The sequence below is a fragment of the Corvus hawaiiensis genome, chromosome 4 (assembly GCF_020740725.1).
Source record: "Corvus hawaiiensis isolate bCorHaw1 chromosome 4, bCorHaw1.pri.cur, whole genome shotgun sequence".
Classification (NCBI taxonomy): Eukaryota; Metazoa; Chordata; class Aves; order Passeriformes; family Corvidae; genus Corvus; species Corvus hawaiiensis.
Window position 1 is genome coordinate 20,941,666 of NC_063216.1, and position 122,965 is coordinate 21,064,630.

The 122,965-nt window shown below is 41.0% G+C and overlaps 1 protein-coding gene and 1 long non-coding RNA gene across 2 annotated transcripts; both read left to right on the forward strand.

Annotated features, from left to right (window-relative positions):
- The first annotated feature begins 2,652 nt into the window (after positions 1-2,652).
- On the forward strand, positions 2,653-80,300 carry PTN (pleiotrophin). Its single transcript, XM_048300846.1, has 5 exons — positions 2,653-2,968; positions 56,155-56,264; positions 57,751-57,924; positions 58,968-59,129; positions 73,608-80,300. The coding sequence occupies exons 2-5, from the start codon at positions 56,156-56,158 to the stop codon at positions 73,658-73,660; spliced, it is 498 nt and encodes a 165-aa protein (XP_048156803.1). The 5' UTR covers positions 2,653-2,968; position 56,155; the 3' UTR covers positions 73,661-80,300.
- A 25,079-nt stretch (positions 80,301-105,379) lies between these two features.
- LOC125324374 lies at positions 105,380-116,736 on the forward strand. Its single transcript, XR_007202951.1, has 4 exons — positions 105,380-105,521; positions 111,176-111,398; positions 115,127-115,216; positions 116,298-116,736. It is a non-coding gene; the product is annotated as an uncharacterized LOC125324374 (long non-coding RNA).
- Positions 116,737-122,965: the final 6,229 nt, after the last annotated feature.

Consider the following 122,965-nt stretch of genomic DNA (forward strand, 5'->3'; position numbering starts at 1 on the left):
GATTTTAAAGATAAGTATCCCTGACAATCTGTGAGCAAAGTCTCTTTTCTAGGTTACTTTTGTATTCAGAGTAGAAAAGTAATAGTCGAAAAGTATTTTTTCAGTAGGGATTTTCCTGTATATCACAAAAAATGTTGACTAGTCTGCAGTCCCAGAGATCATGCAGCAAATATATCATTGTCTGAGACAAAAAAGTCAAGAGAGACAAAACAGCAGAGAAGATCTGGAGATAAGCTTCTCCAACCTTACTATTCTTTTACTAAGGAAAAGAAGTTATTGTGAAAGTAAGTGATCATAGCTTATCTTCCATCCATCCCTTTTCTCCATGCTGTACTGCTGTTTCCCACTGGGAACCAGTGCCACAGGCACCTTTGAGGCTGTGACTAACATATAGTTGGTGACCTGTCTCTTGGTGAAAGAAGTTACATTTGTCCTCTCAAGACTGCTGTATTCACAGTCTCATCTTCTGCGTCTTAACCGGTTCTATCTCAATAGCAAAAGTTCAGTCCAGAAATTCAAGTGTTATGCTCCATTAATATCAAATGTATCCAACACAGTGAGCAATCTGGGGCAACAAATATTTTTTCAGTGTTTGTACAGTGCTTATTGCAATGGAAACCTCATTTAAGCCTCAAGGTGCCATTGAAACAAATAATGTGAACATTAAAACACATTTACTTTTTGGCAATCAAAAAGTGAGATACTCCTTTTTTCACTCATAGGTGCTTCGAACAATGATCTGTCCCCTGAGAAACTCTGCTAAGCTTGTCTGCAGTTTTATTTTGGAGATTATGAGTCAAAAACCACACAAAACTAGTTTCTGTGCATGTAAACTCAGCTTTAGGAAAATAATGTCTGAGCCATAAAAAACAGAAATGGAGAAAAGCTGGGAGCAAATTTGGTTGAAGATTAACTGTTGACATTGCTTCCAAAATTTAGTGACCAAATGACGCTTCTAACATCACGTACATCTTTGTGAAAAGCAGTTGCTTTCTGCAGAAACTTTCCACTCTTTTATGAAAATGCTAAGTTTGCAGTCTTTTGGCTAAGACTCAGGTTTCTGTGAGGAAAGTAAGAAATCTCTTGACCCATTTTGATGCAATCTGTTTTGGTTTCAATCAAGGTGAAGTTATGGCCATTGTTCTCTTTCCTACTTTGTTACTCAGACAGGATTGATCATCTGAAATGTGCTGCAGTGGTTGTATGGAGAATTTCTTGGGTCTGAAAAGTGTTAACCACTACCAGGTGTTTTTTGATGGAAAGTTTCTTTCTCTAGATGCTTGTCATGCTTAGCACCGTGCTGCTAGGATTTCACTGAGAAGCCATCAGGAAGGTGCAGGCTGGCTATCAAGCATTCATTCAGCTTTGCATGCTCTGAAACACGAGTACTACTGAGCGCTCATTTCCACTCATCCAGCTGTTAGAAAAGATATTCTCTCCATCTCAAGCCATTGCTTTACACTGCAAATCAAAATTGTTTTTTTAAATTACATCACTGTCATTAAACCTGCTGGTGGTGCAAATCCTGAACAGCCATGCCAGGACTGAACACATAAGTGTGTGATGAAAAGAAGATGCCAAGGTGTGGATGGAAGGGGTTAGTTTACTTTACTAAGAGGACTCCAGGTGAGTGCAATTGCCCGCGCTGGGACTGGCTGTACAGTGCTTTTCATTGTCACAGATGGTAGGTGTTAGATGATGCAATGTGTACGGTGCCAGACAAATTACTTTTTTAGCTCATTCCTCTGGAAACAGGAGAGGAATCTGAACTGGATTTCTGTGCAAACCTGGAGCAGGAGCTGCAAGCTCCAAACCCAGCTGAGACCAAAGCAGTGAATGGGCCCAGTCTTTCAAGTGGAGGCAGAGACTGGGGAGAGGGAATTACACAGAAATTGCCTGGAGTTTGGAACAAGTCCACTTAGTTTTAAATTAAGCTGTGGACTGGGGAACACTCTTATTCAGTGGATGTAATGAACCTAAAAGTTGGAAAAGCCTGCTCCTAAATGAAAGCCTTGATACAACTCCAGCAACCACTATGACCAAAAGTGTTAAAATGGCATGGCAAAAGTTGTTCTCATAGCACTTGCAGGCCAAGTTGAAATTAAAAGCTGGGGGTGGAGGGTTGGGGGGGAGGGAAGAAGGGGTCGGCTTTGGGCTTTTAATTTTTAATTTATTTATTTTCTTGTTTCCCACTCCTCAGCAGTATTTCCAATCTATCACTCCCGTGGTCAAAATGGCAAGCTGGAAGTCAGCGAGGCCGAAGTTAGAGCTCTCCAAACTCTGACAGCCAAAGGCGACCCGGGCAAAAGCTGCGGAGGACGTTTGTACCTGCGGTGGCAGCTGAACCCCGCACCTGCCGGGGTGTAGGGCGAGGCGCATCTCCCTGCCCTCGGTTCGCCCTCTCCCTGGGTGATGAAGAGGAGGGCAAGCTGCCTGGGCTAACAAGCCCGATAGGAGTCCTTGGGCTGGCTTCGCACCGCCCCACCGGGCTCTCCCCGGTGCGCTCCTCCCGCGGGAGCTGCGGCCGAGCCCCAGAGGAGCGGAGAGGAGCGGCCCCGTCCCACCCCCCGCCCAGCCCAGCCCAGCCCAGCCCCGCGGCGGGGGCGAGGCTGCCCCGCGGGTGACCCGCCCGGCGGGCGCGGCCCCTCCGCATCACACGAGGGGGCAGCGCGGCCGCTCGCTCTGCCCCGGCGCCCGCCTGCCTTCCCTCCTCTCGCCGCCTCGCCGCAGCCCGGGCTCCGCCGAGTCAAAGCGCGGATCAGGTTCCCTGCCTCCAGTATAAAAATCGCGGCGAGAAACCTCCGGCGGGAGAGAGAGCCGCGGCGCGGGCGGAGCGTGAGGCGGCGGCCGGCGAGCCCGTCCGTGGGGAAGCGCGGGGACGCGCGGCGGCAGAACCAGCCGCTGCTCACCGGGGACGGTCGCGGCTCGCCCCTTTCAGCTGCGGGAGAAGAGCTTTTTGCCGCCCGAAGTAAGTCCGAGGCAGCGGCGGGTGCCTCCAGCGCTTGTTCCCCCGGGGCAGGGTGGGAAGCGCTTCCCCTCGTCCCTGCCGTGGCTGCGGGACACTTGCCCTAGCAGGGCTCCGCAGAGGGTGGCCGGCCAGAGGTGCCGTGGGGCTGGGTGGCAGCAGGGGGGCACCTGAGGGGCGCACCTGAGCCCCCGGAGACCCCTGGCCGAGGGGCAGGCGGGGGAGAGGTCTGGGAGTTCCCGGGAGCAGGAACGGGACCGCGCTTTGCCGGGTGCGGAGCGCTGCCGCGGCGGCGGCGCTTCGGTCCCTGGGAGCGTTTAAATGCCCGTGCAGGGCGAGAGGGACAGGGGTGGCGATGGGTGACGTGACCCAGCGGAGAAGGGAGGCAGGAGCACTCGGTCAGGTCCGTTTCGAGACGACAGAAGGGCAGCGAAGTGACCCCAGAGCGGCCAACAGTTTCCCTGTGCCAGGAATGTCCCGGCTGAGACTCGGGAGTTTAAATTGTACCTTCAGACTGAGCGCTTCGGCTGATCTTTTTCTTGGGACTTTGTCTTCTTATCCCTAGTTTACTTTTGGTGAAACAACTAAATCCAGCAAGTGCTGATAGATCTATGTAAAACTGCCGTCGTTAGTTGGTGTCTTCTCCTTCCTCAGGAGGGATAGGTTGGGGGAAAATCTGAGTTAACAACGGTGAAGACACAGTCTCCTGTTTGTTGAACCTATGTTATTCTGCAAATGTTCCATGGTCTCCAACCTTGGCGCTTCGAACTCCTTACCCTCCTTTCTTCTCTCCTTTTTAAAAGTACAACTTTTCATAGGAGAGAGGTAGTATTCATTCTTCGGGAGCTTATGTGCTCCTCTTACATCTTCCAGTTGGCTGTCACAGCTCTCTTCCACACCGCCAGTGGCTTTGCCTTGATGGTGAATGTCTACTGCACTTTAACTTAGTGGTACCCTCGGGAGCTGGCTTCTAGGATGTACACCCGAGAGACTGGTAGGGGAAATGTTTGTGACGAGTTAGATCTTCCTCTGTGACATAACCCTGCAGCTATGGGTAGTGGTGTTTTAACTGGATCCTGTTTGCTTGAAATGACTTGTATTATGGTAGAGGAGCGCTTTACCTGTGGCTCATCACCTCTTGAGTTGATGTCCTTTCCTTGTTTTCCCTTTGGGCACTGATTGTTTTTGGGCTTTTAGCAAAGCTCAACTTTTTGGACAAGAAACAGACTGTGTGTGCAACTGACTGTATTAGGCAGAAGGAGGGAAGGGATGAAGAGAGAAAAAGAGAAGGAAAATAAAAATTGTTACAAAGAAATACTCGGGTTTTTAGGTGTTCTGAGCAGTGTTCTTGAGCTGATTACAAAACAAATTTAATGTTTCTCTGTGTTTGTTTTGTTTGTTTCGATTTCCTCCCTCCCTGCAAAGGTATAAGAATTAAAAAAAAAAGAAGTCTGAACTTTTGATCATGAGAAATAGTTTGAAAGGAAAAAGGAACCAGTGTATTTGTGACAAAATTTGTTAATTTGCCGTAAGAATTAAAATTTGGAAGTGCATGGAGACGTACTTCATTGGACCAAAAAAACCCAAAACCCCCATGACTGACACCAAAAAGCAGAAAAAAAAATTCCTTCTGCATAATTTAGCAACTTTTGCTAGAGAGAATGAAAGTGAAGATTTAATATACTCTTGTCTCCAGGCTAAGCTAAACTCTTCAGTGATTTTTTAATGTATGAAGCTTTGGGTGAAACTGAAGGACAGAAACTCGCCGACTTTGCTCCCGAGCCAGCTCTTGGGTGGGGAAAAAGAGAAGCCAGCAACAAATCTTTCTTTCACAAATGGTAAATATTCGTTCATAGTGTAGAAGTGGCCTAAGAAAAACAGGTTTTTTGCAATTATCCAGATGTCTATCCCTAGTTATTTGAGATGCAGTCTGTGGCTGATGCATCCCTTGCCAGCAGAAGGTTTGTCTTACTATAGTATTACAAAACATAGTGCTGCTATCCCAGTACCATATGCCTGAGCTCTACGCTCATACTGACGCTGGGGACACTTTGGAGGCTTATCTTATTCCTGACACAGTTGCACTGATGGATGTGTTGTGTAGATTAATCTTTCTGCCATGAATGTGAATATTATTACTTAGCAAACTTCCAGCAGTCATTGCTCCAGCAAGGTAGTTCCTTGACATATCCTCTATTTCTTCTTGATCATTTTGGGAATGGTTGTTCTTGAGTCCTCACATAACAATTAAAAATAATCCTTTACAGGAGCTCTGAAAATGCACTCATTTAACTCATGGTATTTTTATTTCTCTGTGTGTTGGGTTATTTTGTCAAGGAAAATACAATTTATCTAGTGTTACGGTATAACAAGTGTTTTAGTGTAAGACCAGGGCATTGGGGATGGAACTGGCATGGCTCATTGCTTCTGCTCTGTTCAGGCCCCCTCATTACCTACATTCCCAACTGTGGTGTTTTCTGTGGGAATTGGTCTTTAACAATGTATGCTTTGCTTCGATATTTACAACCTCTTGCTGATCAGTGTATCAAAAGCATTTTCATTTAGAGGATGCATTTCAGGACTTTAATTGAGGAAATCTCTTTGTTTCAAGGCTCCATAATAAACCTTACAAAATGCTGTCTTTGAACGAACTAGGTCACTGTAACGCGTGCACACATAGAGTGATTCTCATCTGCTTAGGGTAGCCGACACTCGCTTGAGCCCTGTCCCTGGTGAGCTTGTCCCTGATTTATCCTTCTTGGACTGGCTTGTTCACAGGGAGCTTATGCTGAAAATTCACTGCTGGAGGTCATTCTCCATTCTTGGCATCTCTGGCAGCCTTAAGCTTAAATTGCAGCCTCGTTTTCTATCCAATCAATACCACTCTTATGTCGCTGAGTTTCCATGGTGCCCCCAATCTTCTGTCTACATATTGATGTCTGACAGCAGGAATAGCATTCTGTGTCGCTATATATACTTACTAAACCTGTCAAAACTATTTAGGGTCTGTCGCACTAATTTATATCCATATCCTGATATTATTTGTATCTGTTGAGCTTTGACTGATGGAACTTGCTGCACTAAGGAATCAGCCCCAACAATGCACTCCAGGGATGGCTCAAGGGATGGATGTTTTGAGAAAGGGGAAAAAGACTCTCTTCTGGAGTAGCTGGGGTAGTCTAGAATCCTTTGAGCACAATAGAGTCATTTTGAAAACATCCAAGTCTCAATGGCTCCAAGTTAATGCTTTGGAAATCATTCTTCATTGTGCTGCTCTGAATGCACAGAGGGTCCTCTCCAATGGAGCTGTGGAGAGGAAAATAGAAAAGTGGGCATTGTCAAGTGCTCAATGTGTATTTGAGGGGAGTTGGGGGAAATTTGAGTCAGTTGTCTGACATCAATTTCTTCAGCAGAAGCACTGTGAAAAAATGGAATTAAAGGAGCCAGCAACGTCTTCTGTAATGTGGATGTTTTTGTTTTACTACAGTAAGCCACAGAGCAGTCGTTGCGTAAGAAATGGTACGGCGGTGTCTCTGTGGACTGACAGCAGCAGTGAGGCCCGATGAGGAAAGGCAAATCTTCTGTGTATCACTAAATTTCAGGGCACTGACTACTTGTTACTCATGTCAACAGTATTAGGCACTAAATAAAGACCATATAGATTTTTAGAAAATTTAAATATGCTTTGCATACCATTGGTTTTAGATTGAACAGAAGTGGTTATCAGCAAAGAAACTCTTTAATCCCACTACCTTTAACATGAGCTTGATCCAACCCATGAAGTAGGAGCGGGCAGTCAGTATGGAATTCGCTACTTAATATTTTGCTTGTTCTGAGTTGCCAGAAGAACTGATCTTGGGATGCCAAGTTTGTCAGTACTTTTCAGACCCTCTTCAGGCTCCTACAGTTTTTTTCCCTAGTGAAAAGCAAGGATCTTCAAGACTTAAAAGGACCTGTTGCAGGTGGTGGCATTAAAGTAGTTCAGTTTGTTTTCAGCAGTGGTTCACCTTATCATGGTGGAAAGGGTCAGTAGAACTTCAGCTAACAAGACACTCTCTTGGCCGATATGTCTCACCTTCTTTTATTCCAAGGAACAGAATCACTATGCCATTTAAAATATCTGGCTCTACCTTCTGCAGCGGCACTGTGATGATTTTCTCATTTTTTAACTTTTTTATTTCCTTCCTTGTCTATATGTGTGGGAGTGACTTTCTAAAAACTGCAGTCGTCTTGCAGACTGCTTTTTCATGTCTTTCAGGCTGAAGATTGAGAGAACACAGCTGTAGGCAGTTTGATGGGAGATGAGAAGGGGGAATGGGAATGTGATAAAGAGCAAGCTGTATTCCTGATAAAGCCACCGGGGTATTTTCACCCTCGCCATCCCTCCACGCCAAAAAGCCCTTCCTTGCCTTCCCAGAATGGCACATTCTGGTTTCAGTGGGGATGACCTCTGGAGGTGAGGAGTTGAGCTAAAACTATGTCTGAGGCAAAATCCAATTCATTAAGTACAGTACATTAAGAAAAATGTATTAATGTATCATTTTGGGCCTTAGAAGCACATTACTTGGCAAGTGCCACTGATTGCATGGCAGCTGCAGCAGAGGACTAAAGACTTTTAGAGCAGAAGAGCATTACGGGAGTTGGGTATTTTCTGATAAAAATAGTCTTTGAAAAGAAATAGTGCATGGGGCTCCAGCACACTGCCATTTAGTAAACTACAAAGTTCAGTTTTAAACTGGGCCTTTCTCCTTTGAGGCCTGCCAGCACTATTTCAGAGCTCATTAAATGTTTCACGAGAGCATTATAAAAATCTTCCTTCCTCATTAGTTTCTACACAGTTTCAGCATAGCTTGGACCTTGTAAACATCCCCTATTTAGTTGTGGATGAAACTCGTCAAATGGCTGTGGGGAAGGAAGAGAAAGAGGAGAAACTCTTTAATACCCTAGTCTAAATCCTTGTTTTGACACTGGTCTACAGGTAGCTAACCACATAAATGAAACAGAATTTTGCCATCTTCAATCAATATTTTTGGAGTAATTCCCTATCCATACAAAAACTCTCCCCTCAAGAGTAAAACCAGACAGAACAATTGGGAGGGAAGATGAGTCTGGATGGGCTCTGCTTTCCTTCTGAAAGCCTCATCTACACACCTGGGGTGATGCTCAGATATTTTAGGGAGACTGGTCCAGCTGAGTGGAGGCAGGACAGGACTATGAGGTAGAGGTAGGCTGATTCTCAGGCTTGGGTGCAAAGTTGGTCTTGGTCTTACGAGCTCATTAAGGCACAGAGACAACTCTGCTGTTGTCTTCATCATCTGACTTTGCTAATTGCATCTACCTGTTGCTTTTTCTGTCCCTAAGGATTAAAAAGGCAAAAAACCAGATAATTTGACTCCATGAGTGCATAGGAATTCCTTTTGTGTTGACACAAACAGTAAATAGATATGTATCTGTGGAAGCCAGAGTGTCCCTGCACAGAAATAACTGAACTAACTTCTCAGATTCAGTTCCAGTGGATATCATGCACAAAACCTGTTTTGTTCTCATGTTTTTGTTTTTGTTTTTTTTTTTTTTTGTTCTCCTCAGAGCCGTGTGAACAGCGGCATTAGTTTCATAACCAACTAAAGATGATATGACTCCTGCATTTAAGGCTTCCTTGTTTCTACAGGATCACTAGAACAACAGATCCATTTATGTATTTATTTATTTTTTTAGCTCTACTCCTCACACATCATGTATCTCGAAGTGCAAAGGAGCCTTAGTAGTGCAATGCAAATGTATGCACCCATCTGTAGCCAGCAACAGAAGGCTCACAGTCTGTAGCATCTTTTCCTCTGTGATAGGAGCATCCAGAATGAGCTTAATACATTGTGTAAGGGTATTTCTTATAGCAAAAACTTTGTATTTAAAGATAACTATTTTAGGTATGCTTTTTGTTTTTTAGCAGGTTTACAGCATGTGAGCAACAGTGGGAAGAGTAACATTGTCTAAAAATGCCCATTTTAACATTTCTGTAATGTTCATTTAGTCACTTTGTCAGGTGGTAAAGGCTGGATCTCTTAAGGAAAGTCTATGGTCTTTGAAAGTAAAATAGGAAGTGATATAGAAATAGCCTTGGTAGAAAGATGGCATTTTTGATATGGTGGTGTCTGTGCAGTGGTGCTACAAAGTTACAGCTTGCTTTCAGACAACCCAGCTTCTTCCATTTCAGTATTTAGTTCTTTTTCAGCTCACTAGAAATAATATTCTTCCTGTCTAGCGGAGATTAATATTTAACCAGGCACACATCCTCCAAACATTATTCAGGCAAAGTTGATGCTTCAGCAAGAGCTTCATCAGAATAAGGAATATATCATTCAGTCTAAGATTTAGAAAGAGTAACTCCTCCTTTGTTTTGGTAAAAAATTCTTCAAAATAAGACACAAATGAGCTATAATGCTGCAAAATGGTTGTGACTTCTTGCACTTGCAGCAGAATCTCATTGATTTCATTGAAAGTGCCTTTGGAGTGAAGTTATCTTTTAGTAAATGAAAGATAAATCAAGAGATTGTCCTGATAGTCTGCCTTAATTCTGGTAGAAAAACACTTTGTTCCTTTAGCTCAAACAATAAAAATTACATGTTTAAAAGTAGCCTCCCCACCCCATGACATTAAACAGAAATAATTTGAAATTCTTTTTCTGCTCAGGATGGTTTCACCTGGAAAACCAGTCTTTTACTGTAGGGACTTAGCTTGTTTTTTGGTGCTGAAAAGCCCCTGAGATGCCGTGGTTGCTTCCCAATAGCTTGTGCCACCTGAGTGCCTGGTTGTTTGCTTGGATTGCTGCCTTCCCAGAGGCCAGAAAGATGTTTTCCTTTGTGCAAGAGTCACTTGCTTTTATTAGAAGCCTGTCTGGCTGCAGCTGATATGCAGTAGGGACGGGTGGATGGAAAAAATCTACTAACCAACAGATAGGATTTTCAGCTGTCTTCCAAAAATGCTGCAAGCTTTGATTCAGGAACTTCATGTAATTTCACTTACTAAATCCTCACTTTGCTAAGCTGTCCCTTCAGCCCGTGTTTCTTGTCCGATTTGCGCGTTGTCAGATGCTTTTGCTAATCTCTGTGGTTGATGTTTGCTTAAGTGATTATTTGGCAGCAGCGTGTGAGCAGGCGTGTGTGTGTGATTGCTGTTGGCACGGCAGTTGGTACGAGATGGCATTAGCATACTTGTTCCGTGCTCTGGGCCTCCTCCACTTCTAGGCTTGTTTATGCAGCAGAAGGCCAAAAAAATCCCCCACAAACCAAACCAAAAACCCCTGCAAACCAAACCAGAAACCCATGTGCAAGCTGGTTATGCTACGGTGATCCTCTGGCCGGTTTGTCCAGAGATCTGCAGAGTTCAGAGGAGCCTGAAGGTTGCTCTCATTTTCCTTCTAGTACTAATTCCAAACAGACCATCCACCAGCAGAGGATTTATAAAGAGCTGCAGGGATTATGGGCTGCCTAAGTAGGGGTATCTACATTGAATCTAGTCTTTGCTGTGCTTGCAAATACCATGGGAACTGTGTTTATGGGGTGGTAAAGAAGAAAAGGCAAGCTCCTCTCCCTTCACGTTCGCTAGCTCAAGAGGCTGTCATTAAATGGGACATGGGTTTTAGTTTGTTTTGGACTCATTAATATTGAGTGGTCACTGGGATTATAGGTGTATGGGTTTTAAGAGGTGCTGTTCTCTTCCTTCCATCACTTCTAATTTGAGCTATAATCTTTGCATGTCTCGTGCATTGTTGGAACATCTTTATGGGCCCTGAGTTACCTTGCTGAGAACATTGGGATTTACTTAGACAAAGTAAGTGTAAAAGTGTGTGTGAAGTCTTTGCTTGATCGTGCAAACTTAATTTATAACTGTAACATAATTAGTGGAAATAAAACTCTGATGACACAGTATGGGTTCAGGTCCATGCCGTTTGTGAGTCGGTGGGGATGAAAGCTCTTGTGATAAGTTTTACAGTGATACTTTTACCATGGGGCCTTTGACAGCTTCACTTGGTATTTTTCTGGACACTTGTTTAAGCATGAACTGCTCTTGTATTAATTTTTTTTTGTGAAGTCAAGCTAATGATGAGCTGGGTTTCTCCTCCACTTTCCAATGTAAACTGCTTCTGTTAGTCCATGTTAAGAACCATAACTTTTCGAGGCAGAATCTGGGCCGTGCGTAACCACTGGCTGAACCTGTCCCTGAATGACAGTCTGGTGCTGTGAAGGTTCTGGGTTTATCCTGATGAGAGGTGGAGGCTGCCATCTTCCTGCTGGGATCAACCCCTGGTTTTGTCTCTGAAGGGAGAAATCTCTGGGCTTAACATCTGAAATGTTTTATAAAGTTGGCTGAAAGCAGAAATGTAGGAGAGAGGGCAACATTTTCTCTCTCTGTTCATAACTACCTGCAAAATTGGTCATATTTTCATGATGGAAAAAAAATCTGAAGTTCAAAAAGGGATGGGAATGTGAGAAGTGTGTGAACTTCTGTTCTTACTCATAGTATTGATCCAGAAAAGTTATTTTGAAGCTGCTTTCAAAAATACAGGCATTTCCAGTATTTTGCAACTGAGTTAACATTTACAAGCACCTTTTCTTACGTGGTGCTACAGTGTCCTACATGGTCCTGGCCTTTCTTTGGCTGCTTCTCTGTGCCCAAATACAGCACCTCTGTACTAATTTTCCCAAAGGGTGAGAGATTTTGAGAATAGCTGTAGGTTGAATACGGCCACACAAGACAAGGGCTTGAAAAATAAAGGTGGCATCTGACAGCATCTGCTTTGTTCATTTAATTGCTATGTACTATATTTTAGTTTGAATTATTTATGGCTATGTCTGAAAGTCCTTTAAATAAGAGCCCCTCTTTCTGTGCTAACCACAACCATAGAGGTTGAGTGGGTATGGCAGGCGTGTGTTTTTATAGAGAAAAAGAGAGACATGTATAGAGACTTTACCCTGACATCAGGCTTTACACACATACCAAAGGCAAGTCTCTGCTTGGAGAAACTTTCAGAACTGTAGGAATGTATAGCAAAAATGTGTTAGATAACTTTAGACTTACTAATTGTGCAACATGTACTGTAAATGACAAGTTCACATCTTTATGCATTGACACTTTCAGCATATGCAATAAGGCTCTGATTCCAGTTGGGATTTTACCAACTGAGATTTCTCAAGTAATTGTGGGTGGGAATTTCTTGTCTTATTTAAACTGCAACAAACAAAAAACTCAGAGCAGGAGAAGTCTGTGAAGTGTAAATTATCTGTCTTAAGTCAAGAAAAATTGAGGTTGAAATATTTAATCTAAGGCTTATCGAAATGGAAATTTCTGAGTTACTGAATCCATGATTTCTGTTCCAGGTCAGTGGAATTCTACTTTGTATCTGAACATTTTCAGCACTTAATGGGCATTGAGAGAATGGAAACAAGAACTTAGCCTACATATGAGATAGACACACTGGCTACAGTAGACCCTTCATGATGCCCTGTGGTGTCCAGCTGGTGCTGTTCATTAGGGCATTTTTATGATCATGATGTCTCATAAATAAGTGCTGTAGAATACAGCAGTGGGGAATGAGGAGCATTTTCTCTAATTTATCCTTTCCTGATCAGCTTAAAATTTTCTTCAAAGCATACCTTTGAGAATTAAAATCCAAGCGTAGTTATAAACATTTTAAATAGTTGCAATAATTATAAGTTATTATCAAGTTGTCTATTACAACTGTTTACAATTATTTTGTAAATAATTTGTAATTGTTATTTACAATTATTACTACTATTATTGTAGAATTGAACAAAAATACAAACTTGATTTCATTTTTTTCCCCAAAACTTCTGCATGTCCTTTTCAGTTGCCTCACAGGACATGGTGTTTTGAATATTTTTTTCCTTTTTTCTTTATTTTTATTCTCCCCATATAATCATAACTTCTGTTGCAAAAGATATTTTAGCCTTTGATCAGTGCCCTTAGGAGAGAATAAGCATGGTTTTCACTGCCTGATGCAAAGCATGATTGGTATGAAATGAAAGGGATATTTTTCTAATCTCATTTATATCAAGTTTAAAAACTATATTCTAGGCCTAAATACTTTTTGGAGTAGCAGAACTTCCAAGCTGTAGCTGCTGATCCCAGGTGAACTGTGATTTCCTTGCTCAGATTCAGGTCCCAGTTTTGCTGCCTTGCAGAGCATAACCATTGAAGACAGAAAGTGCTTCTGTAGCAGCAGCTGGGTCAGTCTGTGAATTAGGCCTAGGTTTTCCCTGGGCATGGATCATGCTCTGTGGGCAGCAGCCCAACTCTACATGATGTGAAAGTGGATGGAAGAGCATAGGTCAAGTTCTCTAAAACCAGGCTTATGCGGGCTCCTTAAAACTCTTTGCAAATATTGTTCATCTTCCTTAGCTTTAAATGTGGACAGATCTGAAAGAGATTTCCCCCTGAACAGATAAGCCACAAGCAATCCGTTCTGGTTTTGAAGATGTATTTTCATTACTCTGACTAGCTGAGGTTTCCTGAATCTTAATTTTGAATTCATTTGTCTATAATGCCCTTATTTTCATAACCTCAACTTGTCTTTGCTTTAATCTCTCTTCTATTTAAATAGTGCAGTAGGTCACCTTTCATAAATATTGCACATTCTCTCATGTTTCTCATTTTCAGTAGCCTTTTACGGCCCCATGCCTAGTTCTAAATCAACAGAATATTTCAGTTTCTTTATTTCTAAGCGTGCTCACAATTCATGCCCTTATTCTAGCAATCACATTTAGCTGAAATTTAACCCAGCATTCTATAATTATGTTATAATTTCCACAGTCAAACATTTTCTTTCATATTACAGTTTAAACTTTTAGAAGTGCTGTTCCAAAGTTTTGTCTACTCTGGAATGACTCTTTTGCTAGGCACAGGGATGTGACATCATCTGTCTCCAGAACTTTTTTGATGTCTTGGAGTTAGTTCAGTAGTTGCTGGTGTACAGTGATATGAAAGCAGATATATGACTTCACTATGTCTGTGGTGGATTTTATCTGGTATTTGTGCTGTCCAGTTGCCTGGGTAGTTGTGAGGACAAGTTGGTTAACACCACATTATATGGGCACTGTGTTTTGTGGCCTTGTTTTCCATTCTTTCTTTCAGATGCTTCACAAATGCCTTCTGCAACACTGATCCTGAGCAGTACTTGGGGTGCTAAAACATCTCCCTTTTGTACGAAAAAAAATACTATTTTTCTTATCCTGAGAGTCTCTGTTCCTTGGCTGATATTTAAAGAGTGACAGGACCTTTCTTCTTGTCCCAAGATGACAAAGCTCTCCTAACAAAGTCTTCGAAAATCTGAACAATTTACACGTAGTGAAAAATAGCCAGGATATGTTTTTAAAGCCTTTTTGTTAGGTTAATGAGGCATGATTTATCGTTGCGAAAAATGTGCTTTTTTAGACTTCTCTAGTTTGTGGGGCTCCTGGTTCAGGCTAGCTGGTTCACACTTGCCTTTAACTGACTTTTCTCAGCTCTGGAAATGCAGTGTAGTGCAATCAAATTTCTCGAGTAGTTTCTTTTTTTTTCATTGGCTTTATTTTATTTCCCCTAACTCTGTCTGGCAGTTCTGCCTCCAGTTCTTTACCTGTGTAACCCTGGGGTTTGTGTCTCCCTTCCCTGCTTTGAAGTGAAAACTGAAGGTGAGGAGCCATTTAACTTCTGTGCAGTCTCTCTTTCTGCCCTCACTGACTTTGTGTCAGGAGAGTCTGCAGGACCCACTGGTTCTTCTGGAGTTCCAGCTTCCCATGTGCTTAGGGAATGCCTTATTACTTGTCACTGTCTATTTGCTTCCTTGTTCTTCAGCTGTGCTCTTGGACCTCTTAATCTCCATTTTACATCTCACCTGCCAAAGTTGTTCTCTCCTATTAGTTTCACTTGGGCTGCATTTCCATTTCCTTTCTCTTAAAGACATTCTGTCAGTGAATAAATTCTTAAACTACATTTGCGAAGTAATTTTGTTTTCTTTTTTCCCTGACTGACCAGAAGTATCATCAGTGATTGCACTTTGGCATCATTTCAGATTATCTGTGCTCATTCTTGGCATGCTTTTTGAAAGGACAGCTCTCAGGGAACAGAAAGAAGCGACTCCCACACTGTGATTTTTAAAACCTGGTTCCCTTAGAACTGGTAGCCTCCCGGTCATACACCATAATCAGGCTGTAACTTTGGTGTGAAAATTTCAAATGACTGTGAGAGAATTCTGTGTTTACATCCTGTGGAGATGTATCTGAACTGTCGCAGCCCTCACTTTGGAAATTGCTCTAGAAGTGGCCCTACCTAATTCCTTAATAAATTCTTTTTCATTGTTTGGGACTTACTCCTTGTAGATTTTCCTTTTGCAGTCTTCAAACTAACTGCCACCATGTGAATTGGTTACACTGACAAGAAATCGTTTATAAAAATTACTGCACTTTCACCTTTACTGAAAATGGTAATGTCGTCATTAGATCACCAACTATTTCACTTTGATCAGCCTTGGTCTGAATTGGAGACTTGTATATTATCATCCTCAAGACTGTAGCTGAGAATTTCTCCCCTTCTGTACCTCCCTGCGAGGAAAGCCTGAAAAGTCCTATTTGTCCTTCTGACTACTTCTTCCTTAGCTGGTATGTGTGCAATATTGTATATTTTTACCTTTTAGAGGAATTCTCTCTAAGCGTTTTATCTAAAAGCCTGATCCAAAGTATCTGAAGTCCACCAAAGTAACTAAATAAATACGTAAAAAAAAAAAATGTATATACGTATATAGGCTCATTGTGATTTAGACTGGCTGTATAATTTAACAATTTGTATGCTCCTGCCTTTTTGCTAACATTTGGGCTAACTCTGCTCCAGGAAACTGTTCGTGATGTTAGAAATGTGAGCTAATTGCACCCATGTACATCTAATTTGTTGCCCTGATGCTTTTCAGCTGTCGTAAATGGACAATTATTTTAAAACAAATATGTTGTCAGAAGTGAAATATCCTGTGAAAACTACCCATCTGCCCTTAAGTCTTAACTGTGTTCAGTTCATCTGATGCTGTCTTAGTCTCCCTGCATCTCACAGAAAATGATTTTAATATTAACTTCTCATAGTAACACGCTTCTAAAATGTCTTTCATTTAACTCCTAGAATTATTTGTATTATTTTCAAAACTGCTGTTTATTCTGCCCTCTTCATCCCCTTTGTGATTCCTGTTAGGGAAAATCAAGACTTAGTAAGTCAAGGTTGAGGGTACTTTAATGCTATTACCTTTTAAATATGGAATCCCAAAGCAACTCTTTTTTTGAAAGGGAGGAAGCTTTTGTTTCAGCTTTCATTTTGGAGCTATGCTGCATGCTCAGCAGTGGTGGGGAGGGCAGGGCTTGGATATCTGCCACTGTGCTTGCTCCTCAGCAGAAGGTCATGTGCAACCCTTTCCCCAGGTTGCACTCTTGTGCACAGATGGAGTGAGGGAGATGGGACAGTAGTGTCTTATCACTAGCTGATGTCACAACAAACAGTCTCAAAACATCTCTGTGCATCTTTCTTTTCTGTTTTAATGCATGCCAGCATCTTTTTAGCAGGAGAAAATCAACTTATGCAAACATATGCCACGAGGAGGAAAGGAAGGCTATTTCATCAGGAAGTATGAAATGGGCTTGTCTTTAACAGTTGGTTTTCTCTCTTTGTGCTAATGGAACAAGATTTATAACAGTGATTAGAAATCACAAAGGTCACCCAAGCCATTTTAAATTCATATCTTTAGAGAAAAGCATCTGTAAAGAAATATATGAAGAGGAAAGAGGCAATTGTGAGCCTGAGCTAGGCAGTGCTGACATGTTCTTCCTTTTCATCAAACTGGTACGTGCAAGTTAGGTGCATTGCCACTTGTCAGCCCTGCCTCTCAACATTTCCATATAAGCCTGTTAACTGGATTGGGCTGGACTTAAGAAAGAGCTCATTCCTAATCTTGGTGAGCTCAAGTGGCTTTTATGGAGGGTGCTGTGCATGGGCACAAGGGCTGAGTGTTCCTTGCCATCATGCGAGTCACTACACGTGTTACAGGTTTTGCTGTGACACACACAGCACCAGGAGTGGCAGAAGCCAAGTGAGCCTGCAGATAACCTCCTTCTTCTAATGATGGAGCTTTTTGCCTACCACGCCTCTGAGTGTAGCGAATGAAGGTGTGACAAGTAGCTTTTATTTAAAGTCAATCGTTGTTTAGGTGGGACTTGAGAAAAAACATGCCTGGTTTGAATGGTGCTCCGCTGTGCAAAGGCTTTGGAAATGAAATAACTTGACCTTTCTTAATAGCACACCTGTGTTTGACATCCAGCTGCTAATGCCACTGGGCTGAGCTGCACAGTTAGAGGATTTCTGGGGGAGGGAAGAGTTTAAGTATGCTGATCAGAGCTCAGTGGAAATGTTTTTGTCATATGACAGGGAGAAACGAGGACTGCCAGCCTCCTGGGACTGGAGTGAGCCTTCACCTTGGTCCAGTGGGTCTATGGGATTCTCTGCAATGGAGAGAGTTTTTCACAGTAAAATGGAGCACACTGTCCTTTGGAGTTTATAAAATGTGCACACACAAAATTTGGAAATGTTGTATGATAGCAGGAGGTGGTCTAACAGCAGTTTCCATATGCTGCCAAGAATGCTAAGTGTTCATCTTTTAACCCAGTCACTCCAGGACAGCCGAGCTCTCGTTGTGGTCTGTATGGGTGGTTTGGTGCACAGGGACTAACCTAGTTACTGTGTGCTTTCAGTTATGACTCATTTTGGAGTGAGAATTTCTAAGTGAGAATTGGATGTAGTGGCTAAAATGTGCTTGGCCCCATTTGGTGTTACTTCAGCATCTGCCTCTTTGGAGGCTGGGTTGGTTTGGAGCTGGGGAGGCTCCTGAAAGAGGCAGAGACCTCTCAAAACATTTGACTTTGTGATTCCTGGAACATCTACCATAGCTGTAAAGGCAGATGAAGGTGGTGTCCAAGAAAGAACCAAAGGGGATTAATTGCAGGGTGCTCTAAACCTGAGGAGGGAACTTTGATATGCTATGACAAACCTAGGCAGGACATGCTGGGAAGTTCCTGGCCCTAACATTGATTGGAAAACAAGCTGCATTGTCGTGCTCTTAGAGCCTTTTCCCAGGGCCAGGCTTGGGACAGCTGTTGGGATGGTGGGGTGGGAAAAAGGGCTCCCACACTGTGAGGAGCAGTGGATGCTGCATAGTGATTAAGAAATGGTAGGAGTACAGGGACACTGAGGACTGCGGTAGCAATGCATCCTTTTTTTTATTCATCCTTGTGGCTAGAACAGGACTGTGAATACTGAGGAGGTGCTGTAGGATAAGACACATGTTTTTATGGAAGACTAAGGGCAAGAGAAATGAAACAATGCAGTGTGAAATGCTTTGGCAGAGTTGTGTGTAGGAAGATTCCATTTCGCTTGTCTGCAGCAAACTTGGGGTAGTTAATAGTATTGAATGCGGGTTTTGTTTTTTTTTTTTTTTGAGGTTTTCTTTTCCTCTCTTTTAAGCAATGTATTTACCATGTAAAGGAAAACAAAATGTTATTCATGTATATAGTACCTTCCAGGGAATTGGGAGGAGCCCAGGGCAGTTTTCAGTTGACACAGATTTATTTATTCCTGGCTGAAAAATCAGTTCCTGAGATGCTGTGGGATGGTCCCCAAGCAGGTGTGTGATTGGGCTTTCATGAACTTCCAGCTTCTTGTGTCATACTGTCCATTCAGAAGATCTCAGGACATTTTTAAAAGCTGGTCATGATCTGGGCCCACTTCTGATTGTTGTCTCCCATTCTGTTTGCTGTTCTAATTACTTTCAACTTGCAGTGCCTGAGCATTGAAGATAAATCCCATCACAAATTGTGTGGAGTCTCTGGATCTTTTACTGCATACAGAATTGAGGCTTTCTCTTGCTCTTCACTGGGAAAAAGGAGAAAAAAATCTATTCCTGAAAACATACTGGGTTAAAAAGACAAGAGATGAAATAAATACACCTTATGGTCCCTTGGATGTAAGGACAAGTGGGTGTACTATCAGACTGCAAGGGAGATCAGAGGCAGAGCTCCTTCAAAGACTGTTCTCCAGGCATGAGCTGCCTGGTCTGAAAGTTTGCAGACTCTTTGAGGAGGTTGATGTTATGGTGCTCCTCAGAAGCCTGAGTGTTAAACAGCATCCTTTTCCCATTTTCCAGTCACACGGCTGCATAAGATAAAAGCTTCATCGAACTCCTAAACCTTGGATCAGTCTTGCAAAATCCAGCCAGCCATTGTGAGTGGGGTTAATTCACACCGTCGCCACAGAAGACAAAATGGATCTTTGAAACAAATGTGGTGGTGGGGGTAAACCCATCAATCATGTGAATGCTGCTTTACAGTAATTCACAACTGCGGCTTTTCTCTTGAGCAAGGGCTGGCCGAGTCCGATCAATCCCTTGGCTCTCAAATAGGTCTCAGCAGGCACTAGCTTGCTCCTTGTGGGTTTGTATGTACATGAAAGCCCACTTTATATTAACTCTGTGGAATAGTATTTTTCCCTCTCTCTAAACCCCTTAGCACTAATTCAGTGTAATTATACTCATTGAATACGGTGCTGACAGCCCCACTCCTCCCCCTTTCCTGTCAGGATATTTGCCTAAAAATCGCCAGATGAAGAAAATCCAAAACAATGATGGGATTCTTTGTTCTGGCCTTCCACATAGGTTTTTATTATTTTAATGTAACCCGATGGTCATACTTTCAAGTATTTTCTTTAAAGACTGAAGATACATTTTAATTCTTTTTCTTTTAAAAATTAATGAAGAATTAGACTTTAGTCTATAAGGAAAATGTTAAATATTGCAAAAGTCATTACTAACTGAGCACTGGAGTAATTATTAACAGTCTGAGGCTGCCGAGGACCTCTTTCTACCTTTTTGGGAAGAGGGAAAGACATCAGGAGAAGGCGGGGAGCCTCTTTCCACCTGTTCCTTTTTGAGTTTGTTTGTGTCTTAGGGTTGGGTGACATTTTCCCTGTCGTGTGTCAATGCTGAAAATAATGATGCAAGTGTCTTAGCACAGCATGTTTTGGTCCTTACTATCTCCATATGTATGAATGAAACTTATATAGTGGAAATACCTGGAAAGCAGTGATTAGAAAGGATTTTAGGAGGTCATAGGAAGCAGGAATTGGCAGATGAGCTCTGGAGAAAAGTCTAAAACCAAATCTTAGGTATAAGCCAGAGAGGGCCAGACCAGGGTGATGATGGTGATGATAGAGACACCAGGATAAGGCATCCTGTGTTGGTGTCAACATTTTCAAAAGATGCAAAAAAAAAAAAAAGAAAGGGAAGGAAAAACTCTCCAGCAAACTTGTGTCTGGAGAAAGTTTGCTCTGTGGCTTAAAGAGCTTAGTCTGCCTGACAAACTCAAGAAGAACAGATAACCACATTATAAATATCTCCTAGGGAAGAAAAATTACAAGTACTGAAGGCCTCTCTAACTTGCTGGGAAAAGCTATGATAAGAAAAATTCAATTACAAACTAATTTACTATATTACAGTGTTGATGGTGGGAGGCAGGATGATAATCTCACAAAAGCTTTCCTTAGAAGGCAGTGGATCCTTCATCTTACAAAGTGTAAATGGCAAATGTGGAGTTGTGGATACCAGAAGATTGCTACAAGGAACTAACTTGGGGCTTTTGCATAAGGACATCCATTTTGTCTTGACAGAAGAGTTTTTCTCAGCTTCTCAGAGGTGAAATGCGGTCAGGTCAGGGAAGCAGAAGCTTGCGTTTTAAAAGATAGCAAATGTGTCCTGCTTTTACAAGTAATTGAGTTCCCTTTTTAACTGTAATATGCAAATACTGTAATTTAGGTGCCAGTTTGCTTCCTACAAAGGCTGTGGCATGTTGCAAGTCACACCTCTTGTGTTGCCCTTTATCATATCAATTTGTAACTTGGCTCCTGTAAACCTAGTAAAATAGAGTCAAACATCATGTGAGAAACAGAGGGAACAGAGAAACATGCATTATAGAAACTAAAAGGGCCCTTTTGGGAGGTTATTTACCATCAAAATAGGGAGTTGCTTACTCTTTCCTTTCTAAGCATATTTTTGTTGTTGGTTGTTTTTTCTGTTTTCTTTCTTTTTCTCCTGCTTACCTTTCCTTTGTGGAATGCTAGCTAAGTGCATGCTTTCCTTTCCAATCAAGAGAGATTTTCTTGTTAGCAGACAGGCAGGCCACAGCCCTTATTCCTGAAGCCCTGGTCCTTGGGTACAAAAGGTCTCCATCCAAGCATTGTCTTCCTGTTTTCAAGTCTCACCTGTATGAAGCCTCTTAGAAAGGTGAATCTGAATGAAGAAAAACATGCATTTTTGAGATAGGTAGACCGTTTTTAGGTGGGGTGGAGGAGATGTCAGTATTATAGGCTTCCTTTGCTCATGGGAGCACAACATGCTTTTCTAGTCATGTGGATAAGCCAGTTCTGTTTCCAGAATCAAGGGAAATGCTGATTTTCCTCTCATTGAGAAGAACGAAGAAGCTTAGCAGCTTTGAACTCTTAGTTCAATTTGAGCACTGGCTATAGCTATAATAAATTGCTGGCTTTATTTAAGAAGATTCTGAAACATCAAATACCAAACAGGATTTTCCCAAATGGGAAAATTTGTTTGTTCCTCTCTCTGAGAATATGGAACTGTGCCAGTCCTTAAATTGTGTAATATGACTTGGGTGGGGAGGACAGGGGGCAAGAAAGCAGAAGTTGTAAGCCTGTGATGTGGAAGGTGGTTATAGTCTACATCAGTTTCACAGACCTTAGAGCAGCCCCTGTTCTCTTTGTCCTGCTTTGTTTTACACAATCATCGTTCTCCCCAGTGAGCATTAGGAGCCATTACCTTTTGTTTTGCCTCTGTGACTAATTTTGCCTGTTTTGATGATTGTGTTGATCTAGTTGGAACCATCTGGTGATTCAACTTCAAAAGGCTGAAACTTTAGGCTGAAAACTTTGGATAGAAGTGCCAGCATTGGCCAACCTGGGTTCTGTGGAGTGGCGGGAAAGTAATTCTGGATTTCTAGAGCTGATCAGATATTTATTCTTGAGCTTTATGCAGGTAGCTCCTCCTGTTTCTACAAAAAGTGTTTTCAACAAATTGTGGTGTTTGGGCGAAGGCATCTTAATTTTGAACTTTCTTCTGTGAGCAGTTGCCTAGGTAGCAAACTCTCTAGCATAAGAGGGGACTTTTGTTTAAACAACACACACAGTAAGTGTTACCAGAGCCAGATAACTGCAGATAAGCAGGCAGCTTGATGAGATTAGAAGGGCAGCACTAGATACCACAAACAGAGGCATATACATTATGAGCTATTCTGATTAGCCCCTATAATCCTTAAACAGACTTTACTGAACTGTGCCTGGTTGAATTGTTCTCTCTTGGGGCACTGTGTTTTGATTTGTTGCTGACACAGAAGAACCATCCATGCTACCTTTTGAGTAATTGTGAGCTGCCAAGGCTGAGAGTTCAAAGCCTGGAGCACGAATTGGGCAACGGCAGCCAGGAGCTGGTGCTCTTGATGAACAGATGGTGACCCAGAAAGCTGTCTGCTCAGCAGTAAGTACTTAATGACTTGCAGGTGTCCTTCATGTTTGGCGCACTGAAGTTTTTAAGTGTACTGTAGGAAGTTTCTTTGAAGACCAAATGAGGCTTTCCACCTCTGTGGAGCCGTTTGTGGCACAATTTGCTGCTTCCAAAATCTATCTGTTTAACATAAACAGATGTGCAGCAGAAAGCTGACCTGAACTGCCCTGCAGCAGGAATTAAGCATGGATCAACCAGAGACATCTTCATTCAAGACAATTCAAAGCCTGAGCCTGAGGCCACTAGAGAGAAGAACCATTTAGAGGGTAACTCCTCACTAAAATATTACTGATATCTGTTCTTAACTGTAACACAAGTTTGTTACACCAGGGCTATGTGTTTGCTCTGTCTGTGGAATAGCATCACCCTATTAACTTTTGCCATGCCCGGAATAAACAGGGATTTTTTAAGAACTAGCAAAACCTTTCCTAAGTGATCTCTTTCTGTTTGCAAGCCAGCTTTGAATAGGCAAAGCTACATGGAGGTGGGGAGAGAGGAAGAAGTCTGCAGCTCAGAGGCCTGGGGAAGATGAGGCAAAGTGTGAGGATGTGAGGAGCATCACTGTAGGGTTTCTTGGTCTCTTTCCCCCTCAGCCATGTTGCAGTGCTCTCCCTTCTGGCTTCAGGCTACAAGCCTGTAGCACTACTTGTGGCTTTTCCATGTTAGCAGAGCTGCTTCTCATGAAGGACAAGAGGGGTAGCAGCAATTCTGCATTGTGCCTTCAGTGCTGGCATCCCTCTGTAGTGAGATGTGCCTCACTAGCTTTAATAGGCAATACCTGTGATCTTATCCTTTGTGTGTGGAGGGATTGACTCCCCAATGACAAGGAATGAAGGTAAAAACACCACCTCAATAGTAGGCATTCTGCAGGTGAAAAGGAGTGGTACCTGTGCCTACTTCCATTTTTGATAGATGTGTTTTGATATCTGTGGAAGAGAGATTTGGAAGCAATGGAGAATGCCAGCTTTAGTTTCAGTTAATTTGTATACAAGTTGCCATTTCTATTTTTCTTTATTCAGAAGGCTTTGTGAATATTCTGGGTCCCTCTTACTGTGATTCCCAGGCTGTATATCGTATGTATACTAAAGTGAGTGTTTCTGCTTGTGTACCTGAATTTCCCTCCCTGAGGAATCCTCAGGGTAGCTCGGGCTGGGGCAGGGTATGAGCCACTACAGAGACTAATACAGGTTAACCAAAAACTGAAGCTTAATTATGAGCTCTAGGTCTGAGCTCACTGGCCAGCAGAGGTGCTAACGTCATTCCCAGGAAGCTTGGCATGGCATCCAGTTCACTGAATTAACACTGAATAAAGTTTAATGATTCCTGCCTCTCGGGCGATACCTTTTCACTCGAATGCTAAAAAAAGGGAATTAAATTGTGGCCAAAGGATTGGAGGAATGAAAGAGAATCATGCCTGATTAGCTTTCGGAAGGAGGAAAAAGAATCTCACGGTTCAGAATGGTAATCACTCTGTGAGGGGCAGCTATCTCCTGGAGTTATCACTTAATCTCTAGGTAGGCTCTCTTCTGAGTCGTACTTAATGGGTAAGCTTTGGACTGGCCTTCACTGAAAAGGAGAAGTGCATTATTATTTCTCTGTTGGGATAAGGCTGGAAGGCAGTCTTAGGTAAGAATTTGCCTCTTACGGAGATCTGCCCTTTACAGCTTTTCTCCCATAACCATCCCCAAGGGTCCTGCTTGCTTCTGCCTAGTTTTTGGTATGCCTGAGATGAATTTTGACTGGTTATTCTGGGAAGTCATCAATTATATAAATATCCTAATACAATCTATGACACTCTTATCTAATACCTTTGCAAAAGATTCTGTGCTTAGGGAATCACTTTTCACAGCTTGTTGCCTTCCTTCTGTCCTGCTTATCTCTTTCATAAGTGGTGCAGGCAAATAAGCTCTTTGGAGCTGCTGCATTTCAGGCTTTCCTTTCTGCCCTTCTCCCTTTCTTTCTGTCACTGGCATCAGCAAGCTCCCTCAGCTCTATGAGACAGCATGAAGTAGCACATTTTCCTTCATCTGACGTTGGGATACGTGGTGTCATTTGACTGTGTTTTTAATTATTATTGTTTTACTGTGCATCTGTTTCAGATGCTCTGAAAAGAAGGAGCTCTTTGCAGTTGTAGTGAGGTTGCGAGAAATGGGGAAATAGAGGAACACACCAGAAAGCTGGTGCTATGTCTGAGTGAATTAAGCTATTACCTCTGAAGTGCTTTACTCCCTAGTGCTAAAAATTGCTTTGGTATTTGATTGATATCACATATGAAGACAAATCAAGCTGTGTGATGCGGAGGTGATGGGGAGGAAAGGCAGGTCTATGTATTGGGAGAAAAATACTTCTCTCTAAAGTAGGAGATTTGCTGAAGGGAATTTAAACACTAAAAACACAGCTTTCTTTCTATTTTTTTCCTTTCCATGAGTGGTCCATCCTTCAGACTTTGACTGAAATTTCTTTTCAGGCATTTCTCCCTTCTCCCCTCAAATTTCTATCCTTTTCCTTGGTAATCCTTTCCTATGAAATTCTGTCTTGGGAAGGGGCTGAGGAAACCACCCCTGCTCCCCAAATCAGCATCTTTCTTGGTGGAATCTGTAGTTTTTGCAAATGAACTATGTTGCCTCACACCTCCTGTGCTTTTCTTTTTCAAATCACATAACTTCCTGCATGAGGTAACCTTTTCTATCTCAGGCCGTCTCTCTCCCTTGCTTGCTCTGCCTCTGGCTTGCTCTCTGGGTCCCTTGCTCAGTGATGAATGAGTTTCATTCATCTTTCTTTTGGGGGCTCTGTGAAAAGCTTTAGACTTTGCCTGCTCCAATTTTTTCGCTCAGCTATTCATTTCCATGGCGATGGAGAAAGGAGGGGGGTGGCAGAGTGGGTGGCAGTGGGGCCAGAGGTCAAGAGTGGCCACTTTCTGAATTAAAGCTTTGAATTCCATTAAAGGTGACACGTTGTAACCTGGAGTAACTCTCCAAGAACTTGGCTGTCAAAGTCATCAAAGCAAAGAGAGAGGGAGGCAGGAGAAAGAGAGAGATCAGAGGAGGAGGAGGAAACCAAGAGCTTGGAGCTGCTGTCAGGATTACATCTGGTGACTTAATATAGGGGTAGTTCATTTATGTTGCCATACACTGTGCTTCAGTGAGGCCATGCTCCGAAATCTGCATGTGGATGGGGTGTGTCAGCTAGAGCGGATTCCCCTCATCCTTTGATCAACGAATGTAATCTTCTGATTAGGTAAACAGCCCTTCTCCTCTGAGAAATGGGAAGGGGAAATTGAGTACAGGTAAGAATCCCAGCTACTTTGGCATTTCACTAGGTTATTTTTTCATTTCTTTCAAAGAGGTGCCAGGAGGACTCGGCCTGCAAAGATGAGGGATGTTTTCTTGGCATCGTACAAACTGTCCCTGAGTGAAGGTCCTAGTCCCAGAAGACAGCATGTGAAGTAGCGAAGTGTATCAATCGAAAATTTAGATGTTTTAAAAACATTAATTTAGGAAACCACCAATCCCTATATTTAAGAAAAAAGCAAACATGAAAAAACAAAACCAAAATAAAACCTGCTGAATTTTGACTTGTGCAGATGTTTTTTCTCTGAAGGTTGATTATACAGGGCAGGAATTGGAAGGAAGGACTTCATGCCAGGTGTGTTACATTCTGAATTCACATCCCCTCTTTGAATGGTCTCATCATAGCAGTAATCAAGTTGGTGCTAAGACTCCCCTTTTTTTCACTTCTGTGACCTGATGAGTCAGTGGTTCAAAGCAGAATCTTCTGTTAGTTTCCAAGTGGGGGATCTTGCTTCCGGTACTATTGAGTTTCAGAACTTGTTATCCCTCCATCTCCAAGGTTATCCATTTCTTCTTGTACGATGACCTGAGCCTAATGTGAACTAGCAGGAAAAGCTGCTAATTTTGAAGTGGATAAGATTTGTCATCCTTGATATCTTGTGTCTTCCATAATGAATGAAAATGCAAAAGTTTGGTTCTAAACTCCTTGAGGAACCTGCTTGGGAACCTTGCCTCAGCATTATGTTTCTCAGCTTGTTAAGTCTGTCTAGATCCCAGAGTGAGCAATACTGTTCTTGCCAGTCCTGAGTATGCCCCTGTCAAAAACTGTGCCGCGTGATCAGCAACCAAAGTTTATAAAAGTCTCTCTGTACTCTGAATCATACATGATATGAAGCCTTCAGCATCCAGGTCAAGTTGGGAAGTCTGGAAAGACTCAGTTCCTTCTCATTCCAGGTACTTGAAACTTCTTAGAAAGGATTTTCTTATAATTATGGTTTCTCTGTCTTTTTTGCCATTCAGTAGCATCCCTGAGCTTTCTTGTGGGCCTGTAATGAGCAGCTTAACCTGTTCAAAGTGGAGGAGGATTCTGGGATTTTTATTTTGCTAGAAAAGTGTGGCTTTTATTGCTGGAGGCTGTTAGGGTTCTTGGCTAAAAGTAAACTGTGACAGACTCTTGCCTGCAGACTTTTGCTGTTGGTTTTTTTTATTATTATGCATTCCTTCATATAAAAAAAAATACATTTCAGAATCTTGTAAAATAATGATCCTAATGATTCTTTTTTGTTTCCGAGTCTGTATTTCCATGGAGTTTTTTTACTGATGTGTGGTATATAAGACAGTAGTAGCCAGTAATTGGTCTAGTAATGTAGCATCTTACTTTTTAATCTCAGGCATTTCTTCACTTGTTTAAAAATGCAATAATGAGGGACTTGTAGCAAAAGGAACACTGGATTTTTCAGACTAATTTGCACTAAACTCTGCATCTTTGCAATGGAGTAAAAGTAAGAATTGAGGCTGTATATAGTACTACAGGAGTTAAAAACAAGCCACTAGGAAAGTTATTAGAAAAGTTTGACATTCCTGTGCATTTTTTGTTTGTTTGTTTTGGATTTTGGGGCTAGGAAAGATAGGGAAGGAGTAGTTTTGTTTGCCAGAAATACTCTAAACTGACAAGCAAAGGCGGAATGGAGGCTTACATTACTGAATGAATGAGAGTCCTATCAGTCAAATGTGACTCTAGAGATATTAAAATTCCTCTAATTAGGGAGAGAATCAGCTGTGATATGCATTTTTCCGTGCTAAAGGAGAGACTGCTGAGAGAAAGAGCTCTAGCTTTGGAGAAATGCTGCAGCTAATAGAGGCAGCTAAACCAGGCAGGGGAAGAAAGGATCAAAACTGTAACAGCAACCACTGGTTCAGAGGTATGCAAACTCAGGCTGAGGGACCCCAGAATAGGCAAGAGACAAAGTGAATGGAGAATAAAGGCATAGGAGGCCTTTTTACATGAGAGGTAGAAGGAAGCAGTGCAGGGACTGAGAGTGGAGAGTTTCTTTTTTAATAAGGAAGATGCTGGCCTACTTTAGCACACTCAGACTCTGTGTGGCAGCACATGAATAGGGGAGCCGCTATCATGTTTGTAATTGTGGCATTTCATGGGAGATCTCCCTGTATCTGCAGGATGGCGAGTTTGATGTAGCATTATCCCAAAGAATGGGTGCTGTGAGCTGCCTCAGGAGTAGCACTTGTACCAAGTGTGCTGGCCGGTGAACCAGGGCTATTCTCTTTTTCCTCTTAAGAGATTTGTCTCCTTTTTTAATCTGCTTTTGTTGTTGAGATGCTTGTTTGGAACAAATCTGCTCCAGCAGGATTTTCAGTTCTGTTATTCCCCTATTTCACTCACCTGAAACAAACAAAAAATTAGGACAATCGAGAGAAAGCATAGAAATTCGATTTTCTGCAGAGACTTGGTTTATCTGTTCTGCTATCTTTGATCCTCCTTTTCCAGGTACACTTTCCTTCATGTGACAATCTCATAGTTTCACCCTCAAGGGTGTTGCCTTGCTCAGTCTTATTCAATTTCTTTGTATTTTCATATCTGCTTGGAATACATTCTTCCCCTCTCTGTGGCAAACCCACTTGTTAATGTTGGCTCTGCCTTGAAGAGCTAGTGCTAAGAGAAAGCTGACTTAATTGTGTGTTATCTGAGGAGTGAGAGTACTGTTCCTTGCAGAAGCTGTAGTAGGACAGATTTGGTATAGCACAAGCGTTTTTCTTTTCTGTCAAGCCATTTTGAGAATCAAAATGCAGGAATACAGCATTTTGCAAGCTATAATAGTTGTGCATTCCATTTAGAGGTGTGTCTTGCTGAAGAGCAGACATGGCAAAACATTAAATCACAGGGCTTTTGCCTCCCTAGCTGGTTGAATCTTGACTGTAAAACTTGTTAGCATGGATGAAGTGAGGAGAAGGGCATGCACTGTGTGTTATTGTAAAAGAGAAGGGGACAATTGGTACTAAATTAGCTTTTTACTTGTAGGAACTAAGAGTAGCAGCACTGCCACTTCAGCTGCCGTCTCAGTCATGTGCAGACACTGACATCTTGATAAAGTTTTGAGTCTGAAGGGACAATGTTCTTGCTCCTTCAAAGAGACTTGATTGCTGTGTAAGACAACCTGGAGCTGCAGGGAAATTGGTCCCCTGCTGTGGTTTATACCCAAGTAACACTTAAGACTGCAACGCTTTCTGGGCATCCTGCATGTCTTCTTCGGTCATGGAGCTGGGAAGCCAAAGCAACCAGGGGCTAAATTTGGTAGGAAGGCATCTAAATCAGAATTTTCTTTGCTTTGGAGGAGAGTTCAAACCTCCAGTATATGCAGAGGAATGGTTCGATGATTTGTGCAGTCTGGGTGGTGTGAAGAGGTCCTGATCACATGAAGTGTTTAAATACAGCTTTCCTGAAACCTGTGAGGATGAATTGCTGCTAGGAAAACTGGTAAGAGTGTCCTGGGAGTGCTCTGCTGTCAATTGGCCCCTGAAATGGCTTGAACTCCTGGGATGGTTTTGTTCCTTCCTGCCCCCAGTCTCCAGGCTTTTTCACTAAGAGCCCTGCTTTTTATTTCTAAGGTTATTTCTGGGTCAGTGAAGATGAAGATATAATCCTGGAGCCTTGTGAGGTAGTTACCTTAATCATCCAACCTTCTTCTGGCAGAAAGCTGCTTACAACAAGCCTATGCTGTGGCAGGGAGAGAGGTGGAGTCAGAGGAAATAGGGTGGCCTAGATAACAGGTCTGGAAATAGGTGCTGGAAATCCCACTCATCTGACGTAGAACTCCCATCGTTAAATCTCCTGACAGCCTTTGGCTTATGTAAATGTTTAGATGAGGGGGAATCAAATTACTCCAATCTTCTAGAGGTTGAAAGTCTGACATCTACGGGTAATTGTTTTTTCAGTTAAATGCTATAAGGTTTAGTAGTAACAGTTATTAAATTTATGTTTCCATCCTTTGAAATCTTACAGGGTGCTTTTTTTAAAGTCTAACCCTTAGTAAGTTCCAGTATAATTAAGCTGTCGTCGTCTTGGCTTGAGAAGACAATCTTTGGAAGGATTTATTTTTCTCCATTTTCTTCACCGAGTTTCAGGGCACAGAAACAGGGCCGACTCTCAAGTGCTCTCAGGTGAGCGACTACCTCAGTTCCTGTGTCCTCAGCCCAGATGGCTGGGCTGAGCTTCATATTCAGAGACTTTCTTTATCAGTCTTCCACCTCAATTCACAGCCTCCTTGTCCCCGTGTCTCCTGGCCCATCCCATTCCTCATCGTTATTTTCTTCCAAGTCCTCTCTTGTACCATCTGTTTTAGGCCTTTGCCATCTGTAACACGGTCCTCTACCCTGAAAAGGTTCAGAGTCTTTACCTTGAGTGACAGAGTTGGGACTGATTGTTTCTCTGCTCGGTGTATCTAACATATAGCTTTTGTGCCATCCTTGTCAGCTTTTGGAAACTGTTTCTCATAACATGTATATGAAATATCTACTTTACCCTCTCCCTTCAGGAATGAGTAAGACCTTGAGTGACAGGGCTTGTGAAAATGCAGTGATATAGTATATTTGCTTTTTAAAATATATATTTAAAGGAATTAGTAAACAAGGGATACAGACAAATGTAAATCCAATCCCTGTCCACTTCTCACTGTATTGTGACTGAATCATGACTTTTCTCTTTTTCTGGAGAACTGCAAACCAGGCAAATGTTGACTCTGAAGAGATCAAGCAAATAATTTCTACTCTTCTTTGGTTCGTGCTGTTGTAGTAGGAGGGCAGATCAATGGAGTGAAACAGAAGCTGGATATCTGCCCTGACCCATAAGGAAACAGGGTCCTAGGAGTGGAGCTGGACAGTGATAGAACAGGCGCTGTCTTTATTCCATCCGTTCCAAGGGCAGGCTGCGGTTACAGCTAGTCCTGGTTGGTGTGGTAGTGAGGATGTATTGCAGGTTGCTGTGCATCAGAGCATCACAGTAACCAGCAGTGCTGCTCTGGGAATCTAGGAAGAGCATCAGACTAATTTTCTCATCACTTTTGGCTGATGTGATTAGCAGTCAAGGCTAATTACCTGCAGGAATGCTCCCTCTTGCCTCCCTGGATCCATACGTGAGAAAGCTGGTGTTATGATCCTTGGCAGCATAAGCTGTTCTTCCTCCTTTCTGTCATAGATGAAGATATAAATATTAATGAATTTAACACAGGGTAATGCTTTATCCTCTTTCTTCGATTTTTCTTCTTTCTGTGTTCTGTGTTGTTTTGTTTCTCCTATTGCTAGAACAAGGAATGACTGGAATGTTCTCAGAAGCAATCTCATGCATACATCCATTACGCAAATAGATACAGGTTCTCTTTTCATAGCAAAATGTAAAAGTAGAAAAGAGCCAGCAGGTATCAGTACATGAACTAGTATATAAACTCTGTATCACAAACTATCCAGAAGGAAAAAACTAACATGGCAAGGCTGGATTTTGGTGTCTGAACCCTTGCCTCCTGTGGCGGCACACATCACTGAAGGTGCGTTCGGCCTCATGGAGCTCATTGTTCAGGAGTGGGATTGAGAATCGTTAGGAATGATGATGTACAGGGAGAATGAAGAGTGTATGACTGAGATCCATAAAGGCCTGCTGACTGAGTGGTAGCTTGGGGGCTGAAGATTGTGTGGCTACAGTAATGCAGAAAGGTAATGAGGTAAGTTAGCTTATAATGAGCCCTATGAAGGCAGAGATTTCCAATATTCTAGCTACTCAGGATGGAGCTGAGCTACAGTGATGTCTAGCTGTATTTAAACCACTGCCATGTGAGAAATTATCAGCACTTGCTGAGCACTGAGCAGAGGTACAAAGTGTTCACATTTTGTGAATCTAGGTATCTCACACAGCAGTGAAGTCCCAAGTCTCTGAGGACTGAATATGCAAGCACTTGCCTGATTAACCCCATCAGCACAGAAGGGTGCCAGAAAAATATAATGGAGTTGGTGAGCTCCACACATTCATTAAAGGCAGCAAATTCACTTAGTGTGGGTTTTTACTTTCTAAAGCATGCAGCCTTACAGACATGAACGCATGATCTTGTAGTTTTTTATGTGAGAGAAGATCCAGTGCTGGGTCCATTGAAAGTTTTGGACTTTGTTTTGTTTTGGCTTGATTTTCTTTTTAAGATTATTATTTTTATTTTTGTAGAAACTGAGATGGGAAGGGATTATGAATGCATGAAATTTTCCAGTACTTTAGGCTTTGTTTGCAAATGAAACAGTTTTTGGCTCTGCTTTCTCTTGGCATGTAATGAACAACAACAAATAGCATAATTTTCAGAAAGTTTTGACAGTGGAAGGTTGTTCCTTGCCCTTCTGTCAGCATTACTCTTTCATTTTCCAAATTTCATCGGGAGTCATGGTGCCATGAGGTCCAAGTTGAATGTAAGTCTTTCTGTTCTTGGACTGTGCTACCTTACTCATGCCTTATTGCAGTTGTAACTCGAACTCGATCCTCATAGGTATTTTCTCTGATAGGGGCTAAAAGTCAGTCTCAGGAAAGCTTAGATACACAGTTTCTTTCATGCAAGATATTTTGAAAACTACACTGGACTTTTTCTAGCTTCTTGTTGGCAATAATTTCCAAATGCAATTATATGGTATAATTATAAAGAGAACAAACTATTTTTTCCCCCTTTCCCTATTGGCAACATTTAACTCAAAAGGAGGCTGTATGTTGCCAGAGTCCTCCCACTCCAGTCCTGTCCTCTAGGGATTCTGCATATTGCTTTGGAATGCACCAAGACCTTTTTTTATGGGACACCCACACCCTGTGAGAGAAAAGAAAGATCAGCCATTTGATACTTTTCCTGCATTGGTTTTCTGACATTGCTATGAAAAAGTATCAGGGATATACTGTGACTGTTATATTTGTGGCCATTTGAAACCTTGCAAAATCTTTTTTTTCTTTTTTCCTTGTGGTTGTTCAGGACAGGACAGTGATCACATGGAGATTTTTCACATTCTGAAAAATCACCAAGCATTTTCTAATGTAAATCATGAATAGCTACTGTTGTGGGAAAAAAAGTCAACTTAATCAGTTAATCAACAATATAATCAGTCATGATGCACAGTGTGCCCAAAGATAAAGAACAGTCTTAAGTAAAGTTTGCCTTTGCTACTTAAAATATAAGTTACAATGTGTTTTAGTTTGGAGTTTTGGTTTTTTTTTTCCTTTGAGTGGTTGTGCTTTAGAATGTAAAGTAGGGAATGAACCTGAGTGTGTCTGACTTTAGAGAATTTTATATACATTGCCTTGCACGTTGGATCACTTTGCTGAAATATTTGCATTGTGATTTATTCCCTCAGTCTTAAATTGGAGCGATCATCTGCATCACTGGCCATAGTGACCACTGATAATTCCAAAAAACCTGATAACTGGTGCTGTTTTGGAATTGTTGCATGTTTAGGTGTCTCCTGTCATTACAAGAATGATTTTATGGTTTGGCATGTTGTCCAGTCATTGGTTCAAGGCGAGTATAAAACATTAATGGACCATTTTGCCTACTCACTTTAACAAGGATAGATAATTAAAAAAAAAAAAAAACAAACAAACGCAAAGCAGTGAAAAATTGGGCTGTTGCTGTGAATTGTATTCTGTAATGTCTGCCTGATCCATAAAAGTCTATTTTGGCATCTAGGTAGACTCTGTATTTAAGAATTGATTTCTACGTAAGGTGAACCTTATCACCTTTCTTTTTTGATATGTATATAATTCTTATCTTCCATCTGTCACACTTTCAGTACATTCTTCCCAATTTCATGTCTGAATGCTTTCATATGTAATAATGCAGACCTTCTATTAGTGTTAATTTTTCTACTTTGCACACTTTGTAAGCTGAAATTGCTAGATGATCAAACCTTGACCTGTGGTGCTAACCTCTTTCTAGAGATCAAACAGTGTAGGGTGTGTTTTTTGTTTTCATTTCATGTGGCTGGGGTTGAAAATTTTTAAGTTAAACCCCAGCCACTGCTCTTGGCTTGCCAGTACAGGGAGAAAAAAGAAGCAGGAAAAGGGCAAAGTGCAGTCTGATACTTTGGAAATGCAGTATAATGAAAAGGTGAAATGTTATGGTGGTAAAATTTAATTAGCTGTAAGATAAGAGAAAACAAATCATGACATTTATTTTTAGGAAGAAGCCTCCCACAGAGAACTCTGAATACCTTACAGGGAGAAGCAGGCTAAAGGAGGCTTTTTAGAGTACGGATATTCTCAGTAAGCAATGAAGCAAGAAAGTATCTTTAGAAACTGAGGTGTTTATTATTGTTGTTACTAACACTACCACCCATGAAGAAAAATGGGTTTCTCTCACAGCCACTAGAGGCATAACAGAGTTGGAATCCTAAGAAAACCGGGGATATAAACAGCTGCTTTTGCAGACTAGAAATCCTGAAGAGAATATACTGCATGAATTTTTGGTGGAAGAAGGAAAATGAGTAAAATGTTAAACTGAGATTGAAATGAGAGAATCAAGTAGAGAGTTAAAAGGGAAAGAATGGTGGGAAAAGCAAAGTCAGAAGAAACCCAATAAAGGACCAGTTAAGAAGTGCAAGGGTAGACTGTGGAAATTAGTATAAATGGGAAAGAGCTCTCTTTTTGCATTTCCTTTTTATCTGAAACAGTATTTTGCTAACTCTCAGCTTCCCGTATATTAGTCTGAATTAGCAGATGTCCTGATTCTCTGGATGGGGTCCCATTTTGTACAGCATCAAGCTACAGGATGCAAAAGGCCCTGCTGTGTCTTTTACATGATCAGCAAGAATAATAGCTGAAGAAATACAGAAATGGGATTTGTTGTCTTTATCTAGGTCATATGAGTATAATTAACCCATTGCAGGTAGCTGTGTTCAAGCAAGTATTTACACATACAGGTGTGCCCATATACGTGTAAATGTGTGTGCATTTGGTTGGTTATACCAAAAGTCAATAAGACAAGGAATAGTCAGCAAATGATAGATGATAAAAAGCAGGAATGGACAAAAAAATTTGCTTTATATCATACTGCTGCATCTAGTTTGCCCTTTTGTCATGGTTTAAACCCAGCTGGCAATTAGGTACCGTGCGGCCACTAGCTCAACTTTTTCTCCTGTGGGAAGGGGAGGAGAATTGGAAAGAAGGTAATACCCATGGGCTGAGATAAAAACAGTTTAACAACTGAAACAGAACATAAAAATTATAACAATAATAATAATAATTGTAATGAAAAGGGAGACGGCACAAAAGAGAGAAATAAAACAAAGAAAAACCCCAAGTGATGCACAAAGCAATAGTTCACCATCCACTGACTGATGCCCAGACCAGCCCTGAGCAGTGACAAGCACCTCCTAGCCCATTTCTCCCAGTTTATATACTGAGCATAATGTTCTGTGGTATGGGACAGCCCTTAGGTCAGTTGGGGTCAGCTGTCCTGTCTGTGTCCCCTCACAACATCTTGTGCACCTCCAGCCTGCTCGCTGGCAGGGAAGGAGAAGCTGAGAAGTCTTTGACTTCATATAAACACTACTTAGCAACAAATAAAACATCAGTGTGCTATCAACATTATTTGCATGCTAAACCCAAGGCACAGCACAGTACCAGCTACTAGGAAGAAAGTTAACTCTATCCTAGTCAAAAGCAGGAGATCCTTCCTTATTCTTGTCACGCTCATCCTACATCAGTCCACAGTCTCTGTATTCATGGCTATGAAGAGATTGGAAATAGCACTTGAGTCTTCATCAGGAGATGCCCAGAAAGAAGTTGGTAGAAGTTGTATATAGCAGGAATGCTGTGTGTTGGGTAACACCCAGTTGGATGTGACAGTCGTGTGTGACTGATCACTCTTGTAGGTACCAGAATTCAGCCAGAGTTCACCTACATTTCAGCTTTGGCTTGTTTAGATGTGATGTGTCTGTGTGTACTGAATCTGTGCAGTGTTTGGGCTCTGGGGGATGCATAATGGTCTGTGGCTGTTGCTGCATTGGGAAAGGCTGAATAAGTCAACACTGGCCCTTGTCTGAAGCAGTGCTAGCCCTGTGGGGGAAAAGAAAGGCTTAGGAATAAGCATTCATTCACTATTTCATTCCTTATTTGGTAGCAGGATATTCCCTTATGGTAATTAGTACAGTGTTTGTTTAAAAATCATCCTCTCTAGCTCAGCCAGAGGGAACTTTTGCATGAGTAGACAGCTTAAAATCCAGCAGAGGGCAATGCTGTATTGCACCTATACAGATACTGCAAATTAGTCTACTTCGAGGACCCTTGTGTTATCTTCCCTAATGAGAAATCATGCATTTAATTTGTGATAGATTATACCAACCTTGTGGTTGGGGTTTTGCAATAAAGTCCTGAGGCACTTCTGGAAAAATCACTCCCATTGGAGGTAGGTGTGTTGCCAGTGTAAGAATGGACTGATTACATTTCAGGTTTGAGCTGTGCAGAAATAAACCAGTAAAGACTTGTCATAACTTTTCACCAAAACGATCATCCCCCACCTTTTCTTCTTTCCTTCCCCCATCCCTCCTCAGTACCTGCCTATTAACTTCAGCTATTGCAGCTTTACTAAGGCCTTTTCCCCCCATCAGTATTTCTTGCAAATTCACAAAAATGAAAAATGACAAACTCAGTAGTTAAAATAGATTGTGTTCTTGGGAGACTCATTGATCCTGAATTCCTTTTTTACAGAAATTGTAAAAACCATGCATACCACAAGACTTTCCTGCTTATTAAACCTCTGGGAAGAAATTAGAAACAAAGAATCAGTGGGAAGAACCATTTAGAGTTACAAATATATTCAGCTCTCTAATGCCTCATGAAGAGTATAAAGAGCAGTGGAAAGCTTACAAGGTCTGGTGCATTTCCAGACAGCGTCAATTTCAGAGGTTTATATGACACTGATTTCATTTGAGGTGGATGGCACTCCTGTTGTCTCAGGACTCTTGTGTGTGTAGTTCTGCTGTAACTGAAGAATCCAGGGCCTTCAGGAGCTCTTTGCTCTGACAAGGGTCCCTGGGCCCAGAGAGGAGCCCATGAAATTGGTCTTTCAGTCACACACTAACTCGTCTTTATTACTACTGTGGCAGCTCACAGAAGTAGTACAGTCCCTGGAAAGCTGCTTTTGCCATGCTAGTCTCCAAATTCCTCAGTCAGCAATAGCAGTAAAGACTTTCAGTTAAGTTTATGGGAACAGAAACAAAAAGTGTTCACAAGGGATTCTGTCTCGAGTAAAGCATCTCTTTGAGAAACCTTGTGTACTTTTCCCATCCTCCCAGGTTAGACTATTCTCTGGAGTAACCTGCAGAGTGTATGTGTTTTTATCACACTTTGTATTTTTTTCCTGTTCCTAATTCCAAAACAAGTTATCAGTGAATTCTGCATCTTGCAAGCCCATTTGTTCTAGGGGACTGGCTGGACTTACTAGGATGCAGGGCAGAGAATCCATTTTCTGCGGTTTGCATATTTGATTATAATTGCAGAGAGCAAAGGAGAGGAGAGGGTGGAGGGGATGAGGATATGTTTTGCTGGTGCTTACCTGTTGGGCACTAAGGATGGTATGATATTGAGGGAGGGTATACTGGAAGGGAAGGAACACAGTGTAAAGCCTTACTGATCTGAACCATGGGTGGTACTCCTGTTTGCATTTACATATTGGTGTCTTGGAGAATCCAACTTGTACAGAGAGAACTGGCTGGAGAAGAGCAGACAGATGACATCCTTGCTTTGTGTGAGGAATTCATGCTGCTACTCCTGCCCTGGACAGGCGTTACATAGAGACATCCAGCCTGGGACTGGCAAAATGCTGTGATTGATAGTTTATACACCATTATTGTAAAGAATAGAAAATCAACAACAAATTAAATGTTAAGGGGTTTATGACAGTAGATTACATGAGGGAGGTAGTTGTGAGTTTTTCAAACTGCAGTCTGGGATTTATAACTAATCTCCTGGCAAACTGTTTTTCTTAATTGATCTGGGGAGAAATGACTTAAAATTCAAAGTCTGGAGCCAGTCCCCTCACAAATTCAGTGTGTATGCGGTACCCTGAGTGGCACAGACTGCCTGCTGTTTTCTAGGAGAACTGTGGTTCCTGGATCAGAGCTGTAAATCCCATGCTGTACAGATAAGTGTCTTGAGCTACCTTCTTGCTAGATACCAAGCCAGTGGAGCAGCCAAGTTGTGTCCCAGGAGGAGGAGCTGTCTCAGGTGCTGTCCCTGGTCTGTACCTACCTCAGTGAGAGTTTTAAGGTGCTTTTGTGTTTTGGGTCCTGTCTGTCCCCACCAAATCTAGCCCCAAAATAGGTGTTAAAAATGGATGAGAAAATGATATTTATTTGTGTAGTAAACAACAGGCTATAGAGGCAAAGAAGGATGAAGGCAGAAAGACTGCCCTGGCTTTTCTCTTCAGTGAGAACTAAAGCCTCCAAGTGTTGTTTATAAAACAAGTCTCAATATCCAGCTTTTCTTAAGTCTTTAAGAGTGCAAATATAGCTTGCAGCCAAAGAAATTTCATTGTCTCCGCTCTGTGGCCAAGTAAGTGTTTTAATTATATATTTTTTTTAAGGACATTCGGACTGGGTCTCTGAATACCAAGTCCCGTCTGAGCATGAATTCAAATGACTAAGGCCTAAGCCCCTGATAATAAGGGTTTATTAAGGAAGCACTAACAGAGCTGAACTGGAGTGGGCTGAATGGCTAAACCGAAATAATGGGATGCTTGTGGCAACCAGAAAATGATTGTTTATTGGCATAATCCCAGGATAAACTTCTGCCAAGAGCACACGGTCTTTCCTTGCCAAGTTCTTCATATGGGGAAATACAGTACTGAATTTCTGCACGTATTAGCAGTGCAGAAGACTGGGAGAAGTGGCAGTCTGCATGAGGAAGAGATAAAAATGTACATCCCAAATGGTGTAAGCAGAGTGATCCCTAGAGCTCCACTCAGCAGCAGGCTCTAAAGAGACCACCTGGGTTTAGACTTCAGGAACATGGTCTGAAAAACATGGATTTGGCTATGGAGTTCTATCACTTGAATCTCTTAAGTATCCCTGCATGCATCATGCAGAGAGCAGAAAAATTTGGACCTTTTTTCTAAAAATCCTGCCTCTGTGATTGTTGAAGTGCTTACAAGCAGTTTCTTTCACTCATGACAAACAGGGCTCTTTCGCAGCTCTGCTGGGAGACACGTTCTCAAGAAAATTCTGTTGAATAACACTTGGCAAATATTTTATTCACTGAGAAAGGCAGTTACACAGCATAGCTACACATGAATGCAGGTTAAGTTTAAAAGTTTGTGGAATAACTGCTGTTCATACAAGGAAGAAGAGAGGCTACTCTGCATCATGCTGCCTTGCCCTTTTCTAGCAGTCTTTTGAATATGATACTTAGTGAGGGAGTCCTGATTTACATCACCTCTCTGTTGTTTTGGAGAAGATTTTTCTCTTCAGCCCAAAGCTGGCATATCTGAATGCCATAAATGTTGTCCTGTGAGGCACTTTATAGTGGTAGTTTCCCCATACCTCCTGTGGATGATAAACGTGGTATAAAATATTTTAATATTCCCTAGGGCATAATAATGTCACCTTCCAGGAAAATGTCTTGGGAACCATCAGAAATATCTGTAGTATAAAACAAGTCCTCTATATGGGGGATTGAGGTGCTGCCTGAAAAATCTTTGAGCTGTAGCTAGGGCTGTTTACAGGAGTAGGAAGCAGTAATCAAAAGATCAGCTATCAATTAGAGAAGACAGCTCTTCCAAGATTTAAAATTTTTGTTTTAAATTAAGCATAACCATAAATTATTTTTCTCTTTCTTTTACTTTCTGCTGGCAAATTAGCACAAAGATTGTGTGACTAACTGATTGTTCAAAGTTCCAAAGGGGTGGTTCTCAAAGAGCTTCATCCAGAGCCTGGTTGCTGTGATGTAAGGTCCAAAGTTGAAAACCAGTCTGGTTTGGAAAGATGTGGAAGATTATATTGTCTGGAAAAAATCAATCAGTAGATCAGCAAGAAATCTGAGCTTTTCTCAGCCTGCATTTTTTTTTTCTTTTTTACTTTTAGTTATTACTGCATTTGGATACGTGGCATAGATACAGCTTTTAAAAATTACCTTATTTATATGTTAATAAGAACTCAATTTGAATAAAACCTGCCTTTCAGCAGTATTTCAACATCCTCCAGGCTGTAGCCTCCCTTTGGAGGTCAAAAATGCCAACTTCTTCCTTCCTAAATGCAGTCTTACCTTTCTGGCATCTCCTGGCTGATTCTGTAATTCTGTGATGATACAGTATATCATTAGCATGACCTGTATCACACAAGTCTACAGATTCTGGACACCATTAAAAAAACACAAAAGAAATAAAAATGAACTAAAATATCTCTTTAGCCATTGGGATTTGGAAAGACAGTTGTCTAGAAAGCTTTTCACGTGTGACCTGTTGCATTTTTAATTATGTGAATCTTGAGTAAACTGAACAGTAGTTCTTGGGTTATTTTGTTATTCTCAGCTTGCTATTAACTCTCTCTGCCAAAGATGTCTTAAATGTCAATGTTTAATACTTATTTTTTTCTTCTTTGAGTATCTAGTTCTCCTGTTTGGACTCTCAGGATAATGGTGGGTCTGGTTCATCCTCCTGTTAGTTCCCAAAGTCTCCAGTTGTCTCCCTGAGATTTTCTGGCTCCTACTTGCACATTGAGTACTGAGATCTGTGGCAGATGCAAAATGAAGACAATGGGAACAGTGTGAAATGTGTATTTGCCTGCCCACATTTTAAGAGGAGTTTCAGCTTTTCATTGCAAATTTTGCATTAGTGTTACTAAATGAAATTCCAGGTTTCTGATTATTGTTGTGTATTATCTTCCCATCAAATAATCTGTTAAATACTTAATAGTATAAATAACTCCTCCATTTTTTTCCCTTTGTGGTGTTGTTTTATGTTCCCCCAATGCTAGAAATTATTCTTCGTTTCAGAGACATAGATGGAATAGAATATGTGTCTGGTGTTGGAAGGACATAGCTTCCCTTAGGAACTCTCACCTTCCACTGGTTTGGTAAATGCTACCTTCCAGTTTAGACAGAGGATATTTTCCCTCCCCCCCCTTTTTTTTCCCTCCCTTCCCCCCCTTTTTTTCCCTCCCTCCCTCCCCCCCCTTTTTTTCCCTCCTTCCCCCCCCTTTTTTTCCCTCCCTCCCCCCCCTTTTTTTCCTTCCCTCCCCCCCTTTTTTTCCCTCCCTCCCCCCCCTTTTTTTCCCTCCCTCCCCCCCCTTTTTTTCCCCTCCCTCCCCCCCTTTTTTCCCTCCCTCCCCCCCCTTTTTTTCCCTCTCCCCCTTTTTTTCCCTCCCCTTTTTTTCCCCCACTTTGTTTTTTCCCCGCCCCCTTTTTTTTACCCCCCTTTTTTTACCCCCCCTCTCTTTTTTTCCCCCTTTTCCCTTTCCTGTTGTTTTAGTAGTCTTGAGGGAACTTTGTGACCTGAAGCAGCCATAAGGTGCAGAATGACTGATAAGGACATTCTCTTTAAACGTGTGTACAAGGGTAAAGGAGCAAAGAGGAAGGGAGCATCATCTGTGATTGGACAAGATGAGACTTGGAAGGGTAATTGAAAGGACAGAGTGAAATGGTGACCCTCAGTTTACAGCAGGGATGTCAGATGACAAGAATTTTTCATTTGAACGGGGTTTCTTAATTTTTTCCACAACTTTCCATCAGATAAGGATGGCAACAGAGAAGACTAATTAGCCATGAAGACACATTCCCACCCTGCTTGGGTAGATGAAAACAGACTTTTAAAGAATTGAATGCATTTTTACCTGTTGCATTGCTGGAATGAGACACAGTGTCCTTTCAATAGTATTGCAGCAGCATGCAGCCTTACTCTGTAGCTACCAAAATTTTCCTGCAAGTATGCAGCTCTGTACTGATTTCCAGAATGGAAAGATTTTTATGGAAAGTAAAAAAAAAGCTCAACAGTCTAAAAGCCAAAAAGGCTGCACTGAAGTCACACCTCAGGTGTGTTGCATGCTGTACAACTTCATGTCCTACCACCTGAAATGATATAGGTGCAGTATTGTTTGACCTTTTTTACCTTGGATAGAAAAATGAAACTTATTCCTATAAGGGAAGAGACTGGACAGGGACAACTCTGTCTTCCTGGGCATATTTGAAAGTGGGATTTTCTGTCTAGGATGTTTTTCTCTTTAAGGTGAAAGACTATTTTCTCTGAAAAAAGTTCTCTCTGTCACACGCATTTTTTTGATAATTACAAGCAAGTTGATTTATGTCTATAAACCTCAGTTTCTGTTCTGCCAAGTGAGGGTGATTGTACTTTCCTTTCTTCCACTGGCTTGCTTGTTTGCAGGACAATCTCCCACGGATGGAGGCACTACTTTCTGGTGCTGACACCATCAGTGAACAGCCTAAAGCTGCTGCACTGCAGCTGTTGAAAGGTTGTTCCTTGCTAGCCCTGATATGGTCATGGTGAGCGTTGGCCAGTCTCCAGTAACTGGAAAGGGAATGGCAGTGCATCCCAACTCTTTTTTGCTACTGTTAAATGCTATGGTGAATGTTCTTTCATGAGTTCAAGGGAGGGTCCAGCTTAAGTGGTTGCTAAATTGCTCTGGAATAAGTGAGGCAGTTCCTAACTTCTAGCTAAGTGGGAAGGGCTGGGAAGTACCTGACAGGAGGTTGTAGCGAGGTCTGGGTCAGTCTCTTTTCCTGAGTTAACAGGTGATAGGATGAGCAGAAATGGCCTCAAGTTGCACCAGGAGCAGGTTTAGATTGAATACTATGAAATATTTCTTCACTGAAGGGGCTGTCAAGCACTGGAACAGGCTGCCCAGGGAAGGGGTTGAGTCATCATCCCTGTAACGTGAAGATGTGACACTGAGAGACATGGATTAGTGGTGGTCTTGGCAGTCTAGGTTAATGGTTGAACTTGATGATCTTAAAGACGTTTTCCAACCTAAAATATTCTATGTTTCTATGAATTAATTGCAGAACATGAGGTGTGGGCTTTTGTCTTTATTTGCTGGCTGGTGTCACACTGGAGGGTATATGAGTGTTGGAGATGCTATTTGCTGACTGGCAAAGATGAGATAACACATACTCATACACAACTGCTGCCCTCTGCTCACTGTTTTTGGAAGAGAAGGATTTAAAAACACATTCTAGTCCTGTGTCACAACAAGGCTAAAACACAGATTTCCTTTCACATAGCCTTTGTTTCAGTTTATTTAATTTTTTTCCTAATTCATTTTTGCACAGCTGTCCCAATGCCCTGAGATTTGTCACTTGAAGCAAAGAGACATTTTTTCTGAAAAAAAGTATAAATGGAGTCCCTTGGAAAGATTAACAGGGGGCATTGGTGAGAGGCCCTTTGCTTTCAGCTTAGATAGTTGTCTTATTGTACTGCATATTTTGGAATGTCATCTGAAGGGACAGACAGCAAAGGGGATGGAGTCATAATGAATACAAGAAAAAAGATGGATTATTTTCTTTATGAGTATGGAGTATTTCCCAGAGCCTGATTTGAAGTAAAAAAAAAAAAAAAAAAAAACCAATAAAAATTCTCCAACCCGACAGTCATCTCAGACAAATCAAAACTCGGGTATTTGCCAAAATTTGTTTACTTTTGCTGAAAGGTAGTTATCAAAGATGAGGGGGTTCTGCTGAGTCTGGCAGCTTTCCTTTAGCAACATGCTGAGCCACTGGGAGTTGCACAGTGTTCCTGCTGCTCTCCTCTGCTTGGGGGAGTCTGGCTAGCCTGCTCAAAACCTGGAACCATGGAGGCATGAGATGCAGGAAAGTAGAGCAAGCTGCAGCTGATGCTGGATAATAAAATTATCCCCTCTTCACATAATCATTTTTATTATGGGTTTCTCAGTGTTCTTTTAAAGGAGGCAAGTGCTATTATCCCTGTTTCATAGATGCAGAAGTGAGGAGAGTGACAGATGCTGTGATTTGCCTACTGCCATTGAGCTGAAAATGTCTTCATTGGGGCAGAGGGAGAAAATGAAAATATAGTGGAGGCATCTGTTTGGCTTGTACAGTACAGCTGTTCATTATGCAAATCATGTCAGCTTAACCAGCTCTCAAACCATGATTCATTCACAATGGTGGTGTGACCACTGGGACTGTGGTGACACCAAAATATAAAATATATCTGCACACAGTTTTTGTCCTCACAGTAGTAGTAATAATCTTTGGCTCTGCACCCAGTTACAAAAACAGTTGTACTCCTTGATCACTCCTTTTCTTTTTCCTTCCTGTGATACCCATAGGACAGTGTTACAACTGCAATGGACAGGAAAATGAGGCTTCATAAACGTGCTCTGTTTCAGTGAATGAGTTTATATGAGTGAAGAAAACTTACTCTTGGATAGACAGGGACAATGAGAAACTCTTTTCTGCCTCTGTTTAGCAAGTGGATGGGAATATGCTGCTCCTTACTCTAACAGTTAAGAGTACTCAAATTAATCTCTGGTAGATGAAAACACATTAGGGAGCCAAGTAGGTGTCAGCAATATTCTTTATACCAGAATGCTCTCTGTAATAGTATTTATTTGCCCTTTTCTGGTCTTGTAGTGTCGTGGTAGTGGAGTAGTTGGGATCTGGTCAGAGGCTTTGAAAAACCATGAGAAAATTCTTTGTGTTTTAACAATCTCAGGCAACCAGAAGATCATTAGGTAAAGCAGAGCCACTGGCTAGTTTGGGGTGGGAAAAGAGGCAGAAAGAATACTGTTTTCCCGCTGCTATCCTCAAGTAATTATATCTTTTGCACCTTGGGGGAGCAGAGTTGAAAGAGAATAGAGAGAGGGGGTTTACCAGTCATTGTGGTACTCGTGGCCACAACACAAGGAGAGAAACAGTGATGCAGAGGATGCATGAGAGAGTTCAGTCACAAGTCTGGCCTCGCTAACACTGAAGCGAAAACCTTTGGAGGGAAAGGAGGTCAGTCTCCTGTGGTCTTCCTGGTGATCAGATCCAGGAGCGTTTAATCTTATCTTTAGCCCTGGAGAACTGAATGTCTAAGAAACCAACTGTGATTTCATTGGTACTGAGACAGCAGCTGTGATTGTTGTGGAAAGAGCAGGGAGGAGAGAAAATTGCAGTAACAAGTGGCTTGAAACGTCTTTTTCAGTTAAGATCTGGAAATATAGTAGAATGAACTGAAATATGAGTTGCTTTGGTTAGGGTTTTTGTTTTGTTTCTTCAGCCTCTCAGCTGGAGCAGTGAGAGTGAAGGTTAATAGAAGAGGCAGTTGCAGAGGTCAATATTAGTTATCAGTTCAGAGCCCAGACTTGCTCAGGCCCACAAAGCAAAAGAGAGGAAGAAAATGTGTGTGTTGTGGATGAGAACAAAATACGAGCTTGGCGAATGAGAGGAAACTGATTTCAACAGCAATGTTCATTTTAAAAATCTCATTTCTAAGACAGTATTTGAAGACCAGGGCTAAAAAAATGATCTCTGTACACTCACTGGGGACCAACATAAAAAATAGCAACCACCCCTTGTACATGAAATAAGTGTAATACTTATTTTGAAAGCACAGCATGTTTTTTCTTCCCTTTATAGACATAGCTGTTTTCTTAACATCACTTTATGGTATTGAATGGGGTTTTTTGTTGCTAGGTTGTCTTCGTTTTTTTTCCCCCTCCTCAAGTATTATTGTTTAGAAATATTAGATGTGTTCCCTAGGCTTTCTGAAAAAAACCCCCACTTTTTAAAAATCTCATGTTGGAGGTCTGGAAAGAGAGAAGCATAAAATTTTTAATCCCCTTGAAAGTTTTGGCCATCTTCACTAGATTTTTAATTCTTTGGCCATTTAACCATCACTACCGCCTGTTGTGTTTGTTTTGCACTATGTTTCCACTTACTACACTTTTCCTTCAAGGAAGAAATTATTTGCTACCATTATATCTCGTTCACAACTGTACTGCGTGAACGCTAAAATTCGACACCCAAAATGACACCTTTTATTACTGATTCATTCTTCTGTGATCAGATAAAGACTTATAGTGACTTGGTTTGGCAAAATTTTGCTTAAAACTTGCAATAAAGGAATTGCACAGTTGTTGGTGCTCCCTGAGAGAGAGAGCTGGCTAATGAGAAGTCCAAACAGAAGTTCAGATTTGTAGTTTGGATGTCATGTTGCAGAAGTATCTGTAGAGTCTGCTTATGAGAAGCAGTAGGATCCTCTGTGTAGCTTGTGTAAAATGATGTTTTTAATGGAAGGGAATGCAGTTGTATAGTAGTGAGCTGATAAAAATGCACATAAATTTATTTTAATTCACAAGAATGCTTTCAAAGACTTGCCATCCTGTGGAAATTGATGTTCTCCCATGAAACACTTCAATTTTGGCAAAACATTTTGGAAAAATGAAAGAAATGTTCCTTCTGTATTTGTTTGTACCATCCATTTCCTTGAGTCTTACACCAGTCTAAATTATGCTCAGCATTTAAAGGCAGAATTCATATATTAGGGGTATCTGTTATCAACTTGGACTATTAATTTATGTCTGGGGAACTAGAAATATAAAATATCCATGGTATGTGTGTTTGCCTTAGCCTGATGTGAGAGACAAATATGCTAAGCAAATATCAAAGGCTAGGGGAACGGTTATCCACAACTTAACTGATTACTTTAGCTTATTTACTTGAACAAAGCTAGATGGGATGTGTTAATAGGTCATTGTTTTTTTGATTTTTTTTTTTTTTTTTTTGTTTGCATGTTAATAATTTTCTTCAGTCATGTAACCCTTGGTTCCTGACTTCTTCCTATGAGCTCACTGACCTCATTGCTCATTTTTCTGGCCCTTAATAATGTCCATGTTGAAAAGAGAACATAGAATTGGTTACATGTTGAAAAGTGTTGTCCCTGAGCTGCACACTGCAATTTTTGAAATTAAGCATTTGACTTGGGCTTATCAGAAGGGTCATGCTATGATTTTTTTGTTCCTTTTTAGCTAACTGTTTAATTCTGGTTTGTTATTATGGTACCCTGTGCTACAGCTGAGCATAAATGCTAGTTTAAAAAATACAGAAAGTTTGCCATATATAATTTCAGCCTTCTAGAGCTTTCTCACTTCCCTCTGGCTGATCTGTAGCCACAAACAGATAGTTACACTCAATTTTATGTTTTTCAAATTTGCCACTGTACTGCAGAATAAATTGCTGCTTACCCAACTCCTTCCAGCTCTGGCTCACCTTGAAGCAATTGCCTCTTCCCTCTCAGCTGCTGCGTGCCAGCTTTTCCCCTCCCTCATGGAGGGAGAGCATTTCTGGAGCTGCTTCCACGTGTGGTGGCCCCTCTCTATACCCCAAATGGAAGCAAAGCAGAGGAAGGAAAAAAGAAAAGCAGAAAAGTGCCTGCTAGTTGAAACTCCCTGCTTCTCTTGCTATTTTGCCAGACAGGACAACCAGTCAGCTGCACTGGGTTGTGTGTTTTGAAATGGGGACCTGAAGGGCTGTTGCTGGGATGCTGGCTCTGCTCCTGGGCTGAAATGCAGGGAGCTTATTTTTGGTTTCCAGCATGGCTTTGGACCATCTTGTTAGCACACAGGCTCAGAGTACTGACATCCGCTGTTTGGTGTTACTGATGGAACTGCCGAAGTTTCATTACTTTGGGCAAAATTGCAGTGGCTGCAGGTCTCTGAATGAATATTGGGGAGTTTTTGATACACTGGCCAACCCACTCACCCCTACCCTCCCAAGTGTAAAATATAATTTAATTACTTAATTTGTCCAAAGAAGAAAACTCACTGTTTCATCATTATCCTAGTAGGTTTTCTTTAACAAAACCATTCTGAAAGATCACTATTGTTATAAATGAGATTAGGACATGGTTTTTCAGCCAGAGAGAGACCATTTGGCTGAACAGTCAGTTATTATAATTAAGGGTTTGTTCTTTCTTTAAATCTTGGCTCAGTCTTAGGCTTAGACCACTAAGGCTATAGTAATATAGTAATAGTTTGAAATTAACACAGCATTTCTCCGGTCCATGAAGGTGCAATGAAATGATGAAGGGCAGCAAGTTGGCTCAAGATTTTATGCTCTGAGAAGAGTTTCGTGATCTTTACTCTTGAGAAAGTATACAGAGTAATGGAGGTGATGTCTTTGTCTACTTTTTGTTCTCAGGAAAGGAAAAGTAAGGTGAATGAAGACTTTGCATTGGATAAAGGAATGAAACTACAATGACAGGGTAGACAAGACAAAGAACTAAATTAAACTGTGAACCACAGTAGTCCGGGTGGAAAGCAGTTAAGGAGAAGTTGGAACCTGAAAGACATTTGGGTGAGAACAGCGAGAAATATCAGGTGCAGACAGCCTGGGAAATTAATTGGAGAAAGAGGTGTAGTACTTGTAAATGAAAATTATTGGGTTAGCCCCCACACACTCTGTAATGGTAGTCATGGCTGGTTGACAGAAAGTCCAGAAAACATTCAGAAAATAGAGAAACCATAGCAAAGGAAATACAGCTGGAATTGAATGATATGCACTAAATAAATAAAAGCAAGCTCTTGGTGTACTTTGTTCAGCCTGGAGAAGAGACTGAGGAGAAACTTCTTTGTGGTCTTCAGTGAGGGGAAGTGGAGGGGCAGATACTGCTTCTCTTCACTCTCATGATCAGGGACAGGACTCGAGGAAACAGCCTGAAGTTGGTTGGAAGAGGTTCACGTTGGATGATCAGGAGGAAGTTTTTCACCCAGAGGGTGGTTGGGCACTGGAGCAGGCTCCCCAGGGAGGTGGTGTCAGCACCAAGCCTGACAGAACTCAAGGAGTGTTAGGGCAATGCCCTCAGGCACACGGTGTGATTCTTGGGGTGTCCTGTGAAGGGCCAGGAGCTGGACTTTATGATCCTGATGAGTCTTTTCCAACTCAGCATGTTCTATGAGTCTATGATACATAAGATAATTTTGAGTCATATGAACTTTATCTTGGAGGAGTATGGAAAAACATCTACTAGCTTTGTGTCATCCCAAAGTTGGATGTGGATAACTTTAGTTAGAAGTCCTTGTGTAATTATGCATGGGTAGAATAGAAAGAGATCTTTCATTACAGAAGGGTTTATCTTTCACAACTTAAATTAGAAGGTAAATGGGACTAATAGGAATAGGGACTATTTATTTGTGGATGTGATTTCTTCACTACCTACCACAGGAGTATAAAAAGTTGAAGTATTTTAGAATTTAATTCAGTATAACCTTGTATCTCATCTTAAAGCTTATTCTTGAAAATACCCACTTGTATCAAGTGTTAAGTTGATTTGCTTTATGTTGCATAGGAGCATGAACATGGATTCTGATTAAAGTTTTAAAAGTTGGCATTTGTGAAATTAAGTAAACTAGTGATGTATGTTGGACTAATGCAAGTTTTTAAATAAAGGACTGATTCAAATTTATTTGTATTAAAATAGCAAAAAAATTCCTCTAGAAAAGGAGTGGGGAAAAACGCTGTAGAGAGGAATTCCATGTCTAACTGGGGATCAACCCACTGAAGTGCTATTATGAGCTTGCAGAAATTTGAAAAAATGGTAGTGATCATCCTATAAAGTAGTGTCTGGAAAGTCCAGAAGTGGAAGATTGCTGAGACTCACCAAAAAATAAGGTGGCTTAAATCTTGGAAGGGAAATGAAAAGGAAATCTAGATTTTTATTTCCCTAGTAGTGCAAATAAAGACAACAAAGAAAATGTGTATGTGTGTGAAGGAAGAGGGAACACGTTACAGTTGGAAGATTATGGTTCATAAAGGTCTAGATCCAGAAGCATGTGAGCATTTGCCTCAGTTTTCTATATGGGAGATCAGGTAGGATGCAGGGGCATGTACCACGTGGTGAATGAGATAAAGACTTGGAGAAGCAAAAGATTCTTCAAGTGTTTCTGAAGTAAAACTCCCAAGAGCCAATTGCTCTTAATTTCTCTTTTACAGAGAAAACTTGTGTTTCCATCTCTGAGTACTGTAAAAATGGCATTTGACATTTCAGATTCATTAAGACCATTAAACCATGGATCAAATTTTATTTCCTGCTGTTGTTCCTGACTGCAGCTTAGCAAATAAAATATTTACATTTAAGAAGGGGGAAAGAAGCACATCCAGGTAGCTGCAGACATATTCATCTGCCCTCAATGGACTGCAAAGTAGAGCAGATTTTGAATAAGAGAATAATTTAAGAAGTGCAGTTAAATATTAAATTTCATTAAACACAGCATGTGTTTACCAAAAGGAGACTGATGTCCCAAACTAGCTCATTTAAAAACTGATTTTGTAGATGTGATTAATCTGGCACTAATCAAACTGTAATTTATTAAAGTATTTGTTGTGGGACTTGATGAGAAATTATTCATTCAAGCAGGAAAAAAGAAGGATTAATGCAAAAGTTAGTTCTAACGTGGACAAGGAGTTTAAGGAGGACTTAAAATGAGCAGTGTTTTGAAGAAAAATAATGGGTTGTAGGAACTTCTTAAGTCTGCACCTGGGATTCATTTTTATTCTTGGTCATGGGATGAAAATAATAGTGTGTGAAGCTGGGAGTCATAGCTATGCTCAAAATATTGTTTACTGCAAAAGAGGAACCATACCTTTTCTTAGATAGTTATATTGAGCCAAAGATTTATTGTTCGTATAATTTAAATCTTAATGATCTAATCCAAGGATTGTTATTAGTGCGGGTGTAATTACTGCAGAGAAAAATTCTATCTATGCAGGTGTTACAGTAATGTTAACAACAATGCTACCACCACTCCACAGTTAAAATTGTTACACACAGACTTAGATTCAGCTGCTTTTCCTGATGTTATACTGACCCTTCCCCAGCTCTTCTTGGCCCCCAGGTTGGTGATTTCATTGTGGTGGTTGTGGTGACCTGTCATCATCTGGGGTCCTTGGCCAGGAGGATGTTCATGTTGCTGGTTTCTTTTTCCTTGCTTGAGGATCAACCTGGGGTTGGTTTTTTTGTTTGCTAGCACACTTTGATGCTGTTCTCTCTTTTTTCTTTTGTCTGCAGTCATGTTATATCCAAACTTCCTAGAGTTTACACCTTTTAGGTATATTGGAAACTATTTCTGCTTTCTCTTTCTTACCCCTATATCCAGTTTTGTCCAGATCCATGTCTGTTTTTTTTTATCTGACCTTGGGACAATTGTTTATAGCAAGTGTTTGTGTCTCCACTGTCAAGCCAGTGCCCCATCTCATATCTTCCATATCTGTACTCCTCTACAATGCATCCTGTGTCTCCACTTCCCAGGGCTTTTGCTAACATACCAGCCCTGCATTTCCTTATAGTACATTATTATAATAGGGTTGTAAAACCTGTGTGGCTCCATACAATGACAAAGAAAACTAAATCAAATCAGCCATAGCCGGTTGGTCAATTAGAAAAAATGCTGTTGCAGCTAAAGCAAATGTGACAAAGCTGTGGACAGGCCAGGGAATGCTCAGAAAGGGCAAACCTTGACAAGCCTTGGTCCAGAGCCCTGGCAAACTCACTACAAAGCCTGTGGCCCATCATTAGCAATGGCAATACCTTCAGTATTGCTTTACATACAGCTTAACAGTATCATCAACACAGCTGGTGTTTGGCACATTATACTGGAAGAGCTGGAGGATATGGGCAGGTTAAGTCACGTGAGAAAACCTGATTGTTCAGAGTGGTAGTTTGCACTCATATGGACTAATAATAAAATACTAGCTTCTATAATCTGGGACCTTGCCAGTTGCTTTGGAAAGAACAGATGAAGTGAAGGTCTTGTGCATGAAAGTTATTAACAGCAAAAAAAGGCACCTGCAAAAGGCATATGTGATCCTGGGATGTGCTGCATATGCCAGCTTCAGTCAGGCTAGGAAAAATAAACACTGGCTCACGGATACAGCTTCATCTGAAATTATCTGCTTTTTTCTGAATGCTTGTGTTTGGGAAAGACTTGTTCAGGTTCAGGAGTACCTGGGTGTGAATACCTGTGTGAGTGCAGATAGAGCCACTCTGGCAAGCTTGACTTGCACTAACAGAGATCCAGAGGTCTGAGAAGCACAGCATGGAAATGCCTGTGCTGCCTTGGGCGACCCATTTGAGTGGGATTGTAAAATCAGGTTGTGGGTAGTGTGGGATTTAGAGTGGGAGGCTCAAGCTCTGCTCAGAAGGTGCTTAAACTGCAGCCATAGAGTGACTTCTGCTTGATTCTCTTTCTGGGGCTCAACGTGTAATTGAAACCATGGATGGATGGTTGATGAAGTCATTAATTCTCTGATTGCCTGCCATTTTTTAATTTTCCTTTCATTTTTACTCCCAAGCAGAGATTGACTGTGAAATCAACTGTAAGACTGAAGTAATTCCTATGCCTTGTTTTTGCTGCAAGAAGCTACTTGCTGTGGTGTATCTCAGTTGGTCTTCAATTTCACTTCATTATACACTTCATGATTTTTTTACTCTCTCTCTTTTAGTGTTTAACTATCATTAACTACTTCTCTCTTCTCTCTTTCCTGTTTTGGTGCTCTTTACATGATTACTCCTCTCTTTTCCTCATGTTGTTCCAACTTCCCATCTAAAATGTTCTAAGCTCTCTTTCTCTCTCTGCACCTTTTCTATCTTCTGAAGTTTCCTGTAGCAGCCCCAACCCCAAATATCTCTTTTCTTTCTTTCACTTTTATCTTTGTCTTTCCGTGGTTGTGAACACCACTGCCATTTGTTTAAATGCTGCTACCTTCCTCTGTTTAGGGTCTGTCATACATGATTTTAGAGATGCTTTCCTTTCGTGGCACGTGATTTACTTGTTACCATTGGTGTAGCCAGAAGACTCATTACAAAAATCAAAATATCCAGGAGCAGTCCATTTTGTATGTAGTGTAACACTTTTTATTTCATTTTCATTAGAAGTTTTGGCAGTTCTTTAAATCAAAGGTTGAACAGGAAACATTATCAAAGAATCTAATAAAAAGGAAAAACTGTCACCTTTGAATTTTGAAAAAGTAAACCAAAAAGGACAAAGTTATTTTCAGTAGAATATATTGTTTGCAGAAAGAAGTCCGGTCTGGTGAGTTTTTATCTTAGTCTATCTTTTAACTGCCAACTGAAATATTTGCAAGAAAAACTGAAGATTGGAGTCAAATACTTGTTGGTAGATGAAATTTTCTGGCCTTTTGAAAAAAATACCTACTATTTCATGAGTACTACATATGGGCTGTTTGTAATTTTGTGAGAGCACCCACCTTTGCTGTTACCATGTGCAAAACAGATAGATGGCTTTCTGTGGTCTACTGGTTTCATCAAATTTGAGGTGTTGGTGTGTTGTGAGGCAAGGCCTCCATTTGTACAACATAGCTTTTCACGTGTTGGTATAGGAAAGGCACTTCAGGGAGCAGCCTGGGTCTCTGCAGAGAGACAAAATATCTACATCTCTGCAGGTTTAGTGTTTGCATCAAGCATTTGACAAGTGTTTTGGCTGTAGGGAAGTCTTGAGTCTTAGGAAAACATGCTGTATTAAGGCTCTGTGGGGTTTTGTTTATAGACTTCTGAAATGTTTCAAACTCCAAAACCCAACTATTTCTCCCATTTTTTTGCTGAAAAGAATGTCACTCAGATTTAAATTTGAGTTCCTTTCAACTTAATATGAGGCAGCTTCCCTAGTAATAGTTATCCATGACTCCCAGTGGCTGCCAGCAGTGGCTCCCAGCAGCCTCTGGGGTATGTGTGACCACATCCCAGGTCCCTGGCGTGGGCAGCAAAGATTTGGAGGCAGCCCCATACCTTTGGCCATCTCTTGTATTTGGTGGCATCCTCTAGAGTAAAACCACTAGTGAGTGCTCCTTTGCTTCAGCTTCTGACACCCGCAGGCAGTGACTTGAGATTATGAAAGTATTTGTATCTTAGTCCACATGTGTTTCCATGAAAGCACTTAACTCTCTCCTTCAACAAAGGATTCTGGTGAGTTGATTGGCAGAGATGAAGTGAGAAGACAAATTATAGTGAAAATGGGATGTTAGGTGATATGCAGTGTTACTGGTGGGGAAGCTCCCCCAAAGGAAAGGGACGAGGGACTGGGTGTGGAGTTTGATTTTTTTAATAGTATGCAACTGTGTTTGAATCATAAAACGGTTTGTGTTGGAAGGGACCTTAAGGATCATCTAATTCCACCCCCCTGCCGTAGGTAGGGACACTTTTCACTAGACCAGGTTGCTCAGAGCTCCTTCCAACCTGGCCTTGAACACTTCCAGGGATGAGGCTTCCACAGCTTTCTTCAACAGGGTAACCTGTTCCAGTGCTTCACCACTCTCACAGGTGGGAATTAGATATTCCTAATATCTAATCTAACCCTACTCTCATTTTGAATTCATTCCTCTTTGTTCTGTCACTACATACTCTCGTAGAAGGTCTCTCTTCATCTTTCTTGGGACCTCCCTTCAGGCAGTGGAAGGCTGCAATTAGGTCACCCCAAAGCCTTCTCTTTTTCAGGCTGAACAAACACAATTCTCTCAGCCTTTCCACATAGAAGAGGTGCTCGTTTGATTACGGAAAAGCAGTTTGAAGTAAGCTGAGCTAAAAGGCAGGTTGCATATTTAGTTTTTAATTGCTTATTTAATGTATTTATTAATTTGTATATCGATTTTATTTATTTAATTAATTTTCTGTGAAACCTGAGAGTCTCTGAGTGGAAACGTGTAGCAGAAGAAAGGGAAAAACAAACCTGAGCTCTCTGGCAACTCATGTGCTTACTCTGGGCTCTGTTTGAGTTTGCTGGAAACAATGGTGGTCCTTTCTTTTTGAAGGGAAATGATACTTTCTTTTGAAGTAAATGAAACTGGTGCTAATGACAGCTCTTTCAGACATTTGAATGCCAGGTCTCTTGTAGTCTTCAAATAAACTTTATTTCAATAGACCTATTAAGTTGTCTCATCTGACTTCTAGAATGATATTAAAGCCAGATACTTGAAAGTCTCTGTGTTTGGGATTCCTCTCATGTTTTCCATGTCAGTTATAATTACGTTGCATTTGAGCAAGAGGTTGCCAGCAGAGAATACTGAGGAGTGCCAAATTAAATTTCAAATACATTTTGTTCTTTGTTCATGTTGAGAAACATTTCTCCTCTAAGGTTGGTGTGCTCAGCAAATGAGATCAGGCTGCCATTCAACTCTCTGTAAATATCAGTCTAGCTGAGTTTTAAAGGCCATCTTAGTGGCACTCTTACACCTCCTCTGAAGGCTGGTGTAACATGAACATCGTGGGTCCTGGTTTGAAGAAAAAAAACCAAAAAAAAAAGTAAAATTGGAGAAACCTTCCTTTCATCCAAGCAATCTCTATCTTGGTACCTGGCTGCCTACTGGAGAGATGTCCCTTGGAAAGGGAGAGGTTGCTTATTTTTAACATATATATTGAAGGCCCTGTGTTCTGATAAACAGTGCCAAAATGAGACAATGCAAATCATAGGAATGGAAAAGGAAAAGCTCAGAATGGCTTTTGGTGACTGGTTAGTGACTGATGCTTCACCCCCAAGCAAATGTATTTAATGCCTTTTTTGTATTTGAATATTTGCTTCCCAAATCCAGATTCTGGGTTCATTAGCATGCTGTGGATAGCCTCTAGCAGTGTGTGCAAGTCCTATCTCTGTGCCTACTTTGCATATCAAACAATTAGCTTAATTTATATTATGAAGAGACACTAATTGGAGGGGAAGGAAGAAGTAAGTAGCAACATGCCAATGACAATTAAGATAATGCATCACATCTCACCTATGTAAGTTTTTGTGAAAGAAGCTCTTTTCAGATGTCAATTAAGCCTAGTAAGAACTTGAACCCTTGCAAGGTGGACAGTAGAGTATTCCCTGCTTCATATGAATTGGTAAACCGAAGAATGAATTGCATGTTTTGCTTATTTTTACACAGCCAGAGGTCAGAAAAGAAGAGGGAAGTTCCAGACCTGTCAGGATCCTTGATTTCTCTAGCAAGTTTCTAGAAGACAAGCAATAGTTACAGAACTTCCCATGGCAAAACTCATCCAATAACATCAGTGATGTAGATCAGGGATTTGGTACACAGGCTGGAAAACAGTTAAAAATCTCCGTATTCTCTCTGGAATGAAGATAATTGCCCATTCTTGCAATAGCTAATTATGTGTGACCTGCTTGTGTCTTGTGGTCCTGAAGCAGAGCTTCCCAAAAATGCTTTAGTTGGAGTCCCACTTTTTACAGTCTCACTAACCATTTTTTTCCTCTCTGATACTGATCTGCAGAATGCAACAGCAACAACAGCAACGTCGAATGTTCACAGCTGCCCTCCTGGCACTTATTTTCATTCTGGCCACCGTGGGTACCACTGAGGCTGGCAAGAAAGAGAAACCAGGTAAGGTCCAGTCTAATTCGGAGTTAATCCCCAAGATAGATAGCATGTGTGGGAGAATGTCAAATGCTTCTGGTTTTGTTATGAAATTCAGGTCATTTGTTAACCTTTTGACATTAGGGCAGGATTTGTGGCTGTGATGTGTTCTGTGTTAAACAGGGAAACAGAAATTGGTTTCCATGTCAAGTGGAAGCTTGACAGCCCCAGAGGCTGGAGTCCTTGGTTTATCACACACTGCATATTGCAAAGCAGCTTAAAATGTGCTCCGTGAGTAGTTTCATGCTTGACTTAGGGAGAAGCAAACAGGAGTGGTGAAAGAGCAGTTATATCACTCGTTCAGTGTTATAAATGACAGTGCTACACTGATGCTGTGTGATGTGGAAATCCCCTGACAAAGAATTGTACTAACTCGCTGTTGCACAGACAGCCAGACATCCAGCAGTACTTGCTTTCTGTCAGTGATGAACTCAGACCTCATTATAGGAGAAGCCAGCCTGGGGTGGAAAATTCATATCTGTCAAACTTAGTTTTGACATTTTTTAAAAAACATATTTTTTGGTGTTTTTCTTAAGGTCTTATTATTTTCAGGCTACTTATACACCAGATAACATGAACTGCAAATCTATCAGAATTAGTGTTCCCAGTAAAAAGAAAGGAACTTTTTAACCATTTTAACTTTGTGGAAATAATGAGAAAAGGGTAGCATAAACATGCAAGACCTAGAAGAAAAATAATTTTTTATAAGTATATTTAGTATTTAAGTATGTTGTGATATTTTAGGGGCCTAAGTAATTATATTTGTGAGCCCTTGGGTCTGATAACATTGCTGTCTTTTCTCATAAGACTTGGGCTTAAGGATCTAAATAAAATCATGATCCTTACATTTGTCCCTGAGCAACAAACCCACCTGAATTAACAGCACTTTGAATACACTTCTCCGTGTAGCTCCTTTGTCTTTGAAGTTTTGTTCATATTCTGATATAAAATGTGACATGGTATAGCAAATCAAAAGTTAGCATCCCCCAGCTGTTCCCTGAAGGTGCTCAAATCCTGTGATACACAACGTCAGCACATACATTTCTCATTGTTTGGTGTACAGTGCTTCAGCTGGAACTGAGGATATACTGGAGACAGAGGAGTGTCCTTTCTGAGTGAGAGCCCTCCTGCATGTTTTGGTCAGAGATACTTGTGGGTTTTTAGATTTCTGAAGATGAGAATCCACTTGAGAATATCCAGGAGGACTAGGAAACATGTCAGTGGGGCTGAGTTTGAGTGATGATCCAATGATCATCATTGGACTCAAAGGGGCTGACTTGTCTCTGCAGAACTGAGAAGACCATGTCAGACCTTTTGCTTTTAACCCAATTGTGTTACAAATTATTGCTTATTCACCCTTCCAGGTGCTGTTACTTTGATTCAGTTTAGAGAACATCTCCATATGCACTGGGTACTGACCACTTCTCTTGCTTGGTTCCTTGTCTCCATCCAGAGAAAAAGGCGAAGAAGTCTGACTGTGGGGAATGGCAGTGGAGCGTCTGTGTGCCTACCAGTGGTGACTGTGGCCTGGGGACGCGTGAGGGCACTCGCACTGGCGCCGAGTGCAAACAAACCACCAAGACTCAGAAGTGTAAGATTCCCTGCAACTGGAAGAAGCAATTTGGAGGTCAGCATCACCCTCTTAAGGGATTTACTTCAGCTTTCATTTTAAGTATGGAGCAGGAAGCCTGTATTTTCTGCTTAGTTCTGCAAATGTCTTGGCGAAGGGGTTAGTCCTGTGCTTCAGGTTCATCAGGACTAGAACACGCAAGGCATCAGAAGGCAGCTTCCTCAGAGCTCCTCTGCAGAGAGTACTTATAACCTACTTGTTGTAAACTCAGCCTTCCAGCATGCTGAGATCTGCTCTGGGTGGTGTTCAGCCCTGTGTAGGGCAGTATTGCAGGTTCCCAGCTGTGATCCTCTGCCATGGCTATCACAGGCTTTACAGTGTGTGATGTGGAGCGTGGGGCGCTGGCTGCCTGTGTGTGCAGTGAAAGGAGTGAGTGAAGACCCGTGTATTTCATTTTTATCATTCAGTTCATAAGGTTCATATGTAACAGTTTGGGAAGATAAGTCAGATCTGTCCTGGACAAGATGTCTGCCCAAAACTCAAATTTTTTTTACAGAATCACAGAATTAACTGATTTGATTACTCTTGCAATCTTGGCTTTTTTTCTGGTAAGCAGCTTGCATGATTTTGAAGTTATTGTGACCTTACCAACACAATCAGTGCTACAGTTTCAGACTTAAGAAGTTTATGGTTGCACGTACATTCTAGAAACTATTCAAGCCTTATTTGGTAACCTCTGGCATCACACAAATGGAGAAACAGCCATACAGAATGTAAATGACATTTCTCGCTGCCGTTTCTTTCTTTTTCTTTTTTTTAAATTTTTTATATTCACAGCTGAATGCATTTTTCTTTATATGACAAAAATGCGATATCCATGCAAAAGCACAAGGATTAAATTTTAAAACATTGGGGAGGGGGGAGACTGCAATTACCACTGCAAACAATCTTTAAAGTTTTCTTGGGATTCTTTTCCTCAGCTGTACGTCTTTTTGTCTGTGAGCACCAACTGCCTGTGATATCCTAGTAGACTCACAACATTTTGGATTTCACACTCAGTCATTGTGTTTTAAATTTTGCCTTTTATTTCCTTGCTGCAGCGGAGTGCAAATACCAGTTCCAGGCCTGGGGAGAATGTGACTTGAACACGGCCTTGAAGACTCGAACTGGGAACCTAAAGAGAGCCCTGCATAACGCTGACTGCCAGAAGACTGTCACAATCTCAAAGCCCTGTGGGAAGCTTACCAAACCCAAACCTCAAGGTAAATTCCATTTGCTGAAACTGCATGATAGTTCATTTAAATCATTGGGTTTGGGATGTCGTGTCCTCTTCAGTGAGAGCTCAGTTTTACAGGGTATTGCACTTTCATGGCCTTTCCTCAGCTCTGCACTGCTCCTGTCTCTCAGTGCTCAGGCAGGGAATATTCCTGAGCTGGATAGTCAAGGCTGTCTCACACTTGAAAAGTAAGCTGAAGATTAGAGCTCCAATTTTAACTTTAGACCACCTGTACTGTTACCAGTTTGCTTACACAACTAGACTTCCAGAGTAAAGATTCTTTTCATAACTCACTTGTTGATGGGAACAGAATAATAATAATAGCATGAAAATATACCCCTCGATAAAGTCATCTTTTATATAGGTTTTGTTTGGTATTGAATAATGGCTAGTTGGAAAAAGGACTGCTTTCCTTCTGGACAAGTAGCATTGAAAGGATATTCTTCTCACTGAACACTGAAATATGAAAATGTTGTTCACCCTTGGGGTTGTTTATTCTTTATTCAAACATAGCAGGAAGGATAGTACAGAATGTATATGTCGTATTTTTGACTGGCAGTTTAATTCCTAGCACACAGAAAGACATATGCCCTGCATTTGTGTTTCCAGGTGGCCCTTAGGAAAACTTATTTTCTTTGTAATAATTTGTGCCTTTTAATGCACTCTTTTGTTGGAGTAGCAGGTGTTATGTATATAGGATGATTTACAGTGGGAGCTAAAACTGTGAGATCTTGTTTGAGATACAAAAGTAGTGTGTTTTAAGTAGACTATAAAAGCTATGCTACCCTGACATTGTTTACTTAAGACCAGCAGGATTTGACACATTCCAGGCTCTGAATACTTGGATAATAATACAAATAAATGTGATTAGGTGTGACAGGTGTACCTGGGACAAGCAATTTGCATGTTGTGGGTTGTGGTGCACCATTGATCAGAGGAGTACCTGCAGGTGGCCTGCTCTGCTTGTGCAACCAGAGCAGTTGCAGGCGCTTTGTGTTAGTGCATGCACCCATCTGCTTTGCAGTCAGTGTGGCTGTGACTGGCTTTCCTTGCACACTGTCCATGGAGTTACCAGACGAGCCTAGAACCTGTGTAGATAGTGACAGGCTGTGGAGCAGCAAAATTACAACTAGATTTTCAGAGACCACCTGGATTGGTTGAGCTGGCAACAATAAACATCATTTAGGGATTGAAGCGATTAGATGGGAAGGGCTTTCAGATGTGTGATTTTATTGTGTAGCAGTTTGGGGGGGCAGGAGGTTTTTTTCATGTTTTCGGGGTTTGGGTTGTTTTGATAGGCTTTTTTGGTGGTTTGTTTTTTTTTTTCCCTACTGAGTTTCAATGCCTAAGTAGCATCTAGGAGTTTACTGAATGAGGCTTCCTGTTGTGCTGCCAGAAGGCCTCTGCCCCTGGAGCCTCTGCCTTGTCCTGCTTCCACTGAGTCATATATCCATATTCTGTCAATGGCTGTCAGAACAGGGGGAGAGGGAGACAAAGCAGAGCATTGATGCAGCATTGTTTTATGAGAGCAGTGCTCTTGGGTGGTACAGGCTCATTTTCAAGTTACAGTTTTAAAGGCAGAGCTTGAGAAATTGCTGGATTGGAGTCAGCTTTAACCAATTCTAGATTCTAGGAGTGAGTTACAGCTGAGACTGAAACTTGGATTGGGACTGACTGCAGCAAAGTTATGGGGTTTGACTTAATTAGGAGACCTGAGTTCCTTTGATTTGAAGGAATGCAAAAAGAGAAATAGGTACAAATGTAGGTTTTTAATCATAATAACTGTGGGCAGAAGTTCTGCTCTCCTGATCTGCGTTAGAAATCTCATGGCATCTTCCTGTGTGCCACCTGCTCATTCATCTGCTCTTGGCATTAGTAGCAGCAGCAGGCATGGGAGTCACACACACACAGCCTGCCGGGGCTCTGAGCTAAGTCCATATTGCAGATCTGTGGGTATAACTACATGGGAGCTACACTGGACAGTGTGTTGGCACCAGTAGGAGGATCTAGAGGAAGAAATTAGGTCAAGCAGATTAGTACTGTGTGAAAAGTTTTGCCCCACTGAACTTTATTTCTGACTTAAAAATCGGAGTGCTGGCATGTTGGCTGGAATGAGTGTTTGTTTTCTTCCTGAGGTGAAGGAAAATAGAGGTTGGAGGTAAGTACTAACCCACAACTAGATAAAGGAAAAGAATTACACTGTATTCATTCTGTAGCTAGAATCTTAATGAGTTTCCTTCTTTGGATATGAGAAGTAAGAACTGGATTACGGCCTGAGCCCTTCAAATGGTATACAGTTATATGTTAGGCTCCTTTTTCACCCCTAACTTTGCATCAGCGCCTCAAGACTATACCAGAAAATGCCCATGATGCATTATTTGGAAGCAGCAGGTTATTATCTGAGGCACAGTGTTGCAAAAGGTCTATGCTGAAATTCAGCTAGATCTCTGAATGCTGGTCAAGGGCTTTCCATTCCTCCCAGGATTGCCTGGAGTAGCAGGGCAGGGGCTTTCTGGCATTTGGGTGCTCTGGCAGCAGAGCAGTCTGTCAGGGGCTTAGCAGTCCCAGGAATGTGTTTTACTGTGAATGGTTTCCTTTCTGACTGGTGTGTGCATCAAGAGCACATCTCTGACAGCAACAGGCTGAGAGCACCAAAAGCAGGTGTGAACTGACAGAGAATATTGCACTGAAAAATACCTGTATAGTCAGAAAAAGGTGTTGTTTTTGTGATTTTTCCAGACTAACCCCCTTTGCAGTGAGGTGAAATTTTTTTTCTGTTAGGTTGTGTTTGTAACCTCTCCATTACATCAGTTTTCCTTTTGATGTCATATTGTAAATAAGGTCAGTAAAAGCCCCTATTTAGTTTCTCCAATCAATGGTAGTTTTATATATATTCTTTTGCTTTTTTTGTCACTCGCCATCTTTTAAAGCTAAAACTTCTGACTTAAGTATTTGTGTAAGAATTTACCCACAATAAGAATACTCAACTGCTGGACTTAGCTAAATTCCTTCTATTATTGCAAAACAGCTTTTGTTATGAAGAGACTGGATTTTAAGCAGTATTCTAAGCATGTCCTCTACAGGTGTGTGTTGAAAGAAGAAAATATTGTTGTAATACTACCTTTATTGCTCATTAGACCCACTAAATTAGCTAAAAAGAATTTTAATTTTGATCACCTCTTGCATGGGGAGTACCTGAGACCTTCGAAATTCTCCCTAATTTAAAAAAAAATAATTAATGTGATTAGTTAAGAACCCCAGAAACTGTGTGGGTAAGACAGGTTATCTTGTCTAAGCCTGACCAATGAAGTGTTGTGTGTCAAATTTCACCTGACACGTTTCCTCCATGTGATATGGTGTCTGAAGTTCCTCCTCACCTTGTCTGTTCTTTGAGGAAAATGCAAATTGATTGATCTTAACTGTAGATGCTGCTCTACTGTTGCTTACCCACCTTTCCAGCTCATCAACACATGGCAGCTTTGCTGATAGGATGAGTCTCCCCTCTCACTTAACGGTTTCTAAAATGACGGCTGTTCATAGGCGTTGGATCTGTTCTTAACACAAAGGAAAATTATACTTGCAAAAATATCACAGGGTTTATAATTTTACAGATTTGTTGATAGCAAGTATAGTTTGGTTTTCCAGGAACTTATGATCTCTGACAAAACTTGCACTAAGTTAAAGCAGGAGATCCTCACAAAGTTTGAGAGTCAATGCCTTCTTCATAAACTGGAGACCTAAGTGTTCCTATGGATTTGTTTTATAGTTAGTAAGCATTCACAGAAAAGCCTTAAAATATTTTTTAAGCAGTCTTCATTATTTTGGAAACTAAAAAAATAAATATTTGCTTCTTAGCAACTGCTCTGTGTCAGTACTTTTTACTTCTCAGCAGCTGTCTTATGGATTACAACTATATTTAAGGGTGAGAGCAGATGATGAACCAGGAATTTTAATTTTATCTGGCTTCCTGACAAGCTCTTTTCTCCATAGCTTTGCTCACATGTTCTCAGACTGGAAGACAGTAGTTTGGTCCTGGGCTGCTGGGCTAAAGTGTAGGTATCACAGGATGAAAAACATCTTCCCTCCTTGAATATTGTGCATTTAGACAGAGAGATTGTCAGCAACATAACAATGATGTCCCAGGCACCACGATTTGTTGTGCATTTAGTCCACAAATGAGGTCATGAGAAAGCCTGTCCCAAAGTCTGGAAAGGATGAAATGATAATTTTTATCATGAAATCCCAGTGGAGGCAGGCACCTCTCCTCTAGCACACACAATTGCATATTGTAATCAGTGTCTGCAAGGCTGCTGTTGCTGAAGGTCTCCCTAAACTCTCCTGACAGATGTGACAGACTGGGGCACTTCTGTCAAGTGGCTGCTCTAATGGCCAGCTTGTGCTGAGGAGCACAAAATGCTTCCGACATCCTCCATCTGGTCTAGTACTTCACACCCACCCAGACTTGACTGATGCTTGTTCAGGTTCCAGCCAGCCAGAAAGCAGAAGAATGGGATATTGTCAGGATTGAGGAAACATTTTGCTTTAACTGCTAAGAGACGAGGAATTTATTTTCATTGAGCTGGGTTGCCTGATGGACTTTTTCTTTTTACACTCTTTTTGTCAGTCTCATTCTTTCTCTCTCTCTCCCTCTCCCCATAACTGTTGTACTTTCAGATATTTATTCTTCTGATTAAGATAAAATTAAGTAGAATAAGCAGTTTGCCTGCCCTTTCTGCAATGTACCCTTCATTTTTTTGAGTTATGCTCCTTTCTGATAACTTTTTCACCTGGCTATATTTAGTTCTTTTTAATAAATCTCCCTTCCCAACTCTTGACCAATTTACAGTATATCACATCTATGAGTTACTTTGTCATGCCTCAGCTCAGTCCTTGCCACACAGCAAAACTGTGTGCTGAGGTTGGCAAACATTAACACTGCTCACACCGTTGTTGTCTTTAGTAATTGGGGTGCCAACCAAAGATCACATACTCCAACATGCAGTGTTTTGGAAAGATTTCCCACATGAAGGCTAGACCTAACTGAGTTGTTAATGGCTGTAATCTCTTCTGTATGATTTGGATCAGGTTTAGCATTTGAGAGCATAGCAAGGTGTCAGTACAATTCCCTGTGTTTGGTGCAGTGTGAGTGCTACTGCAGTGGACGACAGACTGCACTCTGTATTTTAATCATTTCATATAATTTGAAGAGTTTTACTTCAGAGTTAAGTATAAATAATCCACCCCACCTGGTTTCTTTTATCTTTATATCTTTACAGGCAGCAATTAGCTAATCCTGCTATCACTCCTTGGAGCTTAGGAAGTCTAATTAAAAGGAAAGTAGTAACTGAAAGTCAGAAAGGCTAAATGATTTCCCAGATTGACTAAGTATCAGTGGCAGGTCCAGGCATGCAGCTAGTAGCTGCTGCTCCCTTTTATCATGGTCTGCAAATAAAATTATCAGAATGTGACAGTTGACTTCAAGGTGAGTGTTTGAACTGCAGTCTTTAATTAAGGTCTTTGGTTTTGACATCGGTAATCTCAGTGGACTTCCATCAGTGTTAAACACCATTTTACCTGGGGTTTTCTTAGGGAGCTTGGTGTCAAATCATAGAGATGAGCTTGTGTTAATGGGCAGGTGTATCCCTGTCTTTACTTTGGTAGCAGGAAAAGAAAACAACCTGTGGTTTTTGAGCACTCCAGTGACAGATTCCTACCTGTAGGGAGAACGTCTTACTTGGAGTGCACTGCCAGAACAGACTGACCAGCTTTGGCAGGATGACTTGACTGCTGGTAGTTGCAAGGAGCTGACAGTGGGGTATGAGTGACTTGCTCTTCTGAGCTATTTGTTCCTCAGACAAACTGGGTGCTGCACTGATGAAATTGGACCACTTCATTTTGCATGTTGGACAGGTTGCTTTTTCTGGGCTTCCCTCCCTCAACCTTGCCTTTGTGCAACAGCACAAAGAGCAGCTGGAGGGGACACAGAGTGAGAGGAAATGACTTGTTAGGGCTGCAAGTTTCTTTTGTTTGAAAGATGCTGGTGTCTCCTGTTTTGGCTTCGCAGTCATGCTGTATCTCCCTCTGTAGGTTTTAGTATTCCCCATCTCTAATGTAACTCATTAGTCGTGCAGGCATGCAGCTAGTGTAATAATTAGTATTACAGGAGGCAGAATAATAGAATCTGCTCAAACTAATTAGTTATAAAAATGAGGGATTTTCTCATATTAGGAAACAGCTGTGATAGTTAAAGCAAAACCTGAAAGGCAAAATTGGGAGGTTTTTTTCTGTTCTAAAGGGTGAGACAGGTTTATTGAAGAATGGCCCCTGGCACTGACCAGGAGCCTGTAGTGAAATACAGTGATCTGAGCTCTGTGGGACAGGACACTGGAAGTGTTTGCCCAGTGGGAACAGCATAGCTGGCTGTTATTATTGTTGCTATCATCATGATTATTTGTATTGCATGAGTGCCCAGAGGCCCCAGCTGAAAAAGGGTGCCATTGTACTAAGCACTGCATAAACATTGTGAGAAGCAGTTTTGCCATGAATAATTTATGCCTTATGGTGCTGGGAAATGTGAAAACCAAGAGAAGAAACAGTGGTCCAGAGGGGCGAGACTGGGTACTGAATGCTTGGTTGTGTTTCCCAGTGCCCTGTGCTAGTCTGAGGACAAGGCTTGTGTTTCAGGATGAAGTGAAACTCACTGGAAACTTTAGGCTCTGAGACAGATCTCTGTCATTTGGCTCCTTGCTGCCATAACAGGAGGAAATATGATGTTTCTCAATTTCAGTGGGAATGAGAATAAGCTATATAAGAAAAAAAAAACACAATGGTGCTTACAGTGTGGACCAGCCTCAAGCTGCTTATAAGCTGCCAGTGTAGCCCATAACTAATAAAGTTTGGATGTCTTTTAATGGTGTTTTTTTCTGGTTCCATTTCCTTAGGTTTCTTGGAGGCTTTGCACTGTAGTTTCCCTTGAGACTGCTTTTGTACCTTTGAAAAATTTTCCTGTTTGGATAAATAATTTGAATGCCTTGTCAGTTCATAGCATATTATCAATCTGATTGATAATATCAATCTCATTCCAGGGAGAAGGAAATGCATGTAGGAGAGGAAGAAAAAAAAATTTTTTTAAACGAAATATTTTTCAATTTTTTATTGTTCTGCAGCTTTTATGGGTGTTTTTGAAAAGAAAAACATTGGGATGTTTCATTGAAACCTAAATCTCCATGTTTTTCTGACCCCCTGGTTTGTATTTCAGACTTTTTTTTTTTTTCTATGCTGCCCCAAAAGATGAAGAACTGGATTTGACAAATTCTCATTTAACCGTGTTGCACCTGCAGGTGTTTCTTTTAGGGTTAAATGCAGACCTTTGTGGGTGAAAGCTGAAATAGTCTTGTGTGTGTCAATTCTGTTAGGTGCTCATTGTCTCATTTTCCTGGCTTGTGAAAGTAGCCCAGCCTCCTTGGCATTAGTTAGTGCCCTTGAGCCATGAAAATGCCTTAAGCTATGGGATTTGCTGTGATAAAAGGTATGCCATCAGCAAATGTTTACCCACATTACTGTTCCCAGCAGTGACACAGAGAGAAAGCCTTGTTCCTTCCATTCTGGCCTTTTCCTTTTCTATTTCTTCACTTCCTTTCCTTTCAAGTTTTCGGGTTTTTTTGGGGTTTTTTTTCCCTTCTTTATCCCTCCATCTCATTTTTCACATTGCCATTTCTCTATCTTTCCTTCTATCTGTGCTTACTGCAAAACTTTTGCAGGCAACTCTGCAGAGTCTGAAGCACTGATCAAAGCCAACCCAGTGTCCTGTGCCCTGAGGGTAGAGCTCATCTAGGGCAGATGCAGGAAGCACAGCTGAGAAGGGCATGTGCCTGTTTTTCAAGAGCTAACTGAATAAAATAGGTTCTCTATTCACATTGTACCACAAATAACTTTCTGCTAAATAACATTTTTATAATATATATATATTTATATACTTGCATATAACACAGATCTCAGTTTGACATGTGTGATCTTTTTGCTGTATAGGTATATACTAAAGTCCCAATGGATTATTAATGCTCTCTGTTTCCAGCAGTCTCCTGCAGACATGTGAATGCAGAGAGTAAGCCCTAAATGTATCAGTCTGTGCCTGCACCTGTCTTGCTGGCATTAAGAGGGATCTTGTGTACGGCATAGATGTCTGTACACAGAGAGGGGGCTGAAGAGCAAGCTGGGACTGTGTCCCTCTTGTGCTGAGCACATAGCATGATGAAGAACAGTGAGAAGGTCCCTACCCTACAGCAGCAGCAGTGGAAATGTACCCGAGGTGGATGAGAAGAAGCCGACTGCAGCACAAAGTGAACTACTTCTGGAAATCAGTTAGCCAGACCCCTTTAGCAGACTCCAGCTGCAAAACAGCCTTGGTTTGAAAAGTTTATCCATTGCAATCTTCTGAATACTTACTCTTAATATCTAACATCTTAAGGGCTAACATAGATGTAAAGAAAATGAGATGAAACTTTCATGTTCTTTGCCTTCAGGCTGTTAGGCCATCTAGCAAAATCAGAAATTGCGGGTGTCTTTGTGGTCTTTTGAGTGCCTGTGCATAGGCAATTTTGAAACTTTTTCTCCCAGATATTTGAAGGAAGAAAATCATCAAAGGGAAACCTTTCTGATGAAAATCCTTGGTTTCAGCAAATTATCTCTTAAATAAAAGCTCCCTGTAATTCCTGTCTAGTTTAAGTAAAGATGTTAAAGGAAAGGTTTTAAAGGTCTTACATCTGTATGTCAGATTCAAGAATTGGCTTCTGACTGTCTAAGATAGTTTCAGGTTTTGTGGCTCATTTTAGAACAAATTGGATTATTTTTCCCTTACATTTATTTCTTCTTGAAATTCCAGTGAGAAAGAAAAATTATTAACACACTTTCTGTGAGTGGTGACTTAGTTCCATTCCTTTTTCACATATGTTAGTGTTTGTTACAAACATAAATCTGGCTATTTCCCATTCATAACACACTTTGCAGCATGACTTTCTGACTTTAGTGGGGCAGCTGCACCCTTTAGGTTTAAACCAAGTCCATCTTGTGTTCAACTGGGAACAAATCAAAGTCTATCCAAAACAAAACTTTAGCAAAGTGAGAAGCAGAACAAAACCTAATGGAGAGGATTAAGCACAAGTGTGAAGAAATTGAGGAACACAGATAACTGGAGAAAGCTGTTAAGGAGCACAGGCTAAAACATAAGGCATATAATCAATTGTAATCTATTAATGAAGTAAAAGTCACATCAAGGTGATTGATTGATGGATTGGAGAGGTGCCTTCTGCTGCTGTTCACATGGTGGATTATTGCTTTTTTTCCCTGTCCAGTAGAACTGTGTTTCTCAAAGAGGCTTTACAGAAGAATTCATTATGGAACAAAGTTTCTATCATAATACAGTTTTTCCTTCTTAAACATTTGGAATACATAAATGCTGTATGTATTACAGGAAAATAGGAAGAAAAGGATTTAGATAGCCATGAAAAGTTCTCTTTCTCTACAAGAAAAAGAAATACCACGTTTAAACGGTCTTTGGAAATCCAGGGATTTGTTTTTACAGTCATGGAAATCACAAGATAATACAGTTTCTGTTCCTAGAGAGGAGTGTGAATCTCTTTAAGGTGAGATTTTTTTTTTGCCAAGGTATAAAATCCTTGATTTTACCAAAGTAAAGACTTCTCCATTCCACAGGCATTGGCATTTCATCCCCAAAATTCAGAAGCTCCCTGCACACCATGGCATCATTGCCCTTTACCACCATAGCAACTTGGTGCTTTGGGAAATTTGCTCTAGTGAGAGGTAGAGAAGCCTTTCTAAAACATGCCTTCCTCTGAGCTTAGTAGGACTGAGTGCTAGGTCCTGGGAAAAATTGTATCCTAAACATCTGATGTGGAATTTTTTTACTCTAACCTTCCATCAGCACAGTTTTTGCTATTTTGAATGATTTATATTGCTTTTGGGGACACTGCTCGACTTCTATGCACAGGAGTTCAGCAGTGCCATGAGTGAATTGTTACCTTCTTTTCAACAAATGAAAATAAATATCTGCAAATCTTGGCTTACAAAGCTTGACTGCCATTAAGATGTAATTACCTCCCTTTTGTGCCTTATACATTAAGAGTGGCTTCAAATGGCGTGTGGCTCCTGTTCAACTAAATTACTTTCATTTGCTGCTTGCGTGGTAAGAATGAGGTTCTGGAATAAAGATGGCTGTTTAAAGAGGGCTGCTGCAATTCCAAATTGCATAGAGAAAGTTCTGCTAATCAAATTAATTTCTTTACTCAGTAAGACCCTGACTGGAATCTTTGTTACTGGCCATCATGGGCCCACAGAAGTGAGTCCAGTGCTTATCCATGACCACACAGTTTTTAATCCTGTGAGTATGTCTAAGGTTTGCAACAATTCATAGGGCTATTCTGGTGATGAATGATTAGATAATTCAGTGTCTGTGCATTGACACACTTTGCTCCTGCAGGGCTGCTTTTTTTTAATCTTGCTGGAAGTGCATGGGTTCCAGGGGGAGCAGAGTGGCTGTGCAATGCTTGGTTGTTGCACACTGCAGGGACTGCCAGGCATTTGGAATTTGCTCTTTGCCTGTGCCCTGGTCCAGGATACTTAGCCTGGCTGAGCAGGTCCCTGAACTGACCAAAGTCTGCTCTTCTGAAATCCAGGATTATCATCTTGCCTTTTGTTTTGCTCTTGTCTCTCTGGATCCTGGATTCTAGCATAGATAGGTCATAAAGATGCCTCCAACTGGTGTCTGGCACAACTGGGCCACCCAACTTGAAAGCAAATAGGGCAGTGAGTAGATTCAGATGAAAATTCTGTGTGGGCTGGTGAGAACCTGAGTTTCATCTGGGTGAGTGGTTTTACTGTAGTGTCTCCCTATATTTTTGATAACACTTGTCTGCAGCAAACACGTTCCCTGAAGGCAAAGGACAGCTGGTGCACAGAGCCATGGCTCTGCCTGTGGAAATACTGCGCTCAGTGGGGTGGGTGAGGTGAAGGAGGCTGCTGTAGGCCCAAAGCGCCTGCAGATGGCCGGGTTCTGCTCAGGGTAGTCCCTGTTCACTGGGCAGCTTTTCCTGCTTCCTTCTGGCTCAGTGGTGAGTGTTTGCAGCACCAGTGGTCAGATGTGGAATCAGCTCAGTAGCTTCCCCATGATAAAGGCTGTCTCCGTGGGACTGCTTAGTGGGTCACTGTAATTTCTGATGGGACTGCATTAAGATGCCTGGTAGGAAAGGGCTGAACCAAAGGTCTCAACATCCGATCTGTGCTAACCTGAACTGAATTTTGATAATTTTCATGTACAGAACAGGAAACTGAAGGGGACTGTTGGACACAGTGTGTGTAGGGAATCTTTCCCTCACTTAACCGGCAGCTGGCTACAGCTGATGCTGGAGTGTGGGCCTGTTGAGCTGGCAGATAACTGGCATTGTACTCTCAGCTGGCCAGCTTTGGAGCATGGTGACCCTTTTGGTCACACCTGGTTACTCTGGGGAGGGTAGCAGTGGCAGGTTGATGTGGTTCCCAGTGTGCCTGTGTGAGCTGACCCAATAGCATGTCATAAAAGTGGAAATAGTAGCATAGGGGGAGCAGAGGTGAGGACGATAAAAGCCTGAATGGCACAAATGCAAAGAGTAGGTTGAGAAATTAAAAAACATGAGCAAAGTGCATCTTAAAGCAACTTTATATGTTGTTAGCCACGGGCATACCATCAGTCTGTACCCTGAGCATAATCAAAACAGGTAGAGTGTAGCTGTGAACAGACTTGTACATGGGTGTATGGACATCAACATTTTCATGGGTCAGCACATGGGTACTGGTGTCTGTGGTAGGAATTTTAAAAGAGCCTAAGGGCTGGGAAATATTTGAGCAATTTTCTTTTTTTCCTTTTTTTTTTAATATTTCCACAATTCTGTGTATGCATGCCATTTCATGGAGCAAATATGCTGTGCATCAATACAGATTACCTGTTGGAAAGATGAAGCCGTGGTGGTGTGGGTACTTTTAATGAGGGAGGAATTACATCTAGCACATGACAGTTTTACTCCACTGAGGCCCAAAGCAGAGTCACTTGTCTTTGTAGGTAGATGGGTTTGGCAGTTTGGATGATGTGCAAATTACCACAAGGTAGACAGCAGGGAAGAATTGAGAAAGGAAGAGATGTGGACCCACAGGGATTAAGTGCAAATGGATAAACAGTGGGTTGTCTGGTACCTCAAGTCAAGTGAGGATGGGGACCTGGTGCATTCACACAACTCCAGACTGAAGTTTTCTCCTGGTGGTGATCTCATTCCTACCATGAGCTGCACAAACTCTTCAGCAGAGTCCTGTTAGCAGTCTGCCTGCATTTATATGTCTCCTTTGCGTGCAGTAAATTTGGTCAAAGTCTGCATAGTGCCCTTCTGCTTGTGCTGGGTCTAAATAAATTTCACAGATTCCAGTGCTGGTCTGATTCATAAAATGTCACTGTTTCTTTCGGAGAAAGTGGTGTTGTGTGGGGAGTACAAAGTATGAGGGAGAGTGCAATCAATACAGAATCCAGGAGGGTCAGTTTTATAGAGAAGCAAAATTAGAGGAAGTGGAAGATGTGGGAAAGAGAGGTTGAGGGGTGATACAGGAAATTTGTGTGGGGGGGAAGCTTTAGCTGAAAGCAAATTAGGTACTAACTGAATGAAAGATTACTTTCTCGAATGACAGGTTATGAAATAGTGTCAAATTTTGTGAATAGCTCCAGACTACCCAGTCAGATACACATGCAAGCGCACACACAGACACATGCAAAGGCAGGGGGCAAAAATTAATTTTCAAATGAAAACAAATTACTTCTTCTTTTAAATTATTATCCCTTTGAAAGTTAAGCAAATTTTTAAGGGAAAGAGATTTTAGAGTAGATTATATGACTAAACAAGTATTTTACTTTGCTTTGACTAAAGGATTATTGGAAACAATTTTTGTCTTGTTGTAATAGGTGAAGAAAAAATTTTAGTTTGAAACACTCGGAAAGAAGAAAAACAACCATCAGAGAAATGTGATAGTCTAAGTTTGCCTTCTGCTGGAGGTACTTGGCCCTATCCATACCTGAAAGATGTTGGTATAGTTGCCTTGGTTTTAATAAAAACAAAATGTTTTTACCACAATTGGTGATTCCTGGACTGACTATGTTGTGTAAATGAGTCAGAGGGAAAAGAATCATATTCACAAAGAACAGTACCACCCTAAGGGCCAAGTGCTTTTCTTCTCATTCAAGGTGATAGTTGTTATTTAACCAGAGGTAGTGTTCATGGCAGCAAGATTGGCGGAGTTCAAGAAGTGCTCTCAGGCAACATGGTGTGATTTTTTTGGGTGGCCCTGTGCAGGGCCAGGAGGTGGACTCAGTGATCTTTCTGGGTCCCTTCCAACTCAGCATAGTCTATGATTCTGTGATAGCTTTGCTTGGTTTTGTTAATGAAATCTGGGTTAAGGCAAACCTGGGTCTGCTTGCTTGCTGTTTTGGTTGCAGGACAGATGCTTCACAGAAGCTCTGTTTCCGTGTCTCTGTGGTACCTGTTTTGCTGTTTTGTGCTGATACCAGTAAGGAGTTGCTCATTATTTTCCCTATTACAAGGTGATATGTGACAGAAGACTACCTAATCCTCATAATTTGTTTTAATTTTTAGGTCCCTCTGTGAATTTCTTTTACCTGTAGAATACCACACTACCCTTCAGTACAGTGAAAGCTACGGCAGGTGGTAGTACAAGACATAAATTTTCACTTGTACCTTCACATCGTTCCCTTATTTATCCCAAATTAATTAGAGAAGCAGGTGCTCCTTAGTCCTTTGATCATTCCATCAGTCCCAGCTGGCTGGACAGGCCGTGCTCCCATGACCCCAGGCCAAGCTTCCATTGCTTCCCGAGTGCACATAGGTGTCTGTCCCAGGGGAAGGGGGAAGGGTTGGCAGTGGAGGAGCTGAAGAAACAAGAGAGCTTTCTCCCCATGCTCTGGAGCTGCTGGCACATTCAGAGAAAGCCAAAGACTAACAATGAGACAGAAAGGAAGCAGGGGAAGGGTATATGTGTGAGTAGTGTGTGCAACACTTTCTTCCAGCTCTCCACTGAGCTGTGACCCGGTTTCTCCAGGAGATGCCTGCTGTTTTCTTATTTTCCGAGCAAGTTCCTGACACAATGCTTTGCATGCCAAACAGGGTCAGCTCCTCAGATAGGGAGGGTTCTGAACGGAACATGCAACTCCCTTTCCATCTTCTCTACTGCCTTGGCCTTTCCTGTTATTTTTCTTCTTTTCCTTCTCTTTTCCCTTTCTTTGCTCAAAATGAGGAAACAATTCTTATGTGCATGGAGAAAAAAAAAAAAAAGGGGGAACTTACACGGGTGTTAAATGAAATTTATTGCAGTGCCTGCTAGACACTAATTTTTTATTGTTATTGTTCTGTCTTGACAGAATCCAAGAAGAAGAAAAAGGAAGGCAAGAAACAAGAAAAGATGCTGGATTAATGGAGTCAACTTGGGCAATGTGAGAAAGGGACATCAGCAAACATGATCAGTTAACAGTTTCATTTATACTTAGGCATTTTATCCTAAAATTATTTATAGCTTAATGGTACCATAGAAGAAAAAAAGCAAACACAGAAAAAAAAAATCCTTTTTTTTTTATTACTTTAGTATTTTTAATGTATAACCCTAACAACAATTTTTAGAGGCCTGTAATAAAGGACTCCAAACTCATTTAGAAAATTATGTCTATTGTATATTGAACAATATAGGGGTTTTTAAAATTTTTTTTTTGTCAAGTCTTGCCATAGGTCTCAATCTGGTAATTAGTCCATGCAAGCAGAACCTGAGCCTGTGTGGAGCTCTGCTGAAGCCAGTGGTACCCTGTGTGAACATAGCACTCTGGCTGGATGCATTTATATTTAAGATTGGGACCTTATATCTGAAAAATTGAGGCCTGCTTCTTAATTTCTGATCACATCTGCATAACTGTATGAAATCGAATGTTTAAGGAAAGGATGGGGGCATTTTGTGTGGGTATTTACAAGTATGGATTTTTCTTGGATGTGTGCTTAATGTTCATTTCAAAATGTCACCATCTACAGGTAAAAACCAGTAACACTCCTTTCCTTAACCATATTTTGAACATTGGCAGTAAATCTAAAATCTTTCCACAATTGGACATAAAAGAGTCCTAATTTTTCATGGTCGTCTAGCAATGATTTTTCAAAGTGGAATGATGACAAAACTTTCCACTTTTCAGCATATCAGTGTTGGTGGATGGTAGTGTCCTCCATTTTACCTATAAAAGCTGAAAAATGCTGTATTTTATTTGTTCATTTTGATAGAAGGGAGAAAATCCTTTTTATAAAAGATCTAGTTGAAATTGTTGTGATTCTGCCTGACCCAGCTCCCTTTTGTATCAGTGGCAATATTCCTGTTGATTTTAATTATAGCTGGTTAAAAAATAGTATGTCTGGTGGGAAATAAAAGGAGAAATGTTTGGAAACCACCAGACGTAGTTCATATTTTTGACCAAAAAAGGGACAATTTGTGGGACCTGAAACCAATAGGAATGAAATTATTTTTGGTTTATCTTTTAGTAAAACAGAAGGGAAATATAAAACCAGTACCTTTTGCTTTCTTCCATTTTTATATAAGCAAAAAGACCTTGGAAAAAGCTCAGTCAACATAAAAATAGTTGTGATTTTTTTTTTAATATAGTCTGCAGGGGGGAAAAAAAAGAAAAGTTATAACCAGCTGCTTTTTAGTTTGCTCATTTTTAATGTAATTTAAATGATTCTGAGTCCTGAGAGAAGTCACAAGGTATAAAAAAGATCTGACAAATGGCTGGTCTGTCTCAAGGCAGAGGGTTGTTTAACAACCTGAAAACAAGCAGACCAAAATTTTTAGAGGAAACATAAGGGATTTCAGTGCCCAAATTAAGTTCAAAATCATTGCTTCTGAATTCTAAATCTTAAAGTTCAACAGCAAGAAATAAGCTTTGCCACTTGTGCAGGCTGGAGGCTTGCCTGCTGGTCAAGAGGAATAGCCTCCTTTGTACTCTCCTGCATGGTACCCACTGACTTCAGTGAAGCTGCAGCAGGTTGTGTTCATCTGAGTAAATCACATTTCTCTCTTGGGATTAGCTTGCAGACAAGCAGAGTCTCTTTTTTTTCATACTAACATCACTCTCTTTTCTATGCAAAAAGAAATTGTAACAGTTGCAGAGCTTGCCCTCTATTTTCTCACCTGGAGGGTATGGCTGATCTGGACTCACGGTGAGGCAAGTCCTTCTGTTCCCAAACACTCCTGAAGCCAGCTAGCCAAGCCTGCACATAGCTTAAGGTAGACTAGCCTCACAATTATTTCCCAGACTCCTTGGGTGTGTTTTGCAGTCTGTGTTGATGTTGTTGTTATTTTGACTATGCTGTTAGACATACCTGAGTCCGTGGTAGAGTTAAAAATGTCCCCCACGTACGGTGGATGTGCAATGACCAAATCTAAAATCATAAATGCTCATATTTAGGTGGTTCTGGGTGCTATTTGGTTTGTTCATGGTCTAATCAGGTCTACCTGTGCTTGTGCCTCAGACTTAAACTAATGGTTTGGTAGGTCTGATTGAAAGCAAAGGGGGAAAGGAACTTTTTCACTCACCAAAGGTTTGTCTGTCTAAATGCTGCATCAGTTCACTTAAAGTGGTTTAGCTTTGAGTGCAAACACTGTTGCACCACTGTCTCACACTGGTTAATCTAGTCCATGTTTCATAGGGAGCTGGCAGGAAATGGGAATGATGCTGAGACCAACACTTTGACTATCCTTTAGCAAACCTTAGATGTGACTTCTTATTTCCATCTCCGTGAGTATAAAAAAAATGAATTCCCCTGTGTTTCCTCTGGTACCTTATGGTCCTTTCATTTAACTGCCCATCTGGCTTGTTAAAGGAACATTCCTAATAGATTTTGAAGGAAGCCAGTCGAGTTCCTGTGGTGGCATAGGGCCCTCAGGGAGAGAGTTTACAGAAAACAAGGAAACAAAATATATCATGTTAGGACCAGAGGAAAATGCAGCAAAGGGTGTGAAATAGGAGAACATTTCTTATGTACTACTCAGCCACATACGTTCGGATCTGTATTGGCATTGTATCGTTGACGGCAATTGGAGTAATGGTTACTACAAAAACTTAACTTAAAATAGACTTAAAATGAAGAAAATTTCCAATAAGCCAGAAGAAAACATTCAGTGGAAGCTCTAGCTATTCAGGAGATGATAAAGTAATTCATGGCGGAACACAGAGGAAGATTAAGTCAGTCAGGTCAGCTCTAAAAGGAAGTACCCAGTACCTAACAGGAGCCCTTGTTTCACTGGTGACATTATCAAGAAAGCAAAAGGCACGATTCTGAACAAAACCTCTTCCCACCCATCTTGAGCAGTTTCTACTTCAGTCATTTTGAAACTTCTCCTTACTTGTTTTCTAATCTTCTACCCTTCCTGCTTTGGGAGGGCGAACTTGTCTGACAGTGCTGTGGGAGCGGCTACTTCAGATGAAAAACGTGTTTACCCTCTTGGTGCTATCCTATTGCAATGAAAAATGACTTAGCATAGATGTGCTACTTACCTAGTTTAACTGACAGAAATATGTTTCATGAATGTCCCTCTCGAGGAGTGGTTTACATCTTCATTTGCTACAGCTGTAATAGAGTACGGGGAGATGATAAAAATCCCCCAAATGACAGCCTTTTTCTGAGCACTTAAACCTCTTAGAAAAGAGATGGTGAGTTGCTGAACATCAGCTAAGGATGAATCTGCATCCAGAGTCTGGGTTCCAGTCAGTTTAAACCTAAATATATTTGGGTATATCTCACTTCTGTTTCTCTAAGTAAGCTGAGGCAATGTGTCTTTCAGTCAGGCCCATCTATATCTTGATTAAAAGAGTATTTGAGGATTGGGACATTTTCTGACTTAGATGTGTCTTCTGGCAGAAATGCCCATGGTGAATGAGAATCATTGCTTGTCAGCCTGGCCTATTTAACAGTCTATTAGGTGCAGCAAAACTTCTGGGCAAGGCTCCAGGAAGGGAAAATGTTTGTTGTACATGCAGGTAGGTACTAAATTGTAATTTACTGATTTTCATCTTCTATTTCCATAATGACATTCTGGGCTTGAACTATTTTTCAAAGGAGAAAAGTTAGAAGAAATTAAAGAATAACAATTATAAAATGTATCAACAGGCAGCTTTGGAGACTTGGTCAAGAAGAGACAGATAGGAAGTCAGGAAAATTTTATACAAAACTTCTTTTGCATGCTCCTTAAGTGCAGAAGGCAGAGCTACTGGTTGGCACGTTTGTTTTTGTGCTTTCCCTGATTTGTGCCTTAATGAAAACTAATCCAATATAAAGTGTTGCAGGAAAGTAAAGTCTTACTCCAGCCTCAAAAGAAAGTGTTCAACTGGAGGCAAAGTCAAAAGGAGACAATAGTATATAGGCTAATGTGAGTGTTGAGGATGGGACAACGACCTGATTTTCCCTCAGTCTAGGAGCTGCAGCAACATTAACAATGTAAACTCACCCCTTTTCTAAAGCAATATATTGGTGAGGTGTACACCATTTTGATATGACACAGCAGGCTTTCATGTCTCCCAAATCCTAATCAGAAGGGGGAGCAGTATGTCAGTGGGGGTAGGTGTCTTGTATTCAATCCATTTTAATTCTCAAGGACAGCACTTCTATGAAGTTGAGGCTGAGTTCTCTCCTTTGCAGACACAGATTATACCTGTTGCCTGCCTTCCCACGCCTATCCATAATTTTTGTGGTGGTCATAGGTTTTCTGTCAATTCTGCTAAGGAACTCTACCTCTCAGTTGAACTTCTGTGGGTGTTGCTGATCTTTCCTCATCCTTGAGACTATATTCTCCATTTCTTCCTGGATTGTTGCAAAACAGCCCCAGGAAGCTCATACCATCAAGTTCCTCCAGCTTTGTCCTTCTGAAACTAAAAGACACAGTAGCAACTTGTTAATCACTATATGACAATGAACAAGGAAGCGTGATAATGAGCTAGGGAGTCCCTGGATTTGCTGGGAGGGTGGATTGCTGGTAAAACTTTCCTCATAACTCAACTTGGTCAAGGCTTCCCAGGGAACAGAAACGATCAAATGATCATCTCAAAAATTAGAGACATTGATGCAGGAGTGTCTGCCTTCAAACAAAAAAACCCCAGAAAACAGAAAAACACCCTAACTAGACAAATAGTGGCAAGAAGCTGTATCCTTTACCACTGTCTTCTTTTATCATCAAATTACCATCATGCATAGAGTTTCAGGGATAGTGAAAGACTTGCCTGAGCAGGTGTAGAGCATGGAGAGAGCCTCTTCCACCCATGACTGTTTGCAGTTGGAGAAGATGTAGGTAGTCTCATTCATAGCAGCATCAAACTTTGCTTTTGGACCAAAACTAAACAATGCTGATATCTGATAATTTTCCTAATGGTCCCTTTCTGCTACTCTTCACAAATGGCCATCTGCCTTGTGGCCTCATCACTCTGAATGGAGCAAAAATCTAGGAAAACGTGAGAATTCAAATATTATTATCTCATTGATGGGGTTGTACAAACCTTTAGCCCTTTCTGCAGTTTGCCATTTCAATATGGGGTGTTATGGAGTCCCAGATGTCTAAAGAACTCTTTAAGTATCTCCTAGCCTTTAAATCACTTGGCTTTGAGTGAGTTGTGTATGAAAAAAACCTGTACCTACAGATTTTACTCCTTTCTTAAAAAATCCACGATGACGAACAAAACCTGCAACAAAACCGAAAACATGTCCAGTGAGTGGATTTATTGATGAGATAAAACAGAGGCTCACAAGTATTCCAGTTTCAGCAGGTCACTGAAAGTTAAAGACTGTACAAAACCTTTAACCCTGAATTCAGTGATGGAAAGCTAGGAAAATGGATAGCCTCTGCAGGACTGTCTTACCCACAGCCAATTTCATTCAATTAATTTTGCTGTTTGAATGCCCTCACTCTAATCTACCTGGCACCAAGACATTATTTAATTTTTCTCATTAGATCGTTCATTGCACTCCCCATGTTATAATTATGTAGTTCCTCTAGACTTTTACAGCTGAAGGAAATGGCTGTGATAGTCCAGAGTGTGTTGTGGTTGCTGAGGTGATCTGAAGCACAGACAGGCTGCAGCTTAGAGCTAGAATCCACCTAATGCAGATATCAGCATCAGAGACAGCAGCTCTCTAAATACACACACGTGCATACTGCATAGATAAATATACATACACATATGGGGAAGCAAAACTCTAGGAAGGTGCATGCATAACTCTAAATGCGAATCCCAACCAGCGCTGCCACGTTTTCAGGCTGTGGGTGAAATGAAAGAGCTTTTGTCCTGTGTTGTTATTTAAGTGAGGATACACAAGTAGGATGAAGAGCTAGATTTCTTCCCACTTGCCAGCACTTCAGTTTACGGATAGCTGTGTCCAAGGGAAATGCAAAACACATGCTAATGAAATGGCCAAAAGGACTTACTATCACAGTGATGTTCTCTTCTGTCACACCAAGTACATTGCAAGGGTTTTGTTCAAAGCTTCAAAGTGGAAAAACTGCTTCAGTTAGGTGTGAACATAAAAACATAGGCAGAAAAAGTCTTTTGCTCTGCCAATAAAAACTGAGGAAAATGGGTAAAATAAGATGGAAAACTAAAAGTAAGAGAGAAACCATCTGAATTCTTATAGTTTGAGTGTTAAACTGAAAGGAGAAATGAAAGTCACAATAACAATTTAAAGCCTGAATCTCATGTTCAGTGGATTTCTAATTCTGTATATATCTATTAAACCAGTGCTATATATCTTCTCATGGGTTACTTTCTTTTCCTGTTCCTTTTCCTTTATTTTCCAGTTTGTATATTGATTTTGTAAGCTAGCAGTGTGTTACCTTTTCAATTTTTTAAAACTTGTATGAAAGCCATATATCCATATTGTAGAATGAAAGCATTAATCCTGTAACATCCCTTAATGTTTCCCTTAGCTCTGTGGGATTGTGGGGGGCTCTAGCGAATGTATATGTTTACCAATTGTATCAGCATAATTTACTTGCTCTTAGTGGCGATAAAGAATTAAATAAACTAATACACAGACACATGGTGTCCTCATTTGGTTGTGGAAACCGTTTCTGGAGTTTCTTAAATTAATTCTAAGTACTTCATGGTATCTCTTTATAGTACTAATTTTCCTTGGCTGTAGGTGTTGCTTGACACACAAACAGATCTGTAAATTCAGAAAGAGTTTTAGTCTGTAGAGAGAAGTCTACCAGAAAGTGACTCTACCAGAAAACATTTCTTTGGTTTGTGCACACCAAAGCCTGTCTGTCCCAGTTTCCTGGCACTTTCCAGTTCCTTTAAGCAGCTTGTTTCAGTAAACATTTATTTCAACCTGTGTGATATTGACACAATGATGGATTATTACAGATGAAGAATTTGGCTTTTTTTTTTTTTTAATGACACTATCATGACACACATATCATAAGCAGTGGCAAGCCCTTATTCCCAGCCCTGTCATGCTCAGCTGTTTAACAGTGACTTTAATGTGTGTGTGTTTGGTGAGAGATGATGAAGACTCAAGAGTAGAACAACGAAGCTACATTATATTAATGAGCTAAATATAATTATGCAGAAATTCAGGTAATGCTCATTGTATGTTAATTTCTTTTCCTTTCTTTTAGTTCCTTCATTGTCCTTTTTTCCTAAATTTACTTTGTTTTCCATATAATTTTTCTGGTTTTGTTTCTGTGTCCAACTATTATTTAAAATCCTAGAATAATTAATTAATTACTCTGTGAAAACAATTCCATCAGTCACTGCCAAAAGAGGGAGATGCTTCACATTTTTTACAAGATGAGGTGATTGATATAGGCTTCTGAAGTTGTTTGGAGGAAAATTAAGTATTATAAGGTATGAAAACTGACAGTACATTCTTCAAACCACTAATGGACTGAGAAACGTAAATCCTATCCTTGGAAAGGGGACCAAGTATTCACCATTGTTTAATTACAAAAGAAAAATTTTAATTCCTTTTTAATATGCTGCTTAGCAGTTAGTTACATTTTTAGGTTACTGAACAGTGAGAGAGTTTCAAGATGCTCTTGTACTTCCATGTGAGATATCTGATCCTGTCAGTAAACGTGAGCTGCTTGAGGAGTGTGTCAAGTCACGGTTAGCTTCCCTAAGCTCCATCGTGCAGGAGACACAGTTCTGGATTTCTCATGTCCTTCCCACCTCTGTCCTCAGGTGCTGACTGAGCTATAAACAGGCACAGAGCTTTTACACCCATTCTTTTTGGCTGGAATGGGTTTTAGAAGGCCATCTCTGATATTACATGGCCTCTTTTTGGTTTGTTATGTATGGAGTACATGGATGGAGAGGACTTCATGCAGAAGAGACCCCAAGTTTGGCTACCGCTTTGGTGCTCCAAGCTTTTTGGAATGGCCGTTCATTAGGTGAGTGTGTGGATGGAAGGAGGACCGCCAGAGGTGAGTGGGGTGAGATGTCTGCAGACAAGTATCTGCTAGCAGCACAAAGCCACTTTGAGACCCCAGAGCTCATCTGGTGCACTGCTACAGCTGAGGTTAAAAGCCTGTTTGCACTTCATCATCCCTCTGGCCTTGAACAGGATAGACTTGTAAATAGTACTCACATGCATGATAGTCACCCTTGCACAGACAGAGACACATCCTCCCTTGCCTCATAGATGATGAAGCAACACCTGATTTTCACTGAGAACAGAGAATTTGCAAACTGAACTCTTCATGTTCAGGATTAAACCTTCTCACAAAGTAGTAATCTAGGTTTTTGTCCATTATTATCTTTTATGGTGATATGGGAAGTCACCTACATGAGATCCTCTCTGTTTTTCTTAGCTGGTAATAATTGTCTCCAGTGTAACCCAAATGGAAGAAAAAAACCCGCTGTAATCTTGTAGTAAAACACAAGCCTCTTATAAAATCTTCACTGGGAGCATTTCTGAAGAAAGATTATTGCATTTGTGGTCAAATGAGATTAAATATAAATATGGGTACACACAGAGTATCTTTTACACAAAAATATCTTCATCCTTACTGGGTACCCCGAGTTACTGAAGGCTTTGTTGGTACCCAATCACCACTGAAATTATTGTCTCCATTGGCAGAGAATGTTTTTTTGTTAGTGTTTATTCAGTCTCTGCTTTCTAGTTACACTTTTCATTTGCTGCTTTACACCTGTTCTACCACAGGAGCAAAATATGAAATCTTGGCTCTGAAAAGGTCAGTAACTTTTTTTTGTTCTGTTCAGTAGATAAAGCCTTGCAAGACCAAAACACAAATAAACCCCCAAAAACCTTGTCTTTACAAACAATGTTTTCAATTAATTAACAGATATTTAGGAGTTTTTCTGTATTTGTTACTGGAAGTTCTGGAGGCAGAGTAAGAGGAAAGTGTTTTATGTTGGCAGTGGGGGAAAAGCAAAGATCTTTCCATAATGATAATTAGCTTGCATACTACTGCATTTTGAGATACAGGTTTTTCCACCCCGATACACCATTTTAAAAACCCTACTGTTCCTAATAAAAGAGTTCTGCATGTATATAATTATGTGGGGGTTTTCTGGCTGAAAAACTTAAGCTTTTTTATTACATTTACTTTTAAATTTTTATTATTTCTTACAATTCACTAGAGATTCTCATGGGATCTAGATATTCAACCTTGGTCAAGTGCAGTGGGTGTTGCTCCAGGGTGTGCAGTGGGGCTCAGTTTGATGAAGAGGCTGCCTGGGGATGTGCTCGATGCAATAGGAATCTCCAGCTGGAAGGCTGAACCAACTTCCAGTTTCTCCTCAAAGCTTTTACAGTGGAGGTAGTAGTCAAAGAGATGTAACCCAAGGCAATATTATCCATATTGTTGTTTTTCACTTCCTTTCTTTTCATTTCTTCCTTGCTTGCTTGCTTTCTTCCTTTCTTCCACTTTCTGCCTGGGCTTAGGCTTCACACCACTGACCCAGAATTCAGGGTTTAAGTGATGACCTGGGAAGAACCATGCCCGTGATGTCTGCAACTACATGGAGTCACTCTTGTAAACAGTCTTTAAACTTCTGTGGGGCTAGAAGATACAGGAAGAAATTCTGGGGAGAAGTGGTTTTGAAAAGTGGGAGTAGAATCTCTGATGTAAAGATCAACACAACAAAAAAATGGGTACGTGTATTATAAAAAGACACAAGAAAGGACACAGACCGGGGCACTGAAGAATCCTGTCCCAAATATAGGTCTGCCTGGGTGGTTGCTGGAACTGGCTGCAAGGTAAGCCAAGTATATCTGACATATAAAAATATATAGGTCATATATATATATACACACACATATATTTAGTATATCTGACGAGATACACTAAAAAAAGATTTATGTTGAATTCAGGACCTGATTTTGGATCTATTCCAAATGTGAACTGGCCCGTTTTCAGCATGGAAAAATGTTTTGAGACTCATGATATGATGCACAAAGATCCTAAAATATGTCATACCTCAGTCCTGTAACAATTTACATGAATGCTGTGCACGTAGTCCTACTGACTCAACAGGACACTTCCCAGTGCCAAAAGGGGTGGCAAGACCAGGTCTCCATTTATCCTTAGCTGGGAGTGAAGTGCCACGTTTGTTCTCTTTGCTGCTGTCCTCCTCTGCTGCCAGGGGTCCATCACAGCCCCTGTATAACTGAGTGTCTCAGAAACAAAACACACACTCCCTCAGATAAAGACTGTTTTGTAAGTAGCTGAATTTGAGCTGGGCCTGGGTTATCACAGCTGCTAGTTGCTGTCTTATCAGGAAAGCTCCCTAAATAAGCTACTGCTCTATCTGCTCACATGCAAAGAAAAAAGACCAGTCAATTTTCTTACAGTGCGGGGTGCCCTGCAACCTTTCACATAAGGGTCACAGTAAACTGGTACAACAGAGTAAGAAAACGACAATGGAAAAGGCAGTTACCTTCCTACTTTGCAGCATTTATGCTACAGGTCTCTAGAGACTTCATCAAGGGAGATGAAAAACAGTCTAATCTTAAATCCAGAAATATACTTTACTTGCTATTGTTATTAGCAGCAATTACAACAACGATGTAACAGCCATTATTGTGATTTATGCTGTAGTTTAGTAATACACTCTCAGTTAGCACCTTTGATTCAGGGGCTTTCACGCAGTTTGTCAGTGCTAGGCATCCACCATCCCTGTGTGTGGGGTCGGAGGTTAATCTCAGAGGCTGTCCTTAAGCTCCCTCTGTAGTCAACGGAGCATGACAAGTCCATTCAGAAGGTGATTCAGACTAGAGGGCTAATTTAGCAAATCTGAAAGATGTCAGAAAGGGCCTCTTTCCTTGCTAGATGCTGAGGGAGCTTAGGGAAATGAAGTGTATGAGGCTGACTGGAGTTTTGCTTGGTAGTTTGCCCTTCCAATGAGGTTGCAAGCTGCTAAACTGCAGGCCAGCACTTCAAAAGTATTTAGGAGTTTATAAAACAAAGTGTCTTAACAGCTCTGAGTACAGGGACGCAAATATGTAAAAGGCAAGTGGATTACAGCCACGTATTGTGGCAGTGAGAGATTTGATCTGAAGTCGCGGTGCAAAACTGCGCTGCCAGATGGAAGGACTGCCCACACAGCACAGCTGAGAGGGACCGGAGAGTGGGAGAGAGGGGACAGTGGAGAGCCTCCTCCTTGGCCCTGACATTGGTACTGAGGAGAGGGGAGGCAAAGTGCCCGCTTTTGTTCCCTTTGCCTGAGCTGAGGGAGGGGGAGGCCGAGCCCGTGCCCCCTGCGGGCTGCGGGCCCTTTGTGGTGCGCAGCGGGTGCGGGGGAAGCTCCAGCCTGCGGGTGAATGTGCGGCTGGACGCGGATGCCCCCACTTCTTTCACGGCCGCGCTGGGAACCAGGGTGAAGCCGCATTTCTCAACAGCAGGCCAGTAATTCCTGGAAACAAGCGAGCACGGGAAGGGGCCGTGGAGGGAGAATGGGGATGGTTTGGGAGTAGCTCTGCAGGACCACTCCTCATCTCGCTTTTCCTGCTGGCAGATTTAGGGCTTCATCCCGCAAGGTGATCAGCATCTCCTGAGAGACCTCAAACTGGTACCTTAACTACTTTTCTCCATGAAAAGCTCATCTGGACAAAAAATCCCTTTTAAATACTTCAGTTGAAAGAGACTACATAAACTTGAACAAAATTTTCACAGCACCCACAGGTCCCTCTTCTGCACACCCCAGTTCCTCACTTGCTCTCTGTTTGATGTGGGTGAGCTGTCACCAGCCCAGTACTCTTCCCCCTGCTCCCATATCAGCAGCTGCACTGGCAGGAGTTCTCAGCCAAATGCCTGGCATGTGGGAGCCTCTGCCAGGACAAAACCACATATTTAGTTCTCTGTGCCAGTGCCAGCTGAGAGGTGTGAACGCCAAAGAGAGCAGGCCTGGGGCTGCAGCTGGCTGGCTGTGCTATTGATCCAGAGGGTCAGCCAGTGTGAGAGAGCTTCAGAAAAACTTAATTAAGCACAGCAAACCAGATAATAATTGAGGTTAGAAAAGACCTTTTATATCATCAAGTCCAACTGTTTAATCTGGGAATGCCACATCTGTGAATTAGAGCAGAAGGGCTGGAGTGCTGAATTTGCCTCTTGCTTTTAACACTTAAAGTAGGTTTATAAAAAAGAGAGAGGGTGACTTTTTACACAGGCAGGTAGTGATAGGTCAAGTGGGAGTCATTTTAAACTAAAAGAGGTTTAGATTAGATGTTAGGAAGAAATTCTTTACTCAGAGGATGCTGAGGCACTGAAACAGTTTGCCCGGAGAGGTTGTGGATGGCCATGCCTGGAAGTGTATAAGGACAGGTTGGATGGGGCTCTGAGAAACCTGGTCTAGTGGATGGTGTCCCTGCCTATGGCAGGTGGGGTGGGACTACATGATCTTTGATAATTTTTGAGGTCCCTTCCAACCCAAACTATTCTCTGATTCTGTCATTCCCGAGATGGTGTTGGTTTGCCTCACAGCCACATCATGTCATGTTTAAAAAGAAAGGTTGAACTTGCTTTTAAGTTTTTGAGTATGGTTTTAGCCACCTAGTCAAATAAAAAAGCAATCTTATATTCCCTTTTGTAGCAGATACTGTAGGTCAGGCTGTGAGAATTGCTGCCTCTAGGGATCAAACCTGCAGCCACTGGAGATAAAACGTGCTGAACTAGGGGACCCATCCCCCAGGTGTGCTGTAGCACACAGGACTATATCCAGGTAGCCCAAACCTTTGCTGTGTTTCTGAAAATACTATTGCCTGTGGATTGGGCTCTTCTTTTCTGTGGGGCAAAACTGACCTGGTCTCTGACCTCTGGAATCAACAGATCTCATGGATCTCTTGACAGGACCAGACAGTCCAGATTTTCAGGGATATTGAAGATTAAAAAAAAAAAAAAGGAAGAAGAGAGCATACAAATATTCCCAGCAGAAATGGGTGCATCAAAGATAAAGCTGCCTTTAGACATGCAGAGACACTTTATACACATCCATGGAAAAAGAAACAATTGTGCGTATAAGAATCTGAATTTTTGTATTGCCAACCAGCATGTAATTTAGGAAGCATTGAACTGGCATTCCTAGAACTCACAACTTTCTATTAAAAAAAAAGTCTTTGACACTGAACCTCAGCCATGCTGTGGGAACAAAGCTGGGCAATTTGTGGATGTGGTTGGTCATTTTCAGTCATTCCACCCCAGTGCCAGAAGGGATAATTGCTATCTACACCAGAAAGTCAGCTTGAACTCACTATGTGAGGAAAGGACAAAATGAGAATAAACACTGTGACAGGTTCACAGTCAAGTGCACAAAGAAAATGAGCCACAAGAAAACTAAACTTTTAAGCTTTGTTCGTAGTTTGGAGGAGGTTTAGCCTGGCAAGTTGGAGAGGTGACAGGATAAGTTTTCTTCCTACACGTATCTAATGCTTGCAGTGCACACCCTGGCCTCCTGCCAGGGAAAGCATCTTTGTCTGAGAAGTTTGTTTTCATAGTCTGCCAGGTAGGCTTGCAAAACAGCACTCACAGAATCAGGCAGACTACTGCTCAAAACAGTTAACAGCTCTGCACCAAGAGATTTCAAACAGATTGCAGGTACCTTTTGGCTTGGAATGAGAAGCTGAAATAAACTCTCTTGCTTAGCATCATTCATGGCTGTAAACACCTAGCAAGATGTGAACATGCCACAGTCATATCTTGCCAAGAGATTAGGGACTTCAGCTCATCTCTCTGGTGGCACCTCTGCTCGGGCTCTGTGCTCTCTGTCAAAGCACATTATGCCTCTTCAAGCTACTTGCTTTCTAATCTTCACCTCGTCAGAAGAGCTGGCTCCAAAACACATCTTTAACTGTTGTGGGATGGAACTAAATGCTTTTCTCCACTCATCAGCTTTCTATGGGTGAATTCTTTTAATTAGAACCTTCCATACTCTTTTTTTAATTGCTCGAATGTTGGAAATATTTAGAAGGAAATCTCGATTTTTTTTCTATGCAACTGAAAGGAAACATAGTGAATGAAGAGCTATTACTAGCTGCTTTTCAAAAAAGCTGGTCTGGAAAAGCCCTGAGCCCTGCTTCAGATAGATATCTTCCCTCTTGGGCCTCTGGGAAATGCCTGGGTTTGTCCTAATCCTTGATATTCTTCATCCAACTGCAGCATCCCAGGGGCAGGATGCTCTCCAAGAGGCATCATGTTTACAAGCAGCATTTGGAATGGCTTTTATTTCCATTTCTTGCTGAGAGTAGGCTGTAAAGAAATGAGGTGGGATGGTGAAGAGAAACACAGTTGATGTTTTCAGCCTGCTTTGTTTCTTTATCCACTGTTTGTGTTAATGATGGCCTGCAGAGTTCATTTTCTATCTGGCCCAGGTGGAGAATGTATTGGAGATGACCTTTTTACACAATGTTTATGCTGGTCATACTTTTTGAATATACATATATAGATTTCAATATATAGCCTATATCTATTTTTACATGGCTTATATGTGCCTTTTGTGGGTTCTCTATTAAAAACTCAGTGTGTGCTTAAGTTATGGAACTGTTTCTATTCAGGTTGTTTTCACAGTTAAAAATTTAAACAGGTTCAAATAGTCATTGGACAAATTAAATGGAAAAATACACCAAAACTTTCTGAACTAATAAATGCAAAGTTTCTGCCTGTAATTTAAGAAATCTCCAAGATGTAGCTGTTAAGTTGGCAGTACACATTAATTAGGAGTTAAGGGATTGCCTTCCTTGCCCTGAATTTCTTCTTTTCCCTGGTGCCACTGGTCACTGTCTGTATTAACAACTCGTAAGGCTGGGATGATGCTTGACCTCTAGAACTGCCTCACAGTACCAGCCCCACAAAGCAAAACAAGCCAAAAAATAGCAGATAAGCCAAAGGTGTTGTGGGACAATAACCAATAAAAGGGAAAGGGATGAGACCACAAAACTTTCTGGCCATGTAGAGGCAGCACACAGAACTTGCTGGACTCCACCACTTACCTGGCTGTTTGCCTTCGTGTTTTTTGTAATGTTTTCAATGTTTAACTGTAAGACATTGAGTCTCATACTGCAACATTTACTAAACAACATTTCCCTCTGTTTCCCTGCCACAGCAATCTGGTGTCAGTGAGCACAGTGAAACAGCTCAAGGAAAGCAAAGAGAGCAGAGACCCCAGAGGGACCAGCAGTCAGAGGCATTCCCAGGGAGCCTGGCAGTGTGTCCTGCTGCTGCAGACCATGAAGGTGGGGGCTGCTGCTGTCCCTTCATGTCTTCTGCCCTCCTCTACTTTGGAACCCTGCCACAGAATTGAGTAAAGCCTGAAATGTCATGTATCAGTCCTGTATTAGTGCTTTTAAGCTGTCATATTTGTCCTATACTCACTAATATTTTTAAAATGAGCAAATAATTCTCACGCATTTTTTTTCTTGGTCCCACTCTTCTATGAGTCTGTTGTTCCTGAACAGCTCCTACATGCTGTTCTACATGGGTGCTTTCATTACTGGAAATTAATTGCAAGCATTTTCCTGCAGGGATTTGCTGTGTGACTTCTTGGTGGCTTTTCAGCTATGCACTTGCAGTATGGCATGAACTAAGCCTCTGTCCCTAAGTGAGTCTGTGAAACTATTAGAATTGCCTTGCTGGCAGAAATTATAACATTTTCAGATTCAAAAATTGACATAGATGAGCTATTTATTCTAACATTTTTTTTTTTTTTGTCAGCAAACTGCACTGCTGGGTTCTTTCCAGAGAGCTAACAGAAAAAAGGCATCTGTGCATTCAGAGGGAACCCACTTACAATCTGAATTACTGTTAGTGGAAGACATTTTACACTTGATTTAATGAGAGTTTTTGGTTTTATCTGAGGCTCCATGTCTTTTTGCTTTTGGCTAAATTTCCACTGAGCAACATGGAAGCCTGATAATCAGAGGAATTGAACCATCATGCCCTCATTTTCAACAGTTACAAAATTCTTTATTTGAAGCTGGGAAGTTTCAGTAACAGGTGAACACCCTTGCACAGATAATTATTTCTCATACTCTGAGACATAAATGGGAAGGTTTTCTCTGCCAAGGGAGTGTGCTTATCTTTTTTTATTTTGTAGTGTAGTTGCAATTTGAACCTGTTTATAAGGTGCTGGTGTGTACTCTGAATGCAAACCAGCCATTGCTGACGGGTTGGTATGTCCCATGGCCCCATGAGCAGACAATAAAATTCTACTGCTGTGTCCATACATTGCTGAAGAGAGCATAAGCTTTCCAGGAAAATGAAAAGATCTAGGAAATCTGGGGGACTACTTGAAGCTTTTCTCTTCAGTTATGGCTAAAAATATACAGTCGGCTTATGATGCAAGTGAACTCGATCAAAAGACACATCATTAGCTTATAATGAAATGATTTGGTCTTCATTTATTTCCATCTTGAATACATCATAACTGATTTTTTTTCATTACTCCCATTCTTTACATTGTCATGCAATTTTCAAGACAGAATGAGCTCCATGAATTTATCCCCTCTTACTGCTGTAGCTGTGAAAACACATTTCCAACTTTTAGCTGTCTCTGCTGTTTGAGATGGCCTCCTCCTGCAAACACAGTGACACCAAGACAGTCTGCTGTGATTTCCCAGGCATTCAGCAGGAAGCCCAAGTGCTGACCTGCTCTCCCGGCACAACTATCATCTCCTTCACAGAAGGAAAAGGCTAGAAAAAGATCATTTACTAGGGGATGTTTTGCTGCCAGACTGTGCCTGTTGTGCAGGCACCAGACCTTTATTTTGATTTTCCAAAGGGTCCCTGCCACATGGTGCAGTGCTTTCCAGGGTCACCGCTCAGGGCAAATTTTAGCTGGGACAACTTCATGGCTGCTTTTATCCCTCCTGGTCCTCCCCAGTCTGGCCGTACTTGTGGCCGAGCTGTTCTTCTTGGCCACCCTCAGGAGCTTCCTGCTATACTTGCCATCAGGTAATGTGGTGACTTACAGCTGATTTTTGCATCTATCACAGTACTACCCCGTGTCATCTTTACTGGAAAATCAAGTGAAGACTGAGACAGTGTTGAGGGAAAAACAGGGCTGCAAGCCATTGTACTGGGCTGATAAAACCTTAGGCAAGTGAGGGCAAATCTACCTTATCGACTATGAAAAAAAGCCCCACACAATCATCCTAGGCATTTTGCTTAATTCAGTGTCCTTTTTCCATCCCAATGTCATTTGATTCTGACATTTATACCAGGGGAATAATGAAAAAGCTTTCTCTGTGTATATGTCTCCCTAAGATACATCATCTATGAGCAGTTAGATTGGAGACCAGACAGATTGCCCTGGGACACTAATTAATGCAGAGCATTTACTGACATTACATCACATTAAAACCAATTACACTTCCATTACACTCATCTACTTTACCCCTTCCTGTACATGTGCCTGTTGAATCCAGTCCATATTTAATTTGGGAATGGATTAGCTGATGAGGTGGTAGAATCAGTTTCTAGCCTGGCATCAAGGCAGTGACAGCCATCCAGAAAACACTTTCTAGTTTGGAAGTTTTCTCTGAAGGGCAGCAAAGAAAAAGGAAGCTGGAGCAAGGCCTGTTCATTAATCCAACTTCCCCTAGGAATGGTCTGACCATAGTTCCCTCATGTGGTTGATTTTCTTCTTTTTTCTATTTCGTGGTAGTGTGGGGTGACTGAAAGCCCAGTTACTGAGAAAGAGCATTTGTGCAATAACTGTTCCAGGATTGAGGAAAGGCTTACATTTGCACAAACTGACTCCAGGAGAACCTGCTTTAGTTAAATAGCAAATGTTCTGGGATCAAATGGATGCTCCACAAATATTTTGTCAGTGGAATTATTCTGGAATAATTCTAATTCTGTATCTAGTGCCCTGTTCTTGTAATTTTCACACAGGGGCAGACAGAAAGGTTGCAGCATCCACAGTCAAGCAAACATGCTGTGCATAAAGCAGGTCTGTGCCCCACTTGCTGGGAAAGAACACACAGTGACAATTAAAAGTGAGGCTCAGAGTTCTCCACAGGGAGAGGAACTGGGAATATCTTAGGAAGGAAGGGATACTCAGTGCTACCAGGGAGGGAACAGAAAGGAGCCCGGGTCCAGGTGGAACAAAGCAGAGAAGAGGGAAGAAAAAGGGTGGTGTGGGTACTGTTCCATCAGCAGTATTTTATTTGCTGCTTAGTGTTAGTCTTATGCACTTCTTTGGCCAGGCTGTTGTTGGTGCCTGGCTTTTTGAACAGGGACAACTGTTAGGTACAGCTGCATCTAGAATGTACAGTCAAGAGCGTTTCTAAAATTGGCAGCTGATTTTAATAGTTTGTAGCTTTCAACCATGAAGGGAAGAGCTAACAAAACCTTTTCTGCTAATAATGTTTACACAAGTCCCAAAAGCAGGCTATTCTATCCTTTCCTACAGTCAAGACAAAATAAACCAAACCAGACTGTCCAAAGAAGGTAGGAATGAAAGAGCTTTTCATCCAGGCTCCTCCCTCCTGTTATCCACCCCCTATTGTCTACAACAAAAAATTGACTGAATCATGAAAGATGGGAAATCCAGCATCACAGATTACAAGGACATGCAGCACGTCCACTTGCTTTATCAGGCAACAGCACAGCCTTCTAGTCACAGCTCCAGCCAGCTCTTTCGGAGCCCTGTTAACAACAACCTGGCTGAGCATGGCAGCTTGACAGGCTGGGCTGACCCCTATTGTCTGGCCGCTGCTTTTCATCCCTGCTGCCATCACTCTGCTGTGCGGCTGCTGTGAGTGGCAGCGGGCAAGGGCCGCGCTTTTGAGCAGAGGAGCTTTCTGAGGTGAAGTCGTGTGCAGCTTCACAGATGAGGGTTTAAGGAAGTGGTAGTGACAAAATGAAGAGATTGAAATTATAATCCTCACACCATTGTGAATTCAGCCACGAATCCAAAACACGGCAGGAAATGGTGCAAAGAGGAAAATGAGCCACTTTAGTGCAGAGTTCATTCTCATATATTTTTCATTACATGAAATCTTTATTTTTATTTACAGATGGACACAGCTTGCCAAGGGATGAGTATCTTCTGTTTCTGATTTAATGTTTTTAGCTTTTCAGCTCTAATATCGTGCTGGATTTTTATTTCAAAACAAGGTACATGGGAAGGAGGGAATATGTGAGTGGAGTGCTCCCCAGGAAATTATGACTGTATTTGTTTTGTACTTTGAAAATATCATATGGGCATCTGAGACAATTTTAATCATAATATCTTATAGACTGGCCAAAGAATCATGCAGTTCTTCAGCTACACTATTACATGGATTAGTTTAGTGCGTGTCTCTCCTCGTAATAGCAAGGCTGCTGCTGGTACCAGAACTACGTGGCTTAGAGGTTACCTGAGAGATGTTATAGTCCATACAGGTGGGAGCATGCACTAAACAGGAGATTGCTGAATTCCAGTGCAGTATCAGCCAAAAAGAGCAGTAATAAAGGGATTTGGCAGTAGGCATAGAAAAGACCATGTGAGTTTCAGATGCTGCAAAAATTTCTAAGATGATGGGCAAACAGCAGCCACAGTCATTAGCAACAGTCTAAATACGAAGTCTGTGTGAATGATAAAAGAGAAGACAGCACAGAAGTTTCTGCTATTATTAATCATTGTAGAGATGGAGCAGGGAAGGCAGGGAATTCAGTGTCTGGGTTGTTGGATTTGAATGCATGGAGGAACTTGGAGCTGTGACAGTTTGGGAGGGCACCAAGTCGAAGTGTGCCTTACACTTTGCCCTTCCAGGGTCATATTTAAAACTGTAGAGTGTGAATGCACTCACTAGGAAGCCAATGAGATTTTAAAGCAGTCCAAAAACATTCAAGCTGCCATCAGCCCTGACTCAGAATGGCCAGTGTGCCCAGCCCATCACCAAGCAACTCGGGGATACACGGGGCTTTTTAATGCAAGGCATTTTAGCGCAGTCCAAAGACGCTGTCATGACACATGCCAGCAGTGATTCACTGCCTCTCAGCTACCATGTGATTACCTCCCCCCATACAGTCTCTCTAATTATTGCTTCCTTTAAAAAAAAAAAATCCTTGTGTTCTTATCTTTCCCATATAAAACCATCAACTTTTCAAAAAAGAGAGTACCTGGTAAAAATTTACTTTTTTTTTCACCTTGTCTGGCTTCTTTCAAGCCAAGCTAAGCACAGCTCTAGTGCAGCATGACAAGTCCTAACTGCTGAGATTTCACAGACACTGGGGGAATGGTGGTGGGAGGGAGCAGGGAAATTGTTTCTGTAAGGGCTTTGCTGCAAGCTGCTGCATTCTCAGGGGCTCTCACAGATACCTTGCAATTCAGGGAGGGCAGGTAGCTAAAATGGAGCAGAGGGAGACACATTTCAACAGGAAAGCAGTGTAGGAATAGAAAAAAAATATGATGGTAAGTTGTATATTTCAGTGTAAGAAAAGCTGCTGATTTAAACAGCCAAAAAAGTGAAAACTTATTTCAGTAATGAGATCTGCCCCAGGAAAGGAAGCAGGAGGTCCTTGAGTCATTATTTGGTGTGTTTTATTTTGAGGCAGAGGACTTATTTTACTGACTGAAACTGGATTGAAGGATTACTGTGCTACAAGCAGGCCATCTGTCCATAACTGTATTAGACATGATAATGTTCTTTTCTTCGCAGCTATTAATACCATGGCTCCAGTTGGCCTGCTCCTCTGCATCGTCTGCCTGGAGCTGCCTGGTAAACAGGCACTACAAGAGACTGCTCTGTTCCTAAGATAAAAATATTTTACCAAGTCTAAAAACTCCCATTGCAGGGTTAGTGAAGGAAAGGGAGCATGTCTTTTGCCATGCAAGATGCAAACCCCCGGTAGCTAAAAAGTCTTGTAGCTCAGTGTTCAGCAGCAGAACTGGACCTCTTTACACCAGTGGTGTCATTCACACATTCATTGCAGCAGGAGAGCACTAGATAGGACAGTGCCTTCTTACTTTTACCTTTTCGTATAATTTAGATAATTCTTAACTGAAGAGATTTGGACAGGCATTCCTGATTTGTTACTTTCTTGTGCAGGTCTCCAGCTCCCTGCCAGATACAATTACAATTGCTGGCATATTTAGGAGGAAAGATAGTGTTTTATGGGTTATGCAACCAAGGTGGGGAGGAGAGACATGATGAAAAGAGAGATCTGCAGAAAGCAATCTGCTTTTGTAACAGCAAAATTTCAGCTTATTTGCCTCCTTGGTTGTGACACCTTTTATTTTGCCAAAGGAAGCAAGTAATAAGTAGCATTCAAGCATCAGAATACGCAGGGATACAAATGCACTGTGATTATCCTGGGACTTTCTTCTGCCACTATCTATAGCAGCAATTGAGTTTACAGCTGGAAAAACGTCTCTTATCTTTTTTCTCTGTTGTTACCTTTCTAGATGGCAGATAGGAGGCAAGCTTCTTTTCAATAGTTGTCAATCTCTAGCTCTTAAACAAAACCTGCTGTAGGAACTCCTCTTTCTCCTAAGTTATAGCAGATTCACCCAGGAGCAGGAACTCACTCAGGGGCAGGAAATCACTCAAGAGCCATCTTGCTTCAGAGATTTTTTGCAGTATTCTGGCACACATGTACCCAGCCTTCACTGGATGAGCAGCCACCAGGGGAGTTTGTTATGGCTCTCCATCAGCTCCAGTTTCCTCTTCCCCAGCAAATAGCTCTGGGCAATTCATGGCTTCTTGTTCCCTTCAGCCTGGCCATTGGATTGAGACACTGTCGTCACTTTAGTTCTCAAACTGTGAGGCACCCCACAGTGCAGGCTGTGTTAATCCAGAGGAAGTGAGGTTACACAGTGACAGTGCATGCAGTGTCATTATAAAAACAAAAAAAGGAAAAACATTCCTTGGGCATAATGGTATCATTTTGCTCATATTCTCTAATTCAATAAACAAGCAATAGAGCATTGATTCATAGCTAGTTGAAAAAAGAACTGCATTTCTCACTAATAACATTTCCCACTTCTGATTTGACAATAGCTGATGGCAGCTTTTATAGACCGATCTCTGCTGAGCACACACCTGCAAGGAAATGGACCTGGGAGTTGATGTATTATATAGACTTAGCTCAGGAATAATTTGTACAAATTGATGGCAAAAGCCAAATCAAACACACACAGCCTGCTCTGACAGCAGCTAGTGAGGCACAGGCCAAAGGAGGTTGGTGACTTCCCCATGCACTTCAGCCGGAGCCCACAAAGTGCCCTGCTCTTCCAGCTGAGCCTAGAGTGAAAAGAAATTTAAACCAACCCTTTGCTACAGCTACTTTTGGTAGTGAGTTCTCACTTGCATGTCTAATTCCCACCTGAGTAAATGCTCTTCACTGCAAGGAAGGATTGCACAGCTTAGCTCTACATTGTGGGATGAGAGGAGGAAAAACAGGTGAAGACACCATATGTGGGGAAAGTTAGTGCATTCTTGGTGCCAAAGGAGAATTTCTCAGGTTCTCCTTGACTCAGAATTTCAAGGAAAAACACCATCCTGAGGAGACATAATTCTTGCTGGGTTTTCTCTCTGTCGTAAAATGCTTTTGCAGTTCTGTTTCTGTTGGAGGATGTGTAGGGCTCAAGGGTAGTCAAGGCTTTATATTGAAGGCCAAATGTTAACATAACAGGCTAAATTACTGTGATCACTTCATGCTTCTTCCCTCTCCAGGTGCTCACTGAGCCTTTTAACATAGCTTGAGTGGAGATGTTTCACAAAAGGTATTTCAGGTTTGTCTCCATTAAGAAAATAAACCAGTTCTAATTAAAAAAAAAAAAAAATTCAAATTATTGTCAGGTGATTTATAACACTAGTATGTGTGAGCCTAAATCAGTTTGATTAATAGCAGAGATTGAACTGTTCTTCTGCACCCATCAGATTATTTGAATAGAGAAACAATCTCAAGGGCTGTAGCTACTCCACTTCTGTGTATTAACTGTTTACTAGTGCAAGGAGGGCTGATTATGCCACTGCTCTGAGCATGCAAGTGCAGAGTGGACGCTGATGGACCCAGGGAGACATCCAGTGTTGTGTCACTAGAGGAACAGACAGTCCTCCCTCAGTGGTCCTGCAGAGATTTAGGCTAACATGTAACGTGAAGAAAACTGATTTTCAGGTCATAGGGATTGTTAAAGAATGCATGGGAGCCTCTTGGTGGCAAAGCCATGTAAGGGTGTATTCTGATGGACTTTAGCACAGAAGGAACTTTCTCTGTTAGGATCAACATGATCCCTCAAAAAAAAAATCCTGGTCACTCACCAAGTTCTCATTCAGGCTTGAGGGACCTGTCTTTTAAATTTTTCTTCCCTCCTTCAAGAGAAAAAAAAGTATGAGTTTGCTTCTGGAGACATGTGAGTTCTCAGTTCTATCAAAAGGAACTGCCCTCTTGTGGGTCTCAAATACCTCTTTCTCTTGCCATGACCAAACTGCAACAAAGATATGATGTGATACTGCATGCTCAAGCTTTCTTGTCCTCAGGAAAAATATGTGAAAGGTAGGGTCAAGAAAAATGGAGATAACTTCTATCCTAATGAAATAAAATACCTTGTGCTAAGTGAAAATAGCCTGCTTGACACCTTTTCTAGAGAAGAAAAGAAGAGTGAATCAGGAAAACTGCTCTAAGAAAACATCAGGTAGTTGGTTTCCTTTTTATTGGTCTGAGTGCAGATTGATCCTGGTCCCTAGAAATCCACACTTTCTCCAATAGGATATCATCAGCTGTTACTCACCTGCAGAAATATTCCCCTGGTGGAGGGGGAAGCTGATTCCTTACATGTATGAAGAAATCTATGGCTAAAATATTAGAGACTGCAAGCTTGTGTTTTCAGTTTCTATTTCTGAGGTACCAAAAGGTACGCTGTGCATTGGGGAGGATAAATAAAATTGCTATAGATAAAATGAAAACGGCAAATACTCTCCACTCTGCTGTTTCTCATCCATATTTTATTAACCAGTTTATGTGTTCTGCTGTCACTAATTCTTTTTGCGCGTGTCTTTTTCTCTCTTCATTTTGCACTCATCCTGAGTATATGTGCTGCTACAAGCAAGAACTCTTCAGCAGATGTTTCTGCTTTGAGGACTCTGGCATTCCATACTTGGATGCTTCTTGGGAACTAGAAATCCTGACTGGGATGATTCATTTTTCTCACATGAGCTATGGGAGCACCACAGAATAACATCTAATCAGTACTAATTCCTGTAGCTTGTATTAACATTAATTTCTCAACTTTGGGGACAGAACATACCCTCAGCAAATTTGCAGATGATGCTAAGTTGTGGGAACGCTTAACATGCTGAACAGCAAAGTTCCAATCCAAAGAAACTTGAGTGTTGGGCCAACAGGAACTTCATGAAGTGCCAGAAGGGGAGTGCAAAGCTCTGCAGGAATAACAGCAGGCACGAGTACTGAGTTAGAGGAGGTTCCATGCTGTGAGTTAGCAGTGCACTCTCATTGCAATCAACACGGACTGCACAGCAGGCAATGGCAGAGGCAGCATGGCCAGCAGGCCATGGGGATGTGATAGTTTGGCAATGGTGAAGTAGTTTCATGTTTGCAGACTTTGCCACCCAAGAGAAAAGGGAGAGAAAAGAGAAGATTGAGTAGAAGACTAATAGGATTTTTAGACGCCTGGAGCATAGACTTAGAAGGACACACTGGGGAGCTGGGCTAGTCCAGGCTGGTGAAGAGATTAGTCTAACTAACCACAGAATACAGCTACCTGCTCAGGAGCTGCAGAGGTGCCTGAGACAAACTCCTCTTAAGAGTGGCAAGTGATATAAAAAGGGACAAAAGTCACATGTTGTAACTTGGCAGGTTCAGATTGAACATTAGGAAAAACTTCTTCACTGTGAGGCTGGTGCAGCTCTGGAACAGGTTACCCAGAGTAGTCAGGGACTCTCTGCCCTTGGAAGTTCTTGGGACTCAGCCAGGCAAAGCAAGAGCTGATCTGATCTGATCTAGTGTTGGCAACAGCCCTGCCTCCTATGGGGGACAGGGCCAGAGGCATCCAGAGATCTCTTCCAGCCAGCATTCCAATGATTGTATGAATTTGAGGGATGCACTGAGCCAATCTAAAAGAATCCTGTTGCAGTCAAACGTTAATTGAACAGCCTACAGTTATGAAGTGTTGCTGAGAAGTGAACAGTACAATGGGAAATCTATTCTCCCAGCTCGTGCTACACGTGTTACGGAGCTGCAGCAGAGTTCATGAGTCCCTGATGAGGGCAACTTTTCTTACTGGCTTGTGCCCCAGTCCTGGAAGACTTGTACATGCCAACATGGAAGTATAGACTTTGTTTTAAACCTTGGCATCTATTTGTTGCTTGGTTAAACTCCAAAAGTATGTGCATCACTCTTTAATGAATCAGAGGATTTGCAAGCCCTTAGCTGGCTCCTGGTGCAGTGGTTGTTCTGTTCCTGAGGTACTCAGCTGTGGCTGACTCTGAAGAATTAGGTCAGACAAACTGAATGTACATTTTACATTGAGCACATCTGTGTCCCTTATTCAGGTTACTGGTTCACAAAATAGAATATCTGCATTCCAAGGGAAACTTCCATGAAAATACAAGCTGCTCCTGCCTTATGAGTCCAGTTCTTCCCAGAAGGAAAATCCTCCAACATCTGCAGAAGTGATAACTATTTCAGCCAGGAGTATTTGCTTTGCAAAATACACCCAAAACAGCTGAGGAACGTTTTTAAAAGTAAAGGAGATCTTGCAAGTAGTCCATGACATGCTTTAGCTCTTCACCAGATTCCTGTCTTGTTACACTAAAGACAAGAATGTTATCACTCTGGTTGATGCATTATTCATAGGACTCATTAATTTGCTGTCACATGGCCAAAGTTATTTTTTCACAGTATCTCGTTTCAGTATGAGTGAAAGCTGTAGAACCTGAATTCAAAGCATGTTCCAGGCCTGTGGAAACCTTTTCTAAGGCTCTTTTTTGAGTAACCCTGTACAAAACTTGAGGGAATGGTGTTATATATTGAGACATTCTCATTTGACTGCAGTATTTGGATAATGTGTGTATTTGTAAGAATGCGTGCTATGTGAGTTTAAACATCTTGAAACTCAGATTCCCACTGCCCAGGTCAATGGACTTTTCCAGAATTGTTTCATGTTTCTCTACTTGTTTTCATATTTTTTCTTTTCATATACTTTTATGATACTCTTATTCCACAGAGAGAGTGGTTATACCCAGTGTAGAACAAGCCTTTGCTATATTCAAACCCCATTATGTGACCAATACTTTCTGATAGGTTTGAAAGGGTTGCAGGATGTCATTTGCAGCTAAGAGCAGGTAAACTAGCGAATCTTCTACTTGGCAAAGACTTCTTATCAGTAGAGAGATAAGAACTATAGTTAACATTACATGCATGTATTCAAAAGGGAAGTTATGGGGTGCTGCTGACAGCTTGTATCTTTTGCTTCCTTTCAAAAATATAGTATTTTGAGTCTTCCTGATTTGAACTTCGTCTTCAAAAATATGGAAAATTTATGTCTTATTAACTGAAAAATGTCCTGCAAATCCTTTAGCCAGCATCTTGTTGTCCAGTATTGTGTCTTTAGTTTACAACACTGACATTCGTTTAGGGTAACTCAGTTTGCATTATTGTAATGCAAATTACTTCATCCAGGAAAGTAAGAATAACAGTGTTCAAGTACTGTGACTTTTTGTTTGATCTTCACTCATGCTTTAACTTCCATATCGTTTATGTATTATGGGAAGCCAGAGACAGAATTAGTGTCAAGAAAAGCCAGAAAGAAAAAATTGCTCGAACATGCAAGATTCTCCTAGAGTCAGCTCATTCAGCCATTATACTAAATACATTTGCACAAGATTCTTTTTGTCACATCCTTTTATCCTGAAGCTGTGATTTAGTTGAATGAAAGAATGGAAAAGTACCACGGGCTGTAATGGACAGTGTACCAAACACTTGCTCGTGCCTTTTCTGAAGGTGTTACATTGTCCTGTTTCCAGCCCACTGGATGATGTATGGGGCTCACAGGCTGCCTTGTGCCTCTGCCCTCTGCAGGTGATAACACTCATTCATGCCTCCTCTACTCCTAGAACACTAGTGGCCCATTGGCAACAGGAATAGTGTGTCTCAGCAGCTACCCTTCCGAAGGACTCCTAGCTGGACCCTTCAGAAAGGCTTAGATCTACATTTAAAGAGGATGCAGTTACCTACTTCTTTATGAAAGACCCATGGGTTTTGAAAAGAAATCATGCTTTAAACAGCAAGTAAGGATTAAAAAACAATGTTTTTAATGCAGAGGCTTCCATTGACTGTTGCTGCTAATCTCCGTGGAGCTCCTGGTCTTTTTACACAGGTATCACTGAATTAGTGTAAAGCCATATGCATATACAATTAGGAGACTGCTGTGTGAAATACATTTTTTTTAAACAATTACTTATTATTGACATGAATATTTGATGCTGGAGATACCATTTGGCATGTGGCCAAGGATAAAGACCCATAAACAACTATGTATGGTTTAGAAAGAGGGGCTGGAAGTGAGGATTATATTCAGCTCCAGATTGGAGACATCTGCATTAGGAATATGAAAGAGAGATCTTCATATGTGTTGGGTGCATGAGTACCCATTCTAGTCAGAGGAGAGTCAATGTTTTAAGTAGCTTTTTTTTTTTTTTTATAAATATCTAATCAACAGAAATTCTTTTAAGGAACCTGAAGTATCATCTTTGCACTGGCAAGTATGACACAAGACACAAAGGAACCCTGTGCTTTTCTGCACATAAATGAAAGTCAGGAAAGATACTGCAGGACAACTGAAACAGCAGTATGTGGACAAATGGACAAGCCCTAGACCTCCAGCGACTATGCTGGGAGTTCAGACACCTGAACCACAGGTAGATCCATACAGGTAGTACTTCAGACATCTGAATTTGAGTGTAATGGATAATCTAAGTGACTGAAGAATAGTCTTCACTGTAGCTGAGGAGGTACAAAGCCATTTTTGGTATATGCCTAATGATCCATCAAAAAAATTGTTCCAAATTGTTGGACTTGGTATAGGTGAGGCTTTAATTGATAGTTATAGTGATCCAAGATCTGATCTCATTTTCTAACAGCTGTGTAGGAGTAGCCCTTCTGAGCAATGACAGAGCTCTGAGGCTCCATTCAAAAAAGTCCTTAGCTTTTGCTCAGTGACGGGCACCTTGGTGACTTACTAGGCTGTTCTGGCTTATGTAGGAATAAGCTTAAGTAGTTGTAAGGTTTCTTTGGGCTCAGTAAGTTACAGTATTGTCTTAGTTGCCTTTTGTAAATGCCCTGGGTGTAGACTCCCTTCAGAGAAGCAAGCTCCAGGGATGTGATTACCTCCTCCAAGTACTTGGACACACACGAGCTGTTTCCCAGAGCACAATACCTGAAGGCAGTCTGTTGAAAAGTTGGTTTTCTCAGAAATTCTGAGTACTAGAAGAACCTTTTGTACTGGCAAGGTTTTCACTTCCAACTGTGCAAGAAACTCATGGATCTAGGAAAAACAGCAAAACATCTGAGTTTTTACCCTTGCACTGTGTTCTTTGGATTTAGGCCAGATGCTTCAGGGTCTCTATAATTCCTCTTACATGTCTTCTATACAGCCCATTTTTCTCCTCCCTGAGTATTACCCTGTATATAAAACCAAATTCCTTGTCAGCTGAAGTTGGTGAACTGACTTCTGTGAGATTTTATTCAGATACCACTAATAATTTTAAAGTGGCATCAGAAAGGCTTCTTACCTGTTCACTCCTGAAGTGTATTCCTATACAATTTTTCAGGGGTCTACGCCTCCTTGCCATTATCTCCTGAACTCTTCATCCCCTTTCTCACGTGATGTGACAGTGAAATTCTGGTTATTTGCATTGCTTAGTCAAAAGCTGTGCTCAGAGAGTAAATGAAAAAGACAACAGACTCACAATGAGAAAGCACACCGGAGGCACAAGGTACAACTCAGCCAGTCCCCTGGTCCTAACCTATACCTGCCCATTGAAGAGTACTCTGTTATACCTCCAGCTTAAAGAAGCTTTCAGTATTACACTCATTTCATCAAAGCAATAGTGATTTGCAGTAGCTGACGGCCTAGTTGTGCTCAGATTTTTAGAAGAAGCCCAGCAGACAAGTGCAGTGAATGTAAAGGATTATCAAATAAGCCCTATTTGTGGTTTATTCTATTACATATCTCACTGGTGTCAAAAATGCTTGTGTGGTTCTCTTTGAGGGAATAATTCTTCCATTTCAATTCTGGTTTCTTCATCCTACCTGCTGGGTTATTAATTTTTTTTCCCATAAAATTACCTTGCAGCAGAAGACCATAACTTCTTAGGTGAAACACTCAATGGGCAGAAACTGCAATCTGGCCATTTTCAAGGGGAGATCAAATTACACAGTTTGCTGTATAAAGCAAATAAATTTTAGTCTGGTTGGTGCTTATCTATTTTTGCAAGTACATCACTTTGGAAAGAGACTTGCTCAGCTAATCTATGGCTGTCATGGAAATGTAATTTTTCCTTCCTCTGAACCAATAACGGGCACCTGGCAAGCTTGCTTGTGCACCCATGCGTTCAAGTCTAGCAGTTTCCATGGAAACCCATCAAACTGTCGCACCAGTTTTCTAACATGCTGCCACTTCACAAACACAGGACAAGTTGTTTTGCACAAAATTCCTCTATAATGCTGTTCTGGTTTCTCTCCGGAGACAATTCAGCAAGACTAAATGTTTATACATTTAGATGGCAAGAATTGCTTCTAGCTGGAAGTAAACCAGCTCATCTGTATGAGACCATTCAAGCTGAAGCTTTCAGAAACTCACTGAAAAATATATTTTAGGCTATGGAACACCCCATCTTTAGGTGAGAAAAGGAAAATTTTCTTTTAAAATGTAAATATATTTATACTTTGATTTTGCTAATACACCACCTATGTCTCTAATCCTCTTCTGGAAAGATATTTGAATTCCTAACTCAACAAGCCAGACACAGCTGCTGCTTTTGTGAAACTGCCATGCTAACTTTCAAGTTAGTTTGATAAAGTTGTAACAGGAGTTTAAGAACATGATCTCTGCGACAACAGGAGATGGGAGTCAGAGTTCCAAGGGTCTCCTTCACTCTATGGCTTCAGGCCCATCTAGTGACTAAGAAAAACACATGGCTGGTTTGGTTCAGAATAATTCAAATTTCAAGCTGTATCCTAACATACCCCACAAACAAGTTTTCAGACGAGCTTCAGAATCTCAGAAGTACAGATCTGTCTGGTACTCTCTCATCTCTTTCCAAACATGTAGGTTTCAGATATGGTTCAACACATATATTCCTCCTAGGTTTTCTGTTTGAGTAAAATTCATGGCATGTACCCTCCCACCATGCAACTCAACATCTATTTATTATTCAGCCAGTAAAAAGTAAATAAACATCCTGACATGACCGTTTTTTGATTCACGCACTGCTCATTTTTAAAAATGATTCCTGAATCTTAGAAGCTACCAGCTCTATAATGAGGAGGATGTTCTGAGCATTTTTAAAAATATCAAGCATTTTTCTGCATTTGTTTCTTCCCTGTGCAGTACTGTTCTATCAATATCAGGAGTTGGCCCTCATCTAAACTGGAGAAGCATCAAACACAATTATTTCATCCTGTGGAACAGCAAGATAGTTAATGGTACACGTGAGATGAAGCTCAAAGAAGAAGTTTGAAAACAGGACAATTAGTTGGCAGGAGCCATAGAATTAATGCACAGCAAAATGTGCAAGAATGCCTGATTCACTGAATTTTAGTAATAGAGATCAGATGAAGTTGGTAGCTGGAGGGGCATAAACTGGATAAATGCTTATTTATCAAGAAACGTCTTTCAGCTGAGGAAACGAAATAGTGAATACTGTAAAAGATTGGATACACTTAATATTGGCTTGCTTAATGGAAAACTTTGCCTGCGCTATTAGCTTTAATTTAATGCTAATTTGCCCATTTAATAACAATTGATATTAAGCAGTTTCCTATTTAATGTTAATTGAAAATCACTGGTCTCCTGTTCCAGACAATATTTAATGTCACTTATTTCAACTTGGGACAAAAAAATGCATTTTTATTGTGGCCTGAAAACTTTGCAGGAAATATAAAGCACAGAAGAAGCATAGATCAGTTAGTAGAACTATACACTTTAATTTAATTGTATTATTATTTTAAAAATGACCATCAAAGACCTAGAAACATAATTAAATGCCACAAACCACGAAGGATACACTGAGATGAAACTGCAGTGCCTGCAAACTGAGTCACACTTGTGTTTGCTTCCTTTACTTTTTTTCCTTATTTTTTCCTTCTTGTTGAGAAAGGGCATAAAATGGTTGTAGTAAGCAAAAGAATTCTGGTTTGACTGCCACCTTTTCTGGATAAAATCCTGTGCCCATCTTCTGACTTCCCAGAGCAGGTGCCACTGGCCTACCAACAAAAACTGGTGGCATAATGCCTCAGCTTGCATTCACTGTTTTGCTAGCTCTATGAATATATACTGAAAATATGCATTATGGATTCCAGACTGTCTGTGAACTCTAAAAAGATTCTCAGCACCCTACAGCCTCTCCCTGTAGGTATCTACAAGCTTTTATTTAGATCCAGAATGTAACTCATTTTAGAAATTATATTCTATTTCTACTGCAGGTGTGCTTGTATGACATGGATTGCGTGTGTAGACCATTTATAAAATATCTTTGTCGCTTCCCTCGTGCATGTACATGCCCAGAGTTAAAAGAATATGTAACACCTGAGGGTGGGATAAAAAAGTGAAATATGTTCACATGCTATGGTAAGTACATCTGCATCATTATTTATAAGTGGTCTGTCAGTCTAGCTGTCTAATCTGCTACTGATGTCAGGATATCTTCATACCTCCCTCAGTCTTGCTGGATTTCTTCGCTGTCATTTTGTTTCCCAGGATCTGACTCTAGTTTGGCACAAGTTATCACAGTTATGTTTTCTGTGCATTCTCTTACTGGTTTATTTCAAAAAGTACAATGAGTCAATTATACTGTTGCCTGTTTCCTACATGTGGGGGAAAAGCTCTAATTGCTTTCTGTCAGTTGACCCAGGCATGGCTATTTCCTAAGTAATTTCTCTTCTCCAGCAGAATAATCTCCCACTGAGAATACTCCCTCCTCATTGTAGAAATATGTATTTTGGTGGGTTATAATTAATAACAGTGATGTTATTAATCTCCACAGCATTTTCTAACCTTTCAAAAATAAAAAAAAAAAAAAAAGAAAATCTCCCATAATTTATAATGTTAAGGAATGAAATTATGGCCCACTCCTTCCCTGAGGGGAAATAGGTTTCCTGCACAATTCTCGATTCTTTCCCACAATTAATAGAGCCTGCAGCAGTCTTTTAAAAGCAAAGCTAACTGTGGAGGAGTGGGAGGCAATACGGATGGCATTACTTTACTGTGAGCCTCATTGCTCTTGCACATGGGAAGTGAAGAATGCATTCAGGGCAATGCTAATGGTAAAAAGGTCTGTTTTGGACAGGAGCTGGCACATCTGTTGTGAGCACCACTGACGGATCACCCTCTTTTCTGATTCTGATCTGTGCTGACGTGCAAACGTCCATTTACCTGAATCAGTGCAAGGCATTGAGCACATCGAGCTGCTGCTCTCCTACTGCTTGCATTGATAATTCATCCTCTGCAGTAAAATTTGACAAGCATAAAGTTTTGAAAAGGTCAAGTTTAGGGTCTCCTGAGATTATTTTTGACCTTAGTTTTGACAGCAAATGAAGGAAATCACTAGCTGTGTGCATTTTGCAAGTCCATTAAGCAACTGAGGCCTGGCAAGATGCTGTTATTAGTAGGATTAGTGATAGCAACCTTTCCATAGCTAATGGAAGCCAGAGTTGACATTAGAGTCTGACAAATACAGACGAGCTTGTGTCACCGCAGGGACAAAATAAATACACGCAGCAATTGATTGTGGACAAATAGGGGCTTTCCAAACTGGAAATCATACTGCTTTGAAACCATGAGACCATATCCTGGTAGGGTCTTTGATCTCTGAGGTATCAGCATTTCAGGAGGAGACACTAAGGCTTTAACGAGGTTTGTTGTATGTTCTTCTTCATGGTGACCTGAAATCTCTGAACTGCTGGTCTAACAACTGTGGTGTCTTATCCAGCTGGAACAGGAAAATAATCCCCACTTTAAATATGACTTTGCAGGGTCAGATTGGAAGGTTTAAGGAAATATCCCATACCAACCTTTGCCATCTCCAAAGGCAACAGTAGGGATACAAATACTCCTCCAGGGAATGATCTGTGGGCTCACTCATTTGTACCAGCAATAAATTACATCTGTGGTTCTCCTACTAACAGGTGTGGTCTGAGAGGAGCCAGCCTCAGCGATGAAGGTACTTATGCAGTAAATATGTCAGAATCCATTTTCCATGTGCACCAGAGGAAGAAAGTCCTGTTAATTGAAGCTTAAGTAAAATGTAAGAACTCTGTGTTAGGAAATTATCATGCTTGGCAGACTAACCACTCACAAATTAAATTTATAGCTGTGGATTGGTGTCCTCTTTCCCAATTTTACCCTGTTGATGTTAGTCTTCACAGGATAGTTACAGAAAGAAAATGAGGAATGAATGTAGCAGGGATACTGTGAATTTGGTATTAATGAAGGAGCCCTTCTTCTGAGGGCAAGAGGGAAGTTCAACATAAAATTTATGAACTGGCTTTTGACAATTTAGAGGCACTAATATAGACTTTGGCCAAACCAATATAAATATTATTTATTCATGCAACCTTACAGATTTTTAGTAGTGGCTTGGTTTGCTTTCATAAAAATATGTTGGTTTTACTAAATCTTTATTTCAGGTAGCAAATGAGGGTTCACTTTCTTTAAGATCATTCCTTTATTTCAGATTTTGATTTAGTCTATTTAGAAAGGAAGATAAATCCTTTGCAATGAAAAAGAGCACAATATGGGGACAAAACAGAGCTGGTGCCAGGGCTTGTACAGGCCCATAGGCTGGCCCACGTTTTTTGCCAGAGTCAGAGATCTTCTAGCCACATTCCCTTGCTGTCAGCAGTTCTGCCTGTGTGTCCCAGCTCTACCCATTCACCAATCAGTCAGCAGTGCTGATTTCTCCTGTCTGCATACCTGGCTCCAGCACAGCACTCCCAGGACAGGGAAATACCTCATTCCCCTCTTGGCACAGGGTCTTCAGCCCAGTTTTTTGATGGATATCTAGTAGCAACACATTTCCCTGCTGTTGCAATAGTAGCAAAAAGTAATGAGGGAAGACAAGAAATTTCAGTCAAAGAGAACTGATTTCACTTCAAAAAGAAAAAAAAAAAAAGATGTTAGAAAAAGATAATCTCAAGGCAATTCAGAAACTGTTGGAATTTCAGGCAGTATGGTGCTGGTTTGTTCCCTACTCAACTTCTATTTTGGCTGTACAGTATGTCAGTTTATTTTTTCTTTATAATTATTTTTAAACTCAACAGCCAGCCAAGGTAAATGAGTTCATCCTTAGAAACAGGCTATCATTTATTATGAATTGTCTTTTGTGCCATGTAAACTGTCCTTGCCTCAGGCATTTGTGCCTTTTAGCACTCTGTGGCCCCCAGAGCATAGTGATAAACCTTTGATACCTTGAAAATTATATCCTTTTTCTACATTACCACAAAATCCTCCAAACTGAATCAATACCAAAGGTGGCTATGATAGGGAGGAAGGGAGGAAGGGAGGAAGGGAGGAAGGGAGGGAGGAAGGAAGGAAGGAAGGAAGGAAGGAAGGAAGGAAGGAAGGAAGGAAGGAAGGAAGGAAGTTTCATAGTAGCAAGAGACATAATACAAAGAAAAGAACTCATTTAGGGAAGAAAAAAATATATAAAAGAATCAGTCTCTTAGGAGGTGAAATAAAATTTGAGTCTTGTGTTCTACTGTGACTGTTTTATCTTTTGGAGGATTCCTTTCTCTAAGGATGATCTTCTGGTGATATCTGCCTGTACAAGGAGCTTTGAAGTATACCTAAGGACTATGGGAGTGTGTCAGAGGATGCTTCAGAAAATGAGACATGATTTGAGCAGTGCTGGGTTTCAATATAGTTAGCATCTTGAGATGTTAGTTAAGTCCACTTGGGAATATTGTTGAGAATATATAGTATTTTCTCTTAGAACCATGCCTTTAACATGCTTGGTGAATCCTCCTAGTGCACAAGTTTTGGACTGATCTGGGGCTATTTGTAGTCACCTGTAGCCACCACTCTCCCATTTGCTGACATTTTCACTCACTTTACATAAAGGATGACGGTGGGCAAATACAGCTGCGAGACTTGGGTCTGACTCGTGGCCATGTGGATGTGCACTGTGCCATGAAGAGCTATAAAAATTATGTCAGTCATGTTAAAATGTTGTAAGTACACGGCACAGCATTTTAGCTCTGAGGGTTTAAAGCAATACAGCATCTGCTGGATGGTTTCATTGTCACTGTCAATGACAGTGGGAGGTGGCAGAGGAAAGGCATCTGTCTGATTTACACTGAATTCTACTTGCAAGTGTTCCTAACTCCTATCTGAAAGGTTTCCAAACATTTATTAGTACTTTGTATAGGAGATAACAATATTTTCTCTTCTGTAAAGAAGAGCACAGTGACTGCATCTTGTCTGCAGCCCTTGCGCTGACAAAGGCAAAGTTTTAGAGAAGCTTCAGTTGTCATTTTGCTTAAATTAATTGAATTGCTCTGGATCCTGTGTGACATTAGCCTCCTGGTCTCCTCAGGCAAAAATCTCAGCACTCAGTTACTCTTGAGCTGGAGATACTTTCTCACAAGATCCTTTCCTCAGAGCTCAGCAAGAGCTCAGCAACAATCAGTTAGTTCTCTTATCTGTTAGAAATAATGTGTTGTCAATACCCTTGGGTTGGAATCACTGGCATGGGTCAATTTTTTTTAATATTAGAAGGTGTTGGAAAAGGTAAGCCTGTTCAGTGCAATCGTTTTGCAAAAGCTACTTAGTGTTGCCACAGAGGAGCTAAACTTTACTTATTTTAAATTTTTGCAAAAACTTCATTTTTGACTTTGTTTTCATGACATGCCAAAATTTCCTTTTAAAGGGGCTTTGAAAGACGCAAGCATTAAACTGGAAGAAAAAACCTTGCAATGGAAAAAACATGGGATTTTTTCCCTTAGTATGGAAAAGAAAACATGAAAAAAAGTTACCTTTTAAAAATCTGAAATACACAAGTGCATGCAAGTAGTTGTTGACTGCCATTTTTCAGTCTACAAAATTATTGACATTGACTGCATTCAGTATACTCGTACAGAGTATGTGGTGTAAGATACACAAATATACTTAGGAAATAGGTGGATAGGGCTGCTGTTGTGCTGTTTCATTGACTTACCACATACATAAGGAGCCCACAAGTGTGTGTCTGTGCCACACAGTAGGACCAAGGACCGCACTAGAATTGAAATCTTAGCTCTTTTTTAATCATAGGTCATAAACCAATTTATCTCACACTAATCTTATAGATATTTACAATTAAATTGGATCTTGCCTCCTCTGAAGCCATCTCCTCCTTTGACTGTCTCTGAGCTTCTAGTGAAGAAAAATTACACTGAGCTCATGTCATCCTTAGCAAGATATTATCCTGACATCAAATGCAGGGTCAAACAAGGGTAGGTGCCTTATTGCAAGAAGAAGAAGTAGCTTTTACAGGAAGCCTGTCTGGTGAGGTAAACATTCCCATCACTCCAGGTTCTTTCAGGGGAGTGCTAGCCAGCATCCATATGTTGTTATCAGTTCCAAGTGGCGCAAAGTCTAAAGGAAAAGCAAAGGCCCTATGGGCCTCTATAATACACCACAACCACACTGAAGGTCAGACAGATGTGTCAGTTTGAGAGTTGTATTTTTGAAACACTGAAAACCCCAAAATAACAAATTATGAGTATTCTAGGAAAGCAATATATTCTGTTCTGCAAAAAGAATATTTGATTTTTTTTTCTGAGCTCGAAGCCATCTAGTAACTTGAACATTTCAAATATCATTCCTGAGAGACAATTCCAAAAATGTGAAGCACATTTTAAACCATGAATATAGTTAGGCATGGAAGAATGTCTACTGAATTGTGATGGATTCTTCATTCTTGAAAACTGTGGCATTAAAAATGATCATTCTTCCACAGAGGACACTCTTGTCCAAACAGAAATAATTCAGTCCTGAAAATCACGTGATCTGTGTTGTGCTGTTGGCCAGACTCGACTGTCACAGTGGTACTCTGGGATTATTTATGGATGTATCTGTGTGGCACTGCTTACAGAAGAATCAGCACTCATTTTGTTGAAGAATTTTTATTGATGACTGGCTTTGTTTTAACTTTATTTTTTCTCAGTGTGCGCCAAAACCCAAATTCTAATTACCAATTTGTAGGGAAAAAGCATAAAAGCGTTTGTCTTCATTTCCTCAAGCAGATGTTTAGATGCAACCTAGAAGAGTGGATGAGAGAAGAGGAAAGCTGTGGGCAAGGGCTATCCCAGTCTGTTAGGTGTGATGCTGTGTGATGAATGGCTCTTGATGCTCAACGTGCTGGAAGCCTCGGCAGCTCCATCTGACAGTCACAGCCACAAACAACAGCAGCACACACTTCTTGTTTAAAGGATGAGAGAATACTTTTTGCTGCTGTTTCAGCTTTGGGTAAGTGTTTGTTTCTCTGTTCTCCAGATAAAGCTTTAAGTTCCTTTAAGTTCAAGGAAGCGAGAGAGAAGCTGCAAGCAGAACGAGGACTAGGAAAAGAAGTGCAGTGTTTAGCAGCTTCAAATTCTGTTCCTGACACCAGCAACCAATTGAAATGGTGCAAAATCCTTAGTGTTGGTCCTGCTCCCTCACATGCTACAGTTAGCGGAGAAGAGTCATTATCCTGCCACCAACTTTTCTCTGCCCTGTCTGTGAGCAAAGAGGCACACAGCCCTTTTCATATAATCATAGCCCGAGTTGGAAGGGACACAAGGATCATTGAGTTCAGCTCTTGGCTCTGCTCTGGGCAACCCCAAACCGCACACTTTTGCTGATATGTGAATGTTCATGTAGACTGCGGAGAAATTTCTGGATTTTAAGTTACTGCCGAGTGCACCCAGGATGGTCTAAAATTTGGCTTTTCATGTTGGAGATGAAATAGGTCCATGAAATTCCTTTGTTGTTTCCTATACCTCAAAATTTTGCCTCAGGAATGCTTGAGGAATGCTTGCAATGAAGGCATAACTTCTTTGTTAATGTTAATTCATAGTCTCTCATCTCCAGAACAATTAAACTGTTTCTCTTTAAGGTGAATATATATGGCAGGAATTTATTTATGCATATTCAGCAAGAGCTTGAGGATGAACCCAGTGGAAAAAAATAAATACTGGCAGTGTTCTGAAATCCCAAAGTGAAAAATGCTATGATTAAACCCATGATGATGCTGGTTTATATGTCTCCTTTAGTGGAAAGAAATCATGACATATTCACATTACATTATTTTTGCCTCCCAGATCGCCTTTCTTAAGGAAATGGGAAAATTTGCTTTTTCAAGAAATGATTGCAGGATTTCTGTTTTGTTTGTTTTTCAAATTTTCAATGTTGTGGATAAAAGCAAAAATTCACTGTCAGTATTTCCATCTTTGATGTGCTGCATTGATAAATTAGTGGCTACATATATACATGCCTTTTTTTTCTCACCCACCTACAAGTCTTTCCTCCCCTGACAAAGGTGAATAATTTGAATTACCAAGAAACTCAAAATAATATTTTCAAAGGTCTGTTGAACAAACATCTTTTTCAATGATTTGAACTAGACTTCAACTAAGGGAATGAAGAAATAAAACAAGAAACTGTAAGAGAGAGGAAAAAACTAGCTATCCATCAACTCTATCAGTCTAGCTTTTAGTAGAACTCTTCTAATTCGAATTAATATCTTCAACGATTTCAAATTTCTGATTTCATAAATTCTCTTAATTAATCTTGGCACAATTACTCTACTCCCTGATTGTGGTCTTTACAAGGCACTCATTACACTGAGAGTGCATGTGACAGAGTTAGAAGGATGTGTCACAACATCCTAAATGATATCTGTCCCTCTGTCTTTGGAAATTGCCTCCTGAAACAACTGCACTGCAGAACTGGTGAGGAAAGACTGTAACAAGTCAAAGATGCTTCTGAAATGTCATCCTTGTATCATGATGGAGTAGTACCCATTAATCCTTAGATTCTGCATGGAGAAAAATTATTGTCTAAATAGATGGGGAACTGACTTAATTTAGATGTCATGCAAGGAGACCCTGAAGGTGAAGATTGATTTCAGTCACATTGTAGGTTTTTACCTGATAATGTTTAAATAATTCCACCTTGTTATTTCCCACATATCTCAAGGAAGCTGAAGTTCCCTGCAGCTCTAGTGCGAGGCAAGAATGAATACAGTTCGTTTGTCAAAGTGTCACTGACCTATTTTATAATAACCTGTACAGTAGCCACAAGTTCCAGATTTATTTCTCTGGTGGGACAGTGAAAGCAATTTTATTGCAGATAAATGGACACTGGAAACAAGCTCTCCCTTTCCCTGCAGCGTTCCTACGGGCAGCAACCCAGACAGGGCTGTGGGAGTCTTTGAAGGAAAGTTTTACTGCACAACAAACACACATTCATAAACTATCAGATGCCACCAGACAACCTTCTGGAAATGTAAGCCACAAAAACGAGACACCCACTTAAACACTCACCCAGAGATCAGCCTGTGTCCACATATAGGCACACATACACAATATACAGGCACATGTGCACATGTTCCCACACATATGTGAGAGGAAGCAAAGATTTTCCTGTTTCACTATAACCATAAATGTATAAAAGCTTATTACTTTCTCACCTTCATATCCACACAGGGAGGATCAATTAGGCAAGTGTTAGACTTTATCATGTCAGTATTAGGGGCAGCTAGTTAATCTTTAGAGAGGATTAAAAGGGGGTTATAGCATTATATGGACTTGGCAATATCCTAATGAGAGAGGGAAAGTAAGGAAGAGCTTAGAGAGCCCTGTCCCAGTAGGTTCTGGCAATACAGAAGAGAAGTGGGAATGAGCTGGGACTTTTGGATGTCTTTCTTTTCCCATGTGCCACATGCCATCCCCAAGACAAGTGTACCTGTAATTATCTCACTTGCTTGAGCACCAGGGTTGTTTATCAGGAAAAATGTGTTTCCCGTCCTTCCTGCATTTAGTGGAAATAAGATACTCCTATTGGCTTTGTGACATTTAGCACACTCAATTTAAAAGAGATGTTTTATTGTCTTTTCAAGTGCCTTCTCTGTTAGCTTCATACTTTTGACACTATCCACAGAGTAACAGCATGATGATTGTTTTCTAAAATCCTCTTGAAGTTTCATTAGATTTCTTTGGATCTTGTAATAAGCTCAGAGAAACTCTTTGAGACCCATGACTATAAGTGCATTTATTTTGCTAAACTTTATTTTCCTTTCCTCTGTTGCCTAGGGCCAATATTTTTTTTGTGTGACACTTTGTAAATGTGTTAAAAGACTGTGGACATACATAGAGGGAGGTGACTGCATTTAATCAGTGACTGACTGCATGCAAAGAACAATATTTGATTTCTCCCTCGTATAACCAGCAAATGAAAAAAGAAGGGTAGGAAGGAGGTGATGTGGTTTCAATCTTTCTCTTTAAAACCTGCAAAGGAATTATTACCTACCTCAGCCTGAGTGTTGACATAGTAGATGAGTTGTAGCATAAGCAGTCCAGTCGAACCCTTCTGTCAGTCTCTGTCTTGTGCTGGGGCAGAAAATGGAGAGGTCTGAGATGGAGGAATTGTGCACAGCTCACACCTACATGGTGCTTGGCTTCGGAAAGCCATCTGCTCACAATGCTTTCCTATGACATGTCTGTGTTTCCAATGGAAAACAGTTCATGTTTATAGTCTCAATTTATCAGCGTCAAACCACGACACCCTCTCACAGATGTAGAGAGAAAATGCAAGGCAAGGCAGAATCAGGCACCATGCCTGGGATCCAGAATTTAAAATTAAACCATTGAATCCAAGTTTTTATGCCACTACATTCCATTTAAGCTACTAAGATTGAAAAGATATAGAAAAAAATATTTTTCCTCATAGAAGTTTGTACATTGCTGTTTGGGTTTTGTGATGAGAACAGTGCTGAGAACATAGGGACAGAATCAAGGACCTTTTTGGCTTCTCACACTGCCCTGCTCATGAGGAGGCACAAGAAATTGGGAAGGGTCACAGTGGGGACAGCTGACCCCAGCTGACCATGGGAAGATCTTCCATGCCATATGATGTTGTGTTCATCAACTAAAGCTGGGGGAAGAAAGGGAAGGAGGACATTCGGAGTGTTTGTGTTTGTCTTCCCTGACTATTAGGTGGGATGGAGCCCTGCTTTCCTGGACGTGGCTAAACACCTGCCTGCAGATGGGAAGGAGTGGATGAAGTCCTTCATTTGCTTTGCTTAGGTGTGCAACTTTTGCTTTACCTAGTAAACTGTCTTTATCTCAGCCCACAAGGTTTCTCATTTGTACCCCTGTAATTTTCTCCCTATCCCACTTGCATGTGAGGAAGCAGCTGTGTGGAGCTGAGCTGTCCACAAGGGTAAACAGACAGCAGTTCTTTGTGGTGCCCCAATGTAGGCCATGACCCATGGTCTGTGCACCCCTGCCCATAAAATGTGTCCTTTTGGGCTTAATGTTTTTGTCCTGAAGCAGCATTTGTTTACAGCAGTTCAAAAAGGACGCAAAAAGTACCTTTCAGTACATGGCAGTAATTACATCTACCCAGTATAGACTTAGGTGCAAGTTCAGTCTAAACCAGAGGTAAGCAACTCCTGTTTTTCCTGGAAATGAGTCCTTGTTCAGTGTGCTGGAGGAAACTGAAAGCTGGAGCCTTCTCTGCCCTTACCCTGAATTAACTGGGGATCTCTCCCATGATGATGTAAATGTATGTTCTCTTCAGGGAGGTAACATATGTACCATGGTGATTCACTATCAGTTCATCAATCAATAAAGAGCTGACTTCTTATGCAAAACCGAGCTTCTAAAATTTTCATGATTGCTTGATGGGAAGGGACCAAAGAAAAGCCAGCCAAATTGGGCTGTGAGCTATTTGGAATTTGAATATGACTAATTTTTCATTCACAATTAATGCAGCGATGCACTCTGCATGAAGAGCAAAATCACATGCTGCCCCTGAAATAGTTTTTAGATGACTTGGAGGCACACAGTTTTGTTCTTTGACTGTGTAAACTGAGGACAATAAAAGCCCCAAGGGATCCTAGAGGGGACCTGGCTTTGATACTTTGTGCTAAGTCCAAGTGACATGTCATAGCTGCTGATTAGAAGCATTCATTAAGTTAGAAAGTTGTTTTAAAAAGTTTGTGCTATTCCTTTCTGTGTTTTTCTTTTAATTAAAAGTTCAAAGCCTCACTAAAGTAGAATAGAGAACATTATTCTAATGATTTGTAAATATATAGGAATAAATGTTATTCGAGATATATCTTCCAGGCTAATTTTTGTTTATGTTTTTTTTTTTTTCTTGCAGGATACTGAAGATTTGCTAGGATGGCACATCAGACTGAATGGACTTCTGGTCAAAGAGCACATGTGCATTAGTAAAGCTGTCAATCAATTCTAAGCCTATTGGTAGGCCCAAGTGTAAGACCTTCTATAGGACAATGTAGGAAATAGTATGTGGAAATCACTATGGATGGAACAAGATAAAAATGATGACAGTAATTTCGCACAAATGAGAAAAAATAAAGGCCACTTATGCCAGAATAATTTATTATGTTAGGAAGTTAGGTAACTGGGACACTTTATGGACACAGATCAGAAGAGTTAAGTCTGTTCAAAAGGCATCTGATCAACATTTTATAATGTACTTCAATTAAGATAAAAGAGTACTCTGATATGTTACCACCTTAAATAAGGTATTTATTGATATGTGTATGCCAATAATAAAAATAAAAGACCACCATGGAGAAGATGCTGTCCTTCCATTAATCCCATGCTCATCAACAGATTCTCATCTTTTAATACCTTAAAAATACCTCTGTGACTCTAGCTCAAGAATGTAGGTTGCTTGGGTAAGGTTTCTGCCTTAGTAAATTAAATTCTTTAGAAATAATCTTTACATTTACTTTGTATAATCTTTCATATCACATGCACTTTTCAGTGTAATTGTTGGCTGCATACCCTTTACATCTCTGTGAGACAGGACATGTATGAGATACTATTTACTTATTTAGTCATTGCATTGCAGTTTCAAATGAAAATTCTTTTTATCTCTTACAGTTGCTTGGAGTGGGTTACTTGAACTCTCTTGGTTCTCAGCTAATGTCAACATGTGGGAGAAACTGAACCTGTCTGGGTCATCTTCTTTTTTGCTCAAAATTTAATTGCTGCATGTGCAAGGAATGTGCAGCACTGCCAAATGGATAACCCCATGGAGACTGACATTATAGCTTGCTGTGGGGTGCTTGTGCCTGGGATGAAGCAAATTCCAGAGCAGTAGGGACCTGAACATCTCTGAGCACAATCTGTCTCATTTTACCGAGTATCTCACAGAATTCTGGCCTTTAATCCAATGCAGAATGAAAACAAGGTATTTTCTAAAAGAATTTGATTCCTGTTTGATATTAATCTAGTCCCACATATCCTACTGATTAGGAGAGCATTGCTGGAGGAAATGAACTACCTCAAGGCTGGATTCTACCCCCTCCTTAGCTCAGCCTGCCCAATAATTTATGTAGTGCTTAGAAAGGGCAGCCAGGCATTACTTTAAATGGAGGGAGACCTGTACTTGTATTCCTACTTAAAATCCATCACATTTCTCCCTAAGCCACCACCTGTTTTCTGTGAAAGCTTGTAACAAGCTGTCTGAAGTAAACAGGGGTTCATTGGTTGGACTCAGCTGGAGTGCTGTTCTCCACAGACATCATAACAAACTGCTAAGCCAGTACCTGCATGTGCGTATTTCCACTGCTCTGCTGCCACCTCACCTTTCACAATGTTGCCAGTATTTTACCCATGTTTTGCATTCAGCCTAGCTCATACACTGTTCATTTTCTGCAGCATCATTGATACCAGTTTTGGGGGTTGTTCATAAAGGAGTCCAAAAGGAGTACCTCCATAAAAAAGGAAAAAAATTCTTGTTTTATATTTTTATCTGTTTTAGGAGCTGAAAATCGAGGAAAAAAGGGATGTTAAACTTGACTGGTATACCCATTTTGCTTTTTGCCAGAATAGTCTTGATGCTAGCCTTTGAAGATTTACTTCCTTTGGGGATTGTCTCTTCCCCCTTCCTCAGCAGCCTGGATCAGAGCTGTTTGCCCTTGAAGGCTGCTTCTGGTTAAGAGGAGTTGTCCTCCCACGCTCTCGATAACTGCTCCTGGCGAGGATGAGTGAATTAAAAAGGCAAAAGCACTGTGAGTGTCAGAAATACTATTTTCCTTGTGATATTTTAATGAGGTTACATCTTATGATAATCAAGAAATTCCCCACTCTGGGAAAGAAAAGGGGTTTATGCTAATCTGCTGTGATGCTGATTGTTTTCCTAGTGTGAAATGATGTTGTGCCTGTGTAGCAGCAGCCTCAGCCTGTGTCCTCTCCCTGCTGGGCCTGGGAGTACCGAGGTTGGGGTTGTGAAATGGGTGATAGAGAGCCACTCCTGTTTGATACAAGCTGCCTAGGTGTCTTTTACAGGCATTTTATCAGTCCTTCCCTTTGACCACAACCTCAGGGTACGTACAGCTCTCTGTGTTTTCTTTTTGCACCTGCAGTGGGTTGTGAGACCAAGAACATATTACCACTTTTAAAATAAGTGATTCCATTTAAGGAGAATCTTCCTGTTGAAATATAATTTTATGGGTATGTTAGCTCTCTCCCTTAAATATTACTTTCATAAAAGCTGTCCGTTTTCCCTGGGAATTTTATTTGCATGCATTAAGAAACTTGTAAAACCAAGAGATTGGGCTTTCACTACAGTTAAATGGTAAGAGTGCTGAGCAGGTTTGGGTAGAAATATTTTAACTGTGGGATTTTAAAAAAAGTTCCCAAACATCATCACTTTAAAATTTGAGCTCTGAAACTAACAGGGAGCATATTTCAGTGAAAAGTATAACAGTAGAGATTGGGGTAGCCTGGATTATCCTGTAATCACAACCCTTGTGTATATTGAAAACACTGTCTTGTTTACTCACAGTGTGTTTTTCCATGCAGGGATATACCCTACCCCTTCAGGCTGGGCTCTGTTGGCCCTGAAAGTACAGTGGCTTAGGGGAGATGAACAAAAGGCAGAGGAGAAAACACTGCTTGTTTCCAGCTGGCAAAAATTAACTTTGCAGAAGGCTGCATTTCCAAGAAAAACTTTCTGAGTGTCTACAAGCAAAAATATCCCAGCACTGAAAGTTATTGTCTTCTGAAATGGAGGGATAATTCAGGAGTCAACAGCACAGTAAATGGTTCAGGGATTGCTCTCTTGAGAGATGGAGTTTGCTTCTTCGGACAAAATGTGGTGTGAATAATTCTCCTGTGCATCCACGGATAAATAGGAAAAAGAGACCCTGATGAGAGGAGTCCTTAAAGCTGACAAATTACAGGTGTTCTACTGTATCACAGAATATTGTGTGTTGAGAGGGGCCCACAAGGTTCAAGTCCAACTCTGCAGTGAATGGCCCATCCCGGGATCAAACCCACAACCTTGATGTTGTTAACACCATGCTCTGACCAACTGAGTCAGAATGATGCTGTATTCAAAAGAGAAACTCAACAAACTTGCATGCATAAGGTGTAGTCCTACAAGACTGCTTGTGCACATCTTTGAAAAGCTTCACTTTAGAGAGGAAATTATGAGTAGAATTTCATAAATTGCACCCCAAACAGAAGAGACTACACCCATGTTACCTGGGATAGAGTCATTTCACTGCTTCCTAATATTTTTCTTGGAAAGTTGCTCTATTTTAGGAGGCTGGAACAAGTACTGAAATAAACAGCACAAGTTGGAAAGTCATTAAAAAAAATCCACACCAAACCTCAAATGCTACTGTGTGGCTGAGACAAATAAGAACCTGGCTGTCATGTGGTTTGAGGCACGCAACAGCTGCCTTTACCTAGAAGAATTGTACAGGACCTAGTTAAGCTGTGCTGTGTGCCTATAGGCACACATTCTTCCTCTGTCCCTCTTTCTCTTTGCCTGAGGCACAGTAATTATATCTGTATTTTGGGAAAACATAGGCAGGGCCTCCTTCCAGTCACATAAAATTTCCTGCCTGGACTGCTTTTTGTTTCTTGTCACAGAGAGAGGGAGAAGCCTGTGACTGCTTTCAAAACTGACTGCCTGTGTGAGGAACTGAAGCTGCAGGAGGGATGAATGGTGTAAGTGCCAAGTTCCATAGCAAGAGGGGACTTTAGAAGATATGGGATGCTTCACATCTCAGAGGCCTGGTTTTCCTGAATGGAAGAGAAAACTGGTAGGTGATTAAGAACTGGAAATCTTTTCATGGCCATCTTTGGAGTTGCCTTTCAATATTTTTGGGCAAGGGCAAATCTCCCTGGGTTTCCTGTGGTCATCCTCTTTGTCCTGATCCCTTTCCCTTTGCTCAGTTCCCTCAGCAACATTAGTTGTGGATACCTTGCCTCCAGCTGGAAGGATGAGATGTGTGGGAACTTTCCAAAGCTGCACATTGATGACAGCATAGGGGGCTCAGCTGAACAACTATCACCTTTTATTTAATGCAGCTAAACGCAAGGTTGCTCATCTAGGAATGAAAATTGTAGGCCTTACTTGTATAAGATGAAGGATGTGTTTAGAAATCATGATTGAGATAAAGGACTGAAGGATCACGGTGAATAATCTTTGCAACATGAGCTCTAAGGATGGTGTAGTAGCAGGATGAGAGGCTAAGCAGTCCTTGATTGTGTAAATAAAGATCAATCACAGGCAGAGCAGCTGCTACCACTATATGTAGCAAGACTACATACAGACTACATACATCAGATAAACCAAGATTATCTGAAAAGCAGGAATGGTGTTTTACCAGTAGAGATTGGGACAGCTTGGATTAACAGGGTGTTTCAAGGCATAGTCATTGTTTTTAGCCCTGCAAACCAAAATCGTCTGATATTTGTTGCGTAAAAGCTAGAGAACTCAAAGACATTCAAAGTAGCCTGTGGCAAGTAGTGGTTGCCCTCCCGTGGGACATCGTGGACTTTAATTCAGTGTCTGGATGAGTGTCCCAAGGGGTGCCTTGGAGCCTGGGTACATCTTGGCACCTGGTGCATTCTAGCCTCCTTGATGGTCCCCAGACACAGCCACCTCTTTTCCCTGCCATGGCAGGGCTCCCATCCTGTGGGAGTGCTGCAGCAAGACCTGGACATGTTTGTACCTTGGACAGTCCCTCAGGACACCCAAGATGGTGGTCTTCCCACCAGGCTATGTGTCACAGTTTGTGGGTCTGCTTTGCTGGATTTGGATCAGGAATTTGAACCCAAGATATTCGTGCCAGGAGCAGGGCCAGGAGAGAGCTTGTGCAACACATGATGAACTACAATTTCCACAGTTTATCTCCACTGAGCTTCAGTGAGTTACAAAAAGTGCAAGAACTCCAGCTGGAGACAATCAATGCAGAGCACTGCTGGTTTAGTGGTTAGGTCAATCCCTTGGATTACCAGAGTTAAAGATTTGAGATCCCTGCTTTGAACTTAGATGACTTGTACATGTATCAGCCACATTCCTAGAAAATATTTGCATTATTGGTCTAATTCTGAGACAGTTTGGCAATCTCCTGTAAATCCTTGTGTTTCTATGGAAAACTTTGTTTTACATTGAGAAAGGTGTTTCAAAGAAAACTGCTCACAATCAGCTCTATTTCATATTTTTAAAAGCATATTGACAAACTGAGAAGTCTAGAAAAGAGCTACAAGGAATACTGGAGTCTCGTAAAATCTTTTTTACTGTAAAATGTCTTTTTCGTTTATCTTTAAAAGTAAATGGTGCCTGTTCACAGCACATAAGTGCCATTGAGAGGAGCAGATTTACTAGAAGACAACATTTTAACCTTCTGAAAGTATAAAAATCTGCAGATGGCTTTCATGGCTGGAAGCTGAAGCTACTCAAATTCAGAATAGAAATCAATGGCAAATGTTTAAGATTAGAATAATCAATCACTGAAGCATCTTTAAGAGAAATAGATTATACCTGCCAGCAAAGGCTGTCACTAAACCAGGATTATTTTTAAAATGTCTCAAGTTTCAGCAGGAAGTTTTTCTATAAAACAAGTTTTATTTCTAGTGCAATTTCTGAACTTGCAGTAAGAATCTCTTGATGGTGACTCCTGGTATCTCTTCTGCAGAAGGTCAGAGTTGATGACCGTATTGAAGTCAAGGTTTTGCAATTATTTTCTGCCTCATAAGTTAATCTAAAATTAATGATAAAAAATATTAGGTCAAATGAAATGTTTTCTCACTAGACATTCTGCTGAAATCTACTTAAATGAAACAAGGCTTGTTTTACTATTCCTTTCCTTATTTCCCACTTACTAAACTATAATGTAGGCCATTTTTCAAAGACATTCCTTTCTTTTTCACATTTTCCTGAAAATATTTCAATTATTCATTCTAAGATTTTCTTCTTTTCCCTCAGTATAAATTTTGAGAAACACTTGACAAATAGCTTTTGTTGACTCAAATATGTATTTTTTAAATCCCAGCATTAAGAAGATCTATGCCTTATCATCTGAGCTCAAATGTTAGGATTTTGAGAAAAGAATCGGAACTTACTCTCTAGTACCTTTCCCCATACTGAAGGGCATGCAAGCCCTGGGCTTACATGTCACCTTTTTCCTTGAGGATTTGTTAAGTAGCAGTCTTAGTTCTAGAGAGATGATAGAAAAAATTTTTAGACTCTTGTTTATAGGGATGTTCATTAGTTATGCTTAATAAAGAGTGGCAAATTGCCATGATAAAGGCAGATAAGTAACTGATGAAGGCTAATTAGTATCAGAACACCTCATTGCTGAATAGGGTTATAGCTGGCTGAAAGAGAACACAAATGCTGAATTTCACCAGTATGAGTGATGATTTTGGCACAGGAAATAGATGATCCTGCCCAATTTCATTCTTTTTCTAATGAAAATTTTATAATTTTATTTTATGGGACTGTTCCCTGCACCCATGAATCTTTCCACAGAGATGAAAGGCAAAGGTTATGAG

Bases quoted from the DNA above. Each gene is read 5' to 3' on its own strand.
- PTN (XM_048300846.1), top strand. From the start codon at position 56,156: ATGCAACAGCAACAACAGCAACGTCGAATGTTCACAGCTGCCCTCCTG. The intron at 57,925-58,967 runs GTCAGCATCACC...TCCTTGCTGCAG, and splicing joins CTGGAAGAAGCAATTTGGAG to CGGAGTGCAAATACCAGTTC. The intron at 59,130-73,607 runs GTAAATTCCATT...CTGTCTTGACAG, and splicing joins TACCAAACCCAAACCTCAAG to AATCCAAGAAGAAGAAAAAG.